This window comes from Camarhynchus parvulus, chromosome 2 (assembly GCF_901933205.1).
Source record: "Camarhynchus parvulus chromosome 2, STF_HiC, whole genome shotgun sequence".
In the NCBI taxonomy this organism is placed as follows: Eukaryota; Metazoa; Chordata; class Aves; order Passeriformes; family Thraupidae; genus Camarhynchus; species Camarhynchus parvulus.
In genome coordinates, this window is record NC_044572.1 from 56,362,193 (window position 1) to 56,506,371 (window position 144,179).

Genomic DNA, 144,179 nt, shown 5'->3' on the forward strand with positions numbered 1-144,179 from the left:
TGGTATTGTTGAGCTTGGCTCTACAATTTAGATCCAGAATAGAGTCTAAATTATAAGATGGCCAGGAAAAAAGTAGTTTGGGCTGATATAAGGGAATAAGAAAGCAGGAGGGATAGCATATGTTCTCACGAACAAAGGCATTGTCATTCCAGCAGCCCAGGAGTTCATGAGGTATTCAGAGAAGGTAGTGACATGGAATGCAGAAAATGTTGCTCTGGCAATTTCTGCTAAAAGGGCAGAAAATCTGGCTTTGCTCTGTTTCTGGGAGGATATTGTCTCATGGTGATGAGAAAAGAAGAGGACAAAATGAGGAAAGGGATGCATAGTCAGTAGTATTCCTGAGCATATTGCAGGCAGGACAGCAACCAACAATATATTTCAAAAACAAATTAAGCTGGCCCATGCATTTGGGAAGTGTGGTCAGACATTCTGGTGGCACACTGAGAAACAAAATAGCTTAAAATAAGAATGGGAGATTAGGCAAGCATGAGCTAATGACTGAAGACTTTGATGAATGGAGAAATATAGGTGAGTTATGCTTGAAGGTGAGTTATGCTTGAAGCATAAGCATAAGTTAGGCTTATGAAGTTCATGATTGCACCAAAGGTGAAGAGGTTTTGCATGGGAGACAATAGAAGAGGGGAGAGATTGGGATGATATATTTCTCCAGACTCTTTACGTGATGTTTGTTACACTTTGATGAGGCACCATTGGTGAAACCTCCCTCCCGTGCCAAATGTGAGGTGGATGCTCAACCAGAGTCTGGCCTGCTTTGAAGTGTAAGCTAAATCACAGAGGTGTGGATGGGAATATGATACACTAACAATTTTGGGGATTTTAGAAGTTCATTGCACAGTGGACTCTGCGTTCTGACAGATTAGCTCAGAAGAAGCACAAAGAGCTTCTTGGGTCAAGTACCAGAAGACTTCCTGGTTTTAAGGTGGACAGTGTGTTAGCTAACAATATGGAGTTACAACCTATCAAGAAACTGATAAATCATTTAGAGGGAAATTTTTTTTTATTCTTAAGACCAATGAGTGATAGGGGACCAGTGAATTCTGGTTGGTTATCATTTGTCCTCTCACTGTAGATACAAATTCCATGCCATTCTTGGAGAGCAGCCAGAGATGACAGAATGGATCCTCTGTTATCTCTGTGAGATACTGTTTGTCGCAGACATCTCTTTGTGAAAAATCTTTTCTTTAGGATTTTTCCTTCTGGAAAGCTGAGGCCCCAGAAACAAAAGGTAAACAATAATTATCTGCTGCTGTGGAATGCAACAGGTGGATCCATGATTGGTCTGGTGTGGATGTTTTGGTTCAGTGACCAGTCACAGCAGAGCTGGCTCTAGCTTTCTGTCGGAGCCAGCTCCTTTGTTATCATTCTTTCTGGTCTATTCTTAGCATAGCTTAGCTTCTGAAGAAACCTTTCCTTCTTTTTCTTTTTAGTATAGTTATAACATAATATATATGTATATAATAAAATAATAAATCAAGCCTTCTGAACATGGAGTCAACGTTCTCATCTCTTCCCTCACCTGAAAACCCTTGTGACCACTGTCACAACTGTTCCTTTCACTAAACATCATTCATGCGTTCCTGTGGTTATAGAACATCGCTTACAAAAGATAGTAGCTTGATATTTTCACTACTGTTGATAAACCCCATGTGATTTTAATCTATTGAGATTTCAGTTCTAAGGCCAGATACAGTGGTTGCTCAACAGCTTGTTCAGTTTTCAATGCAGATGAGTCCAATGCTAGAATTAACAAATTCAAAAGACTGCTCATGTTTTGGATTGTCCTAATGGCTTTCTATTTGCTGTGCAGCACAGTAGAATTGTGCCTGGACTTCTGGTATTTACAAGGCAACAGAAAAGAAGACAAATAGTACTGTTTGAATACACAGTGAGAGGAACTCCAGGACAAATTCCTCACTCATATTACTGGAATGAGAGAACAGACATTTGCACTCAATTAGCAATCCTATTAAATTCTTTAGTTTTGCTGCCATGGGTAGCAACCCTAGTAACCATGCAGTCTAGGCTACAACAGCGATCTGGGCCATCTTGAGGCTGAAAAGCCGGACTGTCACCTAAGGAGACCTGTATGTTTTACAGAAATCCTTATGAGACCTGAAGGGCTTCTCATAAAACACCACATGAGCTGGGGCCATGAACTGAATTTCAAGTTTCATTCTGAGAATGTTAGTTGTGGGGAAACATCCTTTACACACAGCTATGTGGGAGATGACAGCTTGTCATCTAATAATAGTTGTGTTGGAAGCTTGTGATTTTGTTTGATGTTTCAAATGAAAAGACTAAGAAGACTAAGAATGAAATAAAGACTGTACTGTTAGACCATGATTACTAATAATCAACAGACACATGGTTTGGAGACTACAGTTACAGCTGGAAACCCAAGGGTGCCAAAAAAAATAGTGAGGTTTTTGCAGAACTGAAGATCATGGTTGTTATTGGGTATGGAGGAGTAGCAGGCAAGGTAGAAGGCATAAAAATGCTGATGTTGCAAATACTCTTGGCCCAGCAAAGCATATAACATTGTTACAACAAACACTGCTCATTAGTTAAGGCTAAAAGAATCTGCATCTTTAAAGAGAGAGTTTGTGGCAACTGTAAGTCCCAGAAGTGTAAACTGCATTTCTGAGTCTGCTGGGCAGTGGACGTGTGTCCTTCTAGGACAGGAGTTCCTGGAAGGAACACCCTGGATATAGTGCTCACTAGAACAGGGGCTATACCCACAAGTTTGCAATGACTATATGTCTGCCAGGAGAGGCCGCTGGCAGCATAAACTATTTCTGAGGGGGTATTTAAAAGCTCAATGTTACTTTTATACACAAATGTACCAGAAGAGCTAGAGCAGGAGGCATCCATGGCGGATATGCAGCAATGTGAATGGCACATCCAGGTGTTTGGAGCTAGGCAATATGTAGAACTACACAGATTTGTACATTTAGGCTATCATTTAGGTATCATTATTGAAATTATATGAAATATTTTAACCACTCATGCCAACTGTTCAAACCTGGTGATTATGTTCAGCTTCATCTTGAAGCTCTCAACATGTACCATCCTCCATATTCTTCCACTACTAATTTAAGCAATATGAAAGCAGAGAGAGTTTTAGACTGCATCAGTACCTCTCCTACAGAGTAAATGAGTTGTGGTTTTGATCAGATTTTCCTCTTGGCTATCATTACTATAAAGGAAGTTGAAAGTATAGGACGCAGGACTGTTGTTCATCTGCCGCTTTAGCCATAGACAAAAGAGATACTTTTTAATTGAGCTAAATGATGGTAACAACAACCTTTGTTTTGCTGAGAGTCTCACAGGACTTAGAGAAGTGACGGATCTGATGTATGTATGTAAATTTGTACAAAAGAATTGCCTCACAAATTGGGGTGGTCTGTGCATAGGAAGGTCATATTGATTGATATCTCCTTGCCCGAAGAGCCACTGCATGTTAAGTCATAGTGGGGGAAAGTGTTGGGGTATTTTCAAGCCAAACAATCACCATGAATCTCCCAAGACCTCCTTCCTCCTTTCACATGATGAAAATTATCACAGGATTAGGGATGTCAGAAAGTTACTTAGGACAGGAAATTTTTGTGCTGTACTTGTATTACAGGTGATAACTGTCTATAAAGACATATTGCCAACTGTGCTTATCACATGAACCTGCAACTAATGTAAATGTGAAAGTAATTTGCCCAAGCTGCAGACTGATATCTGGGAATGTTTGCAGAAGCACAAGGCCCTGGCTGTTAAAAAACAAACTGTTAATTTGGCTATGATTTTTTCATGAGAAATGAAAAGTTTGCAAGGAAAACATCAAAGATAAAAATGCTAAAAAAGTTAAACATATTATGGATTGATCTGTAACCTAAACAAAAGCCGTGCTTCATTCCCCTGTCAAAATAAACAGAGAAGTGCTAAGTTTTTAATTACATAAAGTGTATGCAGAAAACTGAGACTTCCAAGTCTTACTTAGTACCATTTACATCATACTCAAGTCCCACACTATTCCATACAGCCTTATTAACCACTTTCCCCTTCCCATTCTTTGATATAGTGCAGAGAGATTATTCCCTTAGTCTATAGACCACCCCTGCAAAATGTCTATAAAATATGTTAAAAATGTCTGTTGTATTCATTTAGTCTGTTACTTTGGGCTCTATTTCTTGCTGCTTGTTACTGGGCATCAAAGATAACTCAGGTCAAGTCACTGCTTCCTGTAAGGCTTCTCCTCCATTGCCTCAGGTGGTTTCTACTGTACTAATTCCTGTACCACACAATTCAAATCATAGTTTACAACAATTTAAAGGTATGTCCCTTGCAATCTCCATCCCTAGTCCTTTCGGGTCAGGTTATAGTGTTTTTAACATTGCCATGAACTCCTCTCCTTGTCCCCAGCCTGGCTAACAACAAAGGGTTCCCACTAGAGTCTGCTGTTAGTGTAGTCCACCTCACAGTCCTGCATGCACTGCAGGAGATAACTGTTTCACCATGGTCTTCATCATGGCTGTTTCACCATAGGTCTTCATCTCTGCTGCCCCTGCTCCAGTGTGGGACCACACCCATGGGAGACAGTCCTTAAACTTCTCCAGTGTGGGGCCTTTGCACAGGTTCCAGTTCTTCACTAACTGCTCCAGCAGGGCCCCCCATGAGGTCACAAGGCCTTGTCAGCAAAACTGCTCCAATCACAGCATCTCATGGGGTACAGCCTTCAGGCATTCACCTACTCAGGCATAGGGTCCTCCACGGGCTGCAGGTGGGTCTCTGCTCCATCTAGACTGATTCATGTTATAGTCTATTCAGCTGAAGTTCACACTGGAATTCCACCTGTCCAGTACAGCAACACAGAAACAGCAGTAACACCCTGGCCATCTGCCGGCCCAGATATATCACTAAGGCTGTTATCAAAATGTTCCCAGGTACAATACAGGGAGATGATAAGCAGTACAGCAATACAGGAAGCAGCAAAAGCAAAAAACATCCCCTAATGAGCACTAGACTAATATACAGTCATGGAAGGAAGCCCCATGACAAGCACAGGAGCCTGCTGATTACCAGCTAAACAGCACTAATACACATTCCAGTCAAATCTGTCTTTATCTTAAACACTTTGTGCCTCACATTGGGAGCTGAAAAGCTCTGTCGTGGCTTAACCCCAGCCAGCAACAAAGCCCCCCACAACTGCTCACTCATTCCCCTACCAGTGGGATCAGGGAGAGAAATGTACAGGTAAAAGCTAGAAAACTCATGGGTTGACATAAAGACATTTTAATATGGAAAGCAAAAGCCATGTACACAAGCAAAACTGTGGAAACCCAGAGCACTGAGAATATTTCTCTGCTCTGGGATGTCCTGAACCCCAGGGGAGCACTGACTTTGACCCTTATCCATGGAGAAAGTTTCCTAGACTTCAAGATAGACTAGAATCCACAAAAGTGTGAAATAGATTATAGAGAGTAGTGTAGGTGTATCACCTGGTGAAAAATTTAGGTTTTGGAATTTTTAGTATGTTGGGGATGGAAGCAAGATGGAGGGCACAGGGTGTCATCCTGGGTTTCTTCATGCTTCTTCTTCCTTCTTCTTCATGGGTTTGGGGGGCATTTTGTAATTGGGCAGAAAAGTCCACATTGCAGGCTCTTTGGGATCAGTTATTGGATTAAAAGGGAAAATAATCTAGGAGTCAGTTCTTAATTGGATAGTTTAGTCTTAAAAGAGCTTGTAATAAGAGACTGTTAGTCATTTTGTGCCTTCTAATGAAAAGCTGCCGAACTCATGGTTGTTAGACTGTTTTGCTGATAAGAAGTAATAAACACCTGAGTCCAAACATGAACTACCATCTCAAGTACCTTCAATCCAGACCCTGAGAAACCGATACAAAACAAAACAAGTAATTAATTCACTGCTTCCCAAGGGCAAGCAGGTGTTCAGCCATCTCCAGGTGAGCAGGGTGCCATCATGAATAACAGTTACTTGGAAATACAAACATCATCACTCTAAACATCCCACTCTCCTCCTTCTTCCCCTACTTTATATAATAAGCATTATGTCATATGGTCTGGAATATCCCTTTGATCAGATTGGGTCACCTGTTTTGGCTATGTCTCCTCCCAGTTTCCCATGCACTTCCAACTTCCTTGCTAGCATGTCAGTACAAAAAGCAGCAAAGGCCTTGGCTCTGTGAACAGCACTGCTAAGCAATAACAAAAACATCTCTAATTATTATCACTGTATTCAGCATCAATCTAAAACATAGTCCTATACTAGACACTGTGAAAAAAGTTAAGTCTATCCCAGCCAAAGCAGCACACAAGACATGTGCTTTCATACTCAAAAGAAACTAGAGACAAGAAAGTGCTATATTTGTAATGATATAAAATGTACACAGAGAAGTGGGATATATGTTCCAAATTATACTCTTTCAATGGAGTTAGTTACCGGACCACTGCAGGATGCTGTCCACCCTGCCTCTGCCTCTCTCTACCCCAGCTTTGAATCTGCTAAGAAACTTGCAAACTTCTTAGCCAGCACCAAAATGCCCATGATCACCATCTATACATTCTCCCAAAGTAGGCATTTTTCTTCTGTTTTTCCATTGTATTTTGCAATGTGGCCTGTATCTTGCTGCCCCAGGAACTGCCACGATCATCCTGGCATCTTGGGTCAGGGTACACAGGGTCTCTTGATCAGACTCAGAGGACTAGCCTCTTTGCATGGGGAAGAGCTTGCTTGGGGATTTCTTGGTGGCCTTCTAAGACTGGGGCATAGTCCTCTTGCATGTTCTAACTTGCTACTATACCTGTATGTTTTTAAGGTTAGGGGAACTACCTCCTAGACTTCTATTACTGCTAAGATTGCATTAATTTAACAGTGTAAAATCTGTAGACAGTGGTCTTGTAACAGTGTCAAAAAAAAAAAAAAAAAAAAAAAAAAAAAAAAAAAAAGATGGAATCTACACATTTCAGGAATACCAGAGGAAAGGTGACTCTACTCCCTTTCTTCCCTCCCCTTGCTTGGATCAATGCTGCATCCATTCCCTGGCTTTTCCAGGTTTCCCAGTCTCTCAGCTAGAGAGAGACTAACTAATTTCTGTTCATTCAAGCCCAAATACACGCTATATAATTATTACAATTGCTTCCTCCGAGTCTAAATCTATGTAATCTTTCTTGTGGACACTTTATTTCACCTATGCTCTTTTATCCCATGGTGAGGCTATGTCTTCTTCAAAACGTTTGTGTTTAAAGGGGGATCTTGCAGTGGTTTCCGAGCAAATTGTGCAATTTCTGACTCCTTTCTCTGATATGACTTGCCTGTTTCCCTGGGTTTTACAAGATGAACAATCGACTCTGACTAGAGAGGTATTTCAGTCTCCTTATTCAAATCCTACAGGAATTATAACTAGCTTAATTTTTCAGGTTACGTGTATACACAGTTATCACACTTCATACATTATAAATTATATACATATATATAAGGTGATGAAGTCTACAGTAATTTTATATATTTAAGCCCTTAATATTTAAAGGAAAAATGTATTCTTACAGGCAACAAAATGTCTAGAGTGGGAGTGACTTAAGACATTTTTTTCTCTCCAGATATATGGTTTTTTATGTAGCGGAGTGATGAGCTGAAAGTTAGCACATCCTACTTCCAAATGATGCATAATTTCCTTGACTGGGGCCATTTTCTTAGCTCTAAACCAGGCCATATTTCATGAAGAGTTACAAGGCTTTTCTCAGCCCACAGACCTTTCATAGGGTTTTCCAAATTTCCATTTAGAAGACAGCTCAAAGTGTAATGCTTTAAAGGATGCTACAACTCAAATTAGGACTTTCCTTTGCATTACAGCATAAGCTTTATTCCTATAAGGCAAAATTGGCTGATGTTGAGAGCTTATTTCTAAAGAAAAGCTCAGAGAAATGTAGACAGTTTTGAGAAGTTGTGGAGATGTAGACAGTTTTTCTAAAATCAATCAGCATTTCTTAGTCAGCTTGCAGCATACAGTCTCCAGAGAAGTGTGATGAAAGTCCATATAGCAGACACAACCTAACTTGTTTTCCTGGGACCACAGTAGTATGTGTCATTGAATGACAGTTAAATTTAAAAAAATCTTCTAAAGCCTGGCTTTTGTTCCTGTGTTTTGTGGTTATCAAAAGACGCCATTTCCCCAGCAGCTGCTTCTCTGCTTCAAACCTGGGTGAAAAGTTTCCCTTGGTTCTTAGTTAGAAAGGTGCTATTTTATGTGTACTTTACTTCCCCAGGCTATTCTGAGAGGTACTACCGAACTATATTGCACTCGGTGACAGTATACAACAGTATGAAGACACTGAGGCATGATTTTTAAAAAAATCCACAGAGATGACGTATTCCCAAATATTGTGAAAATTGTGATTTTTAATAATCAATAAATCTAATACAAGTTTTTTCTTATTTAGTTGCACAAAATTCTGCAAAGAGAATAAAGTTATGCTGGTTAGTATTTCAGCATGACAAGGTGTATCATAATTTTAGTCAATATTCAAATTTGAAGCTGTAACTGCAGCTATTATAGTTTACAGAAAGATTAAAAGCTTTCTATTGATTTGCAAGATCATTGTGTTGGCTAGCTTCCCTGATACATAAAAGATATTTGCCCTCTTTATTGAGAAATAATTGGTCAGAATCAGCTTGTTTGTGTAGACTCACTTCACTTCAGACAAAGCAAAGAAGGTCCTAGTTTTGCCCATGTCCTCTGAAAGTCCTCATTCAGCAGATATATTAAAGAATATGTGATAACAGTCACCAGACAGTTAATTAAAAAGAGAATGTGAAGCACCTCATTTTAGCATAATAACATGCTATTTGGAGTACTCCAGGAAGATTTCAAGTATTTATTGCCTAAAGGGATTCAACTATACTATTTGCCATGTCCCAAAATAACATCCTTAATGAGTATGCAAGAAACTACTCCCCACCCTTTCTACTGAAAATGTAATACTCAGTGAGAGAACTCACTCTTCCAAGGACTGCACATCAGTGTTACTGCTCAGTGATGAGGGCTCTCACTGGTCAGAGGGACTCCTAGCATTGAGTTGAGCATAATTTCCCTTTGGAAGAAAAGCAATGTAATTGGATTATGCAGGCGTTTTTCTGCCAAGTACTCTATTTCAGCAGAATAATAAAACAAAGTTAAAGCAAAGTAATATTAAAGCAAAAATAATATTAACTTCTATTGTGTCATCTTAGTGTTTTTACCTGCCACTCATATGAAAAAGTATTATTCTTTAAGTAACTCTTTACATTTTTTTATTATGATTCTATGTTCTCCTTACTTATTTGGCATTATGAAACTAGTTTCACAATTCATTTAAATCTTGGCAATGATTAACCTACAGTGCTTATGTTGCAAGTCAGCTCAATTGTGTATGCTAGCAGATGCCATTGGGAGAATGGAGAGGGCATTCATTTTGTCAGAGAACAACTTCAAGAGATACAAGTGTTTTAAATACTTTCATTATGCTTTCCCTCCCTCAGTTTTCCCTCCCTCAGAGTAGTGGTTCAGCAACGATGAAGGGGAACAGGTGTGTATGAAAGTCATGTTGGTGTAAGCAAATTTTTTTTTCTACTTCAGCCTGTAGAGAGGTTTGCACTGCAGTCTTTTTTAGTCAGTCACTTCTGTAACTAATAAAATTTGCTCCAGCTGGCACAGACTCTGCAAGTCAGAAAAATTGACTATGTGTATTCTAAGGGTACATCTCCACAGTTTTGGCATCTTCTCCACACAAACAACCTCTCAGCTCAAGGAGTAAGTGAAATGGTATGTCAAGTGGACAGAGAGGGAAAGGATAGAAAAGTTAATTCTGCAAGTGAAGTTGAACAATGCAAAAAGAATGAACAGAAATTAGAGCTCACAGTTCTAAGACAGCAGTGCTGTTGTAGGCACCGTAACACAGGCTTAGCCTTTTTCACAGTGAGAGATGACTTTCATTCTGTTTTATCACCAGGAGAGACAGAACCTATTTTTATTAATATTCTATTAGTGTTTCCTATATTTCATGGCAAACTACAGGAGCTAGGTTTCACGACGTGCCCATACCACACAATATTGACATAGTGAGGCAAAAGTAGAAAGGGGAGAACGGAAGTAGAGACTGGAGGCAACAGATATTTTACCAAGCTTTCTAATTTCCTTCTATTTTTCTTTGTTAAAAAGCAAATTCTGTTGCACCTAGTTGGTGTGGGCTAGTGGTTGCATTTTTACAAAATCAGAAAGTAGTAGTGTGTTAAGAACCTTTGGAGGTCATTTAGTGCAGCGTCTTACACTAAGGGCGAACTTCAAGGGTAGAGCAAGTTATTCAGGGCCTCATTCAGAAGAACATCAAGGGACACTCAGGCCAGTCTGCTCCCTTTGGGAGAGGAGCCAAACCACAGTAGCAAAAGCTAGTACAGTAGGAAATTCTCCAGCCACTGGTTCGACAGTGCCCAAGTGAGACAAGCAGGCCAGCCTCTGGATAACAAAGCTCATGATGAAACAGAGCTGTAATGGAACTTAAGGCAAGTATATCTGTACTATAGATCACACAGAGACAGAAGGACCAAGCCTGAATTTAAAGGGAGTTCCTAGATCCAGGGACAGAAAATGTGAAGGCAGAAGTGTCTCAGGTGAGGCTGGTCAGCACAACTTTGACCAATTAGTACATTTAGGGTCTTTGAGAACAAATCACTAAGACAGAGAAGGATAGAAACAATACCTTTCTTTGCTAGTTTTCTTCTTAAATGAGGATACTGAATCACATAAGATCGCTCTCCAAAATAAAGAAAATTCAGCTCTGCTGGATGGAACAGTCAATCTGAAGTCGCAAAAGAAATTTGCCTACTGTGGCCCTTTCAACGATCCTGCTGGACAATTAGGCAATATCATAGGGCATTCCTGGAGTTAAAATACATAATGTGATTTCTTTGCATCTATTTTTTCTGTAACTTCTAGTCATTGACTGTTGGTACTGGTCCTTGAGACAATCTTTATCCCTTACTTTTTGGAGAGTTTGTCAGCTTGTCTGCCAGTTATCTTGCACTTGGAAACTTCTGTTGACCACTGTAAGTTACTGTCTAGAAAAGCAGAATGCCTATTCCAGGTGCCAGTGTCAGAGAGGCCCATGTACACACCTTTTTGCTTTGTTGTTTATCCATCTCATCTTTACAACAAAATAGACAATATGCAGGTTTTCATAAAGTAAACAGAAGCCACAAATTTAAGAAATGCAGCTATCTGTCGCAACACCTTAATAGTCTACCCAACCTCATGGACTAAAGAGCTATCACAATGTAAACTTATTACAGGCCCAACTCAGTCTGAGGATTTCTACAAAGTTCAGCCATGAGTTTTTCTCTTTAGCAAACCAATACAACTCTTGAGTTTCACTCTTTACAGAAGCCACAGGAGTTTACTGAAAGAGGAAATTGTCGTGCAAAGGCTGCCCATGAGCCAACAGCATTACTCAGCTAGCAACTCAAGTACAACCAAGTATGCGCATTTAATGAAAAGTGGCTCATTAAAGGGTTACAAAGCAAATCTCAATCTCGTTAGAAACCTGTGTGGTGATATCAACACATGCTCTGCCATATCATTCCTCAGTAAACATGCTATATTGTAAATATATCTGCCACTCTCCTAGTTGCCTCAGCCTTTGGTTAGCAAAGATTTATATATCTGCTGAATGGAGGAATAGTTGTTGAATCCAGGTGTGTTCCCAGCCTTTTATAAGTAAAAATACTTGCCACTAATTTTGCAAATATTGTTCAATAACTATACATACACTGGTTTTGATTTTGTGATGGTATCATAACATGCTTCATATTGTAGTGGATACAACAACCTAAATAACCATCAAAGCATCCGCCAGTGTTCTCTTGTCAATGTACTTATTATTTATCAAGAAGTCAACCATGTTGCTTGATGTTATTATTTCAGTACAATTCCACCTTCATACCAGTTTGTGCTTGTCTATCAGCATGCTCTAATCCTGGAAGACTGAACCAATTTCTTTAATAATGGAGAGGTTATACAGTGTTTCTGGAGCTGCTGCAGGTTATTCCATATTCACAAAGCAGTGTGAATATACCACCATGCTCTTGTTCAACCTGCCTAAAAAGTAACAGTTCACTACTTGAATTGACTGGGTTGGCAATGACTAATTTCATCAGGTTTTCATAGAATTCTATTTCCATGTGCTCTGAATGCAAGACAAGACATGCAATCTGATACTTTGCTTCAGGTGTGTCTCAATCACCACAGATATGAAAAGGCACTGCAGCATCTCTGCATGCCCTAGGCATGAACACTTGGGCAATTGACACTCTCTAGCTCTCACAAAGTTAGTCCATTGCAATTAAGATGAACTGTATTCTAGAAGACAGAAATAACAGACTGTAAGGAATCCAGTAATGGGAGGTTATGATGCCCCTCTTTTCTCATTGAGGAGGCACAAGTAGGTAAAAAACTAAGTCTTAAAACAGTATCACTTGGCATGGTGCATGGGACTCTGAAAAACACTTGTTAGACAGGAAATAAAGAGCACAATGCAGCTGGCTTGCATTTTCATCATAGTAAAAAACATTAATTCCTGAGGAGTCAGGAAGATCTGGCAAAGGTCTAACTGAAAAGGTGTCAGACTCAATTTGGGTTACGCTGTATCCTTTTTGGAGTTACTGCTTCCCAAAATGAATTTTCACCTCTTGTAATCCTGAACCTCAGATGTATTTATGACTACATTATAAAGGCTTTATCTCTTCAATTCATATTACAAACATTTTGTGCCATTACCTACTGCAGTCATTTGTGAACTACAGACTTTACTAGAAAATTTAATGGCTGATGAAAAATGGGTCTGAGGAAATCCTAATCCTAATCTTCCTTGCTCCCTGTCTTCTATGTTTTTTCTGCTTCTGCTATCAGCTTGAGATCTTTCAGAAACCAGTTTTGAAATACATAGGAAGTCTATGCAGTTAATTCCATGGAAATTTCCAACCAAATTTCCATTGGTACCAAATCAAATGCCTTGACTATTTCTTATGTGGACTGTAACACTTTAACTGTTCAGACATATTATCTTGTCCCCAAAATATACAGATCATGATCATCTTTCTTCAAAACAAAATGATCATTAAGCGAGTTAGCTCAACTTTCCTCAGCCACTCTTTTTCTTCTAAGTATTGATGACTCAATATTGACAAGGCCAGTCATTCCCTCTCTTGGAATTTTCCCTATTTCCCAAGATTTCTAAAGACTCTGAGGTTTCCAAAAATGCAACATTCCCAAGTCCAAGAAGTCAATGGCTAGTTTATTTTCAGTTTCACATGCCTAAACTGCATTAGTCCTGATGATGTGAAAATTTGTAATATTAGTAATTTTTTTCACTCATATAGACTGTTAAGCATTCTTCTTTCCTGCTTTGCTATTTCTGACTTTACATTTATCTGTAACAATAAATATATTTTTTTCTTTCTAGTGATTTACTTCTAATATCTTGATAACATCAAAGACAGTACAGGTTTTTAAGGTATTGGTGTCTTTGTGACATCAGCAACTTCCTTAGACAGATGTATTGTTTTAAATCACAACCTTATTGTTAGCATTAATTTTATCCCTTTACTATTCTTGGTATATAAACTAGTTTCCTATACAGATCTTCATGTTCTCCAGTTTTTAGTTTCTTTTCGGGGCATATTGTAGATCGTTCACCAAAATCCATTTTTGTTAACAAGAGGAATGACTTCTAAAGGTCCATCTGGATATTTCTGTTTGAATTGGTGCTGTTCTGCTGCATTCCTATCTTTCCAAACAGGAAGATGGTAATGGTGCAGAGCTCTGTGTTTTCAGTTAGAATGAACTTAAACATTAAAAGCGCCCCAAAACATCCTTACCTCTGCAGATAACATTAATATTTGAGATCTGCTGTCATTAGCAATTAAAGTATTCTAGCTGCTTTTTTAAGCTTGGAAAAAAGCTGAGGGAGGATGAAGAAACTCTTGTTTTATGCAGACTCTATTCTTGTTACTGTGGTGACACCATGATTTGAATGGAAAGCCCATTACCACATATTAAAATGTTACAATGCATCTCTCTGTGCCCCTTTCTTGCTGCCCAACTGTGAAAAATTACCAGATAATATTGGCTTTCACATTTATGTATTAGCTTATGCATGTTCTTAGTGATTATAAGTATTTAGAAATACTATAAATTATAACTCTTTTTAACTGCTTGTTAATATAATCTATCAATTAATATAATCTATCAGCTTAAGTATGCACTGTGTTGCTCATAGAAATTGTAGTGTAACGAACATAATATCTATGTATCACTTATGGAAATAATAGTGTGGTGAATATATTATGTTATGGATCTGAGTAAAACATAAGATGTAAAAAAAAGGCTTTTGTGTAACTAAAAGCAGTGTAAGGCTATCCACTGACCAACGTGTCCAAGTGATAAGATAACCATGACACAAACCAGAGCACCAGAGGACAATTAGTGAATATCATGTTAAATTTAAGGAGAGCATACTAAATCCCTGTCAGAAGATGTGAAACAGCAGGATGGAGACACAAGAAGAAATATAATATATTGACCTGACACACAGGATGTCATGCAGATAAGCTGGAGTGTGAAGAAGTCAAACAAAGGAGTTCCCAACACATCAGAAAGTTCACAAGAATGTTTGAATAACGCAGGAAATACATGAATATACATGTATCTCAGCAATGTAACAGTATAAAGACAACATGGTCTGTATACACTGATGTGTTCTTTGGCTGTTGGCTAGGAGCATCTCAGTGCTGGAAGTATTGTCCTTTTTTATCCTATTATTAAAAATTTAAAAATTCTAAGCAGTGAATTCTGGTTTTCACAATTTGGAGGTTTCACCGAGATATACCTCAAGTCTCCGTGGCTCCAGGGGACCCGGGCAGGAGGTGCCCCGCCTAAAATCACAGCGGCCCACCTGGGCTTTTCCTGCTGCTATGAGAGACTGCAGGTTAATCCTCAGTTGGTAGGATAAAAAGGACAGAAAGAGAAAGGGGAGTAAAACTCTCTAAGAAATTGCATCAGTTCCTAAACCGGTGCATGAAGAACCTAGGTGGGTGAGTATATCACAAAAAGGGGATCGTGAAAAATCTGGGAGTCTGGGTGTGTGTGCATGAGACATGGACAGGGCAGTCCCCGATCTGCCACATGAGAGCAAAATATTTTTAACTGTGTTTCTGTCCCCCCACGAGGGGCCCAGCCCGTGATGAGACAATGTGAATGTTGGAGGCTGAGTGAGAACCTGGAGTAAGGGAAACTTTAGCCACTTTGGGGTTAAAACGGGGATTAAGGGATTGAAGAGGAGAGGGATTGCCTGTAATTTCAACTGCAGAAATCCTAATTCCGAGGTAGTGCTGCACTCAACCCATGTCTGACAGTCTATAGGAATCTAGGTTATAGTGGGTGTTAGGATAGTTAAAAGATTAACATAGAGCCTTCAAAAGCAAGGGGCAGGGCCTAGGCCCCAATATATCCTTGAGACATGACTAATTTGGCTGATCTGGAGTGTTTAGCTGCTAAGTAGAGAAACACTGCCTGAGACATTGAGAAATTGATTAGGTCTGGTTGACAACAAGGCTTTTGAGAACCTTGTAGCAGGACCTTTGAAGTTTGTTTATGTGTTGGGGTTTTTATAAAATGTTTTAAGTTGGGGGAATCTTAGAAGGGTTGAAGACAATTTTTAAGAAAAGGGAATTGTGTAACTAATAAGCATTAGGAATATCAGGAATATCAGAACCTAACTCAACAAGAAGAATACTTCATTATGGTGTAAATGTGTGTGAGATGTATCTGTATGTCCCTCATTTTGTGTGACTCACTGCAGAAAGGCAGAGCGCTCATTGTATTGTTTTATAATAGAATTTTTGTTTTGTTTGTATAAGTGCAATTTTGTGTTTGAGTTGTGGACCTGGGTGTGAGCCTTGGGTCTTGTGTGAGTGTAAAACTTGTTATAAGAGGTGGTATTGTATTGCCTCTCGCAGGAGTGCCTGCTGTCAGGAGTGCCGTAAAGCCGAATTGAGGACCAGATTTCAGGCAATAAATGTCACAATTTCTGTAGGACATGAAGAAGTGAGAAGCCCAAGGATAAGAGAAGCCTGGAGTGAAGCAGAAGCTGAGTCACAACAGGCAGAGATCATCAAAGTAGTGTGTGGAAGACAGTATTTACTTCCCAGGATTTGGACTAAATCCAAGGAGAATTGGGAAAAAAAACCTGTAAAGAGTGTGTAGTTAGATTCACTTGGAAGCTAAGAAAGAAGATAGGCCACCAGAGTGGTGTGGGAGGTGCGGGGACAAACGAATAAGAATGGAACACAAAGCAAGCAAAAAGAAAGCACCCATGGATATACCTCCCCATAGTCCCCTTGGTAAAAAAGGGCACAGCGGGAGCCCTGACACAAAGAATAACAATAAGATCAAAATGATACATTATTGTATGATCTAGTGAACTAAAGAAGAGATAAGATCAGACCATTTATTCTGGCCCCTACATGGGGCTTCTGAAAGGGAAATATGCCAAGCATTAAATACTTATGTAAATGACAAGAAAGCTGTCAGGCAAGGAGAAAAGGATTATGCTGCTTGCTTGGGGAAGGCAAACTCTCTGGGAGAAGTGAAGGTGTTTAAATTAGAAGAGGACAAAAAGAGGGACCCTTTAGGCTGTCTTCCCCCCCATATCTATCAGCACCCAATGAACCTCCTCAGCCCCCTGACAGGCCTAGTCAGAATACCTGGGGAAGAGCTGCTCAACAGGAGGACTTAAAAAGGAAAGACCAAGCAGCATCACTATACCCCCACTGGGAAGTTCCCCTGGGAGGGGCACAAGGGGGGATTGAGTTTGTCACAGTCCCACTCAATTCCTCCAAAGTAAGAGCATTCAAAAAGGAATTGAGAGGTCTATTTGAAGACCCTATTGGATTACCAGAACAAGTAGACCAGTTTTTAGAGCCTAATATTTATACTTGGGAAGAAATGCAATCTATACGAAACCTTTTGTTTACATTTGAAAAAAGACAGATGATTTGAGCTGCTGGTATGTGAATATGGGAGAGGGAACATGTCAACAGACCCCCTGGGGAGGATAAAATGTGACTACAGTCTACAGTGCAGTATGTGGGACCATAATGACAGGGAAAGGCAAAACATGGAAGAATACAGAACATTGATTATCAGGGGAATTAGGGAAACAGCTCCCCATAATCAGAACACCCACACAGTATTTGCAGAGCAACAAAAAAAAGATGAAATCCCAACTGAATGGCTGGAGAGGTTAAAAAGGAACATGAGGCAGTACTCAAGAATGGATACTCATACGGAGGTGGGACAAACACTGCTAAACGTGACCTTTGACACATATGCCTGGCTGGATATAAGAAAGAAGCTAGAAGGATTAGAGGATTGGCAAGACAGAGGGTTGAATGACTTGCTAAAGGAAGCCCAAAAGGTATATGTATGAAGAGATGAAGAAAAAGAAAAGGCAAAGCCTAAGCTAATGGCTGCTGCTATTGCTGAAGGAAACCACTGGGCAAAGACTCACTCCTACAGGGAGGCGAGGCCCCAGTCAGACCGCAGCAAGGGGGGCTGGGAGGAAATTAAGGGGAATAGAGCTCCCTTGGAGAGAGGACCTACAAGGGAAGAAGGGGAATTTAATTATCAGGGCCCAATCTGCCATTTTTTGCAAGAAAATCGGACACTAAGGACGAAACTGCCCACAGAGAGAAAAGGATCTGAAAGTTTTCAAGGAGGTTCAAGAAACAGACAAATAGGGGGGTTGAGGGCTCTATCTCCTGGGGGCAAAATACCAACAGGAGGCCTTGATAACTTTAAAAGTAGGCCCCCAGGAGGAGGAATTCGAGTTTTTAGTGGATACAGGGGCAGAGAGGACATGTGTGTGTAAAACCACAACAGAGAGAAAAGCTAAGATACAATTCAAGTAGTAGGGGTAAAAGGGGAAGGATTTAGAGTGCCAGCCATAAAACATGATATTTGAAGGAACCAACAAGATAGGAATGGGGGATATTTTATTTGTACCAGGGGCAGGATGTAATCTGCTGGGATGGGAGTTACAACTACAGTTAGGCATAGGAGTCCTTCCAGAGGGGGATAAAATGGTAGTTAAATTCCTCAGGTTAAAAGAAGAAGATGCAAAGCAAATTGAAGTAGTTTGGGCCAAACCTGGAAAAAAGGGTAAGTTAAATATAACCCCTATCTATAGTAGTGTAACTGCAACAAAGGATACAGCAATATCCACTCTCTCTCAAATCAAGAAAAGGATTGAAAACTGTAAATCATTAATTAATCAAAGATGAAACTTTGGAGCTGTGCATGTGTCCCCACAATACCCCCATATTATCAGTAAAAAAATCAAACAGGACATAAAGGGTCATCCAAGACCTGAGAGAAGTAAACAAAAGAACTATAGAATGATATGCAGTAGTACCAAATCCCTATACACTGTTAAGTAGAATTCCTCCATCACATCGGTGCTTCAGTGTGATAGATCTCAAAGATGCCTTTTGGGCCTGTCCCCTTGCAGAGGAAAGCAGAGATATATTTGCTTTCGAATGGGAAGATCCTGATGGAGAGAGCAAAAATTCAGATGGACTAAATTGCCCCAAGGATTTACTGAATCCCCTAATTTATTTGGACGAGCCCTAGAAGAGGTACTGCAATGTTTCCCCGTGAGCTTTACTGATTCTTTTGTATTCCCAAAGGCCAGAAGCTTTCCAAACTCTGGGGCGGTGGTTTGCTACCTCCCCAGTCAGGGGTATCAGGTATATGCAAACTAACAAACACCGGGTCCATAGGTGAGCCTAGAGTTTTTGCTTTTGCCTGTGATGTGCAGAAAGAACAATCATTACCCTTTTCTGCTGAGACACCTCCCAGATTTATTCTTGATCACATACCTGGCTTAAAGCACCCTGGAATGAGACACTCAAGTTGGGTACAATGTCAGTGTGAAAACTGTGGCCAGCTCTGGCACTGTAGCTCACTCAGGCAGCAACCATGTAACAAAATTTGTCAAGATAAAGGGAAAAGTTCCAACACTAATCGAGGGCAGGTATCAATTCTAACACTTTGTTGTGGAGTTGAGTGGATGATCCCTGATATTCACGAGCTATTAGAAGCTGAGTGGGAGGTACTAAATCAAAAACAGAGACCATATTTTGAATGCAGACAACTACTCTATATGATGGGGAGATAATAAGACCCTATTCTGAGAGTGAACTTAATAAGGGCTGACTATGTAAGGAACTACAGAGAATCACAAAATGAGAAAAGCAGGTTACATAGGTAATTGTGGGATAAGGAGACCAGAAGGCAAGACCAGATTAACCACTATACTTGCCACCACTCATGTCCACGTGCTGTGGGCAGCAACCTCATCAGGCATGGCAGGTGGGGGTACACATTATACTGGGCTTCTGTTACTCCTTATTAATCATGTCACCTTTGGGAATCCAGATGATCCCTGCCACAAATTCTACAGACCACTATACCATGGGAAAACCCAAGGTTCTTACTTCAGCTTTCATACCTTCATTAGCCACCACTGCTGTAACTCCTCTCAGGTAGACACCTGCATACAAAATGACCGAATGTATAAAGATACCAAAATGGTAGGGTCAAAACAGGGGTGCCCACGAGGAGACAAATAGGTTTGTTTCCCCACGAGTCAAACACGAGAATAGAAAAAGGAACAAGATTTGATACAAGATGTAATACAGGAACGAATAAGGATAAACAAAACAAAGAAAACAGACACAGCAACCCACCACTCTGAAGACAACTCCACGTGGAGGTTTATATGCAAAACTCAGAGAACAACTGGAAAATGAAATAGAAATACCAAAGTTAGGGGAAAATTTCTTTGTAGATCTGGGAGAAAGGATCAGCAGGGAGCTAAATATTACCAGCTGCTGGGTTTGTGGAGGAGCTTTAATATCCGAAGAATGGCCATGGAAGGGTAGTAGCCTAGGCCCAGATGAACTTCTCAAATGGAACAGATCCAAAATAAAAGGGGAAAATCAGACAGAGGGGTGGATATTAAGTTCAGACATAATTGGAGAGGAGTGCCTCTGGCCTATGGGAAGAGAATTTTCAGACAAGGACAGACCTCTTATAAAAGTGTTAAAGTATATAATGGAACTTTCACATGGTGGATCCCTGGACCAATATCCCATTATTGGACCCAGGAAAGGAAAAACAATTGTAAATATGAAAAAGAAATTAAACTTTTCCGGTGCAATGACTCTGGGAAAAAATCCCTATTATGGGATTCCTGAAATATCTAAATTTTGGGAAAATATGAATTACCAAAGGAACAAATAATGGAAAGCACAAGATGGCTTATTTTGGATATGTGGAAAAAGAGCTTATTCAGAACTTCCTCTCCTATGGAAAGGAAGTTGCACTCTGGGAATTATACAACCAGGATTTTTCCTGTTGCCAAGCCAAGATGGAGATGATCTGGGAATACTGGTGTATAATGCCTTAAAAAGAGAGAACTGATTGGAGAAATTGGGGGATGCTAAAAGTGGGGTGATGAAGAGTGGCCACTTGAATGGGTAATACAGACATATGGTCCAGCTACCTGGGCACAAGATGGGAGTTGGAGATATTGAACCCCAATTTATATGTTGAATTGCATCACAAGACTACAAGCAGTTGTAGAAATCATACCTAATGAAATAGCAGGGGCCATGGAATTAACAGTCAAACAGCAAAAGCAAACCAGAGCTGCAGCGCATCAAAATCGGTTAGCACTAGACTATTTGTTAGCATTAGACTATTTGTTAGCAGAAGAGGGAGTGGTTTAACACATGTGATTGCTGTCTACAAATTGATGATATTGGGGATGCAGTTTTGGATGTAGCCAGAAACATCTGGAAAATAGCCCATGTGCCAGTCCAAAAATGGGAATCTATAATGAATAAAGGATGGTTGGAAGATTTTTTTTGGAATATCCTGGTGGAAGAGGGCTGGATTTGTATTTCTATGCAGAATAACAGATCTAATCTTTCTTCCATGTTTGATCTCATGCTTTATTCAATTAATCACTTATGTAGTCCAAAACATGCAAATAATGACAGTATCCACCAATCCGAAGTTGGGAACCACAGGACGAAAGCAGAAAATTATGGTATTGAGAAAAGAAAAAGATGATGAAAACAAGGCATTTCAGATCTATGAAAAGTATCAGTATGCCAAAAGTGTAGAAGTACAAAAGTTGTAGCTCAAGCCAAATACAGTAAGAAAAACAAAGAGGAGAGATTGTGAATTCTGTTTTTCAGGGAATTCTGTTTTTCACTGAAATCTGATTCAGTAAATGCTGTTTTTCAAACCAATCATCTCCACATCTGCCAGCTCACTGCCATTTTGATGGCCAGAATCATTTGCCTACTCCCTTCTCTGAAGGCCTTTATGCTGTGGGACAGACTGCAGTGTTACATATACATCTTCCATCCCAATGAAGTATAGGAGCCACAAAACTACCAGTCCTCTTTCAAAAGACACAGATACAGACTGAATGAATAGTCTTTCTGGTTTATTCTAGCACTTTGCTAGAAGAACAAGAAACAAGAAAAATGCCCTTGGCTTTTAAATCTGTTTTCTCTACTTTTGGAGTGGAGATGCTAAGATCTCCTTTGAGATGGAAGTTGGAGGTAACCAAGAGCTGTATCTCATCACTAGTGCTACATTATTAATATTTAATTTGATACACTGCTCATCCACTGACTCTTTGAATCTGCATCGCTGCTGGTTAGAGTTTAAATGCTGACTCCGGCCTGAATCCCAGGACCTTCACCTGCCTACTGCAAAGCATGGCTGCTGTGTAGGAAAACAGATTTCTGGGAGCCATCTTTATGTCCTGGTAGTCCAAAGGCACACAGTCAATTTTCTCCACTTGTCCAAAAGGTGATCATAAATCCCCTGCTTAGGCTTTTTGGATACTGTCATCCCTCCAGTGATCTGGAGGATTAAGGTCCTACAGCCTGGCTCTGGTTTCGTTTGGAAGGCAGTTTCTGCCTGGTGGGATCAGAGGAGCAGTAGCCTGGTGGTCTTAGCTCTGCAAGGATAACTGTAAGCCAAGGTTTGAGGAAGAGGGGATGCCCCAGGGCCCGTGTCCCTCCCTTCGGAGGTACGGCTGCAGCGCCATCAGGCAAGCGGTGAGGGGGAAGTGGCGCGGTGCCGGCCACCGCCCCCCCGCTGCGTGAGGAAATGGCTCTCACGTGAGGGAGGCGGCAGCGCCCGGCTCACCCTGCCCACTGCCCTAGGAGGAGGCGCCAGCGGGTCTGTGGCCGTCTGCAGCATGCCGACGAGCTTCACGGTGGTGCCGGTGGAGGCGCAGGGCGAGGAGCGGCAGCGGGATGGGCAGCAGCGAGAGGACGAAGATGAAGGCGACGAGAGAGACCGGGGCACTGGTGAGAGAGTGGTGAAGCGCCGGTGGTCAACGCCTAAAGAGAGCTCTTTGCGTGTGGAGGAGCGGGTCTGTGGCGGGCCAGCGGGCCGACAGAGAGTCCCCGAATACTGTGGAGGGGCCGCATCGCCTCTGTGCAGCGAGCGATGCCGGGGCTACCTGTCCAGGTGTAGAAGTGCGCTTCGGGAAAGGGCCAAAGTCTGGCGCCTGGGGTGGCTGGGAGCCTGTTTCTCTTTGTTTCCATTAGTCAGCGCCGCTGGCCGAAAGGAGGAAGTACTTACGGGCGGCTCCAGCCGGGGGAGCGGAGCAGCCCGCGGTCGGGCGCGGCGCCTGCCCGGGGCGGTGTGGGGCGGTCAGTCCGCCTCCCGTCTGCGACGGGAAGCGGGCGGAAGCAACGTTGCCCACGGCGGTTTAACAAACGGGGAAAATACGTAGAATCAATCGTTTAGGTTGGAAGAGACCTTGAAGATCAGATCATCAAATCCAACCATTAGGCTGTCTTAAAGGCTAACTGCTGTTGGAGCACACTAGAGAGAGGGCTAAGAGGCAAGATGTGGAGAAGAGCACAATTTTACCTGCGTTGCTCCAGGTGTTTGTCCAGCCATGTGCTTTTGCATCAGATATAGCGTCTAGGGTTAAGTAGGTGTTTGCTACGAGATGCCGTCGCGTTCGGAGCCTTGCTTCTTGCTAGGCCTCGTTCCTGAAGTCTCCTGGGGGCGTAGAATCAAACCGGAGGTGGAGCTCGGGCATCGTGAGTGAGGGTCTGCTCAGGACAGCCCCTTATGCAGGGGCAGTAGTATTTCTCTGCCAGCGTTGCTGGGGAAATGAGTGATTCTTCACTTGCATGACAAGGCACTGCTGGGAAAGCAGTAATTCTTGTGGCGCTTAACACTTCCTTTTTCCGAAGCGTGTTGCAGCAGCAATACCAAGTATGGTGTGTGAATCACTGCTAGCATTTCGAGAGCTAGTTCACATCTTGCGCTTTATTCTGGATGCTTTGTTACAATCGATACTTCTGTAAAGGTTTGGGTGGGGGGATTAACTTTGTTACATGATAACAGGTGAATAAATGGGGGTTTCTTGTTTTAGTGGTACAGGTGACAGATAAATAAAGCTAATTCCGTGTGATATGGGATATGAATGTAAAGAGATAAAAACAGATATTTGACAAACTTAATATATTTACATTGTTTTCGGAAGCTAATATAGTAAAACACCCAGCTGACACAGTTGGGTTATTTTCTTCCAAAGCTTTCTACTCTAAAATCTTACTTACCCATTAAAGATATATAATACATATAGTTGCCTTTCCCTTTGTATATTCAAATGATCACTAGGTGTTCTAATAACTACCTCTTCTTTTTCCGAACTAAATGCAATAGAAAAACCAAAGCAATATAAGCTGTGACAGTTTAACGGTTTGTTTCTGACAACAAACAACAACAACAAACAACAGTTTGTTTCTGTGACATCTGTTTGTACTAGATGGATGACTAGCACTACAGCATTAATCTGGACAAATTTTCTTTTGGTAGAAGAGCTAGTCAGAGAGGCATGGTGTATGGTGTGTATACACAGGTGGCATGTTAAAATACTGACTATACATACAGGCAAAGTTAGACAGGATTTGTTAGACTGCATATATATATGAAGTATCTGAAAGGCTTGGAACATTTTTAAATCCTGGGAAGGTGAGAAGAAGAAAGGAACTACTACTTTCACAGTGGTTTATCACAACCCTAAAGACCAGAGAAAAATTAAAAAACAATTATGTGATTAGGTAGTGTTTTGGGGACTAGTAGTTACAATTGCAAGATATATTTAAATACTGTTATGGATCTGTATCAGTCAAGGGGATGAATTTATGTATGACTCTTCTTGTGTGTTTGTAAAATTGGAAGTAGAGAGGAAAACACTGAAAAGGGAAGGTATTGATTTGTATATAAATTCTAGGTGAAGAGTTCTGACCTCATGAAGAGATTAAATGCTACCCTCTGACAGAGCGTTTTGGGAAGTGAAAGATGTGCTACTTAGTGTTGCTTTGGGTATTGTACGGAATTGTTAAGTTAATGCTGTATAACAAAATAATTGTTCTTGAGTTATTCTTCTGAAAACTAAAGAATTCTGAAATGTTTGTCCTTCTAATAGCTGCTGTAGTTAAGCTCATCTAAAAGCCTGCTGCTCAGAGAAGGACTCCTTGCCCTTCTCACTGCTCCAGCCTTGAGAAAAAGGCTAAGAAGTAAATTATTTCTTTCCTTGTCCTCCTCTGTGTCTGGGTTTGCTTCCTTTTTCCTGCGCTTGACCATCAGACACTTCACTGGTCTGGTTCAGCATGCTAAACTGTGAGTAAAGTAAACTGCTGGAGAGGTAAAAATCATTTTGGCTTGAGGTGAGTGCTGCAAAAAGTGAGAATGGCTAGGGTTGTGTCAAGGTGAGAGGTGGGTAAAGCTGAGAGCAGAGATGAACATAAAAAAGAGGAAAATGGGAACTTCCCATTTGACTTATCCTTAGCCTATATAGCTCAGCGTGTTATTTTGTTCCAGTTGTTTAGAAATCTAGCATGTTATCAGTTTTGATTGAATTGTCTGTCTTAAAAACCAAGTAGTTTTTCCTTGACTGCACTAGTACCTTTTTTAAAAAAGAACCCAACCTACCAAATACATGAAAACCTGACAAACCTGTCCCATCAAACTCTGCTAATTTTTTTGAGGGAATCAATTGTGTGCTGTCTAGTCATTAGATCAACAGTAGTTTTGATTTTTATTAGCAAGGCACTTACCAATTAGTGCACAATTTTGTGCATTTATCCCCTTTCACGCATTCTTACCTGATAATCATCTCTGTGGTAAAGGTGTAACCTGGGATGTTCTTGTTCTATGATCTGCACTCCTTCTTAATAATCTGAAGTTCTATAGCTTCATATTTTCTGACTATATGATACTTTGATGTATGTGAAAGGAGAAGACATTTGTGACTCCCTATGGGGCTGGACTGTAGCACTAGTCACAGTAGTACTTCAGAAAGGCAGAATACTTCAAGTTAACATGGTTAAGCCTGCTAACTCAAATATTCACGAAGTAGCAGAAAGAAGATATGCCCGTCTTCTGTGTCTTTTAATGGGCTTATAATAGACTACAAAGAAAGAGTAGTCAGGAGATAGTAAATGGTTGAAGAGGAGAAGGAAATATGAGTCAGTAGACAGAAAGGTATGAAGTTTTATAAGAAATTCTGGGCTTGATTTGTTTTGGGTGTTTTGTTTGTTTTCTTCACACATAGTTGTAGTGACTGTCTAGATAGAACTGTAAAAATTTTGTAAAGTTGATCAGCTTTTCGTTCCTTAGCAGCTCTGTGTATCAGGTGCTTCAAGATATCGCTAGTATTTTTAGCATCCCATAGTATTATTTACCTTGCCACAGCAGTTTCTTATTTAGAAACTAATGTGAGAACTGACTCCTGTAAATTCTTTTAAAATTGAAGACCCTCAAATCAAGGAGTAGCAATAACAAACCTGATCATCTACAAAGAAGCCATCATATAACTAATGAAGCATGGATGCTGTGAATTTCTGTAAAATGTTACTTATTGGAAAACCAGGGAATAGTCGACACAGTTATGTGTGTGTGTGTGTTTATGTGTGTATATATGTGCAATGGAGGAAGAGAATTATTCTCACGGAGAAGTCTAGTGTATTTTCAGTCAACCCTTCAACCTTAACTGCCACAATTGACCATGCTTGCAGCACAGATGTTATGATCAGATAAAAGTAGATTTTAGATGTTATTCAAAGATTTGATCCCAGGAACTAGTCTGTTCCTATCACTGGCATCCATTTAACAGAATTAAAACACTTTTTATGAGTTTAAGGCTGGTTTAAAATGTGTAATACATTAATGCATAAACTAGAAAACAGTGACATATTTAATTTGAAAGAGAATTAACAAATTATGCTGCTAGTCTAAAAATAAACCTTTATAAATTAAAAATATTTGTTTTTAAAAAGAGCTTAAAAATTACTAGAACTATATTTTAAAGTGTTTATCTGCTACATCTTAAGTAGAACAAATGCCAACTATTTCTACATAAAATCAATGTTTAAAAACTAACTGACTTGCTTAAGGTCTGCTAATGCGTACAGATATCTTTTGATGTGTAAAAGAAGGTTTTTTAATAGTAGATAGGTCTTTGGAATAGATTAATACTAGTTGTTGCTAATCTCTACTGATCTGTTTAGTGGATATATTTTAAAATGAATTTATTTGATAGAAATAAAACTTTTAAAGTACTTATTAGATGGAGACATGGGATGTTTCAGTGATTTGATCCTTCCCATATCACTAAGCAGGGTGTTTATTGCTGACAAAAATCCTTCAGCTTAATTCTCTTCAGTGAGCTCTGTGACTCTCATGTAGTTTGTGTCATGTGTACTCATGCTGCCTGAAGTCTTAATGACTTGTTTCAGGATTAATCCAATGCTAGTAAGAAACAGGATTTGAGGTCTTACACTAAGCTGGGAGGAAGGAACTGTCAGTTTCCTCTTTCAATTCTTGATACCTGAAGAATCATCAGAGGAGACCGACTTAATTTTCCTTAATCATGAGTGAGCAAGATTTTGAAGAAAACGGGCCAAATCCAAGTGAGTCTCTTTACAAGATAATGCCATGGTTCTAATATATTTCTTACTGAAATAGGAGGTTCCTGTACTTCCAGCCATATTTTAAAGAATTTATAAGGAGCTTTTGCAGTGTTTTCATTAGAAGTAAATTGTGCTTGATGATAATAGCAGCCTAAGTAAAGAAAACTCTAAGATTTAGCAATGTTGATAACATAAATGATGGATGTAATATTAGAATCATCCATTATGTAAAGAGGTTTATTTACAAGGGGTTTAAATACATTTTGTTCTGCATATCAGTATAACATATAAATTGTGCTAATCATTAATAAAAATACTGGAAGAAATTTGTGATGTAGTAAATATATTTAGACATTAAATTACCAAAAAGAACCCAGTAACACGAAACTTTTGAGTTAGGTTGCACTGAATTCTTAAACCAATGTGGCACAAAAATTGAGGCAAAGTGGGTTCAAACAAGTTTATTGATGCCTTTTTCATAATTTGCATTATAGGAAGACAGTGGCTTTTAAAAATTTGACTGTATTGTAGAACTCCAAGGTGGCTTTTAAAAACATGACTATGTTTTAGAGCTCTAAGGAGTGCTCCAGTATGTGGATTTAGATTAGAAGTGTTAGGGCATTTAATTTATAAGATTCTATGTCTTCTCTTTTGTTGCCTGCCAATCAAAAACTTGAACATACAGGAAGGAAATATGCATGATAGAGAAGATAGAATTACAGATTTTGCCACAGGCAGCTTTCTTGGATGCGATGGTCATATACATCAGTTTTATTGACTTTTAAACTTTATGTATTTTTACCTTAAAAGTTTTGTTACAGTAACATTAAATGTTTGCTGTCTCTTGTGCAAACGGGATCCCATTTTCATATTCTCAGTTTGCAGTGGCTTGTTCTTAATGTGACCAAATACTATGTGTATGAAAATGTTATCATTGTTTTTATTTAAAACTGTTACATTTCACCTGTATATGGCTAACCAGAACCTACCTCAAGTTACATGGACTGTGATTAAGGGTTGCCCTTTGCAAACTGTGAAAAGTTAGGACTTTACTGTTAAGGGTTATTCCCCAACTGCAGTTCTGCTTTAGATAACAACATATAAAACTAGCAATTTCTAGTGGGAATCAAAGCTTTTCTAGTTTAACACATGTACTTGTTTGGAGAACAGTTATACATTATCATAGCTGAGCTACTGTATTTGAGGTCATGATGTTCAAAAGTTTATGTAATTATCACTCCTTTGAACAACACTTGTATTCTTTTGCCATATGAAAGCTATCTACTTTTATTTTTCAGATAGATGTTAAACTCTTACAGCATGTCAGGAGAAAAAGGTGCGTGCTTTTTTGGACAAAACGTGTTTGAATACAAAGGTAAACAGGAGCATTAGGAGCATTACTTGGATATGAATCATGATGGCAGACATAGTGTGGGACAGTGAGGAAGCAGTGAATCTGGAAAGGATTTAGGGGTCAGACTGGAATAGAATATCATGAGCTTGGTTTAATGCTGTGGTAAAGAGGGCTAGCCTGGTCCTTGGAGTAGAGGTGACGATTATACTTCTGTAAATAGCATTGACTGAGACTGGTGTTAGAATGCTGTATTTGATTTTCAGAGTTTGATTTTTTTTTTTGGTGTTACGTAACTTAAAACCTGTACAGAACGTTTCCACAAAAATAATTTAAAAGTTAGAAAAATGTTTTAGGAACTTTTTTGATTTTTCAAGAGATAGGTTGGGATTATTTGAATAAGTATAGTTACCTTCACAGAGAGAAAATACTGTAAGTGGTTAAATTTGAAAGCAGTTACTAGGATGTTATACCTAGAAGTTTGAAAGAACCAAATTTAAGTAGAAATATGGAACAATTTGAGATTTTTTCAGTGTTAAAACCCTTAAGCTTTACATAAATTAATAGGGTTTTTTCTTATTTCAGTTCTGAAAACATCAAGAGATGCACTGCTTAAATTTCAATATTATTTTTTTGAAGTTATAGAGCTTAGTGATCAAATGAAATTCCTGAGCCTGTGGATAGATGGGAAATTAGATTAGATAGTCAAATATTTTTGTTCTGATCTCCTGATCAGGCATCACAGTGCAAATTTAGGATGACTTAAATGATAGTTTCCTATCCTCTATCCTTTCTCTGGCACTTTATAACAAGACAGCTATAACATACATTTTTCATACTCTGCTACTTGTGATTCAGGAGTGGGGAAGGAAGCAGAGGTGGAATTGTTATGAATGCTAAGGAAGTTTTTCTGTTTGAGTAATTGCTCATTCCTACACTGATTGTCTCTGGTGGCAGCATATGCATTTATGTTCAATAGTTCAATTCTTGTGAGGAGCAGCATGATATGGGGATGCAGAGTGGTGAGTAGTAAGTGTGAGAGGGGAATTGCAAAATTGTTACAGTGTGAAGGGACTTCTGGAGATCATGTTAGTCCAACCCCTGAATAAGAAGGCCACCTTATTGGCAAAGTTGGCGTCTGCATGTTTAAGCTCTGCTGTTGGGTTCTGGTTTACACTGTATAAAATGGGCCAGTTTGGATTAGCTTAGAAATTTTTACCTGTTAACATACTTTAAAAGTAACCTACTTGTTGGTGTTTCTGAGGATCGCTACTCTGAAACTTCTGAAGAATATCATTTTGCATACCATGCTGCCTTTTGTGTCTGTGACCAGCACTGAATTGTGATGTGCAAAAATTTTTACCTAATTTTTGTTTGGTGTGTGGAAATGTTAATAAAAAATCATCTGATGACAATGTCAGAAAATTTAAGGCCAGAACAGCTCTGGTATAGTTTGTGACAATTTGTGTGGGTTACACTGCATTGGCATTTGGGGGACTAGTGTGTATGGGTGTGCACATTGTAATGATGTGCATCAACGCACTAAATATTATCTTGAGATATATCTCCTACCTTCTCTTCTTGTAGCTGTATGTCTGGTTTACAAAAAAAATGTCATTGCAGCTGACTTCCATTCAGATATAATCACTCATCACAGTGCTTGAGTATATGTAGAAATCAAGAGTAGGGTTTTTTGCATGTCCCATCAACACAGCAAGTACCACATAGGCTTTTAGGAAAGGTACATTAGAGTGAGAGACAACTGCTCACTTCAAAAATTTTAAAATGTTTATTAAACCTTAACAAAAATACAACAGAAGGATTAAATAAGGAAAAAGTTGCAGCGCTGAGAACTGTCTTTATGGCTGCCTACCATGTGGCCATCTTCAAGATGGATGCTCCGTCTTTTATACCCCTGGGGGTTGCATCAGCCAACACTGGCCCTTCCCAAAGTCTGTCAGTCAGCTCTTCTTGGCCGTTCATTGGTGCAGACTGGTTTCTTGTAACTTGATTGGAGGGTGCACGCCTTCTCTTTTACCTGTCCTAGATAACCCAGGCTGTCTGATGGCAACAATACAGAGTGGGGGGAAAATGGAACTATGGGGAGAACAGAGGACATCTAAACTACAATAACATAACTGTACATGTTATGTACATAACTGTCCTTAATTTTCACACAATATTAATCTTTTAATTGCAAGAGCCAATCATCTCATTATCTATCTATAACAAACCCTCCTTTTCTATTTTAGAAGTTATTTGGTTTAATTAACTCATTTTTAATAGCATCTGTTGATGTGGGTGAGGACAGTGGAAAAGAGTTTTAAGCAAAATGATTGGTGGAGTTTGTGAACAGAGGTCCAGTATGGCTTTTACCCCCACCTTCCATGTCTACAGGCTTGCTGCCTGCAGCAGGGTTATTATCATCTTCTCAGTGGCAAGTGCAGGGGCCAACCTGGTCTTGCCTTCTGGTTCTTACTATACTTCAGTTTTAAGCAAATTATTTTAATATTTTCTACTGTTCCTCCCCTTAACATATACTTGTAATTTTTATAGGACAGTTATATTAATGAATAACACAATTCAAAGTCTTTGTTCAAAATGTTACTTTAACAGTTATATAAAGCACCTAGAGTAGTCATGAGGCTTTCACTTGTCTTTCATAAAGTACAATAACAGGGGAGTAGTGTTTCTTAGTATATCAATATATGAGAATGAGTTCACACATTTATAAGTTTACAGCAAAATTAAGGCACGAGGTAAGAACATAACAGCAGTTTGAATGGGTTGGTTTCTATTTTCGTTATAAAATAAGTTGATCTCTACTAGAGTGTACACAGGGAGTTAGGAGCTACTCTGGTCAGCAGAGCTCAGTAGTGATACATACACATCGACACACACAAATACACACATCTTTTTTCACGTGAGACAACAGCCAGATGCACAGAGCTGTGCATCCAGAGCTGTGTTTCTTGGCGTGCTTAACCCATGTCTGCACATAAGGTTATGCGCAGAACTAGTATACACACACAGGTACTTGTTTATTGGTATAGAACCTTGGAATACAGAGGTACCTGTTAGCAGCACACACTTGCATACTCTCACAGAGCTGTGCACACTTGTCGTGGTTTGACAGGAAATAGGATTTCTGGGATATGCTGTGGTCACCAATTAGGTGTTCAGATTTTAATATTGGCACCTGGTTTGGCCACTGAGGCATTGGCTATGTCTCTGAGAACACAGGGGTTAAAAGCAGAGCTCTCACAGGAGAAGCCCTCTTTGAGTTCTGGTCAGTGAAGAGTCCAGACCTTCCCCTGCACAGCTGCCAGCTGGGCAGGGGAGGGGAAAGCCATGCGGTCTTGAGGTAGGCTGGGCCTTGGACGGAGATGGGAGGTAGGCCTGGCCTGAGGATGGAAGGGTGGAGGAACCCTGAGAGACAGAGAGAGAGAGAGAAGTGCCGGGAGGTACTGGATAGCCCCCCTAGGAGACGAGAGAGAGAAGCCGGTGCCTGGACTTTAAACTTGAAATTTGATATCATGTGCTGGCGGCATGGCCCGGCTTGCGGAGAAGTGGGGGGGGAAGCATGGAGAAGAGTCCGGCCACTTGTAGGAGCTTTTAAGCCTTTTTGGACAATGAAAACTTTACAGAGCAGTGACCTTCCCTAGAGGGGAGATAGAGATGAAGTGGAAGAAGGAAATGGGCAAGTGATGAAAGTCTGAGCAGTGAGAGTGATGCTGGAAGAGTAGAGAAGAACCTTAGGTGGAAAGAGATGATAGAGTGGCTTTTTTGCTGGACTCTTTTTGTACAGCCATGGACAGAACCATACTTCCTTGTGATACAGAGACTGCGTCCAGGTGGAGGCAGTGGCTCAGAGCCGAGAGGGTTCAGTGTTGATGCCCCTCAGCCCCAGGGGGCGAACAAATCTGGGGGAAGACAGATGTCCTGAAAAGGAGAGACTGTGCCGTTTTTGGAAGGAGACAAAGCACCCTTAAAAGACGACCCTAGAGGCAGCTCTGGTCCATGTTCAGTGGTGAGAGCACTGGACAAGAAAGGGAGAGGTCACCATGGCACAAGAAGGACTCCTCTCCTCTTGATGAACCGAGGATTGATTGATTGTCTGAAGGTTCTGATGATGGACTGAGAGTTGGAATTTGGGAGATAGATGTATTGGAAATGTGGTGGGGGGAGGAGGAAATGTTTTTGTGAGGTTTTCATTTTCCATGTGTGTGTATGTGTGTGTCTTTTTACTTGTAGTTTAGTTAATAAACTTTTCTTCTATTCCTAAGTAGAAGCCTGCTTTGCTTATTCCTGGTCACATCTCACAGCAGACACCAGGGAGGAGGTATTTTCATGGGGGCACTGGCGTTGTGCCAGTGTCAAACCATGACAACACTTTACTTGCATACGCTAGCACATGTGTGCTACAGAGACATTTATGTACAGTTTCTACCAATGCACATGTGCTCACAAATATGAGACTTATTTGTATGTAGAACTTGTGTACATTAACACAAGTGTTTAAATCTGCACACTAATATGTGTAATGTTATTAACACACATATCTTACACAGGGCTACGCTCACACTTGTAGAGCCTGTGTACTCACAAACAAAGGGCTGTACACTAACTTAGTCATACTTGAGAGGTGGTAATTTAACACATATTTGTATAATAATGCACACAACATGCACACACCTTGGTACACATGTACCCATAGATACACACCGGTAGATATGTGTAAAGCACTCCTAGAGTTCTTCTGGAAAGAGAGTAGTAGGACATTTGTATTGCTTGTTACCACCTTGCCAGTTCTAGGTAGTATTTTACTCTCTATGACTTTGGGGTGGGATACAAACTAGAACTAGAGAGAAAGTTACTGAAAAGAGAGAGAACAAGGCATACACTGGCTGTCACCTGTTCTCAGAATGATGAAAATACTGGGGCACTTTCCAGTAGATTAGACTGAAGGCTCTGAAATGAAGAGGTGCCAAATTTTCAAATTCTCTTAGTGTTTCTATGATATACATTAATATATCCTGTACCTCTATTCCTTCAAGGCTAAGTATAGATTTATTGCATCTTCTCTGAAGAGGGCAATATTAAAACTAAACCAAAGTCCCTTTCCCCCAGCTGCTTAAATAAGAAGTTATCTTTCTTCTCTTGTTAGGCAAAATTCAAGAGGATTTCTGATATAATGAACAGCATTTAGAAATACAATATAAAAATTCTTACTAAACTAGTTTTGAATTGCTCAAATTATTCAGTACAATCAGGTAGTGTGTTAAACCCCTTACACAGAAAGAACAGCTCAGCTCTTTCTGATATCTTTAAGATGTCACATATAAATAAAATCTAAAATTGCTACCAGCATTTCTGTGCGAATTTTTGACAAGGTATTTGGAAACTGCTTTCTCTGGAAGGCTTTGCAGGTTTGCAAATGAAGTAATTTTAAATACACTAATGAAAGCAGAATATTAGTAGAGGGTTTTTAACTTATCACATAACTTCAATTACAATTGGATCTGTATACAAAACTTATCAGTAATGTACAACATCTAAATATATGACAGTGATGAAGTAATCTTTACAAGTGTACTGTTCAAAGAGTAAATAAATAGGTTATGGTATTCTTCACTCTTTACACAGCTACACTGTTGTGTTTTGTTAAGGGATACTTCTTACCTTTTAACTAAAAGGGGGGTACTTGTGGTCCCTATAATTGTGGAGGTTTGTTCACAGTTCATTCTAATTACAGGTTCTCTGGACAGAGCCTACCTCTCTGATACACTACAGGCTTTCTTGGCAGAGCCCATCTCCTTGATTTGTTAGAAGGAAAGCAAAAGAAAGAAAAGAGAGAAAAAAGAAAGAAGAAGCTTTGCCTTCTTCTTGGAAAATTAATTATTAGCTTTTATTCTCAGAACACCAGTGGAATGGGCTGCCCAAGGAAGTGGCTGAGCCACCATCCCTGGTGGTATTTAAAATATCTGTAGGTGTGGTGCTTAGGGACATTTTTTAGTGGTGAACTTGGCAGTGTTAATTGTGTGGTTGGGCTCAAGGTGCTTTTCAAACCTACATGATTCTGTGATTTGACTATCTTAAAGCTTCCTCATAGAGTTCAAGAGGATAGGGCTGAGATAAACCATAGATGGCTTAAGACTTACTAGTGAAATGAAGTTCTTATTCCTTTGATGTTCCATGTAACCTCAGTACAAGTAACTGAAATAGCTTTTTCTATTGTCCACTTGATGCATGAGGGGCAAGATTTACAGGATTTGTGAAAAGTGTTAATCCTGTCTTAATTTAATTCTGGTTTTCTAATGAATCATTTATTTTCTATTGAATCTTCTTTTGAAGAAAGAATAAGCTAAAGATTGAGATAGTTTGTTTGGTTAATTTCACCACAGATGATGTCTGTGCATTGAGATTCTGAAACTAGTTCTTTCTGCTGAATGGTATAATACATGTCAGTTTGACTTACATGTAAATAAGATTCACTGTATATCTAGACATATTAAATAAGGATACTTCAAAAGGTGGTGGTTTTTAATTTGAAATAAAGGTGATTTTGTTGACAGCAGTGATGAAAACTCAAAGGCGTTCATAGGTGTTTTTATGAATATATTAACAGAAAGAAGACCAAGGAAAATCTATCCTTAATAGATGTGAAGGGTGACATTGTAACAAAGGATGAGGAAATCTGAGGTGCCTTTTTTGCCTCAGTCTTCAACAGAAAGACCAGTTATCCTCATGGTGACCAGCCCTTCGAGCTGGTAGAGAGAGATGGGGAGCGGAACTGACCCCCTATAATCTAGAAAAAGTAGTCAGTGATCCATTGAGCCACTTAGACATTCACAAGTGTATGGGCCTGCGTGGAACCCGCTAGAGTGTACTTGGGGAGCCGGCAGAAGAGATCGCCAAGCCGCTCTTTATCATTATTGTTAGTCCTGATAAACTGGGGAGGTTCCGGACAACTGGAGGTTAGCCACTGTGGTACATGTATGAGGTTCAGTAAGGCAAAGTGCCAGGTCATGCAGAACAACCCCATGCAACTTTGAAGGCTGGGAGAAGAATGGCTTGAAAATGGCTCATCAGAATAGGACCTCAGAGTGCAGGTCAACAGCTGATTGAATATGCGCCAGTGGTGTGCCCAAGTGGACAAGAAGGCCAATGGCACCCTGGCCTCTATTGAAAATAGCATGGCCAGCAGGACTAGGGAAGTGATTGTTGCCCCGTACTTGGCACGGTTAAGGCCACACCTTGAGTTTTGTGTCCAGTTTTGGGCCCCTTTCTTCAAGAAAGATATTGAATTGCCGAGTGTGTCCAGAGAAGGGCAATGAAAGGGTCTGGAGCACAAGTCTGATGACAAGTGGCTGAGGGAGCTGGGGTCATTCAGCCTGAAGAAAAGGAAGCTCTGGAGATACCTTATCACTCTCTATAACCTGGAAGGAGTTGTAGTAGAGTATAGGGGTTGGCCTCTTCTCCCAGGCAACTGGCAATGTGGCTAGAGGACATGGATTCAGACTGCACCAGGGTAGGCTCAGGTTGGACATGATGAAGAATTTTTTTTACTGAAAAGGTGGTTAAACATTGGAATGGACTGCCCAGGGAGGTGGTAGAGCCACCATCCTTGGGAGTGTTCAAGAAATGACTGTATGTTGCACTTAGTGCTATATTAAGATGGCATGGTAGTGTTCAAAGTTTGGACCTTATCGTAGGGCTCTTTTCCAATCTTAATGCTTTTATGATTCTATGGTCCTAATGATTTTTTAATTGTAGAAGTAGTCAACAAACTGCAGATGACAGAGTACTTGTCAATTTGTTTTTTTGGTCACTTTTTCAGTGTTGATTCTCTTTCAAGTGAAGCTAAAATCATATTTGACATGATCAGCATTGCCTATCAAATTGCTGTGCCAAACATACACGAATACAAAAAGAAAACTGTGTTAGAGAAACAGGAGTTTATTGCAGTCTGTCACTACCAGACTATTTTGAAGACTATCATTAGAAAACTTTAAAATGGGCAGAATATTGGTTGTAAGCACTGAAACAGGTTTCCTGTTCTTCAGATCCTAAGTTCGGCATTTTCCTGTTTGAAGCCTGTCAGGTGCATTTAACAAGACCTTTGTTAGAGATGCTGTTCTCTTTTTTGTATTGGAGTAAAGCCAAGTAACTCTGTTTAGAAATAGAAACATATAAAGGACAGCTTCACAATTCTCCAATCTACAATTTAAAATACTGGGTAGTACTGAGATACTGATTTTTATGTCCAGAACTGGTTAGCCAAAACTCTAGTCTTCAGCTTCAGAATTGTGAATACTGATTAACATTTTTTTTTTGCTACCCTTTTGGTGTTTAGATTAGTCTAATGATACCCACTGAAAGAGTAACTCCAGTGACATTATCGTCTATATGAATGCAAAACAATAATTGAAATTTCCCAGCTCACTTTTTGAAGAGTAATCCTTTCTGAAGGCATTGGAAGTACCCTGAAAGGAGTACCAATATTTAGTTAATAATTACAGGTACCAGATGTCAGTTGGTGAGGAAGTCAATAGAAGTATGGTCTTGGCAAGACTGAAATCAAGCAACCTTATTTTTATTTTAACTTGGGAACATACCTTTTAATGAATGGCTTATAAAAACTTCAGCAGAAATAATGGGATGATTTTAGGAATGGAGCTAAAAGAAAAACAACATTGCAAAAATCTTGGAAAGAAAATGCAATGTCTTAAGCAAGAAATCCGAGTGCTCATATGCTTTAGCAAAATGGTAAGAGAAATCAGGATGTATTTGTTTCAGGACAGAGTTGCTCTTTTGTTGTCTGTGAAAAAGCTAATTGAATCTTTCTCTTAAGTACAGTGGAGCCTATTAAAGTGGAGCCCATAAATGCCAATTTCTCAGATAATTTTGTGTGAAACCAGCATGTTCCATATACTGTGAAACATCTCAAGGTGTTAGTTCATGAGGGAGATTATTTTGTGTTGACAGTGTTCCTTCTGCTGACCTTGCATTAACCTTGGTTGGAAGAGGGGCATCTAACCAGGCTGTAGGACTTGAAGTAGTAGGAGACCAAATATATAATGTAGAGAAACAGAAAAATGAAAGTTGGAGGATGTGGATAGAAGGAAATATATTGGATGTGTGAATTCATCGCCATTTCTTCTCTGGACTGAGGAACTAATTTTAAAGCCCTAATTTTTAGGACAGTTGTTATATTCTGTGTCTCTTATGATAGTATGTGGTTTCTATGTCATGATACCAATAACTATAGTGATACTGTGGAGAGTGGTAGGAAATTAGTGGTGGGAAATCCACAGTCCCTCTTATGTTTGAGGGACTGAGATATATTTCTGTCTGGTTTACAACCAAGATAATATGTTGTGCTGAGACTAGTGTACACATTTGCCAGAGCTTTCTTCTGGGATTTCATGTAGGGAGCAGAGGGAGGAGACAGAGGAAAAGAGTACGGCTTGTTCTCTAACTGTTCCTTAATTCTGTAGTGGAGAGACTGTCGGTGCTGTTGCTGTCATCTGTGCATATAAGGGCAAAAGGGCACACAGGCAAAGTGGTGCAGGCAAGGACTTGAGATTATTTGGAAATGCCAGGGTTGTGACAGTATCAGCGTGTCATAGTTTTTGTAGTTTGTCAGCTGAAAGGCAGTGAATGTAATGCTGTATTTTTTGAGAGGTGTGCCAGAGCAGGTCAGTAGAGCTACAGATTAATGCAATTTCTATTTCAAAAAGGAATAGATTAAGTATAACATGTCATGGAAGGTTCCCCACAACCTTTACAAAGTAATTCCTTTTGCATTTCATAAATTCCTACCTCAACTACTGGATATTTTTTGAGGGAGTCAGTGAAGTAATAAAAAGGTTAGCTGGAGGGTTATTTTATTCTATACTCAAAACCTTTATATGCAGTGCAATTATCAAGTGTTTTTAGGGAAACTAGAAAGGATAGGGGAGAAATCAGTATGTGTGTTAAAGAGTAATAATGATGAAACACTATACCAAGATTAGACTGGTAAACTAAATCTCCTTAAATGTTTAACATCCACATGTCTGAGATGAAAACTGGGTTTGCAGCAACCTATGGTCTTATTTAGAACCAGCTCTTACCAGAGTCTTCTGACTATTCCTTTTATAGTATAATGTATCTTTTTTTTTCCCCCTCTTGTTTTTAATTGTGTTACTTTTCCACTAGGGGATGGGATTGCCAGGGAAAGTAGTCCATTTATTAACTGTGCGGAATTGGGCAGAGGAAGCATGTATGAAGGAAAGAATATGGCTCTCTTTGAGGTAAGTTAAATACTCCAAAACCATATTTTACCTTTACTGGAGATGAGCAATCACCTGTTTACTTTCTGTCTTAAAATTTAGTGGCAGGGAAAATGAGTTTTAATAACTTTTTCATAGTTTGGTTCCTGCTAACATTCCATTTCAGTGGATTTGAATGGTATATAGGCAAGAACAGTAAATATTGGTGTACATTAATGTGAAGATAAGAAATAAGTCTTCGTGCATTTAAATTTTTTGGGCTAGGATCTTGACATCGTTAGACAAAGCTACTGGAAGTCAAATCTATTTTTTAAAGAAAGCAGTATTCAGTTTTAAGAGGATTAGCAAAATAATTTGTTCAATGGGCGAATTTTTATTAAGCAGCAAAGCTAAAAAACAAATTTACAAGCCATGACTTAGTTGTATTGTCCAACTACAATGTAGAGCACACCATAGGAATTTCTAATGTAAATATCTACTTTATTAATGGACATTTCATACCTTTTCAATCAACTGAATTATTACAATCAAATTACTGAAAAAGGTGTATTAATTGAGTACTTTTAAGGGCCACTTTTGCAATTAAGTAGTATTTCTAGTAAAAACCTTAGTTGCTCTGCTTTAGCAGCATCAATTAGTCTTGCTCTGATGCTTGCTATTAACAAAAACAAGGTGCTTCCAACATTGTTTAGCTACCTTACTGTTGCATTCTTCTCAAATTTTTCTTGTTGTTCTCTTACATTTCTCTCTTCTTCCTTTCAAATATCTTTGCACAGAGGACATGGTTTTTCTTCTCACCTGTGCATGACCCAAATAATGTATATTTACTATTTTTCACTGTTTTAGAGAAAATTTTGCTAAGGATCAAACTAATATTGATCATTAATTGTCTTTTTGTCATGTATGCAATATCTTAGTATTTTTTGACAGGAATGATGGTATTAAAGTTCTGTCATTGAATTTTTCTCCTTCAAGCTCTATTCCATAAAGCCATTTCCAAAACTTTATGTGGCTCAAATTAGTTGCTGTATTCCTCAGTGATGATAATTTGGCCATAGCTGCTTTTTTTCCTCGAATCTGTTATTTGGAAACATGGCTCACATTAAATCAACTGATATAAAACCATTATTTTTACGTATCTCAAGTTATAGATATTGCTGTTAACAGTATCGCATTGAAAGCCTTTAGTGACTGCAGCACTGCTGGTGTTGTGGTGAAATTTTTTGATACTATGTATGTTTCAGGGTAAGTTTCCTATAATCTTGTTTTTCTCGTGTTTTCAAATGTGAGAGTTGTATAAACTGTTAAAAAGAAGTTTGACTATTATGACCATTATCATTACCTAATCTCCCATACTTCTTGTCTGTGTTTGTCACCCTGATCTCTTGTCTTCTTTCCAGTGTTCAAGATTTTGTATTTAATTGAATTCTCCTGGATCCATTTTTTCTTGGAATTCTAATGTTGTGTATTCTTCTGGATTGTATGATATGTTTTAGCAGGCTTTTGTTTTGTAGCAGTAAAGAAAGATGGGCTGACTTCTGTGTCAGGTGCTATTACATATGTGCAATTATATGTAATAGATGTGTGGGTATTTTCAACAAGTTAACACTTTGGAAGTAGTATGCCTGGTGTAAGAAAATATGTAAGCCTGCAGCACTAGACTCAGAGAGGTACTTAAGTACTTTAGTGCTTGAGAAATCATTTGAAGTCACTTTCTAAACACAAGCAAGGTGCTGGAAAAACTCATGTGCTGGAAAAACTCAAATGACTCAACCCTACCAGTACAATCCACTAAAGACTCTGCTGTGGTGAAAATCGATTTTTAAAATTACAGTGGAATTTCTCTAGGTTTTCCTTATATTTGAGCTGCATATTGTAAGGTAGCGTAAAAATATTAAAGAAATGGTGCAACATAGCCATGTAGAGTTAAACTTCTAGAAATAATAGAACCTTCTTGTTGGTTGAAAGCTGACTGGTATTCTGTCATGCTAATTTTTTTATTTGGCTGAATCAGGGCTGACCTGTTGAGTATGTTTGAAGCAGTGTCATAAAATGATGACTTAAAAAGAAAATTTATTTAATAAATGCAGTATTCTTCAAAACCCAACAGGAAGAAATGGATAGTAACCCCATGGTGTCATCTCTTCTGAATAAACTAGCAAACTACACTAATCTGACTCAAGGAGTGGTGGAACATGAAGCAGATGAAGACAGCAAACGAAAGGAAGTGAAGGTATTTAGATTTCTAATAATTTGTTGAGATAAAGCTGGCTATAAGAGGTGCATTTTTCAACCTGAAAAGAGAATATGTGGACACCTAAAAATGAGAGTGAGATTTGTAATACCATGTTTAGAACTGAAGCATTTTTGCAGGACTTGTGTTAATTTGATGTTCTTGTTAGCATGTTTTAGCAAAACTGTGCTATAAAACCCATAGGTGAAACATGTGCAAAGCTAGGATCTGAAACATGGAGTATACCCATTTTTTTCTTCCTTTCTTTTCTTCTTCCTTGTGAACTTGTGCAAGCATCAGTACCTGTTACCTACCTCTAATGAGCATACAGTAGGACTTTTTGCAGGTTTATTAATATATTTTAACTGCCTAGGTTTTTAGGTAGTTATATTAAGGCAAATTTGAGATGAAACAGGTCACTCTTTTAATTCTATAAGCATATTTGCACCTCTTAACATGGTAGTTTTTTTGAGTAGCTGTCTTAGTTTTGTGTGTTGGAGTAAGTATTTTTAAAACTTAATGGATGCATTCCAAGAAAACATTTTGTCGCAAATATCAAAAATATTGTACTTGGGGGAGGGGAAGTCATATGCTCTGTGTGATACATTGCTAAACACAATTGCTAGAAGTGAACTGAATTCATCAAGGGTTGTCTGTCTACTGGATACCCAAAATGCGTATCTGTGTCTGCAGAAGTGGAATGTATGCAATAGTTGGAGTCTGCAGTGGCATGTTGGATTGATCCCTCTGTTAGCAGAGGCTGATTTTGAAGGAGAAAGCTTGGATTAAAGCATGTGACCTGACAGAGTATAAGAACGTATAGGCAAGGGAAGAATGATGAGCTGCATGGTGAGCATGGTGACTGAAACTAAGAAAATTAGGGTAGATGCTGGGAAGAGACAGTGCTGGGAGTCACCTGTCTTTGTGTAGAAGAAGGGGTCCTGCTACTGAATTTATATGCTGAACTATGAAGAAAAGAGGAGAAGTACGTGAGAATGAGAAAAAGGAAAATGAGCACAGAGCAGAAAAGACAGAGATAAAAATACGTTTGAAAATAAGCTTAGAACAGCAGCTCATTTGATTGGAATGGAGCTTCTGAGTGGAAGCTGGTACCAGGACAGTGGGCAAGGGTCAGGGATAAAGTCCAGCTGTTTGTTTAACTTTTTCCTTATCCTACATTTGTTCATGGGTGTGCTTTCTTTCTGTTTGTCTAGTTGTGCTTCATCTATATTTGTTTCATCTCATCTGAAGATAAACTTCAGATGTGAGAAAAGTAACACCAATCTTCTCACACTTTCCTTACTGTGAACCCTGTTGTCTGTTCAGCTGCTGTGTAGAGGTTTTTGTCAATGCAGCACCATATTACTCCCTCTGGAGCTGACTATGAACAAATGAACATCATGTCCTCGCTTGCACTTGATCTTGTTTGTGCTCCATGTGGTGGCCTGATAACACAATTTTTATGTGTGTCTTAATTTCATTTCTGAAATTGTGATAGTTAAGTAGTAGCCTGTCAGAGTAGCATTTTTAATGGTGTGATTGAGACTGTGGAGCTGATGCTGCACATAGATATCGCCCAAGATGCTAAAAATAAAAAATGTAGTCTAAATCGCATTCTATGGTTTCTTATAAATACTTGGAAATTTACTGTTTTCTTAATAATTTTTATAACTTCTAAAGCATCAATGCTTGCTTATTTATTTAAATCAATTGCCATTTTTCACAGCCCAAGTTGTGATTTAAGACTATCTTGTGTAACTGGAAAGCTACTGTGTATAACTCTTGATTTTAACTAGAGTATTTCAAAGCCTGATTTCTCTTCATAAGTGTAGAAGACTGAAACTTTAGTGATGAAGCCTGAATGCTTTTGTGTATGTCTTGACCTATGATGATCACTAGCAAATAAAAAGTACACATATACTATGTTGTGACAGGTTTTGCAGTTTTTGAAAAAAAGAAATTGTAGTCAGCTCTGCATTACTTCACACTCTGTCTTAATACCTTGTCTGTCTTTTTTTAAAATTGAAATTACTATTGAATATAATTTTTTTTTGCCAGCTGTGTGGCAATTTGTGATCAACTTTTTGCAGAATATAAATGATACTGATTATGGCAGTAATTTATCTTTAACCTCTAACTTTAGCCTGTAACTGTTATTTCAGAAAAAGTTTGTAAAGTGTTATGATCAACAGATAAAGGGCCATCCTATCCCTATAAAGGTGTCATCCTAATTCCTGTGGAACAAGAGAGTTTGTTATCACAAATAGTTTTCTCTCTTTTCAGGAATTTTTCTTTGTAAATAGCACATGAATATTTGCAAAGCTGGACACTCCGAAGCTACCATTCATTTTCACTTGGCATTTGTTCATGGAGCATTTGTGATAAGTGTTTGTGGAATAAAGTGTTTATAGATTTAAATTTTTAGTGCAAAGGAATTCATGTTCTCACTTTGTTTCCAGGGTCCACGAATGGGCACCTTTATTGGCGTATATCTTCCCTGTTTGCAAAACATCTTGGGAGTTATCCTTTTCCTGCGTTTAACATGGATTGTAGGAACAGCTGGAGTTCTTGAGTCTTTCATCATTGTGTTCATGTGTTGTGCTTGTGTAAGTTAACCTTATTTTATTTATTTTTTAAACTCCTGTCCAAATCCTCTGTTGAAAGAGTACTGACACCTTCTAATGTGTGAGTATCAGGGAAAAAGTAACCATATTTGATCATACTGGTAAAATTGTACTGATATTTAACCAATATGGTTCAATTGAGAGAAATGGGTTATATATATAAGCAGTGGGTGTCACGTGTCAGTCTAACCTGTATGGACATTCTTTTGAGTTGATCAAAGTAAGCTTTTGTTTAAAGTTTTATATGAGTTTTATTAAATCAGCCTTTAGCAATTATTTCATTATTAACTTAGAGATCTGAACTGTTCTGCTGTTTTCAACTTCAGAACAAACTGAATAATAAACTACAAATCAAACCCCTCAGCACTGCATCCATAAAATAATTTTTTAGAATATGAGATCTTTACTAGATGCTGTCATAATAATGTTACAATTAGTTTTCACTACTTTTTAAATTGAAAGAATGAACATACTATTTTAAGTATATGCAATGGTCTATATTCTTCCAGTTCTTTAAAGACTGTGTCAAGTGTGAGTCAGCTAAATCTTCTGCCTGAAAAGTTGAGTACTTGAGTTGCGTGGATATCCCAAATTAAACATCTTGGGGTGAAAAAAAAATATAGTTACATTTGATTACTGTTTTGCCCAATCTTTAAAAAAAACCCTCCAAAACTCTGGTATTTTAAATTTCATCTATTTCATCTTTCCACAGACTATGCTAACTGCAATTTCAATGAGTGCTATAGCAACAAATGGTGTAGTTCCAGGTAATGAAGAATTTTATCTTACATGGTAAATTCTTAAATAATGGAAGTTTAAATCTGGGATAAGAAGTTCTTATCATTCTCAAATATCAGAAGTACTGCTTTTGTATCAAATGCATTTTTTTCTTTTAATTGATTTTACAAATAACTTTTTAATGTGAGATGCAGTCTTTAAGACTGGGTCTTCTGGGAATTATAGTCTGCAGCACATCTTTGTCATCCGTCATTTGATCCTATTTTAATCAAAGATAAGATGTTATAAATTGAATTAATGGAGACTGGTCTTCACACAAAGGAAATTTCTTTACAAATAAGGGTACTACTTTTCTCTCTCCTGAATTTTCCTACATTCCAGCTAAACACTGGAGTTAGTTGTCTTGTTTTCTGCAAGAATAGTAACTGGTCTCATGGCAAAAATATTTTTCTGCATAAACACTCTAGGTTCTGTCCATCTCAAATTTTCAGGATAGATTGATAAATTGATTCGGCTTCATAAAGTAAGAGGATTTTTGTTTAGTTGCAAAATCAATTAGCTTTTGAAGCTCTTACCCTTTTTAGTTTCTCAGCACAATAATTGATAGTTCTGGTGTTCAGATATTGGTATGAACTCTGAACTTAAACTGAAGTTGTTGGGCTATAATAATAGTAAAAGCTATAATTTGTGTAGGATGTAGAGTAATAGTATTATAATTGTATTTCATGGATCCAGTACCATATATGAAATAAAAAATCAATAGACAATTTTGTTTAAAATACTCATGTTTTATAATAAAATTGAGTTATTCAGATCAGTGCACAGATAACTAAAATGTTCTTCTCTATTCTCCCTCATATTTTTAAAGTTCATTTTAATGGTTTTGTTTAACATCTCTCACAAACTTTGAAGCCTGCTGTTCTTACATGAGACAGGTCTTAATTTTCACTTTTTTTGTTGTTGGTGCCAGTTTCTTAGAGAAATAATGCTTGTCCTGAATATATGGAGAAGGCAGAAAGCACAGATAAGAACCCAGGACTGAAGGAGACTGAGCAGCGGAGTCCTTTATTTTGCCTTTATATGCAAGAGCATTCATTATATTTAGTAAAAGGATTGGTGATGCATCATAATATCTTTCTTAGTTTCTCATTCATTCGTATTGAAAACACTGAAGTCTGTGGAATGGACTGCCCAGGTGACTGGTGGAATCACCATCCTTGGAAGTGTTCAAAAAACAAGGAGGTGTGGTGCTTAGGGACAGGGTGTAGTGGTGGACTCAGTAGTGTTAGGTCAATGATAGGACTTAATGATCTTGGAGGTCTTTTCCAACTTTAATGATTCTATGAAAAACAGTTTCAGATTCTTCACATTGATATATGTTATTTAAAATTGCATATATCTTTCCTCTGTCTCTTTCTTCCCACAAGCAGGACAGAAATCATTAATTTAAGAGTAGATGGAGAGGGAACCAGAGAGAAGAGTTTGCCTTGAGGGAGTTGGTTGACATTCTAAAAGAAAGACATGAGCTTGAAATTTAGAGCCTTATTAAAAGGCAAATAGTGCAATGGAAATAGGATGGTGGTGGTGTAGTTTATTACTTAAAGAATTATGATGCATATGTATGGGAAGTAAGAGTGAGAAGAACTGAAGAACTCAGGGTAAAAGTGAATATTTTATATGTGGACAAGAAAAAGCAATCCCTTCCCAACACCTTTAAACAGTACTAAAAAACTGTGAACTGTAGTGAAAGTAGCAATGGTTTAGTATACAGAAAATAGAAAGAATCAGTAGAAAATAATCTGTTTTGTCCTTGTCTCATAAAGCAATTATTTTGGAAATTTATTGTTTGATGGGGAACAGCTTAAGGTTAGAAGCTAAAAATTCATTCATTATACCTGTATATCCTTTTCTAATTTACTTCTGTTTAGCTTGTGGAATTTTTCCTCTTCTTTCTTCGGTCTTCGCTTTCTATTCCACAGACAGTGCACATGGGGATATTAATCTTGAAATGTGCATTCTAACTATCTAGATGGTATAGACATTGGTTACAGTCTTGTCATGAGTATGTCAGTGGAGAAACATGCAGTGGTTATCTTGATTATGTTGACTGAATGATTCAAATTTTTGTTCTCTACTGCCATCCTTAATCTGAAGTACTGGAGGTGTTTTGTTTGTTTGTTTTGTTTTATTTATTTGGTTTTGTTTTGTTTTGGTTTTTTTTTTTTGGTTTGTTTGTTTTGTTTCGTTAAATTCACAGCTGGAGGCTCTTACTACATGATTTCAAGATCTTTAGGGCCAGAGTTTGGTGGAGCAGTGGGACTTTGTTTCTACTTGGGTACAACCTTTGCAGGAGCAATGTACATTCTTGGTACCATTGAAATTTTATTGGTAAGTACTAGTCTCTATTAAGACTAAATGTATTTGGGCTGTTTCAGGATATTGCTGATGAATTTTCTTAATGGTGTAAAATGCATTCTAGTTTGGTGATTGTTAATGTTTTGATACTACATTTTAGGATGTTGATATTTATTCTTACTCGTAACTATTTGAGGAAGTTTCATTCTTATCAGTAATACAAAAATAAATTAAATGCTATTTGATGTATAATAATAATTTGCAAACCAAGCAAAAATCTTCTCTTTCCAAATAATAGGTGGAAAGCATTACCAGGGTAACTCACTGCTGCTTAATGAAAAGTTGTGGAGAACATGAAGGGCATATCTGTGATGAGGCAATAATAATCTATCACACTTCTTCATGTCTGAACTACTGGCTTTGAATTTTCATATATTTGCAAAGATGCTGTGAAATTCTGCCTGTGTGGCAGTGGCCTGGCTACTATGGCTTTGTTCATCCAGGAGGTGCCAATAATTGATCATCAAATCAGAAACTGAAGATATGCACAGGAGATACTTAAGAATTCTTTCTTGTTACTTACTATGATCCGTGTAATCAAATGCAGGTGTTTTTTTTACGTTTAAATTAGAGATAGTTTTCACTAATGCTTGCTTGTGTGATCTGATCTGGCTTGTTGTCTGATCTATATCAGTAACACGAGCACATGTTCAATTGTGGATTGAATTTGGTGCACTGTTCTCCCTATTAGAGGGTCATGCAGGGTTTGTGTTGCTAATAAAAATGTACGAGATCTAGCTACAGAATTTGAAGTAAAATGCTGCCCAGGATATCTGTCAAAGACCTCAGAATAGACCCCTGACATAGCCACAAGGCATGAGTATTGCTTTTTCTTTCACTGGGGCATGGATTATTTGGAGAAACAGCAATCAGTCATCTGCCTGTGGTTTTCCCTGGCAAAGGCTTTGAACAGCAGGGCAACAAAATCCACAAGAAAATCTTCTGGAGTACCTCCATAGAGAGCCTGAAACTTCTGCAATGTCACAGTTAGGGTTTTTAAACAATATATACTTTATCTGTAATAATTTTTTTTAGTTTGCTTTCTTTTTCTTCCATGATGATGTGACAATTTTCATATCTTCCAGCATTCTAGTAAATAGTAATTTACTAAACTTAAATTTAATTTAAGAAAATTCTGGTAAATGATTGTCTATGTTTAGTTTTGGATTTTGCTTATGAATGCATCACATCAGCCTCCTGTTCAAAGTTTCTTCCTGCCTTTAGAAATTATATTATTGAAAAAATAGTAATTTGAGCAGTTTTTTGAAGGACTGGAGTTGCCTTAAGCCCTAATATTCAAACCCTGGTGGCTGAGCGGAGAGGGGTGTTTTTAGGGGTGCTAGAAGAAGGCATATAGATATTGTTGTGTAGTGTAGTACACCAACGTCTTAGAACTAGATCAGTTTGTCTTCTCACACACATTTATCAGTATGAATGCTATTGACAGTTTTCAACTTCTTTTCAGGTAGAGCACACCAAAATTTAAGAAAGAGAGATCTGTAAGAGAATCTTGTTTGAAATTGCAGTAGTTTGAAATGTCTGGTTTAGCACATGACTAAACTTCTTCACAATAATCTTAAATTGTGCTCTTGCAACTTTAAATTAAAATTTTATGAAGTATTTTATAGGGTCTATAATACTGAAAACATTTTTAGTTTACTATACTTTTGTTTGTTTCTTCATATTTTGTTTCAATCAATGGAAGTCCTGTTTATGGTTTGGGCTTTTTCTTTTATTTTTGTCGTGTTCTACTTCCTTCCACCACCAAATTCCTTAGCTGTTTTCCCCATTTGGCAGACACATGAATTAGAGGAGTGGAAGATCTTTAATAGGAGATAAGAAGCTGGAGCAAAAGTTGTATCCTATTCTTAAACCTTGTTTTTCTTCACCCTCACCCTTTTCCTTCCTTTATCTCTAGAGTTTCTCGATGCCCAAATTATATGGCTAAATTCATTTGTGAAAACAAAACTGGTATAGAAAGTTAGATTTTATAGTTCAAGTAAATTATTTAATAAAATGTTCATTATTACGTGTATGATAGTTCACCATATCTCTTGCAGACCTATATTTCTCCAAGTGCTGCAATATTTAAAGTGACAGATGTTGGTGAAGAAACAGAGGCTATGCTGAACAACATGAGAGTCTATGGAACATGTATTGTCATTCTGATGGCCATAGTAGTTTTTGTGGGAGTAAAGTATGTCAACAAGCTTGCACTGGTCTTCCTTGCCTGTGTGATTCTTTCCATCATTGCCATATATGCTGGAGTTATTAAGACTGCTTTTGACCCACCTGACTTTCCGTAAGTGCAATATTGAGTTGTGTGAGTTATTTAAAAGAAAAAAAGTGTGGGGAGGGAATACCGACTGTAACCATTTCATGTTTTAAGCTAAATTTCAAAATACAAACACATTGCTTTCAGTGGTAGCTTTATGTAGTTTAAATACCAAGGTGGTCATTTGATATTCTGAGAAATATTCACATATCTGAATATTTCTCTCATTTTTCATAAGATATGGTAACTTTAGAAAATGTTCTTTGGTGCTTAAAATTTGGCTGTTATTTCATCCACACCCAAGGAGCAAGAAGGTGCGTTTTGCTGACGGTAAATGTAACTGCTTTATCTAAAGATTTTAACTAAAACCCTGTAGAATAAAGTAAAAAGGTCAAGAAACCATTGTAGCTATTAAGCATTGTTATAAAAAACCCATAAATTTCAACTTTCTGTGATATGAAGAAATTTTAGAAACTTCCATTTCTCCCTACTTAAAAACGACACATTGAAGTGTTTAAATTCACTTGTGTTTGTGAAGGCTTTCCCATTAACAAAATAAAATGTTATTGTTATGCATGACACATTGCTTCTCAAGGTCCTTGATGTGCTTAATTCTTAGCTCAATAGGAGTTACTTCTTCACTCCAGTTATTAGCTGCATTTTAGTTTACCCAGTTATATGAGTTGAATTTTTGTGCATATTTTTCTGTTGAAAGATGAAACAAAGTTATATTGCTTAAGGCATGATCAGAATAGGCTGATAACTTCAATCTTGTGTGGCACTTCATAGTAAGAGTTATCCTTTGCTGTATGATTGTTACAAATTCAATATTACTTTGAAGTGTTGGTAATTACATTATAAATTGACCATTAGAGCAGTACTTGTGGATTGTTCTGTAGCATTATTTTACATGTAATATGTAAAACTTTGACCTATTTCTAAATAAAACTTATGTTTCTTACACTAACTTCCAGTGGGGCAATAGTAATATCTTTTTGTCACCTATATAGGTAAAAGAGAGTTTATGTGGATATGTAGGATAGGTGAGACTCATTACCAAGTTCCTGGAGACTTTATATGTGGCTGCTACTGTAATATTATTGTACTGGGGGGAAAATATAAAGAGTTTATTTTCCACTAAATATAATGGTTTACATTTAGAGTCTACCTCAAAATGAGAAACTCAAGTAGGGTCTTGTGTAATGGTAAGACTGATCTGATGATGGTCGTTAAAAAAACCCAAACAAAACAACTTCCACTTAGCTGGCTAGTTAGGTTGATATCACTAACCTCCATTAAGTTTGTCCATTGTGTAGGTGGTCAAATAGTTTACCTCAAGATCTCCCAGTTGAATCAAACTGAAAGAAGTTTCTATTGCTTGTATTATTTGACCCTGCTGCTATTGAGTCATCAAATCAGTAGCAATTAAAAAGAAAACTAAGCAAGGCAAGTGACAAGATGATCTCTTTAGCAATAGTTTTCTGTTAAATGTGCTCAAATTCCATGAGGTGCAATACCTTGAAGCTGTGCTGGTGTATCTGCCTAACCCTCATTTTATATTTGATGTTCCTTCTTTTGTCTTCAAAGATCTATATCATTCAATTTTTAAGCAAGCCTGGAATCTTAAACATATTTTGTACAGTTTAACAAAGAAATATACCTAGACCCTTAATGTACTCTGCTGGTAGGAATTTGCTTTTCACAGCTGTTCAGACTTTTCTAATTCTCTTTCATTCCTGAAAAAAAATTGCTTCCCAATACATGATTCTTTAATTTGTACTCCCATCACTGTTGTTATATTTGGCTGTTTTATCTTCCTGGCTTATTTCCTGCCTTTTGGATTGTAATTGTTTTTGAGGATCATCTAAAGTTTTCAGTTACTTGAAAAGGAAGAGAATGGTTTACTTGTTTAAACTCACTTTTATATTTTCTTCATCAGACTCATCTTTTAATTAAGTTTATAAAGTATTACTTAATTTTACTTCTTTCTTGTAGGGCTGAATGCATTATAATTGCTGTTATGTAGTAGTCAAGCTGCTTAAATTGATTATACTTTACCATAAAGAAGAAATATTTGATCCATATTTTAAAGACTATTGATGATAGTTTTAGATGTAGAAACTATATATTGTTTTAGTAGCTGTAGTATAGTCCTTAAGATAGATAGTGTAAATAACAGGTTTCTGAAGAAGTCTAATGGACAAGAAATGGCTTCATTCACAGCCTTGTATTGAAGGAACACTGACTTTATTTTTCTTTTTTATAGTATCTGTCTCCTTGGAAACCGTACATTGTCAAAACGCAGCTTTGATGTCTGTGCCAAATTTACTGAAAGCAATAATGAAACAAAGACTACACCTTTGTGGCTCCTGTTCTGTGATAGTTCTTTGCTTAATGCTACATGTGATGACTACTTTAGTCTCAATAATGTAACAGAAATTCAAGGAATTCCAGGAATAATGAGTGGAGTTCTAACTGGTAAGTTGGAAGGCACAGTGATTTAAAAGTTTTTGGACATTATTAATTTGGCCACTGGCTGGTCAGTAATATAGTGGTCTAGTCTGTCACTGTTTCTTTACCCCTAGTCTGTGTGAAAGATTGCTACCTTGAGCATGCTTCCTATAAAAGAACCTGGTTTTAGAATCTTAGTATCAAGTGCTTTAATTTGGGGGTAATTGGAGTTTTATAGGTACTCTTTCAAAAGCCATTGTTCTATCAAAAAGGTGATAAAGTGCTCATCACAGCTTTTTTTTTTTTAATGTGTATGCCAAACACACATTTCAATAAGCCGTTCATTAATATATTTTCAAACTCTCCTGAGAGGGAACTTGTTTCCACTTCACAGGTGGTGCAATGAGAGTGAAGTTCTGTGGATTGTCCAATGTGTACAAGTTAGTGATTGAATTAGAGAAGAGCAGTCTACAATGTATAGATTTTATTCTCTTTACAAATCTGTATGGTTGTGGCAGCTTGGAATTCAGATTGCATCAAGTCATAGGATTCATCTTAAATGTGTAATAATTTGTATTGTACACACACAAATAATGTCTCTGGGAATGAAATGGATACTCTGATACCTCTGCTTTGCCTTTCCTTAAAATAAAATTTGATTTATATAAATATGCTACATAGGCACACTAGACAGTCACTGTGCCACAGTACTCCAGTTGAAAATATCACATATTAAGTGTACAAATGCATTAAAAGATACTAAATGGAGCATAGGCTTCTCTGAATCAAAATTTGTGGCTATTAAAAAATAATTTTCTCACTGAAAAATGAAATTATTTGCTTGTTACAAGAAAGGTAACTTAGAGTTTGTTCTCTGAGTTTTATGATTTACCACATGCATATTTACAATTTTTCATGAATAATTTTGTACTTCTTGCTCCAGCTCACAAGTTAGCTGCATGTTACAATTTTTTGCTACCCTGTAAGATTTAAATTATTCTTTTACTTTTTGGAGGTTTCAGGCTGAGTACTATTTTCTTTCTTTTGTTCCATTCACTGTTTAGTGTTTCATTCAACAAGCAAACCTGTATAAAAGTATATTTTGCTAATTTATTCTCACATAATGGTAAGATCTCTAAAGACCAGGAGTCTGCTGAAAGCTCATTGTGAGTGACACGCTTTCCACTATTCACTGCTCTTTGCTTACCTGTAGTGAACTTCATCAATTCCATTATGTTTACTCATGGAATCTGATACATTTTTGTTTAATTTTGTTTTGTTTAAGTTCCTTGCAGCTGTTTTTCCTTCTACAACTTTGAATTAACTGAGAGTTGCCAGCAGGCTCCCATCTTGGTACTAGCTTCTATTTTTGGGCTGTTTGAGTGTATTTGATAGCACTGGTTACATCCTGATGGTCATTCTTATAGAAGTTTCCTGGTGGCTCTTCTGCATTACAAAGCTGTACTTCCATTTACTTTTACCTGTTGTTTTCTGTCTTTGAATTGTTTTTTTTTAATCCATGTGAGGAGATTTCCTCTTACCCAATGTCTTGTGTAGATTCCTTGGGTGAGGAATATTTTAATAACATGGGCAATATAGATGGACTGATCCAAGTGGATTGCCTTCATTTATGTTTACCTCAAGGAATTTGAATACTTCTGACAATTTTCTTTTGCAAAAGCTGAGTTGAGGTTTCCCCAGTTTTTCAAAACTAAAGAAAAACTGTGAATAACTACTAAGTTTTGTCAGAAATAAAAAATAACTTCCCTGTTTATTGCCTCTATCAACTGCTATTGTTGCTATTGACTGTTCCTGTAGAGATGCTGCTCATGAGTCCTTAGTTCCTGTGTCTCCCTGAAACACTCTTAAATTAAAGAAATGGCCTTCCATTTGTCCTTGGGTGTCAATACTATTTCACGTCAACCTCAGGTATTTCAGTGTTCTTGGAGATTTCAGGCTGAGTACTGCTTTTCCTGCTTTTGAAAATATGTGCTCTGCTTCTGTTCACTGATTAACATTTCTCTGAACAAGAGCTATTCCATAACAATGCATTTCACTATCCTAGATACACCTAATGCTAAAACTAGGTGTCTTGCTGAGTGTGAGCACACATTCTGATATCTAGCATAAGCTTGAGCTCTCGTGGCAGAGATTTCTCAAGGAAAATTTTCTTTCATTTGATGAATTTTCTGACTTGTGTGAAGACTTTGAAGCTGCAGGCTCTGGACATTAAAGTTTCTTGAGCTGTGACTGGGAATATTCAGATGCCATGACTGTCTCAGGAGGCTAAGTCCTCACACTATTTATTGGGCACTCATATAAAGTATTCATCCCTTATGTACCTTCTGTGAATGTTGTCCTGACAATAATAAATCATTCTGCAAGTGGCTGACTAAATAGGCCTATAACCCTAACAGAAATGATGCAGTTCTGCTACTAGCTTTATCAACATTTTTCTGATGGTGGTAGCATGTTGGTCTGATACACTGTACCTGTTCTTGTGTACGTACCCTAAATGTTAGCTGCTAGAGGAGCCTTAGCAATCAAGGAATGGTCCTAGAAGGGCCAAATGTCTGGACTTTTCTGAAAAGTTATTCTTTTTTCTCACCCTAACTTTCAAGTCCACTTGGATTATCACTTTTGGGAAAAAGAGCATAGGAAAGCTCTGTGTGACATGTTATGAATATGGGAAAGTGATTTCTGTTCAACACAATATCTAAGCCGATTTTACCCATGTGCTGGCATGCACAGTTCCACAGTTAAGTTGTATGCGTTGCAGTGCTCAGGTCATTGTCACTCCTGTGTCATGCTGAATAAAGGACACAAGCTGTTGAGTGCTTATTAAGAATTTAAGCGCTTTTGATTGGCAATTCAAACTGATGTTTTGATTTTCTTCTTATGTTTCACAGGGGATAGATAGATGCTAATTTGGAGGTCTAGTCTTATTTTACATCACTCATCAAATCTCTGCTAAAATTCCTGAAATTTAAAATTCTCTTGTTTCATTAACTTTTTATGGCTTCAGTCTTATCTCTAGATCAGTCTGTAACTCCTCTTCATTTGATTGTAGTAATACACATAGCATTCCTTAGCAAATGATACTTATTTTTAATCTTTGCTGTGCTTTCTCTTCTGCTTCTCATGCATACTTCCATATATGGTTACCGATTGTAAGATTTTTAAAAAAAATCTGGGTATGAGTACCCTCTCTGTGGCCACTTATGATTCAAAGTCCATCTTCTATTGTGCTCAAGGTTACTTTTTGCTATTATAAAGGCTTAGAATACTGTACTGGAATTCCCTAGAGTTGTTCAGGATGTCTGAAAATTGGCTATTCGATCATGCTGACAGTCCATGGAAATTGTTTATTTCCTTTCTGTAAAATCCTTTGCCTTCTTGACAGGTCAGAAGACAATCTACATTGTTTTCTCACACATGATAGGACAACTTGTCTCATTTTCAAATAAGAATCAGTGTGGTCTGTTCTCACAATCTTATCAAAGTACACAACCAGTCTTTTCCACAAATGTAAGCTCTCAAAATTTACTCTTTGACCTATCACTCTTCAAACAAATGTGCTTAATTTGCTGGGGAATTTGAGCCATATTCTGCTGGGGTTTTTTTGCTTACCAGTGATCTTCTGAAGTTTGGTTATCCTGCTTTTGTCACCATGTGGAAATCTTTTGCCATTAACAGCTGAATCCTGAACTGTTATGCAGGATTATTCTGTACAGGAGGTGTCAAAGAACTCAAATTACTGTTAAGTAGCATTTCTTTTTCATACTACTCCTCAAAATACAAGAACAAGAAGTATTAGTATATACTAAGATTCCTTGAACCTGGAGATAAGTTTCCTTATTTTTTCCCAATAGAACATCTGTATGCCTGTGCAATGTACGTGTACATTCTACAAATACATTAGAATTTAATTCTATAATTATATTTTGCTTTAGAGGAACAGAAAATTTTGCAGGACACATCTCACACTACGCCATTTTTACTAGCATGGACTGGAGTTACATAATACCTGTTACAACTGGTATTAATCATACTGGGAAATGTCATGATTTTTGTGTAAGAAAAAGGCATCTGATTCCTTGGATTATTGCATTCTCACTGATAGATGTCCTGAAACAGAGAGGTGACACTGATTTTGTTTTTTCCCCCACCTTGTAGATAATCTCTGGAGTGCCTATTCAGAAAAAGGATCAATAGTTGAGAAAAAAGATCAGCCATCAGTTGCTGGATCAGAAGAATCAAAAATGGGTGGACTTCCTTATGTTTTTACAGACATCATGACCTACTTCACAATGCTTGTAGGGATTTATTTCCCATCTGTGACAGGTAGACACAACTTTTTCATGCATGAGGATGTGTACTTGTATCTGGGAAAGTTTCTGGATGTGTACTTGCAAGTTTCTGTGTCTGAGGTTATGTACCTTCTGGTGCTAGGGAGACATTGGTTGTGGCTAATGACTTTTGGACGTTATAGGACTTAAACAAGAAATCTGTTTAAGGGCCATTTCTATAAAGAAAGCAAAACCCTCATGTGTTACTAAATGTTTATTCCAAATAAGGTGCCTTTATAACACTTTAATCTTCAAAGGCTTGAGAGAACAGTTTAATATTAAAATAATCCTTCCAGTGTCCAAGCTGCCTGGTTAACTGCCTGAGATTTGTTCACATGTCCAATATTTTGCCACATTAACTGTGTAGGCTTTTTTGTCAAGCCTAGACTAGTTGTATTTAATTTTCCTCAGCTCATGCTTGAATGAAAAAACAGACATGTTTTTCTTCAAAAGTCCCAGTTGAAGTAATTGTAATATCAAGTAACAGAATAGAACTCCAATGAGAAGTTGCAGCACTGTTTGGTAGTTTATTATGAAGTGGAATCATCTTTGTATTCACTGTTTGAACCCCACTGCTCCCATTTCTTTACTTCAGACTCTTACCAACATTTCATCATATCTGAACCCATGGTTATTCTTTTATTCCATGGAGTTTGACAATGTTTTTGCACTGGAACATCTTGACATTAGCTTCCATATTTTTGCTTCCAGTGGTCAGGCCAATTCTAGGAGAGATGGCAGAATTAGTTATTGGATAGATTTCTTTCCCTCCTGTCACTGTATGTGCTACAAAATAATTCTGTTCTCTCTTTAGATTCACACGCATGCGTACATGTGATTTTTCTAATAATTCTTTTTCTTGCCTGCTCCTTTCCTTTTTGCTTCTAAGGTTTTATTTGTTAGTTTATTGATTCGCTTGTTTACATTTGCTTGTAATTATGATGGTCTGTTTAGTGTAAAGTTAGTGCGTTATGTCATACTGGCTAAAATTGCCAAGTCCCTATCAATTTGTAACATCCATTCTGAGTAGCAAAATTGCTACTTCTTGTATTTCTTCATTTCAAGAATGATTCTGAGGTAAAAAGTATTTTTTAATCTGTCTTTTTACTGACCTTTATAGGATTTGCTTACTCAAGTGGGTAATAACACAGATTTCTGAATAAAATGAAGGTATAAATTGAGGATTTGTGCAGGATTTATAATATGCTTCTGTAGCCTGCTCCATTGGTAATCTTCGAGTTAAATTTGGCTTAAAATTAGATGTTCTTATTTTCTTAGTTATTATCATGGAGTTATTATTAATTGGTTTTATGACATAAATTTTGTCTCTTTTTAAGGTATTATGGCAGGTTCAAATAGATCTGGAGATCTAAAGGATGCTCAGAAATCTATTCCTACTGGAACAATTTTGGCTATTTCAACTACATCTTTTATTTGTATCCTTTATACTGTGACTTTTTTCTTAGTCTACATTCTGTAGATTCTGTAAGTATAACAGGTTTTTCACTGGAAAAACATTAGTTTCCTGAGTAGGAAATGAATGAAATCTAAACTGAAAAGAAATATTTTATATTTGTCTAAAATACCAGTATTATTTGTAAATATTATGAAAATATGTCAAATTTTATGAACAAATATATATATTCTACTAGTGCTTCAAATTCCAATATGTAATTGATGGTTCTAGTCAAGTGATCTGAAGGTTTTTAGCATTAGGCTTCTGTTGGCAGATTGTTGTCATACTCAGTATAACCAGATCTTAAACCAAAAAATCCAGTAATAGTAGTTGTCAGTCCTTCAAAACCTACAGTACACAAGTACTTGCTTATTTGTATGAGAAAATGCCTGTTCTATTGCATGCTATATGAGCTGGCTACTTCCAATACTTCACAAATCACTGTGACATACAGTCATAAAGCACATAAACTAAAAAATCGTAGCAGGGAAAAACTAAAAAAAAACAAATAAAAAAGCAGCCAGGAAACACACACGCATGCTGCATTGTCATGGACATTTTCATTTCATACCTTGGTGAAAAAAGGTGGAATTTCTTCTGTGTGATTTTTTAGAGAGTAATCTTCCTTCAGTCTCAGTAACAGATCTCTCCTGTATAGTGTTGTTTGGCGCCTGTATAGAAGGTGTAATATTAAGAGATAAGTAAGTAATATTCAGCTTCCAATACTACATGGAATATATGTAATCATATGTTATATTAATGGGACTTATTAATAGGCTCTTGTGTGAAATATCTATGTGGTATATATTTCTTTTACTTAGTTTAAAACTGGAGGGAAAGTGTGTCTGTTAAACTGAGATGGCTGCAAAAACTGGTCAGGTTATTAGACTCAATATCTTCAAGAAGCAGAAGCAGAATCTAAGATGAAGTTGAACCAGCCTAATGAAATGTTCTTGATGAAGAAAATCATAATTAGTATTTGCAGAGCTGATGGATGGGGATAAGGGGATATTACTTTGAGAGAAGTAATAGGTTTTGAGGAACAAATTTTAAAATTTGACAGTTACATGACAAGGGGAGTTTGTAAGAAGACTGCAGTGCACCATTAGACCCATAATTTTTACTAGACTACTTTTTGTTTTAAAATTTGAGTAGTACATCAGGAGTCATGTCTATTTTCAACCATGTAGTTGCCTGACGAATTTAAGGCATATTATGAAGGGAATAAATGTAATGGACACGAGTATGAAGAGAATCTCCATATTTTGATCAATTTCTCCATTAGGAGAAGTTGGTTAATATGAAACCATTGTCAGGTTTCACAATTGTTTTCTTGCTGGTGTCTGGTTCTCTTTCCTACTGAGGCCCATGTTTGCTTTTGGTGATCAAACAGTTTCATTGTTTAAAAGGTGGTGAAGTTGATGTTGAGACAATTTATTTCATAAGTCTAGAAGGATAATCATAAGTTAAAAGCTGGATTCTAATCAAACTAATACAAGAAGCAGCAGGGGATCCACGGAAGGCTTTTGACACTCTCTCACAGCATCCTCATAGGAAAAATCAAGAACTGTGGACAGTGAGGTGGATTGAGAAGTGTCTGACTGGCAAATCCCAGAAGGTCATGATCAGTGGCAGAGTCTAGTTGGACACCTGTAACTAGTGGTGTCCCCTAGGGTTCTGTATTGGACCAGTGGTATGCCCTTGTGGCCAAGACGACCAGTGTAATCCTATAGGAATAAATCATGCAGACTCCATTTTCTTCATGATGGAAAAGCCATTTCTTTATTCACGTAACTCCTTTTTATACAGTGTTACAGACCTCGTGTGTGACTCCAATTGGTTAGTAGTATCGCCAGCCAGGAGTCTATGTACAAATCACAAACAGGACAAAACTTCTAAGGAACATATCTCGAGCTGTTGTATTTTCCAGCATCAGTCTCATTACATGGTTATGACAATGAGAAGATGCCAGCAGCTCACATCCCAGGCAGCAGACCAAGAACTCAATGTTACAACTTACTTTAAAAGTTTTTTGACCAATCACACAAAGCAAAAGCATATTGACAGTAGTTCTATCCAACCACTATAAGCACACATACCTTTGGTTAAAACAATGCTTGCTTATTTCAAATACAGTATCTGCTTGAAAACCTTAAAACACAATGTACAGAGCTCCATTGCTAAGCTTAGAACTTCCTAATATCTTGCTAGATATACTTTTCTGCAGCTTAGGGAGTTATTCTAGACAAGCATTAATAGACAGACCATTGTTCTGTTTGTCCTTACTTTTCTACTTCTTATATAATTTTTCTGCTGACAAATCTTATGGCTACTGCTTAGTTCTAAGTGCAGTTCTGCTGTCTCTGAGGCCTGTCTTTTGCTGCTTTCCCAAAACCCTCTGATTTTAATGATTCCTACAAGTAGCTTTCTTACCAATTACTTTATTGGTTAGTAACAAGTTGTAATCCTGTATTGGTTGGTCACTGAAATCCCCGGTGTGTGCATGCAGGAAATGTTGCTTGTGAGAAATAGTTTTCATTTTTCTATCTAACGGTGTAAAAACAGTTTATACAGGTGCTAGTTGTTTTTCACCCAGGAATAGATTGTTATGTTAACAAACTGCTCACACCAGAATTGCTTTCACATAGGAATTTGTAAAGTGCTACCTTGACAAGCCAGCCACTGATTCCAGGAGACCAGGCCTGATCTTATGAGGCCTTTCTTTTATCATTTTTCTACCTTACTGCAGCATAATCCTGGTTTGCATTAGGAGGAAGAGCATTGGCCAGTGGGTCAAGGGAGATCGTTCTTCCCCTCCACTCAGCCCTCGTAAGACTGCATTTGGACTGCTGTGTCCATTTCTGGGCTCCTCAGTACATGAGTGACATGGAGCCTCTGGAGGTCCAGTGGAGGGCTATGAAGATGATAAAGGGATTGGAGCATCCCTCTTATGAGGAAAGGCTGAGGGAACTGGGCCTGTTCAGCCTAAAGAAGAGACAACTGAGAGGAGACCTCATCAATGTATTTAAGTAACTAAAGGAGGGGTGAGATGGACCTGGGCTCTTATCAGTGTTGCCAACCAACAGGAAGAAACAATGGGCAGAAACTGATGCACAGGAAGTTCCACATGAATATGAGGAAGAACTTATTTACTGTGCAAGTGATTGTGCACTGGAACAGATTGCCCAGAGAGGTTTTGGAGTTTCTGCCACTGGAGATATTCAGGAAATGTCTGGACACAATCCTGTGCATTGTACTCTGCTTGAGCAAGGAGGTTGGATTAGATGACCCACTGTGGTTCCTTCCAATATTACTCGTTCTGTGATTCTGTGACTTTTACTTTAAAGTGATATTGCTGCATCAGTGAAAATATCTGTTAGTTTTTTCTTCATCATAAATATAAAAGCCAAATCAAACTGCCTAGGAAATAGTAAATGAATTCTGAAATAAGAAATTAAAGCAGAGCTCAACTCATAGTTTTGAAATTTACCAGGCAAGAGGGGGGTGAGGGAATTCTGTAAGCTCTTAGCTATCCTTAGAGCAGGTTGCATTGTAGTAAGAATCTTGAGTCCATAAACTTTCATTTACATTGCTGCCTGTTCTCACTTGGCTGAAATTCAGCTGAACAGTAAAGTGTGTGGATTTTCAGTCTGGTCTAAAAACTGGGTTCTGAGGCTTTTTTCATTATGATGGTCATATCTGCAATGAGAAAAAATGCGTTGTACATTTTTTCTGTTTTTTGCATCTCTTGAAGTTATTCCTATCCTGTGTTTAGTTGAAAAATAGGCATTAGAATTTGAACTAAGAATAATGTACAGTTATAGAAATCTTGTTATAGAAGCACAATATGGGTTTTATCCTATAATTTTGAGGAGTGTGATTTACCTTTTTTTTCTTCATCTGCTGACAATAGTACATAGTCATGCATCCCAACTTGGGCATAAGTAAGAATTTGAACATGAGTGTATTATATTCACTTCATTGCTGTGTTTCTTGACCCTATTTTTAAAAGCAGGTCTGAAAAGACAAAAAACGTTTAATTTTCCTTAATTTTTCTCTTCTCTTATTTCTGTAGACTTTTCCTTTTATTAAGAAAAAACTGAACACATTAGGAAAAAATAATGGTGGTATCACAGTAGAGATAGCCTTAAAATTAATTTTGGCTGCTTACTAACAACAGTAAGATGAACAAGAAGAACCTTACTTGCTTTTAAAACAAATCTACCAGTTCAAAGGAGGGGGTAGGGTGGAATAACTTTTTTGTAGTTTATTCAAGTAATGCCTAAATTAACATAAAGTTGGGTATCTAAAAAAAAAAGTGGAGGTGGTATTGGATGGGACACTCAGGACTGTAATGAAAGCACCTCTTCCTGACTTCTACCCACTTATTTGCTCTAGTAAATTAAAAATTGCATCAGGTTGCACAACAGCCAGAAGATGTGGAAAACTCAAAATGGGTTGTGTCTGGTAATTTCTCTACTTATTGTATGTCAGTGTCACACTTTTAAAAGGACAGTCTAATACTTTTTGTGAATCTCCTGCTTATGCCCCAGGGTATACTTGTATATATAGTGGAACAGATTTCCACAAACTAGTTCCTAGCTCTTACAAGGATCTGTAAGATACAAATATACATACTCCTGCTATTGTTTTATTTACAAATGATATCTGATAATTGCTGTATATCTGCTTAGAGGCAGCACTTAATGTGAAGTGATTATAATGTCTTCTTTAAAACAGCACAATAAAGAGAGGCTGCTTGGTTGGGAAATCCTATAGTGCATACTGTAACACAGTGTTTATTGTCAAAAAGTGTTGTTGTCCAGAAAGATTGAAATGTAGGTGTTGAAGCTATAGTAAAAGTTATTTTAATGCTTACTGAGTCTTTTTTTTTGTTTTGTTTTAATTATTTTTGTTTCCCTTTTCTTTCCTAAGGTTTGGAGAAGCAGTTAATGGAAATCTGGTGGTTGGTACACTAGCCTGGCCTTCTCCATGGGTAATTGTGATTGGTTCATTCTTTTCAACATGTGGTGCTGGTCTCCAGAGTCTCACTGGTGCACCCCGGCTATTGCAGGCCATTGCAAGAGATGGCATTGTACCGTTTATTCAAGTGAGATTTTTTTTTGTTCATATTGTTACAGTATTTTGAAAAAAAAATTGACACATTATTTCAGCTGTTCCTGTAGAATGTGAGGAAAAGATCTGGAGCTCAGTTCTATTTGTGTACAATAACTGATCAGGCTATTGTAGGACAAAGTTCGAGCTTCAATATTTTTTGTGCAGTGCAATTTAATTATATTTGATTTTACACATAAAAATTAGTGGTTCCAAACTGAGAATATAGTATTCTATAAATGGAAATAAATGAATTAAGAAGCAATTCATAACTGAACTTCTAGACTCTAGGCTGTGTTTACTGCTTGTATTTGTGAACAGAGTTATTTAATCTCACTATGGAACTGCATAAAACTTCTCATATTACAGAGATGAAATTCTAATTTTTATTCATTTTTGTAAGGTAAATTAAGTCAGTAAAGATGTAACAATAGAATTCTATCCCATTACTCTAAATATGAAAATTTGTTCTAAGTGCATGTTTTAAGAAGAAATAAATCAGATTTTTCTCAAAGTAAGGGAGCTGGCAAACAGAAGATGATGAGAGAATTCTTGCTGGGCTGCGTCTGCAAAACGTAAACTACACTTGAGTTAAAAATAAGTAAATAAAACTCCAAAAGATTATACTGTCTGGAGAGCAAAGCTGTGATCTGTATGGTGAAGTTTGGAGTTTGAAAGCTTACCTCAAGACTTGCAAGACTATCTGTAACAGGAAATAAATACACTAAGTATGCTAGGGTGGAGGGACTGAGTAGTGGTGGAGTTTTGACTTGTCAATGGAAAGGGGCTGTAATGGAGTAAGTTGTAAGTTCTGGGTAGTATAGAGAAAAAGAAACAAGAAAGATTTACTTTTGCCTGAAGCAAAAATTTGGTAGAGAGAAGGTGACATTATGATTACACATCCTGAGAGTTAGACTTGAAATGAATGGAGAATCAAAAGGAAAGATTTGTGGTTCAGGAAGTGAAAGAAGGAGAATTGAAGAGAAGCAGGATATTTAGAGAAGGATTTGACACTTGAGGATGCACTTGCTGTTTTGGAGTGATATGGTTACTGCATGGATAATCAAGGAAATGCAAGGAGATTATTACAGAAGCAAGACTGACATATTTAAGAAAAAAACCCTAAAGACTTGAAACATGAGTAGAAAAGAAAAGGATTTTAATATAATAGTAGGAAAATTGATGGAGGACAGGAAGCTAAAAGAAGAGGACAGCATGGAGAATGAATGAGATCTTAATTTCTGTATTTGAATGGAGGAATATGGAGGAGAATAAATACCACTGGAATCTCAGGCATTTTGCCATCTGTCATCAGTATGGCCATAGAGAATTCTCCACAAAGGAAATTACCACATGCAAAATGTTTTTTGGTAGGGCACTGTGAAGGATCATAGTCTTGTCTAATTTCTCTTTAAGGGTCCATATTATGTTGGTAAGTACTGAATTGACAACTAATTTCTATGTTACAAAAAGTACTGGCCTAAACTATATTAGCTTTTTACTAGGCATAAATCTCTTATGCATATGATTTTAAATTTTCTTAAGAATATTTCAATAAGAGCTTCCATAGGACTTCAATGTTATGTAGTCATTGCTTACTTTAGTAAGCATATTTCATATTGGATATGTGTGTTTTGCAATTTTAATTTTGGCTTTTCACAGGATAGATTGCATCATTTTCCTTTGTAACTAATAACTACTTTCAGTTTGAGTTAGACTAAATAAGTTAGTTCATGATTTGCACCATAGTTTATTACTGTATAACGAACAGCTTTCCCTAATCTTACTATGAACTTGAATTGAACTAGATATTTGGTCATGGAAAAGCAAATGGAGAACCAACTTGGGCTCTGCTTCTCACTGTTGGTATTTGTGAAATAGGAATTTTGATAGCCTCATTGGACAGTGTAGCACCGATTCTTTCAATGTAAGTATGAGTGTGATGTTTTATGTTCTTAAGTTAAATAATGTTTTCTTTTAAAATTAACTAGGTAATTATTTTTCTTTTTTAAACAATACATGTTAGACTTTGTTTTCAATCAAATTATATTCCTATTTGATCCTGGAGATAATATGAAACAACAAAATGTTTTGACTGAACTAATTTCTAGGCACAAAGAAGTTTTTCCATGACAGAGGTCTGGAATGCTAATAAAAATATGTTCAACTTTCAAAAAACATGGATTTTAAAATAATAATTACTGCTATTTTAGGTCAAGTGCATCTAACAGAGACAGACAAAATTCAGTCTTTTAGAATATGAATAGAATTTTTTTTTATTGATTTTGTCCAGAACATGATACCATCTGAGCTACTATAGAAAAAGAAAAAAATTAACTCTGTCCCAGCCAAAAATGATACACCATGGTTGTCAGTTAGTTGCCACGTTTGTGTCCAAAATACGTCTTTGAGGCTCTATATTATGATATGATATTTTGAGGCCTAATATTCTGTAAGCAATCTTAATGTGTGTCTTGTGTTCTCTTGGCCGCTGTGAACATAGTATACAGAAAACTGTATGCTAGTATACAGGAAACTGGACACCTTCCTTCCCTTTTTTGGATTGTGTTTATATTTTAATGCACATCTGTCTAGTACGTTTCTCATTAGAAAATGCTCTTCCTTTCTCAACAGGTTTTTCCTTATGTGCTATATGTTTGTAAATCTGGCTTGTGCAGTTCAGACGCTTTTGCGAACTCCCAACTGGAGACCTCGTTTCAAGTATTACCACTGGTAGGGAATATTTCTTCATTCAGAAGAGTTAAAATTAACTATACAGCCCTAAATTCTTAATTTTATTGCAATAATAAAGCAAAATCTCCTTTCTGACTTAAATGAGTTATGATTCATGCACTCGATAAGAGCATAATTTGATTTCATGTTTTTAGAATAGCGCCATAGTAATAACAGTGATCATGAAAATGTGTGGCTAATATAGATGGTTTGGAAAAGGGTTACAGGATGACATTTTATTCTGCTTAGAAACCAAGACATCTTCTGTGGGAAAATGAGTATGAAAAAACATGAAATCTGCCTTGTATATATACTTAAGGAGAACTGGTAAAAGTGTTCAGGAAGGTTAGGACGATTTTTATTTTGGTTATGCAAAAAATACACAAACCTAAAACTTCTACTGAAAAAAGTCTCATTCAATATACATCAGTTGGTTCATTGATGATGTGATGACTGGTTTTAAAATATGCTTTGAACATTGCATTTGATAACTGAAGTAAACCCTTTAAAAAGTGAGTAATAATACAGAAGGTGAAAGTGTGGGTTTTTTTGGTTTAATCTTTTTTTAATGGGTTAAGAATTTAAACATCTCAAACTAAGATTGGGAAACTTCTTGATTTTTTTCTAACTGTATGTTAAAAGTACATAGCTTAATTTAAAAGAATACTATTGAGAAATTTTACTACTGAAATAACCTTAAATACTAGAGCATTTAGTAGATAAGCTGGCATGATTCTAGGATGTAGGAATTACTTATGGCTTTTCCTTTTAAAGAGTTGAGTGAAAACAAAATGTTGCAGTTTTAACTTTGATAAAACTTGTTGAATCTGCTCTGTAGTTACATACTAGTTTGACACCTAACCTTCCAAATACATACATTTGGCAACAATTAATTTTTGTATTTTTCTCAGAGACATCAGTGAGGCAGCTGACTCACTGTGTGACTGCCTCTAGCCAAAGCAGGTGTTGGAATGTTTAGCAGGAATTGGGGTGGCATTTTCTTTTCTGAGTGAAAGTAGAGTCTTAGATTAATTCAGGCATGAAAGAGCAGCTGTTGTTTTTTATACAAACTACAAGACTGATGTCCTCAGAACTTCTAGGAAGCATTCCCTTAGTTTAAATTTGAACTCAGTGCACTAAAGTACCAAACTAAAGGTACCAGCCAAAGTTAACTATATTGACACCCCGTCAATATAGTCAAAGTTAGCTCTAATTTGGAAATTGGGTGAAAACTAATCTGAGAGGTTGTATATGATATACATAAAATATACACAAAACTGTCCATTTTGAGATTATTTACATCTAAATTTGATAAATGTGGGCAAATCAGGCATATAGACTTAAGTTTGGAAATTATTTTGTAATTTTTTCAGCTTACATTCATTCTTCTTCGTAACCTTTAGAAGATTGTTTTCTGTATTCTATTGACTTATGTTATTGGCCAAGAAACAGACCACAATAGAAGTGAAGAATAGAGTTGATGAGTCAAATAGAATTTTAACTAATCAACTATTTTTGCTGGAAGTAACAAAGTTGTTTTTTACTGTTTTAATTTTTTAGCTTAAATTCAAATCAACAGTAGTATGTGATAATGTGTTTTGAAACAGTTTACTTGGAGGTATTAAAGTTTCAATACTGTATATACTACAAATATAGTAAATCTATTGCTATATCTAATTTAGATGCATTATTTATGTCACGCAAAGGTTCTGAATGCATTTTTTTCATATAAGCTAAAATTGGGACAATGCATTTTTTATTTTAAATAGCTAAAAAATAGCCTTTGAAGGTGAAAGGCCTTTCTGGAAGTTAACTTAAATAAGAAATTAACTTTGTAGAGCATTTGCATGCCTATTAAAAAAATGGAAAAAAATGGTTTCTTTTAGGACTCTTTCATTCGTGGGGATGAGTTTATGTCTTGCCTTGATGTTCATTTGCTCTTGGTACTATGCTTTGATTGCCATGCTAATCGCAGGATGTATATACAAATACATAGAATATAGAGGGTAAGATCATATATCTTATTTATTCTATATTTAATATCTTTACCATTCAGCAAAAAGCTCTTTTGTATAGAACAGATACAATTGAAGTAATAAAGTTCAGAGTATTCTTTGAAACAAAGTAAGATCTGATCTCTGTTAAGGGTTGTAAGTTTTCCGATTTGAATTTCTCTGGAAGATCTGTTACATACTTTTCATCAGTGAGAACTGACAGAAATAAGAGCAAATAAGTTTGGGAAACTCTTGCTGGAGAAGAGATGATGGTGTAATTTTGGTACTTCAGGAACATTACCTTTCAATATCAAGCAGCAGCTATTACAAGGCTGTAGATTATTATTACCTTGTGCAGAAGCTCAGACTCACATTTTTGTATGTGTGGACTTGATTACTTTCTAGAATTAATCTTTAAATTGCAACATACTTTGCACTGTATGTATTTGTCAAGAGACAGTCATACCTGTAGGACATGCTGAGCAACTATGAGTGTTAAAGGGGATGCTATGTTCATAAAAAAACCCCAAAAAAACCAAACAGCAGAGATCCCAACTAAATAACATATAGAAACACTACGGGTAATTATGATCAGTAAAGATGCATGCTGTCCCTTTCTAAGGATAGATACCCTATGCTGAAAGAAAATAGTAATATCTTGGAGCAGGAAATTGAAGCTAGGCCACTGTTTTGATGGGTGATTAAGCACAGCGCTTAAGTGGATCAACTGGTATAAACTGTTCCACCCTGTGGATCCTCCATCTTTTAATATCTCCATTTCCAGATTAGATGCTTTCCTGGATTATAACACCTCCATTTACTGGTCTAATGATAAGGAAATTAATTTCCCCATTTTATTGAGGAAGTCAGATCAGATGGTAACAGTTCTGCATGCATGTATATATTATATATATATATATATATATATATATAGGTTCATACATAAAATTATAAAATTATGCATAATTCCAAATTTATATATAATTTCTTCAAATGTTGGCACATGCCAGGACATTTACCTTGCTGAAGGAGATGCTTTACTAGAGGTAGCTTAGCTCAGAGAAAATTCATGAGTGAAAATCAGAGGGAGGGAGGGTGGGCAAGGGAGAGGGACCCCTTGCCATTATAGAATCCATTCTCCTGACCAATTTCATTCATCAATATTCTATATTGGAATTAAAAGGACTGGAAAAGGTAGGGAGACTGAAAATGGTCAGGAGAATGGTTGGAGCTTTAGGCTTTCCGGGAGAGAAGCTGGGAAGGAAAGAAAGTGGAGAAGACTTATAGTGATGGTGTTGAGGGCAAGATACGTTATACTAATACATGTGAAGTCAAGTTTCTTACTAATGTTGCTGCTTTAAAATAATTCCTTTTAAGTATCCTTCGCTTATTCATTCTAGTGCTAAAAAGCAACTTAAGCAGCTCTCACCATTACAAAAATGCTTCTGAAGTATAAAATAGACCATAGTAAATATTTATAAATACGGAAAATTACCTTGAAGGGGTCTGGAACTGCTTCACCTTGGTTAGTCTTCAATCTTGATTTAAGTCTACAAGACAAGGTTTTTTCATGCATTCATGAAAAAAGAGAGTGATCATTTCTTACATCCATTATCCCCCACATGAGAGAAAGTACTTGATCTGTATAAATAAATGGGACCCTGTTAATTGAATCACTTTTGTATCCTGAAGAGCGGAAAAAGAATGGGGCGATGGAATCCGAGGACTGTCTCTGAATGCAGCTCACTATGCTTTGCTTCGTGTTGAAGACGGTCCTCCTCACACCAAGAACTGGAGGTAGAGGCCTATGTTTCTCAGAGTCACTTAATTCTTGAAATATGGAAATATATTGGAATACTGCTGGTAAAGCAGTGAAGTAAAGATAAAGTGAGATTCACCTTTAAAATAATGTTTTAACTCGGGCATGGCAATGATGTCATTGCAATACTACTATTTTACTGAAACGGAATGTGACTTGTGGTCATCAACTTTGTGGCAAACTAACTTGACTTAAATCCATATAGTGCTGACATGGTTTTCAAAAGTGCAGAAGAATTGCAATGTTGATTATTTATAGATTTTTCACAGTCAAAGAAACAGTTACCCTTGAATCTCACTGTGTTTACAGAAGAAACACTGCAATTCCATAAGCACAATTTTTTTTTTGTCTGTGTGTATGTTTCCTCTGAAATACATTGTACAGATCTACAGAGGACCCTTTTTTTGTTTAAATTCTTTTTTGCGGTATTCTTTTTATATAGCTTCATTCAATAGTAGCACTTTCTAAATTGCTTAGATGCCATTAAAACAAAATCTCACATCTTACTGTAATGGAGTTAAATGTCCTCTACTATTTTTGCAATATATTTTTTTTAATTTAATTTTTGTTAAATTTAATTTTCCTCAAAGCGAACTTTAAAAGCTACTTAACATTTAAAAATAAAGGACGTTTGCACATTGTCACTTCTGATGAATGTAATGTGATACTTTAATTCTAGTCACTGCTCAGTGATAGTATCATGGGGTGCATGCACATGCAGTGTTCTGTTGTCCTTCAGTATAATGGCATTACTTTACCATTTTTCGTGGGACTGATGAACTTGGCATCTCAGAAATACCAATGTAATGTAGCATTGACAATCCTGTTAAATATTTGACTGCTGAGTTCCAAATGAGCTTTCTATTGTGTCAGTGTAATTGCTAGAACTGAACGATCTTGTTACATCTTAAACTGTGCTAATTTTGAGGTAGGAAGTATGATCCAACGTGTCATCAGTCTTTTGAATTTGTAGCAAATGACAGGAAAAGTATAAAATGTTGATTTGCAAAAAGTAAGTAGATTGAATATTGATTAAAGGAAACAGAGTGCATCCTCATCTAGTATGCAGTTGAAACTGAACTTTGGGTACTCTTAGTATGATTATGGGGTTGACTGTCCTTTTGTAAGGACCTACACAGGTAGAGGGGTGGGTCATTTGAGAACATCATAAAAATTCAGGATAGATAACTTGCAGTTATCCTCCTGTCCTTACCTGAATATGCCTAGTACAGGCATATTCAGAGCAGTGATACAAGACTGGGAAGCTGCTTTCATAAAAAGGGCCTGTGGTTCCCAGGAGATAGTAATCCAGCAGTGTGTCTTGGCAATGGCATGCTGGACAGGAGGACAAATAGTACATTGAGAAGTAAATATATTGGTGGATATTTATTTTTGCTTAGTACTCATTAGAATACATTTAGGATATTTCTTCCATGTTTATGTACCATGATGTAGGAATGACCAACTCGAATAGATACGACTGCAGATGATGGTTGGAGCACAGGGGCATCTCTCCTGCGGGGAGGGGCTGAGGGCCTATGCCTATTCAGCTTGGAGGAAGCTGAAGAAGTTAAAGTTATAACTAACTTATTAAACATACAAAACCTAAAAGAAGGTTACTAAGAAGATGGAGTCAGATTTCTTACAGCAGGTTAGGACTGGAGAATAAGAGAACGTGATAAAATAATTAAGCACTGAAGAGGTGACCCAGAGGTTTGTTTCTAGAGGTTTTCCAAATCTAACTGAATGAAGCAGTAAACAATGTTCAGTGTTTAGTCATTTCAAGCAGCAGGTTGCACCAGATGACATTGGAAGAGTGATTTTATAATTTTCTAGGGGAAACTGGTCTTTAAGGGAACTTTTCAAAATGACATTGTGATGGTTTATGTATTCCGTACCTGAACTGTTGTTTGTAATTGCAAATTATGGCTTACCTACTTAGGCGTTGGCTGTTTTCCATTGAATTAAGCAATTAATCTGCATTTTATTAATTCTTCATTTTAATTTTCCAGTTCTTCCTAATGAATGTGTGTGTGTGCACTAAACTTCTTTTCCCTTTGTTTGGCAGACCTCAACTTTTGGTCTTGTTAAACTTGGATAATGAGCAGTTAGTCAAACACCCTAGATTGCTTTCTTTTACCTCTCAGTTGAAGGCTGGTAAAGGACTGACTATTGTGGGTTCTGTGCTTCAGGGAATCTACTTAGACAAATGTACAGAAACTCACAAAGCTGAAGAGGTATGTAAAAGAGAGCTTGCAAATACTTGTAATTTACATTAGTATTTAAATGTTGAATCGGGATAGCTTATATATTTAATGAGAACAGACTGTTGTAAAATGTTGAATAAGACATCTATTTTTGCTTTCAGCACAATCAGTGATTATACAAAAAGAAAGGATTGGTGTATATAGCAAAATGTTCTATAAAATTTTCTAATAGGATGAGGCAACACTGATACTTCCTAGCTTTTTCTTTAATATTGAGAGTCCTGGGCTTACAATCCAATTACATTAAAAAAAAATTTAACACCCCCTTCAAAAAAAAAACCACCAAAAAACCAACCCCCACAAAAACCCCCCAAAACAACAACAACAAGAAAACACCAAAACCCAGCAAGCTTTAACAAATTACCTTATAAAGAAAACAGCATATATTTAACAAAATATTTAATGTTTAAGTAACAAATGCAAATTTTTGGCATAATATCATCCTCATTATGTGATTTTCTACATCCTTCTAGAAATACATATGAGAATCAGGATTAGGAGTACTCTTCGCCAGAAAACTCTGAACAGGATCTTTCTTGGGATCCTTTATTTTATTTTTCTATTTATACCATATCTCCAGAAAAAGTAGACTAGGTAGGAAAAAATAGTAAGTTGTTATATAATTTAAAATTATATCCAACTATACCTACAAACACAAGTAAATTTAGTTTCGATTCAATTTCTTTAATAATAATACTTGTGTTTACTTGCCTATGCAAACTCTCCTCCTCCTATCTTTATAGAGTGGGGAAACATTTGGAGAAACTATCATGTTTCCTGTACTTTTTTGAAATGTCCAAAATTAGGTTTTGATTGCCATTATATCTTCCATATTGGTTAATTTCTGCAGTGTTGCTCAAAAGAGTACCAGTTGATATGCCAGGCTATTTTGATTCAAATAGCCTTCAAACCTGTGTAAAAACCCATGTGATTTTTTCAAACCTGGTATCTCTTAAATAGATGAGCATTTAAAATCTTGTAATGGACTAGCTAACATAGCTAACTGCCCATTTCCTCACAGTTTTCCATTTTCTTCCTCTTGCTATTCAGGCCTATCCATAGTGGTTTTTAAAGTAAGAAAGTATAAAGATAGATTACCTATTGATATCACATGAAAAGGTTCTAAGAGAACAATTAACTTGAAAACAAGTTGAAAAGTCCAACCATGCTATATTGTGGAAGTAGTTGTTACTAAGCTGTTGCTATCAACATGTATGAGTAGAAAACAAGATGAAGAATACAAAATTAGGCCTATGAAATAAAACGGGAAAAAACCTTTAAACAGAAACTGTTTACCCACAAGAATTTGAAATGTTATTTGAAGACAGCCTAACTTAACTGTTTTTCTGAGAGATGGAAAATTAATGAGTTTAAGGGAGGCCTAATCCATGGGTTTTCTGGAAAGTCAGACCTGATGTTACGATTTAGGAAACTATTGCTTTTAAAATGGAAATGAAGATGAATTGTAAAAGTTTCAGCATCTGGAGGCCTCATTGGTTCTGGAGAAATTAAACTAGAAAGTGTTTCTAGGAGACCTGTAGAAAATAAGTGTTTTCTTCTGTCTGTCATTAAAAAAAACCCCATCTATTTAAACTGATAAACCCTCACAGATACTATTTGTACAGACATACTTGTTATCTTTGCTAGCAAATTCTCTGAAGACTTTTTTCTCTGTTACATGGAGTTTCTGATGTGAAGCTACACTGAGACAGTGCCTGGCACTCTGTGATTTAATCTGTTCCTGATGATTTTTGACAAATTTTAGTTTTTTGTAAAATACAAAATATTAATGTACTAGTTCTTTCTTCTGAAACATGTTGATCTCCCCCACAAGTCACTGATGATGATGGGGAGTTTTAAAGTTATTTAATCAGAAAACAATAATTGCCAAAGCTTCCTGGTCAAGCTTGATACCGGTTTGAATGCTTCTTTTAAACTACCTTGTTATGTATCTTTGTGATTGTCAGTGTTTAAATGGAGGAGAGCTATTCTGAAATTAAAGGAGTGTGGGATATTTAATCTGGTCAGTTTATCTTGTAATTATTTGGACAGTGTTTCCAATTTTCTCCTGCACATCTGTTTTTCCATGTTGGGAGCTGATAAATAATTAGCCTCTTAATGTCAAAGGTATTTAAGGAACTTTGGCAGCCTCTTCTTTCTAAGTACTTGGCATCACACTTCCAAACTCTTCCAATTCCAGAAGAAATGACTGATCATTCCAACCATATGTTGCTTTGTCAGTCACTGATTTTGAATTTACCTGAAGCAGTGTTACTTCATTTATCTTCATCTATGTGTTTTTACTCATGTCTTGTTCATTCTTCCTTGGAAGTAAAAGGCTGAATAATTAAAATAATGAAAAAACTGTGTGGTGTCTTTTGGGGTGGTAGCAATTTGGACTCTAGTTTTCACAGAATCATGTTCATTCTTTTGGAATTAGTGATTTCTTCTTGTTGGATATACATTGTTGATATAGTTTTGCTATTATTTAATGCTGTTACTCCTTCCGGTGTTAATTATCAGTGTTGATGGTTTGTATTTCCCTATGTGTAATTTTCGTATTTCAGAATGTTAAGGCCTTAATGGGTGTAGAAAAGACTAAAGGATTTTGCCAGATTGTGGTATCTCCTAACTTCAGAGATGGAATATCCTATTTGATTCAGTCAGCTGGTCTAGGAGGGATGAAGCACAACACAGTCCTGATGGCATGGCCACAGTCGTGGAAGCAGGCAGAAAATCGTTTCTCATGGAAAAATTTTGTTGGTATGTGTTTATTGACTTTTGCATTTGCATTTGTAATTCGACTGTGTGACTAATGTCTTTGCTGTGTGGAGGAAATGTGCTTCTGAACATCTGGTGGACAATTGAAACTGTATCTGATTTAATCCGGAGTGGGTTTTCTCAGCCCTCTTCAACCACAGGTTTGCTTTTTCTTCTAAGCAGGTTGGTCACTAAATTCAGTGTCATGGTTTAGGAATGCTGCTTTGCAATTTAGTGCTCCCAGTGAGACTTTCCAAATCATACTAGTGCTTGCTGTCCCCCTTTGTCTTTCCCCACCCCACTTGGGCTGGGTTGGAGAGAAAAATTGGAGGCACAAAAGGTAAAGATCACAGATTAAAATAAGAACAATTTACTGGAAACAACAATGAAATAAAATTAGCAGTAAGAGCAAGAGTGTTACTAACAGAAAGTATACAAAAAAAGAGTGAGTCTCATGCAAAAATGTCCACCATGGAGCTTGACCCAGCCATAGCCGTGCCACTCCAACCACTTCCTCTGGCTCTGAGCTAGTGCCACTCAGCCATTCCTCCTTGGCTTTGAATCGGGCCCATGCTTATTCTACCAGAAGAAACCCCTTCTCCTTGGAAGAGACTGCCTTAGCCCTGCCCCTGGCAACAACCTGAGGTGGTATAGAATAACCTCTGGGTCCTAGCCATGCCCCCTCCTGGCTGTTGCAAAAATTAACTGTGTCCTGGCCAGAAGCAAAACATTATCCACCCCATATTCTATACCATTTATGTCATACCCAGATTCTAATCCTTCCAATTAATATATATATATGTACATGTACATATGCATGTATATGAATGTGTGTGTGCGTATATATATGTATATATATACAAACAAGTATCATTTCCACAGTTGATATCCATTCCTCCAAGATGTCTCCTGAGTCCATTCAGTCCATGACTGCAGGTTTTAAGTGTCTTCCAGAGCAGGAGGGCTGGTTGCAAGTTGCATCAGGAGCTCAAAACTGGTGCATCTGTTGTAGTCCATGCTCATTGTCCATGGTTAAGTCCACTTCTCCATCACAAGCCCATTGCTATGTTGCATCTCTTTTCCAGTGACCTAAGATATCATTGGCCCACTGAGCCAGAAATAATTCAGCCTATGTTGCCACCTGAGACTTCATTCTTGGCTGCCCAATGCGCCTGTCCATTGTTGCAATGTACTTCAAAAGCCTGACTTTTGGGTATGTGTGCATCTACATGATTCTTTTACAACCAACCTCTCTACCCAAGCAGCAATGTCTTGCCACAATTCAGGAGCCCAAGTGGCTTTACCTCTGTGCTGCCAATAGGTCTTTTTCAGTAGTTTTAGCCATCCCCACAGAGCATTTGCTACCGTACATGAGTCAGTTACAGCTAGAGCATTGGCCATTTATTTTGTTCAGTGATACTTAAAGCTAGCTGGATGCCATTCAGCTCCGCAACCTGATTTGATCCACCTTGTCCCTCAATAGCTTCTGTGACTCACCACATAGGAGTCCATACAGCAGCCTTCCATTTTCCATGTATCCCTACAATATGAGAGGAACTATCAGTAAAAACAGCATAACACTTTTCTTTTTCAGGTAGCTGATTATATGGTGGGGCCTCCTCAGCATGTATCACCTTTTCCTCCTCTGATTTTAGTACAAAATTTTTACTTTCGGTTTGGTTTGTCATGACTTCTAAGATGCCTGTGTAATCAGGGTTTCCTATTCAAGCTCACTGTGTGATCAGCATGACCCATTTACTCCACATAACATCAGTGCCATGATGTGTGGAAGAGATTTTTCCTTTGAACATTCAGGCCAGCACTGGCAGTCGGAATGCCAGGAGGAGCTGTGCTTTGGTGCTAATCACTTCTGAAGATGCTTGAAACTCTTTATAATATGCAGTTGTAATGCCAGTAGCCCTTTTTCAGTAGGGGTGTAACAGGCATGGGGTCCTTTGCATGCTAGATTCCTGAACCCTAGGAATCGTTGTTGAGTCTCCCCAGGTACTGGGGGTTTTTTGCCAGAAACTCTAGGAAGAAATAATCTTCCCAGCTGCAGCATAGAGCACATTTTCCACATCTTGTCCTGTCCTGACTTGCCAAGGGCTACTGCACAAACAGTCTTTTGTTTCATTTGTTCAAAAGCCTTTTGTTGTTCAGGACTGCACTTAAAATAATTCTTCTTCCAAGTCATATAATAGAGAGAACTTATGATTTGACTGTGTTCTGGAATATGCATCTTCCAAAAACCCACACTGCCTAGGAAAGCCTGTGCTTCCTTCCTGCTGGTTGGTGAGAATGTAGCTGCTGTTTTGTTGACCACATCCATGGCAATCTGATGATGTCCGTGTTGCCATTTTATTCCTAAAATCTGAGTTTCCCGGGCAGGTCCCTTGACCTTACTTTGCTTTATGACAAAACTGGCCTCCAAGATGATTTGGGTTATCCTCTCCCCTTTCTCAAAAATGTCTGCTGCATTGCACCACAAGATGATGTAATCAATGTATTCCAAGTGTTCTGGAGCTTCACCCTTTTCCAGTGCAACTTTGCTTTCTTATAGCAGCAACTCTGTTGCATACTGGCAGAGCATGGGATAGCTCCTTTCTAACTTGCTTGAGCTTGATCTGTCTGCAGTCTTGGACAGCCAAGGCATAGGTCATTAGGGAGGGAAAAAGATGATCTTCATATTGTTGTAGTCAGATATATGCCTAAAGCATTGTTTGTCCTCTTTTCATTGACATCAGTCCCAATGAGTTGGCACACAATGATGGCACACACTGTACAAATTTCTCCCATGCGGATTGTGTACAATGGATCTAATCTGGATCTACAGAGGACTGTTTGTTATTTGAATGCCTATAGATTACCTTCAGCACAGCTAATTCTCTCATGTACTGGATACCTTTTTCCATGGTGTTCCGCCTGCATGGGTGCAGTACTAGGTCATCCTTGAGAAAATACCTTTCCTTCATGCTTGGCAGGACTTGGCTCTAGAGGCTGAGGGTTTCTGTTTTCTTCCCAATCCCCTTGCCAATGCTGACATCTGAGGTCAGGGATCTCTTCACTACCATCTAGTTTCATATTAACAGGCAGCAACATCCCAGCATCAGAGCAGCTAAGTCAGTAGGGGCTCACCCAACTGGTGGCTGAAATTTTTTTTGCATATCTCACAGCTCACCTGGAAATAGGGATTGGGTGATTATCTCTGGCCCTGTCTGTTCCTAGTGTTGTGAGGTCTCTCCTTCCTTTTCATCCTTCACTAAGTGAACTAATTTTGTCTTTGATTTTTTTTCTATAAAGGGGTGACTGCTACCAGCATAGGTTGTTCCTCTGGTTCAGCTGCAGTTTGAGTGGCCACAGTGCCTGTCAGTCTGCTTTTCTCCTCTTCTCCCTGAGACTGCTGTCTAGTATTGTGGAGTGTCCAATAAATAGTAGCCAAGGCCCAGCATGTTGCAAAACTTCACATCTCCCTGGAATTGCCACAGCATTTTTCTGTCAAGTATTCTGTTACTTTACCATGGTCCTGTAATTGTTCAGGAGTGAAGTTCCAAACCACTGGAGTAGAAGAATCCTTCAAAAGCTGGCCCATTTTCTCCCACTTGCCTTGTTACTCATGATTATACACCCTTCGGACAGATGTCTGAGCAAACTCCTAAGAAAACTCTGTCACTCTAAACATGGTGTAGACTGAGGAGACCTGGCAGACTTAGCACAAAGAATATGATTTCTTTAACATCCAAATGGAATTCAGAATTCTCTGAATATAACAGACTGAAGGGGGTGTAAAAGGCCAGGAAAAGGGGATGAAAAGCTGGGGAAAATTAACCTCTCCCATTCCTGCCACAGAGTATGTATGGTTAGTAAATATGCAAAGGTAGTACCTGAGGTAAGAGTAGGAGATCAACAGTCAATATATATCCCAAATGATCGTCATTGTCTTTGATGTTACCATGTCATAAACTGCCATCCCTCAGTATATCAGCAAAGAAATCCTGATCCCTCTTCCTACTCTGAAAAATATCATGAGGAGCACATACAGGAATATATACAGGATTAGGTACCACTCCCACTTGAACAGACCAAGCAACATTGCTACCAGTGGCTCCATACCTAAACCAAAAAATGCCTAGATCAAATTTGTTTCCAACCTGCTCTGGGCAGTCTGTTGTTATCTCAACCCATTGTGCCTCACCTCAGACACCAAATCAAGATTGTTGTGGCTTAGGAGTCATACTCCCTAATTTAGTGTTCTCACTGACACACTCCAAATCATGCTGCTGCTCACTCACTTTTCCCCTGAGCCTGGTTTGAGAGGAGAATTGGAAGCACGAAAGGTAAAGATCACAGGTTGAGAACCATTTACTGGAAACAGCAACAATGTTAATAGCAAAAAGTCTACAAAAGAGAGAATGATGCATATGCAAAAATGTTCACCATGAAGCTCCATCTGATTGCAGCTCAACCTCTCCCTCTGTCTTAGAACTGGCGCCACCCAACCACTCCCTCCAGCTCAGAATCACCACCATGCTTATTGGACCAGAAGGAACCCCTTCTCTTTGGAAGAAACTCCCCCTGCTTTCAGCAATGGCATAAAGTAGTGTAGAGTAACCTCTGGGTCCTAGCCACACCCCTCTTTGCTATTGCAACAATTGGCCTTGTCCCAGCTGCAACCAAGACACCCAGGATATTCCTCTTTCGCCAAGACACCTGGAATATTTCTCTTTTGCCTCAGCAGAATCTGGGAGGGTTTAATCTTTTGAATTTAAAACAAAAGCAAAATTTGTGTGTGAAAGCTAGGAGTCCTTGATTAAATGTCTTGTTTTCCCTTACAGATACTGTACGAGAAACAACTTCAGCTCAACAAGCACTTTTGGTGGCTAAAAACATTGACTTGTTTCCAACAAATCAAGAGCGTTTTACTGAAGGAAATATAGATGTGTGGTGGATTGTTCATGATGGTGGGATGCTGATGTTGCTGCCTTTCCTCCTTCGACAGCACAAGGCAAGGACAACAGAAAATGGCTGGGATTTAATTTTCTAGCACTAAATGTCTAAGCATGTCTAATTAAATACTCCTTTACCTTGTTCAAATTATGCATGGTAATAGCAATCACAGTGTTACAAACTGTTATTATGTATCTTTTTGGTAGGTTTGGAGAAAATGTAAAATGCGTATCTTCACTGTTGCTCAAATGGATGATAATAGCATTCAAATGAAGAAGGATCTTCAGATGTTCTTATACCACCTTAGACTAAATGCTCAAGTGGAAGTTGTTGAAATGGTTTGTTATCATATATTTTTAAGGTGCAACTGGGACTAAACTTGGGAAAACAGGTTTAGCTTTTTTCAAATAAAGAGCTATTAGCGCAAATATAGAAATTAAAAAATTGTACTCCCACGAAAAACAAGAAGTTAAGCATCATTATCTTACCATGTTACAATACTGCTGTATGTGGTGGTGAATTTAATGGGTTTGTCAAGTAGAGTTTGAGGTGGTTTATGTGTTAATTCTTACTTTATTCAGAAGGAAAAGCTTGAATTTTTAGCAAGCAGTGAAATGGAAGGCTAAATGTGCTTAATCTAATAAGCTAAGACATATGGTATGAGACAGGATGGACTTGTCTATGTCTCCAACTGCTGTAAGAATACCTCTCTGGAATAAGGAATCCCTAGGCTCAAATGAGAGTTGTTCTTGGCATCTACAGCCTCAGCCAGTACTGAAAGCAGGACCTACAGTTTCACAAGTCAAGGTAGCGACAAAATGAATTTGGTAACTTTTTTCCTTTTTAAAATATGGGTCATAAACTGTTTAGGAGAAAGGACAAAAGCTATGTCTATCTTGGCCCACTTTTTTTGGAAACTAAGGATGTAATTTCCAGCACTAAAAGGTGACTAGCATAATGTTCAAAGTAAGACTCATGGGAAAAAAAAAACCAACCAAAACTTTTACTCATTTTGAAGTGAGTTGAAGATGAGTAAACTGGTTGCAAACTTCTAATTTATAGAATCACCAGAACTTATTAAAAGATTTATCATGCTAATTAATCATAAAACAATTTTAAGAATAGTTTTAATTACTTAGGAAGAAACTACTTGTGAAAAAATTGAGTGTCCTTTGCTTAGAGTACTAAATATGAAAGTCTCAAATGCTGTGGCATGTACAGTTGAAAGAACATAGAGTGCCATGAAATGGCTCAGCCTTGGTTGAATTTTGAGCAGAAGGCAATATAGAAAGTTGTGCTTGTTTAAGCTGGGGTAGAATTAATTTTCTTCATGGTGGCTGGTATGGGGCTGTGTTTTGGGTATGTGCTGAGCACAGGATTGATAATATTGGGACGTTGTTGTTATTGTGAAGTAGAGCTTGCACAGAACCAAGATCTTTTCTGTTTTTTGTACTGCCATGCCAGCAAGGAAGCTGGGGAAGTTTGGGAGGAGACACAGTTGGGACAGGTCCCAAACTGACCAAAGGGCTATTCCAGACCATATGACATGCTCAGTATATAAGCTGGGGAGAAGAGGGAAGAAGGGGGGAATGTTGGGAGTGATGCTCTTTGTCTTCTCAAGTAACTATTATACATGATGGGGACCTGCCCATAGGAAGCAGTGAATTAATTCCTTGTTTTTCTTGCTTGAATGCACAATTTTTGCTTTTCCTAATTAACAGTCTTTATCTCAACCCATGAGTTCTCTAGCTTTTATCCTTCTGATTCTCTCCCAAATCCACTTGTGGGGGAGTTAGAGTCTGCATGGGCCTTGATTGCTGGCTGGGATTAAACCACTATAGAAATACAATTTATTATTTTCTTCTGTGGGTAATATTTAATTCTGAGAATCTTCCAGAGGATAAGAGATATGTTACAAGTCAGTGACAATACAGGCGACTGGTATAGATTTTTATGTTATATTTTAGTTTTCAGCCAATATGAGAATGTATGCCAGAATTTCTTGCTATGGCAAGAAATGTCTTTGTTTATGAACATTTCTCACTGATCAAAGGATGTGTTATTTGTGCCTAACAGTTACAGTTACAGTTTTTAAAGAAACAAGTGTCCACAAATGCTCAGGTGGCAGCAATGCATACCCAGTTCAAGTAAGTGCTTTCAACTCTCACTTCTGCAGCCTAGTTGGAACAGAATAGTTAGTGGAAAGTCTGTTCCAAATACCTAAAATTTAGATAAAATCACAATAATATTGTTACAGTAGGATAGTTCACTGTATGAAATTGCTGTTTGAAGAGTAAGTTTTAAGAATGAGGACAGAAGTGATTGATCAATTATATGCTTAGGATTACTCTAATGAATACATCCACCAAATGAATACAGGTATGAGAGATAAACTATCTAAATGTTGTCCTTGTAAGTGGTACTTTTCTTCTGGTGTTACTAATTCCAATTTCTTTTGCAGCTTGAAAATGATATTTCTGCGTTCACATATGAGAAAACACTTATGATGGAACAGCGATCTCAGATGCTAAAACAGATGCAGCTATCAAAGAATGAAAGAGAAAGGGAGGTAGGATCTTCAACTTGACAGGATGTTCTGTGAAAAATCTCAAAGTACAATCTAATGGCTGTAGCTTCTAATCAGTTTCTAGCTAGTCAAAAACTTTCATAACTGCATTGTGTTTCTCTGCAACCAGTTTTACTTGCAAGGTTAAAGTTATGTGGGGAAAAAAAAATTTAAACAGATTTTAAGAGTTTTCCTGTTTTTGTTGAGTGCAAGTGTTGATTAGCAAAACATTTGAGCATCAGTGTGGAATACATTAAAAGCCTTTCCAAACTTGACATCAGTAGCTAAGATTCATGATTATGCAACTGGATTGATTATCTTTGATTGTGATTTGGTCTTAGGATCATAGAATCATTTACATTGAAAAAGACCTTTACGTCAAGTCTGACCACTAACCTAATGCTGCCAAATCCACCACTAAACCATGTCCCTGTTGTTTAAATACCTCCAGGGACACAACTTCAGCCACCTCCCTGGACAGCCCATTCAAATGCTTGATAATCCTATCCATGAAGAAATTTTTCCTAATGTCCAGTCTAAACATCTTCTGGTACTACTTAAGGCTGTTTCCTCTTGTCACTTGTTACTGGGGAAAAAGAGAGCAATCCCCACTTCACCACAACTGTTTTCCACGTAGTTGAATAGAGTGAGAAAGTCCTTCCTGAGCCTCCATTTCTCCATTCTAGAGAACCCTACCTCCTTCAGCCACTCATCATATGACTTACAAATACACCATATTACACAATATAATAGACATTTGTTCAAATCACACTATGTTTTAGTTTCTGCATTATTTTGCATCTTTTATGAATCAACTCCATTTTTTTTTTGGAACCAAAATTAGCCCAACAAACTATAATCCTCTAATATGAAGATGGAAATGCTGGTTTTGCTGCTCCCCTATCCTTACCATTTTGCATATTGTAGCAACAAGCTTAATTCAGCTGTAATTTTATGAATATTTGTAACTTACAAGTCATTTCCTTTTGGTTTGTGCTTCTACCCCCTCATCTATTCTGCTAACTCTTCAGTATTATCAAGACTTTTTAGTGATATAGAAGATAGTGAATACTCTGGCTTTGCTATCACATAAATGATTTCCATCCCATAGCAAACAAGAGAACTCTAGTGTGTTTAATTGCTTAATTGTATAACAGCTAGATTTTTTTTCTTATGGCTTGTCTTTTGTGGTGTTAATCATACAAGTCCAAGCAGTTTGGGGTTTTTATGGTTTTTTCTTTTATTTGTCCTCTTCTCTCTATTAATTTTTCCATCTCACATGATTTTTTAAAGGTTCCTAAAGATGCCTGCTATTGTTACAGTTTATTGCTGTAAAATGTCTTTCTTATCCATGTCATGGTAGTTTTCTTTCAATTTGAGCCTGCCTAACATCCTTCCAGTAAAAAACCCAAACTTTTATGTACAACTTATTCAGCCTTATTGTTTCTTTTCTGAACAGTAGTATTTTTCCAGTGGAGTTTGAGTAGTTTATCTGTTGTAGATTTTGAAGGATTTAACTTCCACATGACTAATGGAAGCTATTGCTCTGTATTCTATAGCACATAAATTGCAGAGAGATGAAAGAATTTCTTCTCAGCTCTGAGCTGGTGGGAATCTGTACTATACTTCAGAATATTGTTTGTTTGGAAGTTTTTATTTCTTTCTATTCCCTCCATATAATTTTCTTTCTTTATTACTCACTTTTATCTGAACTTTACCATCACCATTATAGCATCAGTTTCTTCCTTCTTATCAGGCAGGGTAAAATCTGAACATTCAAAGCACCACTGAATTTATTTCAGGGTCTGAAGTAAAACCCTTGGTAATTCCAGGAACCTCTAGTACTTACTGCCTTGTCCAAAAATAATCAATATCCATTGATTGTTTCTGATTAGAATATCTAAATCTACCTTGTTCTTTTGTATTTTCATAAGAAAATGTGATTTATTGAAGTGACCACCATAACCTAGGCTAAGTCTTAGAAGAACTCCAGCGCAATGCCAGGAGTGGGGAGCTGCCTCGGTATGGGGATTTACCAGAGGCAGAACCTTTGGAGCCACTTGCTCTAAGATGCCAGACACAAGCCACGACAGGGACCAGGCATAGGAGAAGAAGGCTTTCCAGCTTGTGGTTCCACTAGGAACAATTTATTCCAGATGAAAAGAGAAGGACAAAAAGCCTCTACCTCTATTGTGCAAGGGGTTTTGTTCAGACGCAAGTCAGTAGGCGGAGGCAAACCGTATCCTCAGGTGAGGAATGAGGGGATTACATCAAGTGTCTGTGGCCAGCTGGGGTAGGAGGGTGGAGAGGATGGCTCACATGGGCCAATGGGGCTTCCAGTAGTAGGGGAATTCCAAAGGGGTGTTGCAGACAGGGATTGGCCCGAGGTTTAAGTGGCAGACAAGGTTTGGGAATCAAGGGCTGGGATGCCTTGACAGGCAGGGAAAGAGCTGGAACAAGGGGTGGGGAATGGCATGAGGGACAGCTTTGAGGAAGGGTAAAACCAGGGGTAAACCAACTTGGGGAGAACATGGGGGCACAACAGAATGAACCACTTAACAAGAAATCAATAAAATAAATTTGAACCACAACAGTTTATTTATGTCTTCGCTTCTTCGGGAGCTACAAGATTAGTGTATGCACTCAGAGTGCCTGGCCCATTCTTACTCTGATCATTTTTTTTTTAATTAGCTGAGCAATTCTTTGTAATTTTTTGCTGACGTCCAAAACATTTCTTTTATTAGTATCACTAGTTCAAATTAGCATTACTTTTCATTTTAATATCTGTCTCCAGGCCTTCAAATATAACCTGGTATTCCAGTTTTGAATAGTGAGTGTAGTTTGATTTCCTGTTACCACCAAGATTAGTACTTTAACCTCACTTTTGTGCATGTATACCTTCAAATGAGGCTCAGACCTTCCCGAAGTGGAGACTTTGGTTTTGTACAGTGTTTATTTGCTGTTTTAGTCATAAGCATGCTTTTACCCCTGAGCAATCACCCTCATCCTCCCTTCCCCTGTCACTTTTTAAAAACAGAATTGATTTGATCTTGCCTCTGGGTTTTCTTGTAGAACTGAGGATCGAGCACTCGTCAGATTTTTGTTTACTTTTTTTGAAAACTTGGTCAATTTGTTTCTATTTGGCTATAAATATAATAAGTGCCTGCAAAGCATAACATAGGCAACTTAGGTATAACTGGTAAATATCTATTTATTTGACTTAGTCAATAGTGCTACAAAGGGGAAGGAAAATTTAGAACCTCATTCCCTTTCTTGCTTCCATTTTTGGTGGTTGTTGGCTTCTTTGTCTGGTTAATTCTCACGAAGGACTCTTGGGCAAAGCAGTGTTAATTGGAGCTGTGAGAAGGTAATAATACTTTGCACCAACAAATTGTCTTGGGTTGTGCTGTTAGGTAAGATTGGCGGAAATTTGAGTGCATGCAGGTGAGTGATGCACGGACAGATGACTCTTCAACTAATTAAAGTTGAAAATAAGGGTATTTATTGCAACACGCTGGATACATGTGGAATCATTTCCAAATACATATGCAAGGAGTTGCAGATTCCTGCTCTCTGTTTTGATCTGCTGGTCATGGTCCAAGCCTCTCCTAACTATTTGATTATTCTTGAGGCAAGGTATTTCTATGGTCTCTGCTCCTTCACAAATCCTACATCTATCCCTGTCACTCTTAGCTTCTCTTTCCTAATGTATTTGTTACTTTTTAACTAAGGTACTCAATTCTTGCCATCTATATTACTAACTTAGCTTCTTAACTAATTTTAAAATCTTAACTAAAATATGCAATCTTCTACTATCCCAGATATATTCCCAGCTCGCCCCTCAACTCATCTCCAGTGTTCAATTATCCTAAATACATTTCCAGCTGACCACTTGACTGATTACTGTTTCACTGTTTGTGAATTATTAGATTTTTAGGTTTTTAGGTTTTTACAGTTGAAAAGTAGCTTTCTCATATGCTTTTAGTTTTTTCATGCTTTTGATTGTAATTCAGTGAAAAATTTCACCTGAATATATACATATATGAAAGGATGTGGCCCTCAATAACAAGTGAATATTTGAGCTTCCCATAGAGATGGAAGGACTCAATTGGCTTCCTGTTTTCACAAATGTCTGTAAAGGGACTTCATAACTAACTACTAAAGATTTAAAAATGTTATCCAGGAGGAGGCAATCAGACAACTGCTGAGCCGCTTGGATATTCAACAATCCATGGGGCCAGATGGGATCCATCCCAGGGTGATGAGGGAGCTGGCAGATGAGCTTGCAAAGCCACTCTCCATCATTTACCAGCAGTCCTGGTTCACTGGAAAGGTTCCAGATTACTGGAAGCTGGCCAATGTGACGCCCATTCATTAAAATAGTGGGAAGGAGGAGTCTGTTAATTATAGGCTGGTTAGCCTGACCTCTGTACCAGGTAAGGTCATGGAACAGTTTATACTGAGTCTCATCACACTGAACTTACAGAATGGCCAGGGTATCAGACCCAGACAGCATGGGTTTAGGAAGGGTAGGTCATGTTTGACCAACCTGATCTCCTTTTATGGCCAAGTGACCCGCCTGGTGGATGCAGGAAAGGCTATTGATGTTGTGTAGCTGGATTTCAGCAAGGCCTTTAACACTGTCTCCACAGCACACTCCTGGAAAACTGGCAGCCCATGGGCTTGGACAGGAGCACTCTTTGCTGGGTTACACACTGACTGGATGGCCGGGCCCAGAGGGTGGTGGTGAATGGGGCTGCATCCAGCTGGTGACCAGTCACTAGTGGTGCCCCTCGAGGGTCTGTGCTGGGACCAGTTCTGTTCAATATCTTTATTGATGACACGGATGAGGGGATTGAGTCTTTCATTAGTAAATTTGCAGATGACACTAAGCTGGGATTGTGCGTTGGTCTGTTGGAAGGTAGGAGGGCTCTGCAGAGAGACTTGGTGCGCTGGCAATGTATGTACAGACACAAATGGGACAGGACTGCTTAGGAATGCGACGTGAGCTGTTTATTTTCCAGAATCTGTCTAATACATAGTTTTGTCTATGCAGAGCTCCTGAGAGCTAGCAATCCAGGCAGCAAGCCAAAGACACTTACTGTTACAACATACCAAATACTTGTCTTAGCCAATTACACAGAGCAAAAGAATATTGACAATGATTCTAACCAATCAACATAAGCACACGTAGCTTGAGTTAACACAATGCTTGCTTGTTCATTTATAAGAAGACAATGCATAAAACCCTATTCATAAATTTAACCTTGCTATAGAAACTTTTTGCAACTTAGGAAGCTATTCCGAAACACTAAACATAGATCTATTGTTCTATTCCTCACGTCTTCTCTACAGCCTACATGATGCATCAGCAATATTCATACCTCTGCTGTAACTGAGGCCTGTCTTTTTTCCCACCAACCTAAAACCCTCTAACTTTTATGGATTCCCACAACTTGGAATGGTTGAATGGATGGGAAAAGTGCAATAGGATGAAGTTTATTAAATCCAAGTGCTGAGTCCTGCATTTTGGCTCCTGTAAATAACTCCCTGCCATCTTGTAGGCTGGGGATGGTGTGGCTAGATAGTGCCCAGGTGGAAAGGGACTTTGGGGTACTGGTCAACAGCCAGCTGAACATGAGCCAGCAGTGTGCCCTGGTGGCCAAGAAGGCCAACAACATTCTGGCCTGTATCAGGAACAGTGTGGCCAGCAGGACCAGGGAGGTTGTTTTTCCCCTGTACTTGGCACTGGCGAGGCCACACCTTGAGTACTGTGTCCAGTTCTGGGCCCCTCAGTTAAGGAAGGACATTGAGATGCTTGAGCGCATCCAGAGGAAGGCAGCGAGGCTGGGGAGGGGCTTGGAACACAGGCTGTATGAGGAACAACAGAGGGAGCTGGGGTTGTTTAGCCTGGAGAAAAGGAGACTCAGAGGTGACCTTATCACTCTCTACAACCTCCTGAAAGGTGGTTGTAGTCAGGCGGGGGTTGATCTCTTTCTCCAGGCAGCAACTGACAGAACAAGAGGACACAGTCTCAAACTGCATCAAGGGAAATAGAGATTGGATATTAGGAAAAGGTTTTTCGTGGAAAGAGTGATAAAGTTCTGGAATGGTCTGCCCAGAGAGGTAGTGGAGTCACCATCCCTGGATGTGTTTAAAAAAAGGCTGGATATGGCACTTGATGCAATGGTTTAGTTGGGGTGTTAAGGCGTGGTCAATTGATCTTGAAGGTCTCTTCCAACCTAGTCATTTTGTGAATTCTGTGAAAAAGAGCCTTTTGAGCTGATACCACATTTCATCTATTAAAATGAAGAATAATATGATATCTGCTTTTTTCTGTAGACTTTTTTTTTGTCATTGGTAACCTTTTTGTCCCAGATTCAGAGCATCACAGATGAGTCTCGAGGCTCAGTTAGAAGAAATAGCTACTCCAGTCCATTGTCCATTGTCCAAGATGCTCAGGCACTGCTGACTAATGATTATCAAGAGGAAGAGGTAGCTCAACATAGTGCTGGCTATGACTAGACATATTTTCCATTGCAACACTTCAAGTACCACTATTGCAAACTGAACTACACATTAACTACAATTTTTTCTAAATTAATTATGTTATCCTGTATTTCTTGTCTTTAGATGATGCTTCTGTGACATGAACTATATTCTCTTTCTCATACTTATTTTCCATAAAAGAAACACATTTCTGAGACTGCCTGTTTTCTTAAGAGCCAGAAGCAGGGTGTTACATTAATAAACATATTTCGTGCTTTCATTGACTTCCTTTATAGTTCCTCTATTGAAGTACTGAAGATTCTTGGAGACTGTATTGATATACTAGATCTTTTAAGGAGTGCAAGCCATTTTTATTTATATAATAGCGCAAGCTATTATTAACCCATATATGTCATTACTGTATTCTGTGGGGTGACATTGAAAGGAAATGGACTGATGTAATCAATGAGTTTAGTATGCACTTGAAGTGTTGCTCATATGTAAAATGTGTAGCCTAGTTTGTAGAAGCGCTGTATACCTTTGTATTTCCCTTTCATCATGGAGTGAGAGAACAAGCTGTTGTGTTTCATTAATTGAATTTAGTATCAAAATAGCACTAACAAGAATGTGCTTTTGTTGTGTTGGCATTTTTACAAACATGTATTATAGGTCCAGAATTTCTCTTGGTCTCATGGTCTTTCTAAAAATGGCAAATTTTCTTCCATTGAAGCACAGTTGTATTGAACTAATCTTACAGTTGTTCCTTTGAAATTTTAGTACATTGGATACTGCTGCATGGTATTTACAATATTGGCGTGTATTTGTTGGCTTTTTTGATTCTCATGATAAAACTGTATTCACAGTAACTTCTGATTTGCGGTCTTGACTCATCATTTAATAATCTGTGAATGTAGGAAGACCATCATACTAAGAGATATTTATGTGAACCTCACAACTGAACTCCAGAATTTGGGAATCCTGAAGGATAGGGACTAGGAAATAATTTAGGGAATATACCGAAGCTCAAAGGCATTTAAAACCACCTTCAATTACAGTTTGTGAACCACTAGAGGAATTGCTTTCCTGAGAATGAAAGTACAATTCTCATCTGCTTGGATTTTATTCATGGTTTTTATTGACCTGCACGAAATTCTTAATTACCAGCCAGGTATGTGGAGGGACCATGACTATGTCTAACATGTGAATAATTGAGATTCCCAAATGGAATAGGAGCTTCAACTCATGATTTAACAAGTCTCTGAATAGCTTTCAGAACTGTTAAATATCTTAAAAAAAAGCAAACAAACAAACAATCACAGGATAAAATAAGTACCACCTCCAAAATAGAAAATGTCAAAGCACAAAAAGAGTCCTGCCCTCAATTACCAATTCACTTATAATTTTTAGAGTTTAAGGTACTGTATTTGTATTGTATTTGATGGAAACAGAGAAGCCTATGGACAAAGTATTATGAGGGAAAGTAAGTAAATAATGTGTTAGATATTTAATCTTCTTTTCCTCCAAAGAAGCAAGGAGAATGGAAAATAGAAAACACAATATTCTTCCCACATGCATATGCGCTTTTTTGTTCTTGAAATTGATTAGAGTTTCTACTGTTAAAAGGGAAGATCCCTTCATGGCTAGATTGGTTAGATTTGTTGTGTAAAATGCTCTTGTAGGCATGAATCATCTAAATCTATAACTAGACTTCAAATCAGCTAGTCCCATACTGGCATCAGACATTCATAGTTGTAGTTCAGCTAAAGGCATGTGAAATGGACAATGTTTTACCACAGTATCTGAGGAAATAATGTAACTTGTGAACAATGATAATACTGGCTTTAAAGTTTTTCATTGGCAAAACACCCTGATGTTAATGAAGTACTCTCTGGTGGAATTCAACCTCACTTTAGTTCATTACAAAAGTAACATTCCACATAAGATATAGTCTTGCAAATATAAACAAAATAGGAACATTTTTACAAGCAATTTCACTTCATGCTGAAGTCACGATAGTCTCATATTTGTTCACAAAGTAAGGGTGCATTTTTTTTCAGCTTCTTTGGTTCTACCACTGTGAAACTCCTTTTCAAAACTGTAATAACATGTAATTTACAAATGCTGATTTTGGCTGAATTTTGGGGTGATTATTTGTTTTGTGGCCAGGCACAGCTGATCCATGATAAAAACACTGCCTCACGCTCTACTCCAGCAGTTGAAGCAAGTGTGGCTGCTGCTGTGGCAGAGAAAGTGCAAATGACCTGGACTAAAGAAAAGTTTGTAGCGGAAAAGCATAAAAACAAGGATTCCAATGTGTCTGGCTTTAAAGATATTTTCAACATGAAGCCGTGAGTATGCATATGGTATTTGGAGCTTTTAATTTCATTGTGTGTATTTTACTTGGCGGGGGGGGGGGGAATTCTAGTTTGTTGTTTTATCTGGGTTTTGCTTTTTAAGAGATTCTGCTTTATTTAAAATTGGATACAAAAATGAGCTTTTCATGAACTTAAATGACATCCTTATAAAAATAGCATAGACTTGGGTGGAATGACTGTAAAGAGTCATTCACAAGAATGTTGTGAGTGAAGTTTAAATATGGCGGCCTTTAAGCCGTTAACTCAACTGCTGGATTGTACCAGAAAGCATATGTGTTAAAAAGCTTAATTATAACTTTTTATTTCTTCCTGTGGGTGAAAAATTAGTGTATATGTCCCTGTATTTTTATTGTGTTTGGTATTAGAGGGAGTTCCAAAGAAGCAGATAGCCTTTCAAGACATTTAGCTTATGTTTTTGATTTTAGGCGCATGATTTTGGGTGTGGGGGTTTTTTTCTTGGGAAGTGATGGGAGTGGGATGTTTTTGTTTGTTTGTTTGTTTGTTTTGATGGACATTCAGCCCTCATCCTATAAATTAAAGAAATAGAAAACTTGTGTAAATATAAATGTATTGCTATATTAAGTATTTCCTGTTTAAATATTCCTTAATGTCTTTTTCTTAAATAGATAAGAGCTACTCCCTGTGTCAAACCAATGTAGTATACACAAAAACAATGACAGAGGGAAACCAGCTTGTTTGTTTCCTCATGTTGTGATTTTAAGCATGCACATGCATATTTTCTTAGTTCTGCAAGAAAACTGCACTTAGAAACGTAGCTTAAATTATTTTCTGCACATGACCAAACCAAAACTGTGGATGTCAAGGGAAATCTTAATATCTAAATGAAACACATCTTAAATCTAGGACTTGTAGGCAATGCAGTTAGACCCCGTATTTAAAATTAGTACCTTAAAGTCCTAAGTCCTGAGTCTTGGATTTGCTTTGAGCTCTTTAGAAACAGCTTGCCTTCTGCACATTCCAAAAATTATTGTGCTCATGCTCTAAGGCGTTGTCCTAGGCAGCATTATACTCTAATTATTAGGGGTTTTTAAAATTTATACCTTTGAAACATTTCTTATTACTACTTTAGAATTGTGCAAAACACTGATTTCAGATATTATTATTTTAAGACTACTGTATATAGTTGGGTAGAAATTACAGTTCAAACTTGGTGTGCCTGTACAGTATATTGATATTGTTGATTTTAAAATGGCATAATAGTAATAATAATAATAATAATAATGTTGACTTTACCTGATGGCATAATTTTTTTTTCTGTGCATTTGCTTCCCTTTCACATAGAGAATGGGAAAATCTGTAAGTCTAAATTTCACTTCACCTAAACAACATAGGCTGGGTTCTCTCCTTCTTGTGATCTTGTACATTGTGTGCATGCTTCTCAATTGTAATTTGCAATGCATGTATTTTTTTGTTCCTTGTTTAATACACTCTGATTTAGCATGTCACTGAAAAATATCATTGTGACTTTTTAATATTCTCTTAAATATGATCAACTTTCTATTCAAGGTAAGTCACAAAACCTGTGTTATAGTTTCTGTAAGAATATAAAGCTTGACAGTACTTCTCTTCACCAGCATAATATTTAGTGTTTTAATTAACTACATTAAAAATGATTTTTTTTCCTGGAAAAATAGGCTCCCATTGTTCTGTAACTACTTGGACAGTAGGGAATATTTGTTCACAAAGGGAACTTTCATGTCTCATCAAAAGTCACTTCTTGCCTGCCATCTACCAACCCATGCATGTGTAGAAATAACATAAGTTTAGACATACTTTGAGTACGACAGCACACAAAAATGGAATACTATATCTCTTGAGTGGAACTCACTTGACTGCTCTGCTTTTTTTCAGAGTTCAGCATTTTCTTAATTTTATCTGCTTAACAAATTGATCTTCTTATAAAAACTTTGAAAGTTTATTTTGTCTACTGTGTATGATTTCAGTTCTACCAGTGCTTGAAGGATAAGTGATGTTAGCCTCAGTTCACATTTTACACATCATGAGCCTTTATTTCAGTGCTAAATTTTTGCCCACTCTGTTGCAAAGTTACACCCTGCATTTTGTTTTTAGTTTAACAATGTTTCAGTTTCAATATTTATGCTTCTCAGTTAGACAATCTTGCCTCTCTTCATAGTTCTTTTTAGTCTTCTCAAAATGCAATTCTGCTTCCAAAAAATGGAACTTCAAGCTTTCCTTTGTTCCATATATGGTTTTTGTACAGTTGGTTCTTAGGATACCTGGCCACCATGATAGAAAATCCCCCAGGAGGGACTGGTAAACTCAGTTTTAGAAATATCATTCTCTTATAGCAGGGAAGATGGGAGGTAGCAGAGCATGAAGAATCAATTTAATTGATAGGGCTGGTTTCCACTGGCCACTAAATTTCAGGCAAATTACTTTTAACTATTTATTTGGGAAAAAAAACCCCAAACATACAAACCCTACTTTTAGGCAGCAGATTTTGTAGATAAATGGACTAAGGTAGAGTTTGAATATTTTTGTCACACTGTAGCATATGACTAATCTCCAACTTTGGTTAACTCTACACACAGCTGTTTCTCAGGAACTGTAAAGAAACTGTTCTTTTGTTCTGAAATACCACTGAACCATACAAAAGAGATACTAAAATAAGGACATTTTAAAAACTCTAGCAGTTTTTTCTTCTTGTGCACAGATCTACAACAATTATATTTGTAGGTGAAACAAGGAAAATATTAGGTAATGTTGATAGTGTAAAGGGATAAGCTCAGTTTCATTTCACTGCTTACTGCCATACTGTTACAACATAAGAAGTTAGCATTTTTTTCAAAATTCTGTGGTGTTTCTGAATTTTCTTCACCAGCTCGTAGAATTTAGTAATGTTTCCAAAGGAGCATGAGTAAAATATTTTACTGTACAACACAAATATTGTGATCTTTCCATTGCATTCCTGTAATTTCATTGTTTGGAAATTCTTGTATAAATCCAGTTACTTTTTTATGTAAGTCAATAAACAAGATTCTTGGTGGTTCTCATCTGACCTGTATATATCTATTGAAACCATTTTTAATTCATCTTGGTAAAAGATAATTGACAACTGGAAGATTTGTGCATTTTGACAATTTACTTAGAACTGCTTGAATTTCAGAGTTAAACGTTCTTGTCAAAAGTATTGCATTTTATTTATTTTGAATATGTACATATACTAGTACCCACGAAAATACCTTGTTTTACATACTTATAATTTCAAAGAAATATTGTATGATTCAATTACATAAGTGTTATAACAATACTTAAAAATGTTTCTTTGCATGCTAGGAATCAGTCAAATGTGAGAAGAATGCACACTGCTGTGAAGCTCAATGGAGTAGTGCTTAATAAATCACAGCATGCTCAGCTAGTCCTCCTGAATATGCCTGGACCTCCTAAAAACAGAAAAGGGGATGAAAACTGTATCCTCTACTGTATTGATTCCATATTTCTTGAAATTGAGAATTTCATTTTTGTGATTCTGCCATTACCTGTTGGGATAGCCATTGCTACGTAGGGTAAGCATAAGTCTGCCTATAAGAAAATGACATAAAGAGAGTTAAAAAATAAAAGATAAAAAATCTTGATTGGGGAGTAGTTTATTGATATAAAGGATTTCCTCAACTTTGAAATAATTTTAAAATTTCCTATTATTATCTTTTTTTGTAGATGAGTAGGGCAAAACTAGGAATGTCCCCCAAGTTAGGCTTAACTTCCACTTGAATAACCAGGTAACAGGACAGTAAAGGGTGACACAGAAATACTCTGATGAAATTGTTGAACTTTATTTTTTCATTATATGTCAGACTTTTTGAGAGGTTACTAGATATTTTATTTCTCTTCTGAGTAAATTCCTTGACCAAATGATATTTCAGACATGGAATTTCTGGAAGTTCTGACAGAAGGTCTAGATAGAGTTCTCCTAGTCCGAGGCAGTGGACGTGAAGTGATCACCATTTATTCTTAATCTGTTTGCATGTGTTTTTCAAACACAACAGACCCCCTACCATAAGAAAACAAAGTTTTTTGCCATAATTTGAGCAGCTTTGTTGTCTTCTAGTGCATTGAAAATTAGCTTCAAGCTGAATCTTCTGATGATGTGGGGGTTTTTTTCCTAGGAAGCTGTTCTATTTAAATAACATTTTAAGCAGATTTATGTAGAAAATTAATAAATGGTGAATTAGTAAATGGTGAATGGCTTAGGATATTTATATGTAGCATATTCTGACACTTCTTAAACTGTGGTAAAACAAAAAAAAATTGGTAATGCAATCGTGTTTTTAAAGATATAGAAATGTCAGTGACTTTTGATTATTTTAATCTTTGCTCTGCATCTAAATAAAAGGGAAGGGTTTTAGAAAATGTTGTCTTTTTTTCTTACCAAAATGCTGCTATGTTGCTTCTTTTGGAATTAGTTGCGGTTCAGGAACCTTCCTTCAGAGATGTATACATCCAGTCAAATTTGTTTATGAAGTGCATTAAGTGTTTCCCAGAAGTTCGTTATTTGCCATACTGGTTAAAAATAACATTTCCGTATTTAAAATACTCAGGTAGCTGAAACCTCCAGATGATAGTAAACAGATAAGCTGTGTGAGTTCTTTTCTATGAGGTACTGGCAGTTACCATTATTTTGCATTATTATAGCAATAATGAAACATGACAGCATCCAACTTACAGGAAGGCTATGGTGCCGGAACTCCACCTGGTTCCAAATATAATTCAACAGTTGATAAACCACAACAAGGTGGTTAATGAAATGCAGTCTCTTGTTTTCAAATATTTATATTTTGAAAATGTTGTATGTATGTGCTGCTGTTTGAAATAAAATCTGCTTTTCTGAAATGAATGAGCTCCTAAATGTTTTTAATTTGAAATTGTTGAGTAGTTTAGTTTAGGTGCTCAATAGAAACCTTTTGCTCCTGTTACAATTCTGTTCCTTTTTAGGCAGTCTTTAGTTTTGTAAATGTTGTTTAAGACCTAAAGTGTATCAGAAGATTGTTCTGCTCTAAAAAGAATAAGTCTGTTTAAACATATAAACCACTATTTTATCTATTTTATTTTTTCTTTTTTTTAAATTCCTTTATAATACAATCAAGATGTCTGTTGCTCAGACTAGAACAAGAGTGATGCCGTGCCCAAGTCGCTGGCTGGGCTCAAGGCCAGTGTTTTTATCATAACACTCAGGTGAAGTAAGACAAAGCCTGTCTCTGTAGTTTGATGCACAGGAACAGAGGGAATAAAAAGGTAATCAGGCAGCCCAGTGAACTCCTGATGAGTCAAAGCACTGCTGGGATACTTCAAAAGGCATTTGGAAAGGCATGCTGCACACCAGCATGTCCCCGTATACCACTCTGTGTTACTGCAGCTCTATGCCTTTGGTTAGGAATAGGTTTATGCATAGGCACTCAGAGGTACCTTGGGGGCACACCAAAAACACTCCTTGGTCTCTTAGGTACAATGAAAGGCACATGGAGGTCCTGTGGACAGATCAGAAGGCATGTGAAGGTTCTAGATTTGCACAGTATATCCGTTGAATTAAAAAACATTCTCAGGCCAGTGAGGAGAAGAAAAACAGCAGCAGATACCCTACTGCACTCCAGAAGGCTCTAAGCTTTTTATGGGACATATTAAAAGGCACTCCTTGGGCTGTGGTGCAGGGCCATCAGCAGGCATTTATACAACTGATATGTGGAGTTGTGGGTCGGAGACAAAACACGACACAACACCAGTGTGTCATCAGCAAACAGCAATGAGTTTAATATGTCTGTCCCTTTTATAGGAACTTTGGGTTTCCCAGGCTCAGATAGTTCATTGGATGACCTCTCCCTACCCAGCTCTGGCCAGTGGTGTATCAGCATCTAAGCTAGAATAGGGTTGGCTGAGATCTTTGCTTGGGTTTGAATCCAACCTATCTGTGCCTTATCCAGGGACTTGTTTTCTTCTAGGTTGGTTGAGTTTAGGGGGCAGCTTCAGATCAGCTGCAATGTGACAACAGATGACTGCAGATAGCTTGTAGTAAAAGGAATTATAAAAATTTAGTTTAGAGAAAGACTTTCAGAGGCATCTGGGACCTACCAAAAGCTCTGTGAGTTCCCTTAGATGCAAGGCAAGACTGACAGAGGTTTCTGTGGGCATACCAGAAGGCATTTGAGAAGCTTGAGGAAGTGGTAGAGAACAAACCTTCAAGCTGGAAAGTACAAAACATTAACTTAGACAGGAAGCTTTTGAAGATCCAACTTCAGAAGAAGATAGGCTTCTGAGACTCTTATATGGGCTTGTGTGTAACAGGGACCACCCATGCTGTGATGGAGGAGGACATGCAAACACTCACATGCTGGCTTCATTCTTCATTTTTTTGAGATTTGCTTGTAGGCTCACAGTATTAAGAATTACAGGCTATGAGTTATCAAACACTATGATTTAAAGTGGTGGATAGGTGGGATAGTCACATGCAAGAGTAGTCAGGGCAAAATGCCATTGAGGCCTTTTTTCTGATGATAGTTTGTTATATTTCCTAATGATCTCATAAGACAGAGCTACAGGACAATTTTGCCCCTATTCTCACCTGCAAATCTGTCTCCTGCAACCTTTAAATATGTCAAGAAGTGAGGTAAGAATCCATTAACTTACGGCAGTAAACATAGATCATGGATACTATCGGCAATGATGAGAGAGACAGGGAGACTGTGAGATGGTCAAAAGAATCCAAATTTATTGTGGACTACATTGCTTATATAACTATTTTAGGAAGACTAGTAATGTTTTAGTACAATGCTTGGGTTAATCATCACATAAACAAACATACATTTTACATCTCTTGCTTGCAGAAGTCTTGATGTCATTTTCTTCTCCGATAAGTGAGTCTGATTTAGTCTTATTGCAATCTTCAAAGCTGTTTGTTCTTGCTAAGGCATCGTGATTTTCAAATCTCTTATGCTAACCAGATCCAAAGTCCATCATCCGTCTTATGTGTCCCAATATCTCCCTCTTCTCTTTTCAACCAAAACCAGTCCTTTAATGGCCTTATTAATAAATCTCTGCATACATTGAAACAAGCAAGGTATCATGATTAATACAATTATTATCAAAAATCATCATATACCCATCTTGAAAAGAATCTTTTAGCTAAAAACCTTAGCCACTAAAGGCTAAGGTTGATCTTTAAAAACATTTCTGAAGACAGCCACAGGGGGAGTATTACTGGATTTAGAAAGTCTGCCAGAAGTATAATTGCACCAAAAGTTTTGATTCTTATATCTAAGGTGATAAGGAGAAACATCCCAAGGTTTAGAATTTTTTCTTCCTGTGTATTTAAAATTAACACAAAAATCCAATTTCACAGAACCCAGGGGCTCTAATTCTTGGGGTTCTGAGGGTGTTTCAGGAGGGTAAGGGGTCAATTTTGATTTGATTTGATTTGATTTCAAAATTTTTAGTGTAAATATTAGTGTACAGTTCTGGAGGAGCTATATTCCACCCTAATTTTTTTGTTGTTTAATAACGTGTGTTTCTCATTATGAACATGAAGGCAACATAAAAGCAAAACAATAAAAACAGTAAACTTGTACTAAGTAAAAACAAATTAGATAATATATACAATTAGTAGTACATGAAAAATAGAATGGTGATTTAAAACAATGCATTATCAATTTCTTAAATATTGTACTGTTACTTAGAGTTTGTAGTAATTGGCAAGCTTTCTTTTAAAGTGAAAGCTTGGAAAACCATTCCTGGGTAAGATTTCCAAGTTCACTTCAAAAGGAGGTTTAGCTATTATAGGTCTAAATTTGGCAAGTCAAAATTACTTGAGTATAGTTTTGGTGTAGAAAACACTTGGGTTTATCTGGAAGAGTCTTTTTATTATCTTTTAAAAACCTCTAAGTAATAGTAGTTAGAAAATTTCTTTAAAATAATACATGTCTTATAAATAGCTATATAACAGTATGTGGAAGTTTGTAAATCAGCTGGCTTTGTCATTTATCTTTAGCTAAATAGTAGTAAAAAAAGGCATTAAACAGCTTACAACTGATAACAGTCATAATAGGAAATTGTTACTCATTCTTTAGTACTATTATAGATAATAAAATATAAAAAATTGTTCTTATTTCTATAACAAAATAGCTATATCTCACAATTTAAATTAGCAAATTCTGACAAAATTAATTTAGGCTTTATGTCATTCACTTGTATAGCAAGTGGGCAAACCTGTGAGTGGTGCAAACAGTGCCGAAACTCAGGGGGAGGTTCCTTGCCTGGCCCCTGCTGTAGGGCTGGGGCAGTAGACAGGAAGATGGCTCTGGCCATCTGGTACTTGGCCAGGTGATCATTAGCCACAAACTGGTGGCAGTAACTGCTCTCTGAAGTGTATGTGCTCCTTTCTGATTGGTAAAGTCATGTTCACATTATTGCCCGAGAAATTTGTCTATGTATTAGCAGCAGTAATATGCAAAGAAACTTCCTTAATATTTATCTTTTTGTGTCTATTTTTTTTTTTTTTTTACCAGTGACTGTGGCAGTTACTTTTTGCCATCACAATGTTAAGGGGTTTGTTCTAGAAATGTGTACACTCTATAAAAAGTCTCTTGGTTTTTTTTACAGAGCTTGTGAACAAATGCATAGGTTCAGACATTGTCACGGTTTGACACTGGCACAATGCCAGTGCCCCCATGAAAATACACTCTCCCTGGTGTCTGCTGTGAGATGTGACCAGGAGTAAGCAAAGCAGGCTCCCACTTAGAAATAAAGAAAACTTTATTAACTAAACTACAACTATATGTAAAAAGAAACACCCAGGGAAAATGAAAACCTCCCAAAAACATTTCCTTCTCCCCCCACCAAATTCCAATACATCCATCCCCCAAATTCCAACTCTCAGTCCATCACCACCCTTTAGATAATCAATTCTCAGTTCATCAAGAGGAGAGGAGTCCTTCTTGTGCTATAGGCTTCCCCTGAAAACACCATTGAAACCTCGTGTGTTTCCATGTAACTCATGGCACCGCCCGGAGTACATCTGCCATCGTGACCTCTTCCCTCCATGTCCAGTGCTCTCACCACTGAACATGGACCAGAGCTGCTTCTAGGGTTGTCCTTTTAAGGATGCTTTGTCTCGTTCCAAAAAGAGCACAGTCTCACCTTTGGGACACCTGTCCCCCCCAGATTCCTCGCCCTGGGGCCGAGGGGTACCAACACTGAACCCTCTTGGTTCTGAGCCATTGCCTCCCCCTGGATGCAGTCTGTGTGTCACAGGAAACATGGTTCTGTCCATAGCTATAACAAGAAGAGTCCAGCTAAGCCACTCCATCATCTCTTCCCACCTAAGATTCTTCTCTACTCTTCCGCATCTTTCACTTGCCCAGACCTTCACACTTGCACATTTCCTTCTTCCACTTCATCTCTATCTCTCTTCTAGGAAAGGTTAATGTTAAAGTTTCCATTCTCCGAAAAAGGGTTAAAAGCATCCACAAGTGGCCAGACACCTTCTCGATGCACCCCCCCTTCTTCTCCTTCTCGGCTGTGCTGCTGGCACATATTATCAAGTTTCAAGGTAGCACAAGTTTCAAGTGCAGGCACAGGCTGTACTCTCTCTCTCTCTCTTTGGGGGGGGGGGGGGGGCCAGAGCTGCCCAATACCTCCTGGTACTTCTCCCACCCTTCCATCCTCGGGCACCTCTTCACCTCCCATCTCTGTCCAAGCCCCAGCCTACCTCACCAGGCCACAGCAGCAGCTGGACGAGGGACAGATCCGAACTCTTTCCCTGCCAAAACCCAAGAGAATTTCCCACAGGAGTGCTCCGTTTTTTAACCCCTGTGTTCTCAGAGGTGTATCCATTGTCTCCAGTGGCCACACCAGGTGCCAATATTAAAATCTGAACACCTATTGGTGACCACAGCATATCCCAGAAAACCTACTTCCTCTCAAACCATGACAGACATTCATATTGTAATGAAGAATGATTAAAATATTGTTGGAACATTTCTCAGATTTGATGACTTTGTCAGTATCCTTTGATGGAAGCAGTTAAGGTCATTGACTTTATGCTTTGGCTCCAGTCATTAACTGCCTTTGAGATATTTGAGTTCATTAGCTAGAACCATTTTCTATCCTTTAGTTGTAAGAGGAATGAGGGATTTGTCTTTACAAACAAGCTATGGGTCTGCTGGTAGATAAAACTAGTGCTGAGAGATAAAGGAAGCAATGGGAAGGATTCCACTGATTGATGAATGGAAGATATTTGCTTTTACAAATAAACTTTAGGTTTGCTGATAAATGAAATTGGACATTGAAAGATGAAAGAAACAATGGGGAAAAACCCTACATTCCATAAGAATTAAAAATTAAAAGGGAGGGTTATACATTAAGCGATACACGGAATAAATAAACTCCACAACCAGATATAGTTATGAAGTGGGTATGTATGTCAGCGCCCGGCACAAGCGAGATAGCTCTCATGAAAACTTGTGCCCCAAGCTTTAGTCTGACCCACACCTTTATTCACAAAGGTATTCCATATGCAATACATTGCACAACTTTTCCATGCATATTCAACCCCTGGCCCCGCCTGTTCTCACCTTGCATGGTAATCAGATCCACGCCCTTCTGGGCATGCGTTGTTTGCTGTGATGGTCGCACAGGGGTCTCTGAGGCTGAAGATTGTGGTCTCCCTCATGACTGAACTTTTGAACCTTTTTCCTTTGCGCATGCGCTTTTGGTCCCTTGGTGCTTATCTGAGTACGTCTGTCGGCCTTGATTAGCTTGGAGACAGAGAAGTCCCTTTATCTGGGCTCTTTTGCAGCTCTTGGTCTTCTCTGGTATTGTTCTTTATGCAAGAAACTTCAGAAATTTGCATTTTCCTGTGCCCTTTGTACTGTGGCAGATGTTTCTTAAGTAAAAAGGTTAAAATTCAACACGTAGTTCTACAGGCTAAACTTTAAATTCTTAATTCATATTGCTAATTCAAGTGAACTCCAAAAATCTCTTTCATACATTAGAGGGAAATCTTTGGTATTAGGCATTTCGGGAAGTCTGTACCTCTCAAATACCTCAGCCAATGGGGAAAGAGAGAAGGGAAATGCGGCCGGGAAATTAGGATAAAAAGGAGGCTGCATCCTCCAAACATTGGAGAGAGCCCAGGGGAATGCCCCATGGCCTCTCCCTTTATTCAAATAAAGTAAAAGGACTCCTCTGTCTCCTTTTTGGACATAAACCTCTGATGTTTGTGGATTAATTTTCCTGACAAACTGGGGGCTCATCCTGGGATCTTTCCACTGTCTGGGTGGTGGGCAGTGAGTGGAGCTGAAGGCGTGCCTCACCCAGTTTGGGTGATCAGCTCTTCTTGGTGGCGGCTGGCACTGGGCGATTGATTGGGTTCCTGAGACTGTCCAGAAGACAGACAAATGGTGTACCAGGGGGGGTCTGTGAAGAGTCCACAGGGAAGGACCACTGAAAATCTCACTGGTAAGTAAAACGGGATCTTTCGGGAGCAAATCTTGGAGGGCACCCATGGAGGGTTGCACGGGTAAAGCTGGTAAGGGGCCCCAGCAAAAGGGATGGCGATCCCACATAATACCCTCAGAGAGTCCCTTGGGGGGATTGCTGAGGTCTTGGAACAGATTATACATTCACCCATAAGTAACTATGGAGATCATGGTAAAATATTGTTATTTTGTGTGGCCAGAGTATAAATTGCCAGAGTATAAGTTGCCAGAGGGGCTTATATGGTCACCTTATGGAACAGATAGAATTTGTTTGTGTCGAATTTGTGGAGGTATTTAGAGGAGAATTGGAAAGGATGGATTGAAAGGGAATGTAGATTGGTATGGACTAGACAAGCAACAGAAGAAATCTGTGTGTTAAGAAAAAAGGGGAGGAAGAGGAAAACGGTGAGGATTGGGATGCAGGTCCCCTATATCTTCACCCCCCAGAGCAAGGGGATCAGGGAAATGCTGTTCCTATGGCCCCACCTGAGAATAACGATGGTGTGGGGGGAGGGGACCGGCATATTGTGTCTCTCCCAGAACTAGAAGAGGAACTCAATTTAGGACATCAGAAGCCCCCTGGACCTAGGAGACAGAGGTACACCAGTAGCACCACTCCGCCAAGTTCCTTTGGGGGTCAAGGGGAAGGGTTTGGGTAAAGAATTACCCCCATATTTGGATGATCCCATCAGGGTGGGGGAAAAGATAGAGGAATATTTGGGAAATGCAGATTATACATGGAAGAACTGGGATTTTCTTTTGGGGATTTTGTTTGGCCAAGCGTTGCAGAAAATATTAAGCGAATTTACTCCACCCGAGGAATTAGGTTGTTGCAGTATGCAGATGATTTGTTTTCATCAGGGGAACAGGAAAAGGTGGTTGAGGAGGCTAAAATTGCTTAATTTTCTTGCAAAAAAAAAAAAAGGAAATATTTACAGTGTCCAAAAAGAAGGTTCAGTTGGTAGGAAAAAAAAATTCAAATATTTGGGACACATTCCGACTGGTGGATTACAGTGTATTTATCCAGAAAGAATACAAGGGATTTTACAAGTACCATTACCCCAGACAAAGAAAGGAGTTGCAGGAGTTTTTGCAGTGGTGGGATACTGCAGAGCATGGATTCAGGATTCTTCTGTTGTGGCCAGACCTTTGTGTGACTTTTTAACCCAGGATAGTCCTGGTGGTGTGGTGTGGACACCAGAAGAACAAAGCTTTGGAGAATTGGAGGATGGGTTGGTTGATGTCCCAGTCTTGGCTCTTCTGGACTCAAAGGGGAAATTTGAACTATATGTGGATGTTAAACAAGATCATGCTAAAGGAATTTTGGTGCGAGAGCATGGGGAAACACAGTGGCCTGTGGCTTATTTCTAAGCTGTTAGACCTAGTGGCCAGAGGCTGGCCCCATTGTCTGTAGAACTGTGCTGCCACAGCTCTGATGGTGGCTGAGGCCAGAGGGCTGACAAGGAGAGGGTATCTGACTGGAAAAGTTTCACATCAGATTAAAGCTTTGTTGGCTGAAAGAGCCTCTGAGTGGATGACCAGTGCTCAGTTGTTACAGTGTGAATCTTATTTGATGGAACAGGAGGATTTAGAATTTGGAAGTGGAGAGGGGTTTAACCCAGCCTCCTGTTCGGATGGCCCTGGGGAGGGGGGCCAAGAGGAGACCCATGGCTATGTTTGGGTGGTTGGCCTCCAGACCCGGGCTGAGGAGGATTTGAGGGATGCTCCCTGGCCTGAGGGAGGAAATGTTGGTTGATGGGTCTTCAGGGGTGATAGAGAGGAGAGATTTGCAGGACACTCTATCTTGAATGTAAAGCAATTAAAGGAAGGGAGGAGGTTACCACCCACCTAGTCAACGCAGGCAGCAGAGCTGTGTGCACTTGTGAAAGCCTGTGAATTATACTGGCACAATACAGTGAATGTTTTTAGTGGTTCTAAATATGCACATGGGTGATACATGCATTTGGGAGGCCATGGGAAGAAGGAGGTTTATTGGCTTGCAGGGGAAGGATGTTAGCTCATGAGAGTTTGATCTCTCACCTGTTGGAAGTAATAAGCTTGCCAAAAAGGGTGGCAGCAGCACACATTACGAGGAAAGGGGGCGGGGGTGGAGGGCTGGGCACCAGGCAGGGTGCTTGGCGGAGGCAATGGAAGGCCGACTGGCTGATGGAGAAGCTCGGAAAGCTGCATTGTTACCAGGGATCTCTGAGATTGTCTCCTTGCTCCCAGTGATTACCCCGCTGCCAGAGAAATTGTTTTTTCCATCAGAGGAACTTAAGATAACTAAAAAGAGTGGAGCAGAGGAAAAAGGGGATAATTGGTTTACAAGGCATGGTAAGCAGTGAATGCCAAAAGTTCTGGCCTTACAATTGTTAAAACAACTTCATGAAGGGAGTGACTGGGGCTCCCGAGAACTGGCAAAAGCTGAGCATCTTTTTGGCAAAGCAGGCTATTGAGGGTTTTTTGATTTGTACTAAAACCAATAACAGAGTTACAAAGAAACTTGCCAGGGTAGGGGGGGGTTGGGAGGCCTTGGGCTGTACATCCCTTCCAGAGATGCCAGGTGGATTTTACTGAAATGCCCAGAATGGCAAGATTTAAATGTCTTCTGGTAATAGTATGTCAGTTAACAAGGTGTCCAGAACCATTTTCAGCCATTTCAGCAACTACAGGATCTGTTATTAAAGTATTTTTGGAACAAATAATTCCAAGATATAGGATTGTGGGAGCAATAAACTCTGATAGAGGATCTCATTTTACAGGAAAAATTCTTCAAGGATTTATGACTGCTTTAGGGATACAATGGAACCTCCATACCCCCTGGCACCCCCAGATTTCAGGCCAGGTTGAAAGGATGAATGCAAAAATAAAGAAAAACCACCTGAAGCTGGTGATAGAAACTAAATGCCGTGGGTACTGCTCTTGCCACTGGCTTTGGCAAGAATAAGGGTCAGGGGAGATATTCAGTTATCTCCCTTTGAATTGAGATTTGGCATTCCTTACCCTTGTAATTCTCAACTGTGATAAATTAATATGATTTGTGCTAACATTTGAGACTATATTGATATTTTAGAAAATACTTGTTAAAAAGTAATAGAGTAAACGCATATATAATTAGTATCACAAAACAGGTGTTTTTAGATGTTCATGATGTAGTATATGGTATAGATAATTCATGCTATTAATGTATAAAATATTGTAAGATCCAAGCTATGTCTTTTGACCACCCCAGCCAGGAGCAGAGGCTTATTCTCATTCAACTAGTTCCCGGACGACGTTAAGATAATATCGAGTCTTTTAACATAAGAATGGAATCTTCCTGAGCGATGATCACTGACTTCCCTTGAATGTCCAGGCCACTCAAGAGTGATTTTGCACCTCGAAGACTGCATCTACTACGGTGTTCCTTGGCACCACCCTGTTACATGTGAATGCCAACTTCTCCGGGGTGCTCTGACAACATCTAGACACCTAGACTGAACCTTTGTGTAGCCCTGCACATGTATGGCCCCAGTTCTGCATGTGAAGGGACACAAAGGAACATTCGGTCATCTCTGCCTCAGGCGCAATAAACCATATAAGAACTCTGCTGCGCGAAGCGGCATTTGTGAACACAGGGAGACTCTGACATTCGGGTGTCAGACCTGTGTATTCACCCAGCGCCGATCCCGGGGTGGATGCTGCCCTTGGCTATGGTGGTTTTTTTTCTGATCGAAATTCTGTTTCGCTGACAATTTAATAAATCTTTGCTAAATTTTCTTATAAATTTGCCTCTCGATTTGATCATTTATAACAATGAGAAAATAGGATGCAAGATGTAGTTTGAGATAAGTTACATCCCAAAATGGAATAGGCCTCGGGATAATTAGAAAATCGGCCTTGAAATGGACAAAATTGAAATGATTACAGATATTTATGAAATTATAAGGTTTATTTTTGGAATGGGGCACATGTGCAACCTGTGGGGTTGTTCAAAGGACAGTGACGATGAGGAGAAGCCTTTGTCAGATGCAACCACCAAAGAGCCAGAAGACCCCTTAGAAACAAGCTGAGCATGCGCTGTGTAGTATAGTGACGTAGATTTCAAGAATCAAAAATAGGAGGAGATTTACGGGAAAATATTGATGGATAGGTATTAGCATACAGTATATAAGCTATGTTTGGATCCTTTTGCTTTTTGTAGGTGAGGCAGGGTGGAAAGCCCTCCCTGTATCCAGATTGATTGGTTTTGCTTATGCTTTACCTGAACCACTGCCAAATTTCTTTTTGTAACCACTTGATTATATTTAATTGTATTATTTTATATAAAATTGCTGGTCAATTAAAATTGCTGCTAAATTTTAATCTTGTGGTTTATTAAATTAGATGTATAGGACCTCATTCATCCAATTTGGTGCTGAAACCTGTGAACTCCAGCCCTGGGGAAGGACGGCTAGCCTTGGGAAGGAGCTCCACACCAGTTTTTAGGTGGTCCTGAGGTTTGACAGGACTCCCTTGGAGAAGGAGTTCCAATTACGATAAAGCATAAGCAAAATAAGCTAGCAATAGGAAGCACACAAAAAGGCTCCCTTAATGTTGTATTGCATCTAGTTGTCCTTGCACTAGGTGATAGGAGAAATCTTACTGAGTCACTGGATGGTGTGGTCCCCCTTCCTGTCAGATGGTTTCTTCCCGCAGGTGTCCCTTTCCATAGCTGGTTCGGTGGTCTGTCCCACGGGTGGCCCCTCCCCATTGGCATCCCATTGGCCACGGTCCTCTTTCCCCGCCCCCCTCTCCCCTGGGCACAAAACCCCACAGCAAGCGGACCGCGCCCTCTTTTTCCTACCTGGGTGGTCGTACCACGTGAGTGTCCTGTCTCAAGCCAATAAACGGATACCTACACCCACGTGGAGAAAGAGCGCTCCTTGTCTTTTGTCCTTCGTCTATGCTGGTTCCGTGCTGGGCTTGAGTTTGGGCTGGCCGGATTGGACTCATATAAGCCCAGAAACCCCCGGAACACAGCACCTTAGGAGTGCCAGCTAGAAGTAAGAGTGCCTGTAAAACGCCTTGTATATAAGAACCGTGTAGAAAAAGCAGACTGTGTGAATACCACGGGTTGGGCAGGGGGAAGGCAGGTGTGTGTTAGCATTTGTGTTTGTGTATATGTGTAGACATGCTTATGACGTGACATCACAGTCCGAGGGCCGTGGTAGTCGCAGTCCTGCAAGGAGTTCAGCTGGCTAAGGAGAGGTGCTTTTACGTTTGTGTGAGTGTATGAGACATGACCTAGTCATGAAGCTAGTGTGGACCTCTTAGGGTCGCAGTTTTGCAGTCCTGCAAGGGGCTCAGCCAGCTAAGGAGGGAAGTGATTGTTTTGTTGTATTGTGTTTTGACTAGCCATTGTCATTCCTGTGAGGGGGGTGAGCAGATGAGCTGACCCAGCTGTGTCTTGCATATCTAAAGGGTAAATGAATGAGTGTAGTTTAATTTTAGCAACAGTTACAAAAAAGGCTTAGTAAGTGAAAAAGGAGGATTGTGGATGTTATGAACAGAATTCTGCCAATATTTTTTTTGTAGAGAGAAGTTGCAGAACCAGACAGACCAGGGTGGCTGCTGAGGTGCTGCCACCCTGTTTGTTATGTTAACTACAAGTAGTTAAATGTTCATGGTTCTTTTTGTATCACTAGCAACCCTAGCCAGGGCAAGTTAATGGCCATTCTCCACAGACAGAGAAGGAGAGAAGAAGACGAAACATGGGGAGGGGGGAAGCATTACAATATGTAGATTTCAGACCCAGTGTACTCTGGGAAGAGTTTAACTTATAAAACCCCCCAAAACAACGAGCCAATTGTAAAATTAAGAAATTACAGTGATTCCTAGACGTGAGGAACAGAGTGCTAGACCTGCAGAGATGCTGGGAGACCTTTGTGCCCCTCGCCGTGACTACGGAAGCTACCTGGAACAGTGACCTAGAGCCGAGAAGCAGTGCAAAGTCAGAAACACTGGGGTTCCTGCCCAGAAGCTTCTGTGAGGACTAGGCCCCCCAGCTCTGCCCCCAGTGGACAAAGCTGCACATATCCTCCTCCTCCGAGCCATGCTGGGAAGGAAGACAGAGACTGCAGACCCATCGAGCTTTGCAATCTTGAGCTGATCACTTCTAATAGAGGCATTAAAAGGAAAAACGTCTCCTGCCCTGTTTGTTTCAGTGGAGGCTGAAGCTAGAAAGAGTAAGAGGCAGGAGCATATGAGAGTAAGTGGAATTAGGCAGGAGCAAGTGGCTGAGAAGAAACCAAGAAGTAATAGAGGGGATTAAACCACGAGTGAAGAGCGAGTGAGGATTTCCCAGGTTCTGGGAACTCCTAGTTATTTACCTGCTAAAAACTAGGGCAAGAGTAATGTCTTGTACTAGGAGCGAGTGCTCAGGAGGGAGGCTCGCAGGGTTAGTCAGAAACAAGGGGGTTTCTGAGTGGGGTGGGGAGCAATTCTCTGAGTCAGTCCCCTGGGGATGGTAGTGAAGTTTTAAATTGCAATATTTTTAAGAAGTTTGCATTAGCTTTTAGAAATGAACCCCAATACTAGGTCTTGGGGAGACAGATTAGACATATTAGATAACTTGCAAAATTTAGAGCAAGAGCTACAAAAAGTTGTAGAAAAAGTGCAGGAACTGTTCATGTGCAAAGATTGTATGTGTATGAGGATCAAACATAGAGGAAGGGAAAAAAGTAGAGAGAGAGAAGTTTTTAAAACAAGCAAAAAAAAGCGGAAGGGTACTAACATCAAAGGATCCACAAAAACATTGAGAGATCAGGGTAACCAAAATTCTACCCCTAATAACTCAAGACCTACCTGTTTCTATTGCCACAAAAAGGGACACCTATGGAAATTTTACAGGAAAAGAAAGCAAGATAAAAAGAAGTTTCGGGAGGAGTAGGGGTGTCAGGGACTCTATTCAATGTAGACAAAAAACACCAAAAAAATCCCTGGATAAATATATTAATTGGTCCTCACAATAAAGAAATAATATTTTTAGTAGATACAGCAGCCTCTAGGACCATCATAAGAAAGTTACCCCAAGGATGAAAATTAAGGTGGGACTGTGTCTCAATAATTGGAGTTGGAGGAGAACCATTCCAAGTCACTGTAACTAAAAATGCACAGATGTTTTCTGTCCTGGCACAGTTTCTCCTAGCGAGACATAGTGGGAAAGCTTTTTGCTAAGATGTAGTCGACAAGAGATGCTAAAGACGAAGATGCGGAGCTCTCCGAAGCTAGGCGCCGGTCCCGGGCGTCTTTTGGTAGAAGCTGCGCTCCAGAGCGCACCACGACCAGCACAATGCTCCGCTACCGGCACAATGCTCTGTGCCACTGGCACAGTGTTCTGCGCCAAGAAGCCGCTTTTTCACCTCCGGGGGATGGAGAGAGCGGCAGCTTCGAAAAACGAAAGCCACTTGTGTCATCAACTAAAAACAACTTCCCTCTCGCCCCACATACACAACTCTTACAACTTCTTGCCTTGCAAAAAACAACCACCTCACCCAACAATAACCCTGCACCCCTAGCACATAGGGGAAAACTGTAATGTAGACAAAGAAAATAAGATACAGCTCTCAAAGGTAAATGCCGGTTTTGGGCGTCCTTTGGCAGAAGCCACGCTCCGGAGCGCACCTTGACCTTACAATGCTCTGCACGCCAGGATGCCGCTTCTTCGCCTCCGTGAGACGGAGAGAGCGGCAGCTTCCGAAAGGCGAAGAACGAAGCAGCACAACACTGGCATTGTTTGCGCAGCTGGAAACTTGTTGAAAACAGTACTTTTCCACTCTCCTGCCTTTTCCATTCACATTAACATTTGCATACAAGGCGTCTTGGAAAACTTTCATTTGCTTCTTGCAAAACACTCTACAGACCACTGTGCAGCCTCTAGAACACGATAGATGTTTTCTGTCCTGGCACACTTTCTCCTAGCGAGACACAGTGGAAAAGCGTTTTGCTAAGATGTAGGTGACAAGAGACGCTAAAGACGATGATACAGAGCTCTCCGAAGCTTAGCGCCGGTTTTGGGCGTCTTTTGGTCGAAGCCGCTCCCTGGAGCGCATCGTGACCTGTACAATGCTCTGCAACTGGCACAACGCTCTGTGCGACCAGCACAGTGCTCTGCACAGGAAGAAGCCGGTTCCTCGCCTCTGGTAGCCGGGGAGAGCACCAGGTTCCCAAAGGCGAAGAACAAAGCCGCACAGCGCTGGGATTGTGTGCGCAGCTTGCAAACTGCTAGAAAGCTCATAACTCAAACTCATAGAAAACTGTCCATGTAATGCATATATTTGACAAATATTCTGCAGAAAAATCTCGCTCGACTTGATGGCCTTTTTCTGTAAGTGGCCTTCAAACTATTTGTACAAGCACACAGATGGGATTTCTCCTCTCCTCTTCAGGCCACTTCCTCCAGAGAGCTCTCCATCAAATCTCTCTCGTTGCACTCCTCTGGTGATCCAAAGTCAGCAGCGACATGGTCCAACTGCATGGAATTACTGTCTGCTAGAGGTGCACCTTTAGGGCTTCTGTGTGAAGCATCACGTGAGCCCTACTCATGTCACCCTGTTGGTATCAACTGAGCTAGCTGGACCTTAAGGGACAAGATTGTGCACTGATTTTGTAATAGAAATTAGTTACTAAGAAGGAGGTTGGAGGATTTAAATAGTTCTGCCTCCAGCTTAAGCAACACTAAATCTTGGTCTGAAAAACTAGGTGAATTAACCCATTCGGCATTCCTATGCCAAAAATGTCAGGAATACAACAAGAACCATCAAAAGAGTAACAATTCCAATCATTACTTGATCAAAAGAATTCATTGGAAGAAGTCGGGAGAAGGATGAAACATGCCAATATCCTACGCTGAGAATCATTCTATTGATTTGCACAGGTTTCTTCTTCTATACCCATCTAATGCATTGGACGTGCGTGCTTGTGATGACACAAATACTTGCAAATCTTACCAGATAAACCATGTTCTCTTCACACAGCAAAACATTTCTTGATGGTTGTATTTGCTAATCACATTTAGACTCAATGTTCTTCAAGGTCTTTTTCAACCCAAGTGATTCCAGCATTCTCTAAGTTGCACATCCTGCTTGTCCTGCTTTAGGGCAAATTTGGCAGCAAACCTCAAGAAGGGGTGATTGATTAAAAATATTGGTCTAGTACTGATATCCAACTGTGACGGACAAAGACTCTCTAACAGTTGAAAGTTAGCAAGTGTATGTTTATTGCAATGCCGGGCAGTGTGCAGGATAGCTCCCAAATACACACACTGATTTACAGGTGATTCCAGAGTCCTTTTAGCTCTACAAGTATTGAATACCCAAAATACAAATCCATCTTCGTAATTTTAGTACATCCCATTCCCCACTTGGTATGGTAATTAGTTCAAAAGCTATTAAGCATGCGTAGTTTGCTCCTCAAAATGAGTCGGTGGTCCCTTTCATGGGGAGGGGTCCGAAAATGAGGAAATAAATGAAGTCTTCCTTGTTCTGAAGTTTCTACATTTTCAATGTAAATATGACAAATGAACCCATTGGTAGAACTCCCATTCCCCATCTTTAATTGGTTTCAGAACAGAGGAGGCCTACAATTGTCTTCTGTTCCTAAAAGCTATTGATCAGTTTCTATATTCTTCATTATAAACCCAGCTAACCAAACATGATGTTGACAAGCAATCAATTATTAGTTAACTACTAACTCTTAATTTCATCAAGGCCTTCCTATTTATTTTGATCAACTCTAATAAGGCTTACCTCTAAGTAAAACCTCAGCTCCTCTAAAATTCTTAAATTCCACCCCCCCAGAAAGCCCACCCACACGGCCCCTCCCCTCAACTGGTTTGGGGAAAATTTCCTCTGAGAGAAGCGGAAAAATCCTGTTTCTTTAACAGGCAAAGCACTCCCCAGCACAAAAACTGAACAGTACCAGATGACAAAACGCAATCGCCACTCTGAAGAGACAACAAATTCTGAAAGTCTCTCCTGTGGATGCTCGCTCTGTTATCAATCCCTCCAGCACTGGGAAAGGCTGCTGCCCAGGCCCGCATAGGCCACAAAGTGCAAGCTCTCAGTGCTCCCCAGGTCCCAGCCCGCAGCATCTTTGAACAGTTCCAAGAAAAGGGAAAGAAAAAAAGACAATCCAGGCAAAACTCTGCCTCAGCCAGCTAAACCAACTGAAAAGCAAAGGAAGACTCTGTTCTGCTCCGTCAGTGCCCGGACAACACAGTGCAGCACGGAATGTGGAGCACTGTTGCTTTTAGAAGAGTGAGTGCAGCCTCTGCTAACAAACTCCGTGCTTCTTCTTCTCCCCACCTTTGCTCTCAGAAGCAGTCTTGAAGGCAGAGAATATAATATCCAGCATTACCAGAACAGATGACTGGGGATACAAGCATCATAAAATCACCCTAGGACACTGCTGTACTGAGATATGTCACCAGACTATGCTAAGACAAAGTTTTGGAGCTGCTAATTAAAATTCTACTATCACAGTGAAGCTGAGGAGGAAACACAGCTCACTACAGTTACCTTGTGGCATGCCTGTACTTCCTTTCAATCACAATGGTTTTCGTTTTTAAGTCCGTGACATCACAGGCATAATTCAACATCTTTTGGGCAGGAAGGAAGATATTCTTCTTCTCATTCTACTGATGGGGAAGCTGAAATGCAAAGCAGTTCATTCAAAGTGAAGCAGCGATCAATTCAATAGTAAAACTCACCACAGTTTTGTTTACTACCCTAAGTCCTTACTACCCCCAAAAGACAAGAACAGCTGTAAAAGCCGTGTGGTTACTTAATTTTTTCCTAGACTTACATGGGAGGGTAAGGGATAAGTGATCCCAAACAATGGTAATCCACAACAAAGCATTCTTGACATGATCTTCAGCTTTGCATAGCGAGCTCTTCACCTGATCAAGTTATTCCATTCCAATAGTTTGGGGAGTAGCTTAGAGGGCTGGCTGTTGTTTGCTTTGAAACCATCTTGATCATTCAGGAACACAGTAGCAATGAGAAAGTTCAAAAGAAGATAGCGCTACACATTGGTTTTCATGTATGACAGACATATTTCTACAACACAGAAGGCTGACCTAATGATTCCCTACAACATGGCTGAAGTGGCATCCTGTTCCCTGTAGGTTTTTCTGTTTCTTTTCAGCTGCTTTCTTACCAGATTAATGAGCTGAACTAGCTCAAAAAGGAGACAGATAAGTGCCAGAGCTTTAAAACAAAACAAAAAAAAAGATGCAAAATGGTGATTTGTAGATGCATTTGAAAATAGATTTTTTAGTATTTTTCATAGATACCTGGCATTCTCTAGAATGACATTGCTCCAATGGTTTGAGTTTGGTTTTTTTTTTCCCCCTCAATTCTACATGTTATGCATTCTTTTTGGCCATTTCAGTCAATAGATTTCTGATACATGTGAAAGACGGTCTGAGGTTCCCCTCATATGCCTCGCGACCATTCCCAGGACGGACATTGGGACCCTAAAGACCCTGATGGGAATTCTGGCCTGCCGGTGGTGGATAAACGCCAAAAATCCTGAGGCGCCTGAGCAGAATTCTGACCTGCCAAGTGATTCTTCACAGCTGTGTCTACAGTGACTGCTTCCAGCAGGGCCTGCCAAAGGCCTATATGCTTGCACCTGCTTGGCGACAATAGGCCAGGAATTTTCCCACCTCTCAGCCAGATGAACTTGCTGAGGCACATTTGGTAGCCCCCCATGGAAAATCCTTCATCTGCTCCGCTACCACCGTGAGGGACAGAGATTGAAGCCCCCCTACCAAGGACTGAGACGGAGACCCCCGTCATTCTGATGCAGGGCTGCTGGCCTGACTGAAGCAGGATGCCTGCTAAGTGTTGCCTACAGATGTGTTCACTGGACCTAGAGTGGTTTCGCATAGAAAGCAGTCCTGAAACAATGAGTCCCACTCACTGCTGCTATTGACTTATCCTGCTGAGAACATGAACTGTGTGTAGCCGTCTTCAATACCTTTTTCCCCCTCAGCAATTTCAATCGACTTCTTCTTCTTGATTGTATCTGTTCCCCCTCAGCCATTTCAAGATCTGTTTCCCCCCTCAGCAATGGACTAGAATAGATCCTTGAGTTAGCCAGGACTTTGAGATCTTCCCAACGTGACTAGGCAAACTCTATTGGCTGGACTATGAGGACTTAGTCTCTCCACGTTTAATAGCTATACTCCTGTCCGGGTTCAGGGCAAATTTTGGAGATAACCCCCAAAGGGTCTCCTCTAGGAAAGCAGATTCATTTGGCTCCTCCTCCAACCGTACTTTTCCACTCTCCTGCCTTTTCCATTCACATTAACATTCGAATACAAGGCGTCTTGGACAACTTTGACCAGATGAAGAAAGATAATGACAGCCAAACACACCTAAATCCAAAGATATCTTTGTGTTACTGCATGACTTCTGGTCAGTGAGGTACAGCTGTGGATGTCCCACAGGCAGAGGTGAAATGTTTTGTAATGTGACTTTTGCTCAGAGAAAATTTCAGCTTCTCTCCACACTGTTCAAGGCACTTAAACATGAGCATTTTGAAAGGGAAGACTGCTACATAAATTTGGGCTAGATTTTTAGCACAGAAATACTATGTTCTAATACCATTAAGAAACAGATGTCTGTCAGCTGGAGCTTGGTGTTCCAGGCCAATTGTGGGTTCAGGCCATGTAATTAGTGCTCATGATCAATCCAGTGACAAGGCAGGAAAATTTAAACTAGCTCTTCATGGATTTAGCACAAGTTCACAGTGATTACCAAGAAGCCTCAAGTTTATAAAAAGTTACTAGGGGTTTCCAGCCTGGAATTGCCTAAAAGTAGGGCATTTATACAGTCTTTGTGCTTGTGATAAATCAGAAGTGATAACCCTGCCCTTACTCAGAACCACAATATCACAGACTCACAGAATCACAGAATGGACTATATTGGAAAAGACCTTTGAGATCATCAAGTCCAACCTGCGCCTAACACTTCCTGGTCAGCGAAACCATGGCACTGAGTGCCATGCCCATTCTTTTTTTTTTAAAACGTCCAAGGACAGTGACTCCACCTCCTCCTTGGGAATTCCAAAGCCCAATCACTCTTTCAGTGAAGAATTTTTTTCTTGAAGTCTAACCTAAACTTCCCCTGGTGCAGATTAAGATTGTATCTTCTTGTTCTCTCAGTGGTTGTCCGGGAGAAGAGACCAACCCCCACCTGCCTATTACCTCCTTTGAGAAAGTTGTAGAGAGGGAAAAGGTCTCCCCCAAGCCTCCCTTTTTCCAGGCTAAACAACACCAGCTCCCTCAGCTGTTCTTCATAGGGCTTGTGTTCCAGACTCTTCACCAGCCTTGCTGATCTCCTCTGGATGCCTTCGAGCATCTCAACATCCTTCCTAAATTGCAGGGCCCAGACCTGGACACAGCACTCAAAGTGTGGCCTCACTAGTGCTAAGTACAGGGGAAGAATTACTTACTGGGTCCCGCTGGCCACACTATTCCTGATACAGGCCAGGATGCCATTGGCCTTCTTGGCCACGTAGGCATAATACTGGCTTATGTTCAGTCAGCTGTAAACCAGTATCCCCAGGTTCCTTTCTGTTTGGCCACTGTCCAGCCTCTTTTGTCCTCAGCCTGTAGCACTGCAGGGGGTTGTTGTGGCCAAAGAGCAGGACTCGGCCCTTGTTAAACTTCATGTTGTTTGGCTCGGCCCATCTATCCAGCCTGTCCACGTCCTTTTGCAGAGCCCTTCCACTCTCCAACAGATCAATTCATGCTCCCAGCTTGGTCTCATCTGCAAATTTACTGATGGTAGACTCAATCCCCTCATCCAGATCATCAATGAAGATATTAAATAGGACTGGGCCCAGCACTGACGCCTGGTGGTCACCACTGGTGACTGGCCACCAAAAGGATACGGCATCATTCACCACCATTCTCTTGGCCTGGCCATCCAGCCAGTTATTAACCCAGCAGAGTGCACCTGTCTAAACCATGGGCTTCCAGCTTTTCCAGAATTATGCTGTGGGAGGCCGTGTTGAAAGCTTTGCTGAAGTTCAGGTAGACAACACCTACAGCCTTTCCCACATCCACCAGGCTGGTCAGCTGGTCATAAAAGGAGATCAAATTGGTCAAGCATGACCTGCCCCTCCTAAACCCTTGCTGGCTGGGTCTGATCCCTGGCCATCATGTAGGTGCTATGTGATGGCACATGGGATGATCTGTTCCATAATCTTGTCTGGCACTGACGTCAGGCTGACTGGCCTGTAGTTTCCCAGATCCTCCTTCTAGCCCTTCCTGTGGATGGGTGTCACCCTGGCAAGCTTCCAATCATCTGTGACCTCCCCACTCAGCCAGGACTGATGGTAAATGATGGAGAGAGGCTTCAAAAGCTCATCTGACTGCTCCCTAATCACCCTAGGATGGATGCCATCTGGTCCCATAGATTTATGAGCATCTAAGTGGCTCAGCATGTCTCTGACTGCATCCTCCTGGATAACAGGGGGGCTGTTCTGCTTGCATACACCACCTATCAGCCCAGGAGACCATTTCTCCTGAGGGCAACCTGTCTTTCTGTTGAAAATTGAGGCAGAAAAAGTGTTCAGTACCTCTGCCTTTTCCTCATCTTTAGTTACTAAATTCTCTCCTGCATCTCAGAGAATTTAGGCTGTCCTTGTCTTTCCTTTTGCTATTAATATATTTATAAAAATATTTTTTATTATCCTTTACAGAAGTGGCCAGATTGAGTTCTAATTGGGCTTTTGTCTCTCTAATTTTTTTTCCTACATGACATAGCAAATCCTTAAGCACACCCTCATTTTTCTCTTAGTTCCTTCAAAAGTTCCTTGCCCATCCAGGCCCGTCATTTTCCTCATCAGCTCTCTTTTGGTACATAGGAACAGTTTGTTCCTGTACCTTCAAGATTTCTTTTGAAGCATGCCCATCCTTCTTAGACTCCTTTGTTTTTAAAGGCTGCTTCACAAGGAACTCTCTGGATAAGTCCCTTGAATAGGCCAAAGCCTGCCCTCAGGAAGTCCATTGTGGAAATTTTATTGGTACCCCTCCTTGTTTCACCAAATATTGAAGACTCAATAATTTCATGATCACTGTGCCCCAGACGGGCTCCAACCACCACACATCTCCCGCCCGTCCATCTCTGTTTGCAAACAGCAGGTCTAGCATACTCAAAATGGCTCTGCAACTGTATTTTAAATTTTGCAACTGAGATAATCAAGCAACTGAGAATCAACCAGTCAAGGACTCTTATTCATTATTTTGTAAGATGTCCTGTCATCATTAATAAAAACAAGACTGTTGTATTGCACTAAATAGTTTATTTAGTTGTTGTTTTGCTCTGGGCAATTGGAGATTTGCGCTGAGTATTCTTTATATTGCACTGAATAGTTTACGTTATATCACATGGCCCCTCTCCCCAATACCCCCTGGTGGTCTCTCCCCTGAGCAATCTCTCCCCTTGCCACTCCTCACTTGTATCCCATTGGCTGTGCTCCTCTTCCTCCTCCCCCCATTCCCCCGGGTTAAATGTCTCCCACCATGAGGCAACGCTGTCTTTTCTCTCTGGGGGGTTGTGTGAGTCTGGCATCTCCTCTCAAGTCAATAAACTGAGGACGTTTGTCCCCACGTGGAGAAGAGCGCTTCTGGTCTTTTGTCTTTCATCCATGTAAGATTGTGTGGGCCGGATTGGACCTGAACAGCCTGCCAAGACACGGATTCCTACAAGACTGCAACAGAGGAATGCAAAAGTCATTATGCTGGGGCTGAGAAAAAGGGGAATGTTTGCTGCTCACTCTAATGTGCTTTCATTGCTGTCCCTACAGGAAGGAAAACAGACATCTGCAGTTCTTACAGCAAGCCATTGGTCAGATGGTTGCAGAGTTGGAATTGCAGCAGAATGATTCAACATGTCAGGTCAGAGAGAGCATTCTTATGGTATGTTGCACAACCAATGCTTTGGGTCATGTGGGAAGAATTGAATGTCATGTTATTCGTATTTGAATTGCTAACTCAGAAGGTACATCTGAAAATCCTTTCAGAGCCAAGAAGAGGATTTTCAAATACAAGACTTACAGTTTACGTACTTGACCTTCTTTCTCCTTGGCTACGCTATTTGAACTCAACGAGCCAGGAAAATTGGAGATATTTATAAAAGGGTCTGTAGCCTACCCTGTTCTTGATTTCCAGAAAAAAAGGTGACACACAGCCTACACAATTATTGGGAAATGGTTACTAGCCTGGTTCTTTTCTGGATCACCTCTCAATTAGATAAGTAAGAGTAAAGAAATTATGATTAGGGGACCTGTCTTTTGATTCTTTCCTGACAAGCTTGGGTTAGAGGGGTTCCTCATATTGAAGTGGAACTCCTTGTGTTTTACTCTATGGCCTTTCCTCCTTGTCCTGTTGCTGAGCTCCACTGAAAATAGTCTGGTACCATCCTCTTAACACCCTCCTATAAGATATTTGTATGTATTGGTGAGATCCCCTCTCAGTCTTCTCTAGACTAAACAGTTCCAATTCCCACAGTTTCTCGATTGTAAAATGCTCCAGATGGGATTGCATTGGCCACAGATTGAAGTCTGTTTGCAAATGATCCCTTAGGCAATTAGATTTGTTGAAATAACATGTCCTTTAGGGTTTTCACCTACTTTTTATGACAGCATCACAGTAGTCAAATATTGCATGTCTTCTTCAGACTAAGTAGAGGCAAGCGTGCTTCATATACTCTTGAGTATTTTGTCTGATTCATTTTATTATATTTTTATTATTGCAATATGCTTTTCCTTCTATATTCTTTGCAGCAGCTGGACCAATTACTAGCAGAACAATCCCATCTATTTTCTGAGCTCAAACTCTCTGTCTGAAAGGAAGAAAGAAAGGACCAGAATAAAGAAGTGTTTCCAGATGCTGCTGACGCTGTGCATTCTGGAAGTGCGTGCTCAAAAATGATGCAAAGAAGAACTCCTAGCAAAAACATGACAGCAACAGGCTTTCTCTCTGCCCCACAGCAAGGGACATCCTCAATGTAGTTTCCTACCAGGATAGTACTTGATCCAAATTCAGCTGAGCCTGACCCACAGAAGCTCTCCAACAGTATTAAGGAAATAAAAGAGCATTCACAAGCAAAAATGAAGTTTAAGATATTCATATACAATGTAGAAGTTTCAGTCTCAGCATCAAGTTTTAAGTGGAAGAGATTGTTGACCTGCAGTACGGTTTTACTATTCTCTGTTTCATTGCCACAGTTGGGCTCAGGACCATTTCCTTCTAAGCCATTCATTTATCTGAAGAGATTAAGTCAGTGTTTTGGTGCACTTTCAGTCTGCATAGAAAACACAGGCAGAACTGAGACTGGATCTGCCTTGATATTTCTCAGTAAGCTCTGGCAATGATCTAGATGCTCCAAAGAGAAGAACATACAAATACATGGGTTGTATTTGGCTTGCTTGAACTTTGAAGGCAACTGTTTGACTTATTAACATATTCAACCCTCTCTCTCTTGGCGAAATTAGTAATTTATGGCTTCAAATTTCAGACCTAATTAAGCAATTTTACAAGGGTAGTAACGGCAATGAATCAGAAGGTTTGTTGTTTTCCTGAAGAAATTCCAAATAAGAATATATCGCACAATGTAGCCATAAAAAATTCTGCCTGATTTAAAAAACCTAGAAAATATCGTAAATAGCTGCCTTATGAATTAATGGTGTCTTCCATCTAAACAAGCATACAATTTTTAAAGGATTTACCATTCTCTTAAATGAAAAATTAGGGTTAAATTATGCTCTTCATTGTCGTCTTATAGTACTGTATAGATTTATGTTGATATTAACACTGATGTTGTCAAGCAGAATCAAGTTCCTCATACACAGACAGTGAGAAACTGAAATATTTGAAATGATGTTTTGTTATCTTTTGCACCCATTTCTTTTTAAGTCTAGTCTTGGTCTCTTGGTCATTCTCTCAACATACAAAGAAAATAGCATATTTTTCCTCTTTTTTTTTTTTTTCTCTAGTTGAAGAAATCTTTCCAAAATATTTTAAGTAATGATTTAGCAGAAGGAAAAGACTGATGGATGTCAGACTAATGGATTTTAATAGTTGTGGCCTGTTTAATGAAAGGCATGGTATATGACAGAAGAATGAAACTTTGCATTATAGAAAATTCTGATCATAGCAGTTTCATGTGCCACAAGATGAGTGACCAGAAAAGCAGGCATTTTTAAAGGATGTTTTGAAGGGGGGTGCTCTGTACTTTGCTACTCTGTGATTACTAAACTCATAATGCTCCTATTAGCAATTACATGGTATAGGGCTGTCTTTTGCAAAAACATTTAAAAAGAAGAAGGGGAGGCTTATTTTTTCGGAAGAAACTTAAGAACTTGTAGACAGACCAGGAAATAGTACTTAAAGGTATTCTCCTTATAGTCAGTTATTTTAATAGTCCTTCAACCAATACTGATTTCAGTTGCAAAGTACCTCATATAGTCCTAGCCACAGTCTAAATTTTAACTTGCTACTAACTGCCTCTGACTATTTGTTACTGTCAGTATCAAATTAGAACTTGCTGATAGTGCACAGAAAGTTAAACTGTCAAACTATTGCTGTGCAAAGTCACCTAGCTGTGACTAGGTGTACTCATGTACTCTTCATGTTTGCTTCATGTAAATCCAACAAAAACCAAAATGAGATAAGAAATGTAGGATTTTCTACATTATAAGCCTGGAATCAGAATCCTGTTTTTTTTCTGGGAAACGCACAGAGCCTGGATTTATGCAGAAAAGCCTCTCAAGTTTAGATCACAGCAAAGAAATGCAATTGGTCATCTTCAAAGCAGTGTGTCCTTGCACCTCCATGTTTCCACAGATGTTCAGGGTAATAAAATTATTAGAAGAGAGAGGTACATAACATAGGAACTAACAAGATCCTCCACAGCCTTCTGGGCTATGGATTTTACTGGTTGAAATGTGCTCTTTTCTTGAGACCCCACAAGGGATTTGTACACCACTTCCATACTATCAGGTTTTTAAGAGTTAATATGTCAAGGTTTGTAATTGTGAGTATCTTTAGGCAGCATGAAAACAGGACCAAAACATCTTTCATGGAAAATTTTTGTGAAATAAGCAATAAATATGGTATAGTGTTTTTTTCTCTCCACTGGCTTAGAAACTGCACTTGCAGATGTTGTCTCTCAGCTTCTGGAGAAGAGCAAGCGCATGGGGAAGAACAATCAACAATGTCACTGCTGAAGATGTCCTGGAAGAAAGGATGGCTTAGAAGCTTCCTTGCCTCAGTGATACCATGATTCCTCCCATGAAACAAGATGATTTTTGCAAGAGTCACTGCAACCCAATGCATAAAACCACTGTAGGGACGTGATGTTGCAGTTACTGTTGGCCTGTTTTATGCCTACATGTAGAGAAGATGGTACTGGCGGGTGGCAGCTGTACTTGATTAAAAAGATCATGCAGGACCTCTTGTGTCATTTGAATTCTACCATTTATATTGAAGAAGACTGAATCTGACTCTAGCTAACAAAACTTTCCTGTTTGAATGGTCTTTAGATTGGTATGTGCAGTCCAGCTCCTTTCAATTCCATTATAAAATAATTTCATGCAAGATATGAACGGTGTGGTTCGCCCATATGCAACACTTAGATACAAATATTGTTAATGTGAATGTGTTTGCACGTATAGCTAGAAAACCTTTCAAACCCTCAATACTGTTTTAATTGTTAAGCCACAATCTTGTAGCAATAAAAAAACATACTAAGCAATGTGAAAGTATTTCTTTCTGAATAATTCTAAAGCACAAGTGGTATTTCACTTCATAACTCCTCCAAGCATGTTACAAGGATGACTGGACTGCATCTTATAATGCTGTTGTTGAAGATTGGAGAAAAAAGAAAACAAACAGTAATTTTGGGATCAGGAAAGTGCGGGAGTAGTGCTGGTGAATGTGACAGCCAGCTGTTTACCTGTTTAAACTCACAGTGTTACCAACATTCTAAAATCCATAATTTATTTACCTTTTGGGCATTCATTTGGAAATATGATGACAATCTTAATGACAACTCATTGATTAAATAATAATATATCTGATTGAGTATCACAATTACTCTAGCTAGCTGTTCTCTTTCTGCTTTTCTTCCCATGTCTACCCTTTGTTTTCAGATTCCTCTGTTCCATCAACAGATACAGCATTTCCACTATGCTACTCAAAAGTCCTTTTCTTCACCTCCTCTCTGGATGGTAGTCAACCCAGCTGCTACATGCTTTGGCAGCAATTGCTAACCAGTGCCCGGATGGGCTCACCAGGCAGCAGCTGGACACCACCACCTCATGACATCAAAAGGCTCCCAGAATGAGATTTCTTTGGCTCTAGCTGCTCCAAGTTTCCCCGGATATCTCACTCCAGCTACCCTCCACCCTCTGCTAAACACACACACACACACACACACACACATAGAGAGACATACACACACAAAAAAGAAGAAAAAAAACACCTCTCACTCCTCTGTGGATTAGCTCAGCCCAAAATCCAGTTCTGAGAAGGGTAGTTGTCACATTTGTCTGGCCCGGTTTGGGATAACTCAGTTGCCCTTGCTTCCACTTCTCTGTTTGTTAAATAGGACAAGGATGTGAGGAATCCAGGCTACCGTGCTTCCAATATACTTTGCTCTGGTTAGAGAAACCATAAATCTGGAATAGCTCTCCTGAGGCAATGAGATCATTATTGCTATTCCTTGTAGATGAAAAATTAAGGACAGTGAAGCCCTTATGCAGAACATTACCAAGGTGTCACTAACACAATTGACTCTAACTTTCAAGTAATTAGGTTTTTCATTTTGTCCCCCCAAGTGATTATAACTATTTACTACTCTCCCTAATTTCTTTCTCTGCCAGTATCTTAGAGAAAGCTCTGTAAAGTCCAGGCAACATTTAAAAAGCTAATTTACCAGTAAGACAATACTTGACTACAGACTTTCACACCCACCCCTCAACAGACGCAGCCCTTGTTTCACCACAGATTTATAGTAGCTTGACTTGTCTGTTGTAAGAGAAACTGTCCTTGCTGGGGAAGGTGAACATTACTGTACCTTCACAGACTGGGAACTGACCTAAAGTAATTTCCCAAAAAATGTGTACAGAGTAATGAAAATGGTAGTATACCAGTGAGCACCACAGCTTTCTTCATCACCTGGGACTATCACTCTGCTTCTTTTCATGATTTTTAGCAGCCTGTCACCCTTGACAGATTCTTGCATTATCTAAAATCCATCTGATAAATATAGACTGCAGTCATTCCTGGAGGCAGCTGGGTTATCAGAGAATACAGAGGAACTGGAATGTTTTAGCTGTCTGTATTAGCAGAAGCCTTTTGCAGGTGACAATGCCAGAGACTAACAGTGACATTCAAGGGAAATCTGTGGCAAATCTTCAGGTGAGGTACCAGAGAGCCCTCACACTCCCTTAGGATAAGGGAGTGGGGGTGGGGGGATAGAATGGACAACTTAGCTTCCAACTTTTGATCTTGCCTTCTCACTATTTCTGCGACTTATAGACTTTTGTATTTTAAGGGGTGGGAGAGAAAGAAATCAGGAAAAGGCTGCCTGTGTTTTGTTACTTGCCATGGTACTAAATGTTTCCCCTATCAATGTTAAATAGCCCCTATGGACTACACCTGTGTCCCTCTTACTAGCTGTGATCTGGGCTAGTTGAGAGAGTACTTTGTCCACCGAAAGACAATGAAAAACAATGAAATGAAGATGGATGAATTCAAATGCACCTCTCTAGAGAGTTGTGATCAGTGTTGTTCAACTGTGCTTTAATTCCTGGCAGTCTCAGATGTTGTGATTCTGAATTTTCCCAATTAATAGCAAAATCACCTTTGTTCAGGCTTTAGCCTCTTTTAGACTAAAACCTTTTTTCTGTAGCAGAGAGTTAAAACAGTCAACAGCCTTATAATGTGATAGTGCAGCTGTTTCTTAAGTAGCAATGGATCTTAATGGAAGTCTGCTCATAAAATTATTACCACAGCAGAAAGTAAAGGTCCCTACTGATACTAGGTCCTTATTGTGCCAGGCACTTTAGGAACATATTAGGAGAGAATAACTTCACTGCAATTAATTTAAAACCTTGTTAGATAGGACAGAAGGAAGCTGTACCAGGGATAAGGGTTCCCCCAAGGCAAAGAAAAAGACCCCGATCACAGAAAAAACAGGTACAGCCTGGAATAAGGGGTTCTTATCACCAAGTGTTACAAATGGAGATGGGAGCTTAGATAAGCCCCTGTTTTTTTGCCCAGGCCTCCAGCAGCAGGCAATAGCTTTATTGAGGTGGCCAGTTTTCTTCCCATAAACTTCCACTGCTTCCCATGGAAAGTAATTCCCAAAATTTGCTAGTTGGTATGTGAACTCTTTTTAAAATCCATTTTAAACTGATATCCTACTTCTCATGAATATTCTCTAAATCTAGAACAGCAGGATTTCATGAAAAAGTGGTATACATTCATTTTCTCCATCACTTTCCAGATTCTGCAAACCTGAGTAGTCTAGCATCTCCACACTGAAGAGTCTCTATTGTCACTGGAAATGTTATGCAAAACATACAGTTTCTTCTTATCAAAATACAAAAAAACAATACATGGTAGAAGGAGGAAACATATAGTTGACAAAAATATGGATTTAGAATGAAGACGAGAGGTAGAGAGAGAAGAACAGTGAGAAACAGAGAGGACTGGGGAGGAAATAAAAGAAAGAGGAACTCGGAGCCAGACACACAGGTGTCTGCAAACGTGAAAAACAGGAAGCCTCTGTCCCTTTGGTTGGGGCCACACTTCTGTGCCAGAATGGCTATTGGGAGCAGGAATCCTGTCTGTCTTGGGAATTTACAAAGACAGAGAAGGTCACACATGATACTTACCCACCCAATGCATCTCCTGGACAGTAGGCATCCATCTATAGTGGAGAAAATCCAGGGATGGACATCAGAAAAATATCTGGTTGGAAAGAGTTCACAGATTCCTTTTAGGACTGGCAGATAGAGAAATGATTTTCCCCGTGTGCTGTATGACTGTATAGACAATTTTCTGTTACTATTTTCCCCTTAGTTGATAGTTTTACTTCTTTACTTCCCCTATGGGAACTCCACTGTGTTGTTCTGGTAGAGCTTTTGGGGATATTTTGTTGGTTGGGTTGGTTTTTTTTAAATTATAGACTCTCAGATTCAGTAATTTTCTGTGTTGTAACGTAGTCAACTTGTCAGGTAAAGCTTTACATTCAACAAAAGATCAGGGAATCTTGGTGGGACTATTTAAGCAAGAGGATGTCTTGGTCTTCTGCTGGGCAAAAGTGAGCTAGTACTGTGAGGCAGCAACAAATTCAATACAACAGCTCAGAATGAATTAGACATGTCACTGCTAATCCCTAGATAAACAAGATGGAAGGAAATGTGTCAAAACAATAAAATACCTATTAAAATATCTGTAAAGATAAACATCCATAGTTAGCACTGTAGGTGATGGAATGTTGTCAGTGAAGCATGAACTGTCATGCAATGCAATAAATAAATGCGTTGAGGATTTATGTCAGATTTGCTGGGGATTTTCACACTTGGAAAGAAATAAATAAGGAAAGCAAATCTGGAAGAAAAATAGAATTAAAAATTATTTATTTTAAAATCCTAACCTTAATTTGGGTTTTTTAGTAACTTATACTTTTCTTCTCTGGATCCACAGGGGGAAAGTGACAATTCAGCAGGGTGTTCATGAACTGTGTGAAACAGTCAATAAAGACCTTTAGAGGAAAAAATTAATTACTCTCTTTAGAATGTATGTGGAAAGAAGATAAAGTCTGAGATGAAGAGAGGTAGGAACCTAAAAAGTCTAAGACAGCTGGAGAGTCTCAGAATCTCTGTAAAACACAAGGATTCTCAGGCTTTCTAATCCTATGCTACAGATAGTTTATCAGCTAATAATACATAAGTGAAATACTGGGAAATAATGTTTTCTTAATGTTTTCTAGTATAATGCTTTCCAGAAGGGAAAGAAAAGTCTATAAGCTCTTTTGTAAGGGTGCACCGGGGTAGTCCTCCATATACTCCAGGACAGTTGTGGGAGACATGTGCTGCAGACCAGGGCAGCTGAAGGCAGATGGTGGTTGGGACCATAACCCTGGCTTTGCCTGACTTCTGAATGATATGCTTGGCACCAACAACAGCTCAAAATCACAGAATGGGAAGAGGTCACCAGAGCAGTCACCAGGTCCAACCTCCCTGCTCAAGCTGGGTCATCCTAGAGCACATTGACAGGATTGCATCCAGACAGTTCTTGAGTATCTCCATAGAGAGACACTCCACATCCTCTCTTGAAAATCTGTTTCAGTGAATGGCCATCTGCACAGTAAAAAAGTTCTTCCTCATATTGAGGTAGAACTTCTCGTGCATCAGTTTTTGACTTTTGCCTCTGGTCTTATTGTTTGGCACCACTGAGAAGAGCCTGGCTCCGTCCTCCTGACACCCTCTTTTGCAATACTTATATACATTGATGAAGTCCCTTCTCACTCATCTTCTCAAGGTGGAAGAGTCCCAACCCTTTGTTGCCCTTCACTGAACCTGCTCCAGGAACTCCCTGTCACTCTTGTCCTGAGGAGCCCAGAACTGGACACAGCACTAGAGATGTGGTCTCACGACGGCAGAGTAGAGTGTCAGGATCACCTCCCTCCACCTGCTGGCAATATTTTTCCTAGTGCACTTGAGGATACCATTGGCCTTCTTGGCTACTGGTATGAGGTCGCTGTTAGCTCATGGACAGCTTGTTGTTCAACAGGACCCACAGGTCCTTCTCTGCAGAGATGCTTTCCAGTGGTTTGGCCTCCAGCCTGTACTGGTGCAGGACTCTGCATTTGTCTTTGTTGAACTTCAGATAGTTCTTCTCTGCCCTTCTCTCCAACCTGTTAGGATCCTTCTGAATATCAGCACAACACTCTTGGGTATTGACCACTCCTCCCAGCTTTGAGTCATGAGTGAAATTGCTGAGGAGGTATCTGCTCCTCCCCACAAGTCACTGATGAACAAGTTAAACAATACTGCGCCCAATATTGACCCCTGAGCGACACCACTAGTTACAAGCCTCCAGCTAGAGCCTCTTCTGTTGATTTCATCCTTCTGTCATGCGCCATTCAGCCAGCTCTCAATCCACCTTGCTATCCACCTATCCAGTACACACTTCCTGAATTTGCATATGAGGACATTGTGAGAGGCAGTGTCAGAAGCCTTGTTAAAGTTGAGGTAGACAACGCACACTGCTCTCCCTTCATCCATCCATGTCACAGACATTTCTTTTATGAAAGATCTTCTCTTAAGATTTTCCTGCTGGAGCTGAGAAGTTCGGCAACAAGATGTAAACAATAGGTTATCTTCTGCTATGGAAAGCAACAGGTCTGTCTGGATTGGCACAGCTTGCATGTTTATAGTTAATGGCCAATCCAGAGCTGAGATCTCTCGGACAGTCCGAGAGAGCTAGCTTGTTATCATTCTTCTACTTTTCTTAGCTTAGCTTAGCAGCTTCTAGAAACTCTTCTTTCTTTTTCTTTTTTAGTATAGTATAGTATATGTATATATCATGAAATAATAAATCAAACCTTCTAATCATGAGTCAAGGATCTCGTCTCTTCCTTCACCCCAAAAACCCTTGTGACCACCGTCACACATCCAGGTAGTTGTCTCATCATAGAAGGCCATCAGGTTGGTCAAGCATGATATACCTTTGGTGAATCCATGCTGACTACTCCTGATTCCCTTCTTTTGTCATCATGTGGATAGAAATGGCCTCCAAAATGAGGCATTCCATCACCTTTCCAGCAATTGAGTTAAGCTGACTGGCTGGTATTTCCCTGGGTCCTCCTTGCCCTTTTTGAAGACTGAGGTGACATTTACTCTCTTCCAGAGCTTGTTTTACGCAATTCTTCCCAGGAGATCCTCGAAGTGTTTAAAGTTAATGTAGGAAAATATCTTGAAGTCCATGTTCATAATTTTGCTTACTGCCCTGTTTCTTCCTTGCCTGTACTCCACAGTCTCACTGTCACTACCGCCAAGGCTGCCCCCAGCCTTCACATCTGATAGAATCAATTAGGTTGGAAAAAATCTCTGAGATCAAGTCCAGCCTATGATCAAACACCACCATGTCAACTAGATCGTCTTTCCTTAAACACCTCCACCACATCCCTAGGCAACTCATACCAATATTCCATCATCCTTTCTGTGAAAAAAATTCTTCCTAATGTTCAACCTAAACCTCCCCTAGCACAGCTCAAAACTATGTTCTCTTGTCTTATTGCTGGTTGCCTGGGAGAAGAGGCCGAGCCCTACATGCCTACAACTTCCAACAATGCTTTCCCTGTTTGTTAGTATCAGGTCTAGCAGCACACCATTCCTTCTGTGGTTCTTCATTACTTCTGTCAGGAAGTTGTCATCAGTGGCAACTGATGAAACAGAAATGTCCTAGACTGTGTTTCTTCTCCAGCAGATGTAGGTCAGTTAAAGTTCACCCCAAAGAATTAAATGAAAAAAAAAAAGGTGTTGAGGAGGAGGAGGTATAAAATGTATGTATGTCTGGTGATTTTTTAGTTGCCATATGGTTTTGAGCCTTGTTCGAGGTTTTTCTAATAAGCAGAAAAACGAGGAACTTAATTACTAGTGTCACTCTGTATCCTATTAGGAATATAAGTGGCATACAGGTTTATATGTTCTTGGGCATGAGGTCCATCCATCAAAGATGAGCCTCTCTCTCCTTGTTATAGCTTACAAAATATCTGTTTGAGGTCCTCTGAAGCTGTTTCTTCCCAGCATTCATTAACAGAGCATCGGTTTTTAGAGAAAGAAAAAGTTTTTCTGCAATCTCCTATGAAATGTTCTAGATGTCTTACTTGTTTCTGTGCATCTGCCTGTTCAAATCTGCCTGTACTGTTCAAAAGAAGGTTATGCATCTATTGGTGTTCGAAGGTATAAACTTGATATTTGATTAATTTTATATGGGCTCTTAATTTAATTCTAAAATAAACATTTAAAGGATAAATATTAACTACTTTCAATGTTACTTCATATTTGATATGCTGCAGGTAGTGCTTGTTTTAAGTAAGTGGAATCAGGTCTGCAACAATTGATTTAGTTAATAAGCAAAATAGGGAATGAAATACACATGGCTATTTTCAAGGAGAGATACTATAAACACTAATTATGCAGCTGGAATTCAATAACTAACAAAGCCTTTCCCTCTTCCTAATTTTACAAGATGGAAGAAGTCCTGATGTTCTCAATCATGACATTGTTATTTATACCTTGCTAAGGTATAAAGAAGAGATGCCCATAACCAGGCCAACTATGGCATAAATGCAGCCAGCTGAATTTTCATATCTGGGCCCTTATGAATCCTGTAGAGATCCAAGAAGAATGATGTAGCATTGCTTTCACACTTGCCATTAAGCCCAAAAGAGTCAGTGATTGTCTAAGTGAATGATTTTCAGAACTAATTAGCTAAAATAATCCCCCATTCCCCTTCTGGCTAAGTCCTTTTACGTAAAGTAAGGGATGGCTAGTATCTTTCCAGTGCTGATTCACTATGTAAGACTACTGTAAATTTTGTGTGTAATGAATAAAAAATACTCAGAAAGGAGAGAAATGGATTTGCAAATTTTTAAAAATGTCTGACTATTTATTTCTGGTCTTAGAGGGTCCTCATTAGCATTTATCCTAATCAATACATATGCTCCCTGCAGAAGTACAGACAAGCTCAGTTTTACAACCAAAATAATTTTGATGGTTTTTTCTACTATTGCTGGCAGAAGTCAACCTAGCTGAGTCAGAACAAGAAGCTACTTTCCAGTCTGTTTTGTGCATTGCTATGTGCAGGTCATAGCAACTAGTAATTTGTTACAACACAAGAGGCAATAAATGGCTCAAGTCAGATGCGCGGAGTCAAATTCACCGCAGACAACTTACCTCATGGGGTTGATTTCCCTGATCTCCCCATGCTGATTAAGGAAAGGGGTTGCCTGTACCAAATGGAGCAATGCCTGTGCTGGCTGAGGAGGGGGAACAAGTATTGCTGTTCAGAAAATGGTGGTCAGCCCTGCCTGCTTAGCATTTCACAAAGCCTGGCTCTGAGATATGTTGTAGATTGTTAGGAAAAAAAAAAAAAGATGTGTGAAATTGAGAGAGACATTCTTCTTCTTTGGCTCCTAGGGACCTCAGGAAATGGAGTTCCATCTCCATTTTATGCCTACCATCTCCAGCAAATCCCAAACCAAGTCGGTATATATTTTACAGACGGGATTGTGGAGTGTCACAGGGTCTGGATGAATGCAAACTGTCTAAATGGATGGCGTTGTTTCACTTTACATAAAAAATTGAATATTAAATGGAACACACACAGGCATATGTCCAGCCTTCTCGCCTGCATCTTTCTAACACCATCATCTCCTCTTTCGGCTGCTCTGATGGGGAAGCTGTAAAAATACTATTCCAGAGGAGGGCAGCAGAGGGAGCAGGGAAGAGAGTAAGCTCTTCTCCTCCCTCCTGACTTTACAGAAATGCACCTGAGCATTTATTTGGGAATTTTAAGTACATCCAAATGTTTAAGTGAAAGGTTGGATTTACTTTCACTGGAGCACCTTCAGCAGGGACCCACATTGCTGCTTTCACAATATCTTTGGTTCTCCTTCCACATATATAAGAGCATTTGTGATAGTGGCTGTAGAAAGTGGTCACCCTGCTATTACTCTTCTGCAGGATCCTCATTGAGGTTTGCTTGTGGCTGGAAATTCCCAGTGTTTGGTTTTAACAGGCATCATACCTTTGATGGATAAGACTTTATGTAGCAAAAAGAGGGTTTAGTTCAACTTATTACCAGATTATAAATGGCCTACACCTGGTGAGCTAACATAATGCTTGTTCTCCAAAACTACGGGCCCATGGAAACTCTACAATGCCCATTGAAGAAGAACTGGAAGTTCACCAGCCTCAGTGTCCTCCCAACTCAGCCAGGTGGTCTGGAACATTGGGGTCTATCAGGGAGACCCCCAGAATAGAAGAATGCATGCGTAAAGGGGAGGGAAAATAGGTTAATGATTTTGGAAAAATTATTATCATATGTATATTTAGTCCAGGACAATCAATGAATATGTATTCAAAATACAACATATAAACAGAAACTTTCATGTACCCGGTATGGGTAGGCTTTTGGGAGGAGCTATCCCCCTGTGCATCTGGCCAAATAAACAATGCCTGCTTCTTAATGCTACATTGGTGTTAGGGAGTTATTTATTTTACCAAATGTTTGGTAACAAACTTGCTTTCAAAAGCAACTTGTTGAAAGATCTGTCTGCATTTTCTTTAATGTTTTATATTCATTATCTTCTGGCCTTGGCAAAGAAAAATAAGTAATTTGTGATGTCACTGGCCCATTAAAAAAAAGAGGCAGCTCTCATCTGTCTCTTCAAAATTTCCTAATATCAGCGGATATTGTTCTGCTGTTTTATCATAGATTAGTTATTCAAATAACCTAACCAAAGAACAATCATTTAATTAAATAACAGGCAAAGAGGTACTTTATGGCTGGACACTGCTTGGGTTGAAGTCTTTATTAATGTAACAGAAATAGATACCAACAGCTGCGTATCAGCTTCACAAACATGCCTCTCTATGACATTACCCTGGCATTGTTCTCTCTACATAAGCCAAATGGTCACTTTTCACTATGATACTGCTTCGGGAAAGACGTTTTTTCAATGTCTTGTGGGTCAGAATAGTACTGCTGAAATTGAAAATATCTGTGACTGCCTTTAGAGAATGAAAAGTTACCCAGTTTATCCTGGTGATGTCCAAACTCTGTGTGCACAACAAAAAGGGATCACATCAGCTGTTTAATCAAGCATGTTTTATGTGTATCATGGCAATGTTTCTTCTAACGACTGTGTCATTAGGAACATCTTTCTGGTAAGGCACAAAAAATTTGCCTTTCTGAGCCAACTGTGAATTTAATTTCCTGAGGTCCAGACTCCATTGAAATTACTCCTCTGGAACAGTGTTCAGGTTTTATGCTGTCTTAGGGAATTAACTTTGTGACATCTTGGCCCTATTAAATCAGTAGAAGTTTTGTCTTAAACTGCAGTAGATTTAGTATGTTGTGCATTCTATAATAATTGAAATGGAAACTATAGGAGCACAATTTTCTGTCTACACAAATACCACATGATGCAGAGCTTGTATGTCTTGAATGAATGAAATATGTTGTACTCAGGCTGGGCTCAACAGCTTGCTTGGGTGGGCTCAATTCTATAGAAACTACAGAATGAATGATAAAATGCTAAAGACTAACACAGCTTTTTGCTATTACAATTGCAACCTTGAAATGCAGGCAGTGAAATTAGGGGCATTTGAGACTTGCTTTCAAATTCTACCCATGGAATGGTTCTTCTCTCCCTTAGAAATACTTTGCATTACCACTTTGTACCATTTCCTGTTATGGGAGAGATGTTCTCAGACAGAGGACACCATCCTGCTCTGAATAGCAGTCAGTAATCTGCTTAGCAATAGGAACCAAGAAAGGACCACTAGCACACTTCCTTCCTCCTTCCCTCAATTTTGCTGTATGGGCTGGAACATCAGTCTGAACGTCTAGGGATGAGGATGAAGACAATGGCAAAAGTCCTGCATGTCTGCCACCACTGCTGTATCACCAGTGCTGTCCTCTGGACCAGCTAAGATTTCTCAGGATCAAGCACAGGTTGCAATATCCCCTTGTTTCCCCTCACTTCTTTGGACAGCTTTCAGAGGAGCTGTGCTCCTCAGAAATCAGGACTACATGATGACTATAATGGCTCCAATTGGCCAGCCAGTTGACCAGGTGAGGATTAAGAGTAATCCCTGATGATACCCAGAATGATGTAACAAGGCGATGTAGAAGACTGCTCCCTTGAAATCTCATCCTCTATATTCTCGAGCCAGCAACAGTTAAACTATTACAGTTTTTCATCTACTAAATTTTTCAGACCATCTTTTTCTCAAGCTGTAAGGGAAAAACCAAACACTCAGGGAATGGAAAGGTATGCTCTTGTCTCTTCCTACAGAGGGGAAGTGCTGAAAAATGCAAAGATGCAGCTTATGCCTTACCACTGACTGAGCAATGCTGAACAAGTCAGCCATATATCCTTCTCAAGACCTGAGTCACCCACAAACTGGAAGTTTGTCAGCACAGCAATGCAGTCTTATTGCATGACAGGGCAGTAACTACCAAAATGTTTGTGGTGCTGCTGTAATGTTAAGAACAGAGAGTGAGTAAGGATTTTTCAAGATGCTTGCAGTAAACTAGAAACTCAGGGAAGTTTGAGAGGAGGCAGTATTCACCTTCCCTGAGTTTCTTTGAAGACCCTTTTATGTGGATCACTCTGCTCCTTGATTCTTTGTTTCATGTCCTGTGTGGATAGAGTTTTGGTGTGGTTTCAATCATGTCTAGTGTATTCCTCTTTCAATAAATTGTTTATTGGATAACACATGCAAAAATATTCTTTGCCAGAGAAACTCAGAGACTGTGTCAGACATCCACAACTCTTGCCATCTTTCTGCAAGGTGCAATAAGGCTGAGGGACAGCCTAAGTTCACCAATGAGTCTCTGTCTCTAATCTGAGAGATACGCATATGTTGTAGGCACTGATGTTTCTCACATTCATATGTGCAATTTCCAGTCAGAGGAGTTGTTTTCTTTCCAGGTTCTCAGTCTAATAAAATAAAGCATACCATGTGGAAGGGGTTAAAAAGAAGAGTGAACACAGTGGTGTTTTAGAAGCTGTCTAATATTTTAAGCTCTAAGTGTAGGAGTGTCACCCTGGTTTTTTAAGATTTTCTAAGCCTTCTGATGTTGACATTCTTGTAGTGAACTTTATCACACACTTTCTATAAATAACCCATTGTTTTGTCTTCCTTTATGGAGGAGGAGAAAGTTGATGGACTGTTGGCTTGTCCAGTGTGATTAGAGAGGTGTCACTGTCACCCTCCAATCTGCTGTCACTTTTGGAAAACTATAAATGTTGAAGTCAGAAAATAAACTGCCCTTTTCTTCTGTCACCTTGAGAATGGTGGTGTGCTTGTGTTCCTTTGTGTCCTATAGTGACACAAGAGGACTTTGATGCTATTTAAAAAGATCCTTGGATGTAGAGTTGGAAATTATGTAATCTTGACAAGGCCACAGTGTTTTAGCAGACAAACCCATTTGTATCCATACACGGGAAGACATTTGTTCAGCACATAATTAACCAGGGCAAGAACTAAGAGTGAGAAACAGCAACTCCGGGAAAAGGAGCAATTCTACAGATCTAATGCCCCTGGAAAGGGAGGGAGAAAGACTTCTCTAGGAGGTAAAGGCTAGCTTTAACTTCACCCCAGCTCTCACCTTGCTCCGTGCTGCATAAGACTGATGGATATAAGGAGAAGCACAAATTACATGGGTCAGAGGTCATCTGCTACTGCTTTGTTCTAAGTCTCCCTGGAACATAATTTTTTGCTACTATCTGCCATTTGCTGGATTTTACATCTGTCTTTCCCTAAAATTAACACTCCCAAAACCCTCTGACATAAAGATTAATGAAAAATATGCACTGGAGTCTTTACAAGCACCAAACTTGAAAATCTTTCTCCCTCATGAAAAGGCGCATCTTTTTCTTTCCATTTTTTCTCCTGGGTTGCTTCTTCTGAAATAAGAAGGAAGACTTTGTTGTATACTAGATACATCAGAAAATGTTAATTTTTAGTCTAAATGTGAAGCACAGGTTAAACTAAATAATTTTCATGTCAGTTTTTTCTCCTTAGTGTGACAGTTTTTTCTCCTTGGCTTTGCACAGGGAATCTGGGCATGACCCTCATTCTTGACGTAGAAATTTCCTTTGCAACTCCAAATGGGGCTACTGTCTTCCAGACTTTTAGGTTTCCTTGGTAATGCCCTTAACCTTTTTAGGGGCAGCAGGAAAGACATTTCCATGAGAGTCATCCATCAGGGTAGATACAAACCCTAGACTCCTCTGAGCATTAGTGTTACAGCCTTAAAGGCTTTACTCAGAAGTAAAATAAACACAAATTATTTCCCTCTTGGACCTGGGACAAATATGCAGTTTTTCAGGATGTGGCAATGATTTTCATCAAGCCTTCTTTTTCAAAAATATGACATATCTTTATGTTTGTGTCTGTGATAAATGCAACTTGTGTCCCTATATGGATATACAATTACATATAGGGGGAAATGTAGAAGTTTATAATAGTAAGTCTGAAAAGTGAGGTGCACTGAGTGCAGGTTTTGATCTTCTGCACTTTTAACCTCCACTTAAAGGGAAACTGCCAAAGACAAGAGTTCACTGTACAGGAGGCATTCTGTTTGATTAAAAATCCAGCACAGCCCATTGACCTATTGATCAAACTGTTGCAGCTGCAAAGTAAATTATTTAATCAACTGTTTTATTTAATCAACTGTTTTTTTAGTCTGTTTTATACGTATGGCAGCATTTATAAAGGGACTAAATTAATAAATTGTTCCTTACAAGATACAATTCCCTGATTTTCCACATATACATTTACTTTGGGTGTGAACATGCATGCAGGAGCTTATGAGTTAGCATAAATCTGGAAAAATCTTTATGTACTGCTTCACACAGCACAGGCTGAAGGTGAGTTTAAGCACTTCAGGAGAGTGTGAGCCCTGAGTTTTCTTACCTGAAGTGAGTATGTAACCACATGCTACTGCACAGAGAAGTAGCTTCAGGCTGAATCACGAGCAGTTTTTGGATACCTAAGATCTGTTAAAATAAAATAGCACTTCACTTTCACCTTATCAGCATCTCTTGTTTCATCTGAAAATAGTGCCAGAGTTGATAGTAAAATCTTACCTTAATATAAACTTAATGTAACAAACCCCCACAGAGCCACAGTGTCTTGGATCGTACGCAAGATTAGTAGTATACTATTTTGTAAGATTTTCATAGCCATGTGCAGTAAATATGGAACATATGGAAGTGACAACTATGTCATTTTTAAGGCCACAGGCCTTCCCAGTACTGATTATAATGCTCACCTTTAATTCTTTAGAGACAAGTTTTTGTATGGGAAGGTACTGTGATGTGACTTACCTGGTAATCTCTAGTGTTCTTGGATCTCTCCTTTCCAGCAGACTCATTCTAGCCTCTTCAGGTGGCATCAGATGCTCTGTTCCTCACCCATGACCAATAACAAATGCACAGTAAGGTTATAGTTATATATACATACTTGCATGTATATATGTACATATGTGCATGTGTGTATATGTGTGTGTGTGTGTGTGTGTGTGTGCGTGTGTGTGTGTAATTTTTTGTTAGATCTTGTCCTACTTTCCTTTTGCATTGCTTGTCTTCTAAAGCATTAGCCTGGAAAATTTTAGACATGTTCTTATCTTTAATTACATTAGTAGTTCTCCAATAACTACTTTTCCAAAGCCTGGGAGCACTTGTGTACATGTGAAGAGGATTAAAGTGCAGATTTATTACGAACTCAGACTATTTTCCAGGTTGTGTTTGTGAAATAACTGAACAGAGAAGATTAGAAATACGGCAGGAGGCCCAACCCTCCTACAAGTAGGACAACAACTGTAGATATTTAAAAGACCACATCTGACAGTAAATCCTCCATCACACTGATAAAGCAACAGACATTCTGTAGAGACTGGGATAAATCTGCTGGTGCAGTTAAATGCCTCATGGCATTATGGTGGCTAACAAACCTAAAAGGTCACCAGGGCTGGATGTGTAATGTTGCTGAGATAGCTGATAGGCTGCTTTCCTTTTGACTAAACTTATATTGTAACATTCCCAAAGCAACCTTGGGATCTGGTGCCTAGAACAGGAAATTATTTTCTTGTCCTCAGGGAATTCTTTAGTGCTATAAATGACTGGCTGGCTTTTTCAATCAGGACAATAAAAAGGCAATCTTCAGCCGAGTTTCAAAATATATTCCTGATTTGACCACTTTGTTTCATCCACCTCATTCTGATTTTCTGACTTCATAGAAAAATATGAAATAATTGTGTTTAAGTAAAATACATTTCAGTGAAAATTAGACAGTTTTTAATTTAAAATTCACTGCAATAGAGAGGTCTGGACAATGGTGTAGATGCGCAACTCATAAAAAGCAAGGTTGGGCTTTGTGTGATTTGAGGAGCTTGGAGGTTTGGGGTTTTTATTTTTTTTTTTATTTTTCTGGATTTTTTTGAATTTAGAAATATTATTCTTCACAAAAAAATTCTTAGGAGCCTCTGCTCCATTTTTCAGGAATAATTTAAGCATTTATGAACTTGCTTTTAAAGGTGGGCCACTGAGACACATAAGCACAGGTGACTTACACTTTGCAAGAAAATGAACATACTTTTCTCTCCCAGGCACTGATGAAGAAAGCTTACAGTTTTTTAGGTTGTTCCTTTAGAGCATTTAACATCCTTGACATTTTGTAGAACCACATATGATACCTAAAGGACCCATGGGCATAGCATAATTTGCAGGGCTAGCAATTAGCAGTTTGCCTGTTTGGGCTTTCTGTACCATATCCTGTTTATGAAAGAAAGTATGCCATGCACACCGGTGCTTTTGAATTGCAGTCACTGAGTGGGGGGAAAAGATGATAAGATAATGACAACTGTGAGCCACCACAGTTTTTATAGACAAAGACATTTTTGTTGCAAGTAATACTAAGAGAGGGGTAGTTCACAGTCCCACCACAGATTAGAGTATTTCTTCCAGAGCTTTTCCAATGTCAGGCATGTTTTTCTCTCAGCTGAAATAACAGTTCCATCCAAAGGCATGGGCTAAAATAGGAGAGACTGGTCTCTGCTGGCAAACAACTGGCAGCCGCGGAAGACTCCCTGCCTGGCCCCATAAACACCATGCTTGTATAACCAGTTGTGCCAGATATATATACAAAAAAAAAAATGCAGTCATCACTGAATCTCAGTGCTGGAGACAGTGTCCATCAGTTTCTGTGCTTATAGTACTGCTCCGGATGTGTGCCCTGCCTTCTTGCTCCACTTTTATCCTCAACTTTCCCCTGGGACCCTGACGGCATCAGCCTTACTCCCTGCCCTTGTGATTTTCTTGCAGCTCTAGACACAGCAGCTGCAGCTCACCTTTTGGTCCTCTGTGCCAAAGCTTTCACATCCTCTCTTTCTTCTTTGAGAGCATCAGCATCTGTGGCTCTTGGTCATCTGGGAGGAATGATGCGTCAGCCTTGAGGCACTGCTGGTCTCCCACGCATCTTGTTGCCTCTCCTTTGGCCCCTGCAGCTTGTGGAAGAGGAAGGAGACAGGATTAGAATCTGCTAGTGGGGCAGGGAGTGGTGCTGCGGTTCCCTAGCCTCCAGGAGGACGCCCAAGTGTGGCCTTGCCACAGAGACAGCTTCCACTTATTCGTAGATAAGACAGGCAAGAGCATCAGCTGCAGCCCCAATACTGGGCTGGAGAAAGATCCTCCAGTGAGCCCCAACGACAAACTGCACCCTCCCCTCACACCGCTCAGTAAGTACTTCAGCAACGTGTTTTCCTCCCAGCTGGTTGGCTTCTTGATTTCCTTTTTCTTTTCTTTTTGAGGGGGTGTGTGGATTTGTTTGTTTGTTTGTTTTGGGTTTTTTAGCAGCCACCACCAGCAAGTTGCCTTATCACCTCTGGGGATGAGCAGGAAAGCACAGGATCCCCACTGCATAGGGAATGGGCTGGGGATGGTCCTATGTGGGAAAAGTTGAGGTATGACCTATCCGAGTCTGGGATTTTTGGATAGGGAAATGGGGAGGAGAGAGTTTTAGAGCAAACTAAAGCACTAACTGGTGGGACAGTTCACAACCAAATTTCTAAGTCAGCAAAGTGGGAGCTAGTATAAGGACTTCTTATCTCACTACTAAGTCTGGCATGTGCAAGGGGTTAATTTGTACCTCAAGGAAAAAATTAGGGAAGACTGTATTTTTTATGATCTCCAAAGACAAAGACTTGTAACCAGAACTTGTGCAAATTTATCTTGCAATTTTTTCAATCAAACAAATAAATGTTTCTCTTTTACAAGTTTATTTTACAAGCTAGTAATGGGAATTAGTCTACCACCCAGCCACAATTTTTGAAATAGCACCCAGAAGCACACTGTCTGTGAGCAGAAACTGCTCCAAGACAATTCTGTAGTACTTCACCCATGCTAGTATTAGTAGCAAAAGTTTTGGATAGAGGGAGACACTCAGATCAGGCTTTCAAATATCGAAGTGTTTGCTAAGAAGATTTAAATATGCTTTATAAAAGTGAATAATCTGACAGGGTGCCTGTGGAGAGCAGCCTAGTGCCCAAGTAACTGAAGAAGAAAGTTTGTGCATTAACATGAAGCTGTCTCCTGTATCCCGGAAGGCATCACTCCAATAGAATAATGTTAAACATATAGTAGAACTTGTAGTTAAAGATTTGGAGCAGCAACACTGAGAATTTCTACTTGTAGGACATTTATTTTCTCCTCTGACTTGTAATCTTGCTTTATTCAGATGATTTGCCAGGAAGCAGTTGTAATGGGCTGAGATAGGATGGGGTATGGGTGAAGATGCATATTTTTTGATAAAGGTACTAAGGCTGCCTGCTTAGTACAGATGGAAGAAGCCAAATGTAGCCAGATGTTGTACCATTCCCCTTGACTCCTGACCTGTTTCACATTATTTCTGCATAGGGCAGATGTGTGCAAGATGGCTTCATCCAATATCTTATTCCTTCTTTCTGCATTTGTAAATGACTTCAAGCAAATAAGGAGCCTACTCACACTATAGAGCCCTCCACAGGGGGCATGCTACAGAAGGAATGACAGGTCTTGCTCTTTGCCTCCCACATAAGTTTAAGATTGAGGGATAAAGGAGCAGGTAAGGATGTTGGGAGCCTGCCTGTCCCTCCTTGCTTATGTGCTCATTGCAACCAGACAGAAAGGGGCAAACCAATTTAAAATGATATAATAATCAACTCCCCAGGAAACTGTAAGTGCATGCTTGGTGGGAGAGGAGGCACCAGTCTTAAAAAGTAAACCCCCATGTCAGAGCAGCTCTTTGGGCAGGGCAGCAAAATGCGGCTTTTTGTCCAGTCTGGACTGTAACTAATGAAGTCCAGCCTCTGCCTCTTGTCTGCATTTGGCAGCAGCCTATGAGATACTCCCTATTTACTTTCATTTCCAGCTATTGAGTACATCATCAGCAGCAAGGTCAGGCTCTGCCTATGAGAATGAGGACAAACAAGTGTGCACACCATACCACCCTAGGACCTTAGTTGCCTCTGTTTCTGCCTCTGCTTCCCTCTATTCTTCTTAGGAATTGCTCTGGCTTCAGAAGATAAATACATAGGGCCAAACAGGCTTCTGTAGTGATGTTATTACCAACTATCAAAATGAAGTTATTAAATTCAGATTGACTGCTGTCACCCAACAAGGATGCTCTCAAAAGTACTTTTATTTATCTAGCATCCTTGTCAACATACCAGTGGTTTGTTTAATAATTATGCATGCCCTGGAGATTAGCGCACTTTTTTCTTCAGGATATTGTCATTTGTAGAAACAAAACACTCTCCTGAACAAGAGAAAAAAAAAAAACAACAAACCACATACAATACCACATACAATATCACATACACCACATGGTCTACTGAAATCTTCAGTGGCACAGGTTGTGGATAACCTTATAAAGGGCCAGTTCCAGAATTCTAAATATTCAATATACAAAGACATGAGCCTTAATGTACAATGATAAGAAGTACTGACGTTGATGCCCACATAACCCCTGTAAACTTTTATAAGAATTCCATATCATAATTCATTTCTCCATCTTATAGGTAAGAATGATCACCTACGGGTGACTCATTTGAGAACTACGTTGTCCCTTCAGATTACATACAACTATCCATAGTACCTAATATCTACATAGTTGCATAGCCCCTACAACCCTTCAAACCCTAAGAGAAATTGAGATTTTCCCCCCAACCCATTTCCATGCCTAATTCAAGATCAAATGAAAAATAAGCCCAGCTCTTCAGTTTTGTTCTCAAAGCTTTAGTTTTCTATCTTACAAGGTAAGTTTTTTCTCATGAGATTTAATTTTAAGTCAGCTTAAATGTCACGTTATCAGATGGCCTTGAAAGACTTACATAATCTTATAAATATGTGAGAGTAGCTGTGCTGAGTATTCCCTAAACTTTAAGCTGACTACTTGTGACACACATCTACATTAAACCAAATGTGTTTAAAATAGTTAACTAAAACAGGTATCTTTATCTGTCTCCAGCATAATATTTTTAGCTAATTGAAGCCTGGAACTGGTTGCATTAGTGAATTTTGTTATGGAAACCAAAAATTTAAGCAAAGAATTAATCATATACGTGCAAATATTTGTGTGTTTTAGAACTATGTTAGTGAGTGATAAGACAGCTTTATTTGGGCACTTTAATCAAGTCGGTACAACAACTGAGAATTTTGAAAAAGAAATTAGTATGTGCTTTAACCTATCTAAAAATCCAAAAGTCTGATATCCAGAAAGTGAAAAGTTCAGATATTTTTCATCTGAATCACCCTATCTTACAAGGGTGTATGGCTAAGGGAGTCATGCTGTTATATGACAGTGACGCAGCATGAGATTTCATTCACATGAGGCTGAAGCAGCTTTTAGTAATACTTGGACTTTTCAGTCTGCCTTGTCATTCATTGCCCTCTTCTGTCTGTAAGTAGAGCCAATCCAATCTCATGCCAAAAGTTTTAACAAGCAAAACTATGTAGGCAAAGCTAGAACTTGCCTCAGCTTTAAGCAAAGCATTTCAGTTGTCCTTATCAGCTCTTTCTTTTCCAAGAAATAAGAGACTTGAGGTGACTCATTTAGGCACATATCTCCAAAGAAGGTGGTACAGCCTAGCTGCACTGTACCAAAGTCTCTGGCTAAATGACAATTGAATCCTAAATCATATAGGAAAATCTATAGTTGTTGCAACATATAGTATCTCAGGAAGTATCTTCTGTTGTATGTGAAGTAGGCCTCCAATGTAACCGTTACAGATGCACAAAGGATGAATGTGGATCATTATGTCAAGAGACATAATAGGGTGCAAGAAAAAAACACTTTACTTCATCACATGAATAGCATTTGCTACCAAGGTGACTGATGGCAGCAGAGAGTGCAAAACACGCTAATGTGAAGTCTGCTAAGAAAAGTGTTGCACTTAATGCATGAAAATCTGAGAACATGCTTCAATTTGTAAAGCCATATTAATGGCTTCATACAGCCCCTATAGCAGGCTACCTTCCCACATAAAATGTTACTGGGGAATCTGTTTCCTTAGTGGCAGGAACTGATTTGAGTTGTTTGGGAAAGTACCATAACAATGGTCACATGCAGCAACTTTCCTTTGAAGGAGACCTCTGTGTGTAATCCATGATGACAGGATGTAACAGTGCTCACAGGTTCACACGTCATACACAATGTATATACACCCAAGATACCAAAATCCATTATATATTTTGGCAATTTTTATCTTTTTATTCTTTTGTCACACAGACTGTCACAAAGTGCAGTGCTTGCTTAGTAAGCAAGGCAATGCTGGCTTCAGGGCAGATTTATAAAAGAAAAGAAACAGAAGGGGAGTGTCATAAGTTAGGTGGTAAACCAGAATTTTAAAGCACTGAAGATACCAAGTGCAGTGAAAATATAAACACAGACCTAAGAGATGTATTTTAGATAATATTTTCCAAACTACCATAAGAAAAAATAATGAAGCAATTCTATATTAAGCCTCTTTACAAAGCTTAATTTTTATTGGGTGAAATAATTCAATGAAACAACTTATTGAAATCTAACCAAATTTAACCATATTTTATAAGCTATTCCCACTAAATATAATTTACTACCAATCTTACATTTAAATTTTGCTGTCTACCCCCAGCCTTTTTTGCCTCAAGACATGTTAAAAACAAAAATGTCCACAGTGTCTGAAATAATATCCCTGATTTCACTGAAAACCTTGTAAACAGAGTATTCTTCTGAAAAGAACATTTTACCTACAGTCATAATATTTAGCCAGCATGCCCTAATCAAATCCAATAAAATCAAATGGCATCAAAAGAATAAAACACCCTCAAAATACAAAATGTAGTGCAAGCCTTCATAAGGACAGATAAGTTTTGTATTAAATAAAATTATGTCTGCTTTATTTTAAACCACAGCTGTAGCTTAATTATACAGTGAATAAATCGAGCAACCATTCAAGGTGCCTTCAAAGATCTCTTTCTCTAGATTCTTCCTAAGTGAGGGATTTTTCTTGTAGTGAAGGCAAATGAGCCTTCTGGAAGTATAACACGTTAGTACAGATGTGAGGCTGGACTGGAACATTTCTATAGTGAACATTTGGAGGTGAAATCCCTCATCAAGGCCTGATTCAGTAAGATCCTAATAATTTGTAGAATATTACAAATTTTTGTACATTTTAAATAGTGAAACGTAAGGGAATTAATCCCATATGTACAGTATCAGTCAATGTTAACTTTTGATGTTGACATGAGTTGAGTCAAATTTGATGCTGCCAGCCAGTTGTGGCAGGACATCTATCCCACCCTCCTCTTTACCACTGACAGTTGGTCTATAAAGAGATAACCTAAGGGCTGAAAGGCCCAGCAAGAGGTCATCCCTGGTACCAAAAGTACTCAGACCTCAGCTAAGAATCAGCATCTTAGTCTAGAGAGCAGATGTGGGAAGAGATAAAGGAAATATTCTTGACTGAGAGACAGTGTTTTACAAACTGTAGAAGACATATGAGTTATCACAGAGGTAGAAGCCTTCTACACACACACCCTGAAATTGTGGGAGATTTCTCCCTGGACTATGGACTCAAATCTGTAGTTACTTCCCTGAGGATTGAGGGAAAGGATCATGATGTGTGTCCCGTTAACAACTGGATGGTAAGATACATTGAATCCTAAGTTATATTATTTCTTTGCTAGCTGTAACATTAATAGGTACCTTTAACCTTGCTCTGTATATGCCTACTAGTAGTCTTTTTTCTTTTTGTCTTTATTCCTGTGTAGTATTACTTTGTTTTAAGTCTTATGTCTGTTAGTTTTCTGTCTATTAAATAAATAATTAATTCTATAATAGACTGAATCAGCCTATATTAAAGAACTTGTGAATGAGAGTGAGCTTTGGGGTGCTGGCTACCTGAATAAAGCTACTGCCTGCTGTCAG

At 38.9% G+C, this 144,179-nt stretch overlaps 1 protein-coding gene across 5 annotated transcripts; it reads left to right on the forward strand.

Moving 5' to 3' along the window:
* Window positions 1–22,306: 22,306 nt before the first annotated feature.
* On the forward strand, window positions 22,307–95,574 carry SLC12A7 (solute carrier family 12 member 7). 5 transcript variants are annotated; one of them, XM_030967993.1, is made up of 26 exons: window positions 22,307–22,512; window positions 38,696–38,790; window positions 40,880–41,002; window positions 43,462–43,608; window positions 44,339–44,393; window positions 46,622–46,752; window positions 48,840–49,081; window positions 51,321–51,532; window positions 55,682–55,849; window positions 57,192–57,290; window positions 57,954–58,011; window positions 62,246–62,420; window positions 64,234–64,352; window positions 65,060–65,158; window positions 67,045–67,164; window positions 68,845–68,949; window positions 71,040–71,208; window positions 73,806–74,001; window positions 78,831–79,000; window positions 79,149–79,280; window positions 81,404–81,511; window positions 87,887–88,003; window positions 90,164–90,345; window positions 91,675–91,689; window positions 93,691–93,824; window positions 94,278–95,574. In XM_030967993.1, the coding sequence occupies exons 1-26, from the start codon at window positions 22,401–22,403 to the stop codon at window positions 94,367–94,369; spliced, it is 3,375 nt and encodes a 1,124-aa protein (XP_030823853.1). In that variant the 5' UTR covers window positions 22,307–22,400; the 3' UTR covers window positions 94,370–95,574. The 5 variants fall into 5 exon arrangements, with proteins under 5 accessions (XP_030823853.1, XP_030823881.1, XP_030823862.1 ...); XM_030968021.1 differs by lacking the exon at window positions 79,149–79,280; XM_030968002.1 differs by lacking the exon at window positions 91,675–91,689 and having other exon boundaries at window positions 22,308–22,512; window positions 94,278–95,237.
* The last annotated feature ends 48,605 nt before the right edge of the window (window positions 95,575–144,179 follow it).

Bases quoted from the DNA above. Each gene is read 5' to 3' on its own strand.
- SLC12A7 (XM_030967993.1), top strand. From the start codon at position 22,401: ATGCCGACGAGCTTCACGGTGGTGCCGGTGGAGGCGCAGGGCGAGGAG. The intron at 49,082-51,320 runs GTAAGTGCAATA...TCTTTTTTATAG, and splicing joins TTTGACCCACCTGACTTTCC to TATCTGTCTCCTTGGAAACC. The intron at 67,165-68,844 runs GTAAGATCATAT...TGTATCCTGAAG, and splicing joins AAATACATAGAATATAGAGG to AGCGGAAAAAGAATGGGGCG.